This window comes from Rosa chinensis, chromosome 6, assembly GCF_002994745.2.
Source record: "Rosa chinensis cultivar Old Blush chromosome 6, RchiOBHm-V2, whole genome shotgun sequence".
NCBI lineage: Eukaryota > Viridiplantae > Streptophyta > Magnoliopsida > Rosales > Rosaceae > Rosa > Rosa chinensis.
In genome coordinates, this window is record NC_037093.1 from 50,636,264 (window position 1) to 50,778,568 (window position 142,305).

General features: G+C 40.5%; 9 protein-coding genes and 1 long non-coding RNA gene across 28 annotated transcripts; 5 read left to right on the plus strand and 5 right to left on the minus strand.

Annotated features, from left to right (window-relative positions):
• Window positions 1-16,215: 16,215 nt before the first annotated feature.
• LOC112173619 (phospholipid--sterol O-acyltransferase) lies at window positions 16,216-22,528 on the plus strand. 3 transcript variants are annotated; one of them, XM_024311306.2, is made up of 16 exons: window positions 16,216-16,646; window positions 16,748-16,883; window positions 16,988-17,132; window positions 17,213-17,382; window positions 17,485-17,561; window positions 17,886-18,105; window positions 18,199-18,373; window positions 18,683-18,782; window positions 19,320-19,414; window positions 19,805-19,856; window positions 19,984-20,055; window positions 20,304-20,472; window positions 20,995-21,099; window positions 21,187-21,271; window positions 21,368-21,457; window positions 22,160-22,528. In XM_024311306.2, the coding sequence occupies exons 1-15, from the start codon at window positions 16,422-16,424 to the stop codon at window positions 21,447-21,449; spliced, it is 1,908 nt and encodes a 635-aa protein (XP_024167074.1). In that variant the 5' UTR covers window positions 16,216-16,421; the 3' UTR covers window positions 21,450-21,457; window positions 22,160-22,528. The 3 variants fall into 3 exon arrangements, 2 of the variants coding, with proteins under 2 accessions (XP_024167074.1, XP_024167071.1); XM_024311303.2 differs by having other exon boundaries at window positions 16,218-16,646; window positions 21,995-22,528; XR_002925620.2 differs by lacking the exons at window positions 21,368-21,457; window positions 22,160-22,528 and having other exon boundaries at window positions 16,218-16,646; window positions 21,005-21,099.
• Window positions 22,529-22,942: 414 nt separating this feature from the next.
• Window positions 22,943-25,126, minus strand: LOC112170138 (rho GDP-dissociation inhibitor 1). Its single transcript, XM_024307311.2, has 5 exons — window positions 24,812-25,126; window positions 24,298-24,361; window positions 23,951-24,172; window positions 23,517-23,641; window positions 22,943-23,178 (listed from the first exon to the last, which is right to left on the minus strand). The coding sequence occupies exons 1-5, from the start codon at window positions 25,010-25,012 to the stop codon at window positions 23,110-23,112; spliced, it is 681 nt and encodes a 226-aa protein (XP_024163079.1). The 5' UTR covers window positions 25,013-25,126; the 3' UTR covers window positions 22,943-23,109.
• Window positions 25,127-41,767: 16,641 nt separating this feature from the next.
• Window positions 41,768-44,550, plus strand: LOC112170137 (polygalacturonase). The gene is made up of 7 exons (XM_024307309.2): window positions 41,768-42,169; window positions 42,314-42,442; window positions 42,547-42,714; window positions 42,817-42,840; window positions 43,506-43,713; window positions 43,803-44,116; window positions 44,202-44,550. Exons 1-7 carry the CDS (start codon window positions 41,861-41,863, stop codon window positions 44,400-44,402), a joined length of 1,353 nt encoding a protein of 450 aa, XP_024163077.1. The 5' UTR covers window positions 41,768-41,860; the 3' UTR covers window positions 44,403-44,550.
• Window positions 44,551-44,662: 112 nt separating this feature from the next.
• On the minus strand, window positions 44,663-49,467 carry LOC112170136 (protein NPGR2). Of its 2 annotated transcripts, none has more exons than XM_024307308.2 (6): window positions 49,219-49,467; window positions 48,528-48,822; window positions 47,772-48,024; window positions 46,186-47,411; window positions 45,401-45,557; window positions 44,663-45,224 (listed from the first exon to the last, which is right to left on the minus strand). In XM_024307308.2, the coding sequence occupies exons 2-6, from the start codon at window positions 48,780-48,782 to the stop codon at window positions 44,908-44,910; spliced, it is 2,208 nt and encodes a 735-aa protein (XP_024163076.1). In that variant the 5' UTR covers window positions 48,783-48,822; window positions 49,219-49,467; the 3' UTR covers window positions 44,663-44,907. The 2 variants fall into 2 exon arrangements, with proteins under 2 accessions (XP_024163076.1, XP_024163075.1); XM_024307307.2 differs by having other exon boundaries at window positions 48,528-48,863.
• A 16,191-nt stretch (window positions 49,468-65,658) lies between these two features.
• Window positions 65,659-66,823, plus strand: LOC112170556. Its single transcript, XM_024307889.2, has one exon. The coding sequence runs from the start codon at window positions 66,084-66,086 to the stop codon at window positions 66,531-66,533; it is 450 nt and encodes a 149-aa protein (XP_024163657.1). The 5' UTR covers window positions 65,659-66,083; the 3' UTR covers window positions 66,534-66,823.
• A 389-nt stretch (window positions 66,824-67,212) lies between these two features.
• Window positions 67,213-69,861, plus strand: LOC112170555 (thioredoxin-like fold domain-containing protein MRL7, chloroplastic). Of its 9 annotated transcripts, none has more exons than XR_005801633.1 (5): window positions 67,213-68,134; window positions 68,233-68,344; window positions 68,434-68,547; window positions 68,642-68,752; window positions 69,504-69,861. XR_005801633.1 is itself a non-coding variant. In XM_040508352.1 (4 exons), the coding sequence occupies exons 1-3, from the start codon at window positions 67,409-67,411 to the stop codon at window positions 68,535-68,537; spliced, it is 942 nt and encodes a 313-aa protein (XP_040364286.1). In that variant the 5' UTR covers window positions 67,213-67,408; the 3' UTR covers window positions 68,538-68,547; window positions 68,642-68,847. The 9 variants fall into 9 exon arrangements, 3 of the variants coding, with proteins under 3 accessions (XP_040364286.1, XP_040364285.1, XP_040364284.1); XR_005801632.1 differs by having other exon boundaries at window positions 69,536-69,861; XR_005801630.1 differs by having other exon boundaries at window positions 67,219-68,134; window positions 68,660-68,752.
• A 3,365-nt stretch (window positions 69,862-73,226) lies between these two features.
• On the minus strand, window positions 73,227-76,041 carry LOC112171515 (polygalacturonase). Its single transcript, XM_040508575.1, has 8 exons — window positions 75,902-76,041; window positions 75,568-75,702; window positions 75,293-75,484; window positions 75,140-75,166; window positions 74,504-74,711; window positions 74,282-74,363; window positions 73,539-73,788; window positions 73,227-73,457 (listed from the first exon to the last, which is right to left on the minus strand). Exons 1-8 carry the CDS (start codon window positions 76,019-76,021, stop codon window positions 73,227-73,229), a joined length of 1,245 nt encoding a protein of 414 aa, XP_040364509.1. The 5' UTR covers window positions 76,022-76,041.
• A 5,537-nt stretch (window positions 76,042-81,578) lies between these two features.
• LOC112169100 (succinate--CoA ligase [ADP-forming] subunit beta, mitochondrial) lies at window positions 81,579-86,225 on the plus strand. Its single transcript, XM_024306052.2, has 12 exons — window positions 81,579-81,826; window positions 82,236-82,346; window positions 82,562-82,673; window positions 82,933-82,997; window positions 83,455-83,532; window positions 83,652-83,726; window positions 83,852-84,004; window positions 84,098-84,232; window positions 84,835-84,999; window positions 85,305-85,427; window positions 85,750-85,821; window positions 85,927-86,225. Exons 1-12 carry the CDS (start codon window positions 81,725-81,727, stop codon window positions 86,002-86,004), a joined length of 1,269 nt encoding a protein of 422 aa, XP_024161820.1. The 5' UTR covers window positions 81,579-81,724; the 3' UTR covers window positions 86,005-86,225.
• Window positions 86,226-86,457: 232 nt separating this feature from the next.
• LOC112169098 (long-chain-alcohol oxidase FAO2) lies at window positions 86,458-90,268 on the minus strand. The gene is made up of 3 exons (XM_024306051.2): window positions 89,900-90,268; window positions 89,523-89,795; window positions 86,458-88,354 (listed from the first exon to the last, which is right to left on the minus strand). The coding sequence occupies exons 1-3, from the start codon at window positions 90,101-90,103 to the stop codon at window positions 86,600-86,602; spliced, it is 2,232 nt and encodes a 743-aa protein (XP_024161819.1). The 5' UTR covers window positions 90,104-90,268; the 3' UTR covers window positions 86,458-86,599.
• Window positions 90,269-112,926: 22,658 nt separating this feature from the next.
• LOC112174695 lies at window positions 112,927-120,632 on the minus strand. Of its 8 annotated transcripts, none has more exons than XR_005801367.1 (10): window positions 120,480-120,632; window positions 120,233-120,369; window positions 119,852-120,001; window positions 119,540-119,714; window positions 118,471-118,650; window positions 118,309-118,359; window positions 114,587-114,751; window positions 114,203-114,381; window positions 113,309-114,107; window positions 112,927-113,135 (listed from the first exon to the last, which is right to left on the minus strand). It is a non-coding gene; the product is annotated as an uncharacterized LOC112174695 (long non-coding RNA). The 8 variants fall into 8 exon arrangements; XR_005801364.1 differs by having other exon boundaries at window positions 113,309-113,432; window positions 114,011-114,107; window positions 118,471-119,714; XR_005801363.1 differs by having other exon boundaries at window positions 113,309-113,432; window positions 113,967-114,107; window positions 118,471-119,714.
• Between the last annotated feature and the right edge of the window lie 21,673 nt (window positions 120,633-142,305).

Genomic DNA, 142,305 nt, shown 5'->3' on the forward strand with positions numbered 1-142,305 from the left:
CAACCTTTTTATTTTTATTTTTTTAGAAAATGGTTAATGTACCTACATGTGCCAGAACGAGCATAATTAGCTATAATGAGCCACGCTCATTGTACCGCCAGATGTACCAACTCCCACCAAGGGGATGACCTGCGAAGGCACGGCCAGGCACGCTACCGCTTAAGCCCTGGACCGCCCCCAGATCACCGCTGACGCGCCGCCACTCGCCGCGTCAAGATAGCATCAGAAGCTCCAGACGTTGAGAATCGAAGCACATCAGTCCCACATCGGAAACAAGAAGAAGATCAACCTCTTCCTCAACTATAAAAGGTTCTCTCATCTCTCCTCATTAATTACGCAATTACTACTCATTTATTGTTATGCTGCGCATATACAGTGACTGACTTAGGCATCGGAGAAGTGAAGACCGCCCAACGCAGTCTCCCTCTAACGCCCTGTCTATCGTGTTGCAGCAAACAGGAGTCATCTAATCCTAGGAGTAGTGGTCCGCCCACCGGACCCACGTTAAGCAAGGAATCGGCTACCGCCGGACTTGAGCATTAACAGTTAACATAATTGTCTTGCTGCAAGCACACTTAAGTCGGACAAAAGTAGTACTGTAGTACTAAGAAATTGCAAGACATCCCACAACAAACTCAACCGAAACAACTATTAAGAGTAGAAGGGTGCAAATCATATACTACATCCACAATGGTATGTTCAGCCTTGGATTACATATACTATGTCCCCAATGAGTTTTTTTACCAAAATCAGACTACAGAGAGTTTGGGTTGGCCCAGACTAATTGTCGCTGGGCCTCAGCATCCGCAAGACTGTAAGGAATAGGTTCAGAATGTCCAGATAAAGAGTGATGGAGGCCTAGATGTACTCACCATAAATAAAGCGCTCGACCAATCTTACCATATTAGGTGGTTGAATATTGGTAAAATTAAGATGGAAATTTTTGACAATTTTAAAGAAATTTATATCCTTGCGGTGGAACGACGTCGTGGGTGTATTTATAGAGTGAAAGCGAATTGGGACCAATCACACAAAAGAGGCTTTCCAACTTGTTAGGATCAGCCCAACAAACCTCCCTTAAACCCATCAGTAACAACCCATTAGTTTAGCTAAGAGCTGTTAGCTTTGGAAGGACGTGAATAGTGGTCCCGACCACACATCAGCTTCCCTTTTTGTAACTTATGAGAAACCATCCTTATATTTTGTACTCATCATTCAGTTTGGGCAATGAGAATTATGATCAAACTTTGAATTTCCTTACTTTTCATTTTCTTAATTATCTGATCCCAACATCTGGTATCAGAGCATGGCTCTGATGAGGGCCTTGCAAACTTCCACCCCCTCTCCCACCCCCTTTGTCCCACCACCACCCACTTCCAATGCCGCTATCCAATTAGCATCTTCATCCTATCAACCAGAAGACTCTAACCACCTTCAAATGGCCGAGTTTCAACACTCTCTTGAACTACTTCAGGAGGAGCTCTACTCATCTGTTGATTCAATCAACCAAAACTAGATGCCTTTTAAAACCACATGACAACCCAGATGGCAGCCTTGGAAAGCACATTGGTGCAGGCCCTCACCCAACGGCATCAACCCATCCACTTCACAACCTTTACAGTTCCACAAACACTGGTACATACACACTCCTAACTACCTATTATCACCTTCGGTTCCATTCCATCTCCGGCTGTGTCCTTGTCATCATTGACCTTATCTCTCCCTCCCACACCATTTACTACACATTCTTCCAATCCTATCGGCTTCTCTCCCCACACCCCACCACCGTACACTTCAGCCCCTCCTCAATACTCCATACGCACCTCTCTTCAACACCAACCCCTCCATCCATCCACTTATGTCCCACTTCAATCTTTCTCTCTACCCGAAATCCATATCCCTTACCCTGCCCCCACCTCTGTCCCTCGCACCTAGCCAAACAAGTCCCAACCTTTGAACCCCCACACCCTCCGACTGCCCAAGGTGACAGGACCCACCCCGGATTTCACCCTGAAATCCGAAAAGGCCCTGCGGGGCCCACCTTAGAAGAAATTCTACCAAAAATTTGACAGAACTTCCCCTAAAAATGGACAACCCAAAACCTGTAAACAAACAATTACACTTCTAAATCATCCATCCTTATTCTCCTGGAGCCACCCTGCTCCCTATATCACAACATCTCTCATATCACAAAACAATTCTGAAACTTAAGAATATTAATCTCAAGAGATATCAGAGCAATCTATTTCTCAGGCGTACAAGAAGGTAGAATACAAGATAAACGACCAATACTTTTATAATGCGGAAGCTATGACAGCTATGCCTCAACCCCAAGTACGCTCGACCTCAAGCTAAACTGGCCTGCAAACTGGGCATTTAAAACCGAAGGGCCCAGGGGAAAACATTTAAAATCCGTTAGAGTGAGTGGACGAAAAATAAGTAATTTCAAATGAATAAGTAAAACTTAATGCTTTCCCAAGTTATTCTCTAAAACCTCGCATGCAGTAACAATCTTGAACACACTCTTAATCATCCTCTTTACTGAAATCTCAATCACGTAACAAGAACATCTTGAAGTCTCTTAAAATCTCATCCTCAATCCTTATAAAAACATCATTTTCATGAGGCTCGTTTGATGACTAGAAAGGACTGCTGCCTAGTCATCTCATGCCATCTAGGAGGGACTGCCACCCAATGACGCATCGGAAGGGACTGCCAACCGGAATAGGAGGCGGTGGATAGATGGGACTGCCAACTAGCCACATGTGGTAGACGGGTCTGCCGACTAACCACAGGTAGTAGACGGGACTGCCGACCAACTACCTCATGTCATCTGGAAGGGACTGCCAACCAGATGACGCATCGGATGGGACTGCCAACCGAGCTGTAGTCTGGAAGGGACTGCCAACCAGACCATTACCTAGAAGGGACTGCCAACTAGGTAAGATACGCATGCGCCAAAACTGGCCTCCTTAATAAACTGAATAGCCTCCTCAAGAACTGAAAATAACCTCTTTCAATCACTTGCTTTCGGAAAGAAACTCGATATTACCTCAATAAATCAATAATAATTCACCGAAAGCATAACTCCGTAATAACTTGCTAACTCAATCCTCGATATCTCAATAAATCCTCGAAAGCATAATCACATACTCTATAATTCAATAATTGCTTTCGGAAAGAAAGCTCCATCTAACCCAAGTCTGATAAGTGCGGAATTCAAAACCCAATAAATCTCGATAATCAATCACACTCAAATATTTGCTAAATCCATCGCACTCATATATCTTCATAAAAACTGATATTCGAAAAAAATAATTCTCATAATATTTTTCCGAATCAGTCACTTCCCGAAAATCATTTCCCAACTCAATAACTCATGAATGACTATCTCAAAAATCTACTAAAAGCCCTCGGGAAGGAATTTCAATACTAATCTCGTAATCCATAAATAAATCTCGATAAACTAAATTTCAAATATTCAAAACATAATTAAATCTCAATTGGAAGAAAAATAATAATAATACTGCATGCGGAATTAATTTAAAAACAAATGTCCACTCACAGTACTATTTAGGCGACCATGCATACGAGTTCCTTCGTCGAGCAATAGCTCGGTACATCGCCCTGTACACAATTATATTCCGTGAATAACTATTCAACAATTAAATACGATTCTCAAAATCAAATCCTCTTAATTACATCTCCACTTCTCCTCGGATGCAACCCAAATTATACCACTAATACCATTTCGTTAATTTAAAGGTTCCAAGGCAGAACCGAGAGATATCCGACGGCCGGATTCTCGTAATTCGATAATCGAAACCCTAAACTTCAAAAATTCATAATTAATTCCAAGCTTCTCCAAAATTCACCAAATTTCATATATAAGCTCTACAGTATTTATAGGATTTAATGGGCTAAAAACTGGAATTAAAACATAGCCCAACACGCCTCCACGCGCCACCCACAGTGGCGGCGCGTGGGACCCACGCGCAGGCGGCAACCACCTCCGATGGCCACCATATTTTGACAGCAGCACCTACACAACACACTGATCAATTTTCTCAACTACAACACATCCCAATTTTACCTTTAAACAGTCGAAATCAACCGGTGAAGAAAACCCAGAAAATCAAGAACCCTAGATTTTCAATTCGGCCTCTACACTTCAAATCTTGATTCGAGGCTAGGGGCGAAATGATCTCCATGGAAAACCAAACCTTCGACGGCAAAATGGTGACCAGAGGTGGCCGGAATCGCCGGAAATCGGCAAAAATGGCTAACTGCCACCGTAGCTTCCTCCGCTCCAAATCGAGCTTCTCCGGCCAAATCACCGTAATATACCTCCACAGACGTGATAAGGGGAAGAAACCGAGCTTGGGGGTGGCCGGATCACGTTCTGGGTCGGCCGGAGGAGGAAGAAATCGGAGGGGGAAGAGATCGGGCCGAAAGGGAGGAAGGGTCGGGGAGAGAGAAGAGAAAGTTACCGGGGGCTAGGTAGATTTTCCAAAAATGGAAATCTACCAACAGTAATTTCCATATATATATACAACTTACTATGAACAGTAAATTCTACATTTTTGGCCGTAACTCTCACATACTAAGTCCAATTTTTACGCACCACATATGCACGCGCTCGGTTTAACGTCCTCTACAACTTTCATGAAGGAAATTTTCTCAAATTTTGACCCGAACAAAAAGTCAACTTTTAGGGCCCCCTAAAAGCATTGAAACGACAGTAAAAGTGAAAGTAAAAGTTGTTTACCGTCCAAATGACTAGTAACCCGGTGAATTCGGGTTCGGGACGTCACAATCTCCCCACCTTATAAAAATTTCGTCCTCGAAATTCCATACTGTTGAAGTAGAGCTGGGTGCACACGCCAATCCATAGTAAACAGTCACAAGATGAATGGCACATCAATCGTACGGCCGTGGCGATGATAAGGCATAGAAAAGATGTGCAAGTCTGCTCAAATCATGTAGAAATTACCTTCAAAACTGATCCAAAACTTGACCAATTAGAACATGGAGATCAACCCTTATAAGAAACAATTCTCTAGCTGAAATCTAGCCAATTATTGCTATCTGAATAATTCCCACAGCGTTCTTACTAAATTCAGTGTCTTAGTAGATAGATTTACTTCCACTCATTACTGACAGTCCTTAACAACTGAGGGAGAACATCGTCAATACATTATGTTTGAAGCAATCTGTAAACGGTTCAACTATGTGAGCAGAAACACCTACTAAAATTCTCAGAATAAAGACTCAAGGCTAAATCAAGGTCGGTTACTGGAACGAACTACACCTTGAAACTGCATAACGAAAATCAAATCTTCTTTGGATTAAGTTTTCCCTCTGCAATTTTAAGTCAACGACTGGGGTAGCTGATAATCTCGACAATCTCGATTACACAAGCAACCAAAACATATACTTAGAATCCCAAATGTATCAATGTTCCAAGTTGGATACCCTTGTCTTACCTAACTATGTAATAGTACATACTCACAAGTACAGAACTTCGACGTCAAGAAATTTAGGTCAAATAATAGTTCAGATGACTCATGGTATCAATATCACAAACTATGCAGTTTGAATAGTAGCATTCATACCTTTTCATATAACTCGTACAGTGAAGATCCACTTTGTTCACCAACAACATGATAATACATTTACTCACACTTAAAACAATTTCAATTCGTACACGGGTTATGGAAAGTCCAACAGTTAATAAAACACCACAAGATGCTCACTGATAACCCACATGTCTTAAACAACCAATTTCCTTAGCAACCACAAAAACCACACTTCCTCTTTGTCTATTTGTGCTTGGATTTCTGATCGAATGTCGTGCACGTAGAGATCCCATAGTCGTCAAACATATCAAAGAGTAGCCTCGAACCAACCTATAAGTTCTTAATCATGCATGTTATGGGGCCACTACACTTTCATTGCGCTACTTTGATACCTGACTAAAACATTGATCAAAGCCTTGAGATGACATCTAAGTCAACTAGAGAAACTTCTTTGATATATACCCTGCTGGCCATAAGGCGACACATTTCACACACCTGTTTATGTTCAAAATTCTGTACCAGACTGCTAGCAAGATAGTCCATTCTTTCTTCTCTATGTTTCCACACCATAATCTTCCAATAATCAACGTTAAACTTGCAAGTACTTGAGTATAGCGAACTCTCCTGGCATGGCTCAAAGCCGGTATCCCCAAGCGACGCTGTCATCGCTAAACTGCGGATAAAGTAGCTGAAGATCCACCCTCTAACACACTTATTCAATAATATTCCAGCTACAACAACAATTTCAAAAACTAATCCGCGCTAACTAAGATAGCACCAAAATTTCTCAATCCTCATCTCGCTAAGCATAAATCCAACAACACAACTCAACCATACTCGCTCAACAATTTAGTACTTCAAGAGTAAATTGAAACCCTTGATAAAACCCAAGGTCCAAACAAGTAATTTCCAAACTCAACTCCAACATCCCGCTAAGTCAACGTACCTATAAACCCGTGATGGTGACCGAATATCAATCGTACTAACAACTTCCTGTACTTCTCCAAATATGGGCCACCATACGGTAGAAATATCAATTAAAGTATGAATTAAATCTCAAACAGTTTAACCAATTCCACCAGTAACGGTATCAAGGTAGTAAAATTCACTTAATTCCTTCAAAGCAATCTGTTAGTATATGTATGCAACTCAAGCAACCACCAAAATTCCTAGATGACAAACACCGTTCACAGAGTCTTTCCTCGAACAACAACCTTGATGTAAAACAGACACCCGTCCAACATCTCATTTCACACAAAGCGGTACCTGGATCTGAAATTTTTCCAACCACCTGGCGATCCAATTCCTCCATTTAATCACTGTTGAAATACGTCACTGCCAAGACAAACCGCATTACGTCTGACCCACATATAACAAGAATTCTGGTCAAACCTTAATCTGAAATATTTCTGGAGCCAACTGAGAAACTTATTTCCTCAAAGTTATTCCACTAACCACTCTTACAATATCCCAATCTAACTGTCTAGCAAAAACTTCACCAAGGATCTATCACAATTAATCTTTAAGGCTCCACAATTTATAACTCAAATCACACTCCGTATCACAAGTAATTCCACTTGCACCATTATGAATACCCAACGAGATCACTACCACTATTCTCCAATTTTTAGGTACAACCATTTCAGCCAAAACGGATAACCAATTTAGTACACGCATAGGCACAATCTCATATACAAAAGATGTTTCTAATCTTCTCAATTAAATACTGGCAAAGATCGTAACTCGACGGTAAAGCTCTATGCGTCCAACTAAATACTCAAGTTTCAAACATAAAACTATATCAAACTTAAATTCTGTCTATCTCCTTACTCAATACGATCCACAACTTCAAAAGGATCAATTATAAGTCAATGTATCAAAAATCAATTCCTTCCAATCCGAACAAAACAAAATCCAAATATCATGGTTAGGTCAAAGAGCCAAGATAACCAGTCATGATTTCCAAGTAATCTCCAACAACTATCAATGATATCACAAATGTCACATACATGCCATATCACATCACGTAACACATCTCCTGAAACTTGGTTCAACGTCAGAACCACTAATATTACTAGCTCCATTTCCATCAAAAATTCTGATTCTAAAGCAATTTATAGCAAACTGAGACAACCCAAATCTATGCCCACTCAACTCTAACAATCAAACACGAAATCGAACTCCAGTCTTGCACCTTAAACCTTACCCCAACAAACTTGTTGGCATCGAGGGAGAGATAACCACCACATTCCCTCGGATCACATTTCGTAGCATAACTCAACCCTGTAAGGTAATCTAACATCACCATCACCATGAAAAGGTGCAAGACACATAAACAATCTGATATGCAGACAGATCCCTATGAGGTCGGCGTATAAGAGGCATAGCACCTGAAGGAAAATCAACTAACCACGTACCTTACATACTTGATGAATACTTCAGCACCGAAGAGTAAACGATGGGGAACCGCTGCAGTCGGGCCATCACTCGGGAGGTACTGAGTAACATCAAGCATATAAGGTAACCAGATCGAAACAAGTCTACAGAATCTTAAAACCTAGTGCTCTGATACCAACTGACAGGACCCACCCCGGATTTCACCCTGAAATCCGAAAAGGCCCTGCGGGGCCCACCTTAGAAGAAATTCTACCAAAAATTTGACAGAACTTCCCCTAAAAATGGACAACCCAAAACCTGTAAACAAACAATTACACTTCTAAATCATCCATCCTTATTCTCCTGGAGCCACCCTGCTCCCTATATCACAACATCTCTCATATCACAAAACAATTCTGAAACTTAAGAATATTAATCTCAAGAGATATCAGAGCAATCTATTTCTCAGGCGTACAAGAAGGTAGAATACAAGATAAACGACCAATACTTTTATAATGCGGAAGCTATGACAGCTATGCCTCAACCCCAAGTACGCTCGACCTCAAGCTAAACTGGCCTGCAAACTGGGCATTTAAAACCGAAGGGCCCAGGGGAAAACATTTAAAATCCGTTAGAGTGAGTGGACGAAAAATAAGTAATTTCAAATGAATAAGTAAAACTTAATGCTTTCCCAAGTTATTCTCTAAAACCTCGCATGCAGTAACAATCTTGAACACACTCTTAATCATCCTCTTTACTGAAATCTCAATCACGTAACAAGAACATCTTGAAGTCTCTTAAAATCTCATCCTCAATCCTTATAAAAACATCATTTTCATGAGGCTCGTTTGATGACTAGAAAGGACTGCTGCCTAGTCATCTCATGCCATCTAGGAGGGACTGCCACCCAATGACGCATCGGAAGGGACTGCCAACCGGAATAGGAGGCGGTGGATAGATGGGACTGCCAACTAGCCACATGTGGTAGACGGGTCTGCCGACTAACCACAGGTAGTAGACGGGACTGCCGACCAACTACCTCATGTCATCTGGAAGGGACTGCCAACCAGATGACGCATCGGATGGGACTGCCAACCGAGCTGTAGTCTGGAAGGGACTGCCAACCAGACCATTACCTAGAAGGGACTGCCAACTAGGTAAGATACGCATGCGCCAAAACTGGCCTCCTTAATAAACTGAATAGCCTCCTCAAGAACTGAAAATAACCTCTTTCAATCACTTGCTTTCGGAAAGAAACTCGATATTACCTCAATAAATCAATAATAATTCACCGAAAGCATAACTCCGTAATAACTTGCTAACTCAATCCTCGATATCTCAATAAATCCTCGAAAGCATAATCACATACTCTATAATTCAATAATTGCTTTCGGAAAGAAAGCTCCATCTAACCCAAGTCTGATAAGTGCGGAATTCAAAACCCAATAAATCTCGATAATCAATCACACTCAAATATTTGCTAAATCCATCGCACTCATATATCTTCATAAAAACTGATATTCGAAAACAATAATTCTCATAATATTTTTCCGAATCAGTCACTTCCCGAAAATCATTTCCCAACTCAATAACTCATGAATGACTATCTCAAAAATCTACTAAAAGCCCTCGGGAAGGAATTTCAATACTAATCTCGTAATCCATAAATAAATCTCGATAAACTAAATTTCAAATATTCAAAACATAATTAAATCTCAATTGGAAGAAAAATAATAATAATACTGCATGCGGAATTAATTTAAAAACAAATGTCCACTCACAGTACTATTTAGGCGACCATGCATACGAGTTCCTTCGTCGAGCAATAGCTCGGTACATCGCCCTGTACACAATTATATTCCGTGAATAACTATTCAACAATTAAATACGATTCTCAAAATCAAATCCTCTTAATTACATCTCCACTTCTCCTCGGATGCAACCCAAATTATACCACTAATACCATTTCGTTAATTTAAAGGTTCCAAGGCAGAACCGAGAGATATCCGACGGCCGGATTCTCGTAATTCGATAATCGAAACCCTAAACTTCAAAAATTCATAATTAATTCCAAGCTTCTCCAAAATTCACCAAATTTCATATATAAGCTCTACAGTATTTATAGGATTTAATGGGCTAAAAACTGGAATTAAAACATAGCCCAACACGCCTCCACGCGCCACCCACAGTGGCGGCGCGTGGGACCCACGCGCAGGCGGCAACCACCTCCGATGGCCACCATATTTTGACAGCAGCACCTACACAACACACTGATCAATTTTCTCAACTACAACACATCCCAATTTTACCTTTAAACAGTCGAAATCAACCGGTGAAGAAAACCCAGAAAATCAAGAACCCTAGATTTTCAATTCGGCCTCTACACTTCAAATCTTGATTCGAGGCTAGGGGCGAAATGATCTCCATGGAAAACCAAACCTTCGACGGCAAAATGGTGACCAGAGGTGGCCGGAATCGCCGGAAATCGGCAAAAATGGCTAACTGCCACCGTAGCTTCCTCCGCTCCAAATCGAGCTTCTCCGGCCAAATCACCGTAATATACCTCCACAGACGTGATAAGGGGAAGAAACCGAGCTTGGGGGTGGCCGGATCACGTTCTGGGTCGGCCGGAGGAGGAAGAAATCGGAGGGGGAAGAGATCGGGCCGAAAGGGAGGAAGGGTCGGGGAGAGAGAAGAGAAAGTTACCGGGGGCTAGGTAGATTTTCCAAAAATGGAAATCTACCAACAGTAATTTCCATATATATATACAACTTACTATGAACAGTAAATTCTACATTTTTGGCCGTAACTCTCACATACTAAGTCCAATTTTTACGCACCACATATGCACGCGCTCGGTTTAACGTCCTCTACAACTTTCATGAAGGAAATTTTCTCAAATTTTGACCCGAACAAAAAGTCAACTTTTAGGGCCCCCTAAAAGCATTGAAACGACAGTAAAAGTGAAAGTAAAAGTTGTTTACCGTCCAAATGACTAGTAACCCGGTGAATTCGGGTTCGGGACGTCACACAAGGTCGTCCTACCTTGCTTTTACTGCGAAGACCCACTCGGCTGGTTCACCATGGCTGAGAGGCACCTTCGTGCCTAAGAAATTCCTCCGGCCCAACACATTGCAACTCTGGCATCTCACTTTGGCCCAGACGCATGTATGTGGATGAATGCTTTCGAGCAAATGAACCCATCTCGCACTTGGGACCGCTTTGCCTCCGCCTTCCTCGAGTACTTCGGCGCTGGCAACGATGAGGATTTCCAAACCGCCCTCACCCACTTACAGCAAACCGGGACGGTGGACGAGTTCATCACCGCTTTTACCAAGCTGTCTTGTCGTGCTCCTAGCTGGTCCGACTCCCAACTCCTACGGATCTTCCTTGGCGGCCTCAAACAAGATATCCAACACGATGTGATAGCCATGGAATCTCGTTCATTGACCGCAGCTCAACGGCTAGCCCGCTGCTATGAGTTGAAATTGAATCACAACCGCTCCTCCCGACCAAGCCGTACCTCGTCCTGGCCGTACTCTGCCAAAAACCAGTCATACTCCCACACCCCTTCTGTCCCCACTACCATCCAAACCAATCCCCAATCTGCTCAACTCCAACACAATCTCCCAAATCACCAAAGGCCCAGAGCTGATGGTCCCTCTCAAAAGTGGATCCCCAATGACCACAGAGAACGCAGAGCACAGGGACTCTGTTTCAATTGTGATCAGCAGTGGTCAAAATCACATGTCTGTAAGAACCCTGTGATGGTCATTCTGGATGCCCTCACTCTCCTCGAGGAACAACAACGTGACGAGTCACAGGACGAGGACCAGACGTGCGATACTGAGTCGACCCTTCCCCTTCACGCCATCACCAGCACTGCCCTCAGTGAGATGTTGTGTTTCAAAGGGTCTATTAATGGCACCACAATCGACGTCTTCTTGGATTGTGGATCAGCGATGAACTTTCTCAATCCGAATACCGCCAAGCACCTGGGACTCTGCATCGAGAACGTTCCTCCACTTCAATTCACCACCGCAACGGGCACCGTAACATCCACATCAACCTAAGCCATAGATGTCTCGGTCAACATTCAAACCTATCAATTTACAACGTCAATTTTACTCTTACCCGTTCCAATTTGTGATCTTCTCCTCAGTGCTCAGTGGTTAGATACATTGGGTTTTGTGGGATGGCACTTCCTCGAGAAGCTGATGGTCTTTATGGCTGGGGGTCGTTGTCATGTGCTACAAGGCCTCACCAAGCAGCCCATACAAGTGGACCACAACGCATTCAAGGCCTTAATGTCTCAAGAACAGCTGGAATCGGGCCCATACCTTCCAGGCCCCAAAGTTCCCAATCCGAGGCCCATGCTCCGGAAATCCAACAGCTCATTACCACTTATGGGTAATTATTTGTCGCCCTAACAGGCCTTCATCCAAAAAGACCCGTTGATCCTACCCACAACAGGCCTAGTGAATGTGAGGCCCTATCGGTACCCCCACTCTAAAAAAACCGAGTTGGAAAGCCAAGTGACGGAGATGCTTGACCATGGGCTTATCCGCCCTAGCCGAAGCCCATTCTCTTCACCGGTGCAATTGGTCCGTAAGAAAGAAGGTACTTGGAGATTTTGTGTCAACTATTGATCCCTCAATGCCGTTACCGTCAAAGATTGATTTCCGATTCCGGTTGTCGACGAGCTACTTGATGAACTCCATGGTGGACGCTATTTCTCCAAGTTGGACTTGCGTGCCGGCAACCATCAAATCCGGACGTGTGAGGATGACATTCACAAAACCGCCTTTCGTACACATGAAGGCCATTATGAATTTGTGGTAATGCCCTTTGGTCTCTCTAATGCACCTTCTACTTTTCAAGCTTTGATGAATCATGTGTTTAAGCCATTTTTATGCAAGTTCGTCTTAGTGTTCTTTGATGACATATTGGTGTATAGCCCTGATTTTACATCACATATTCAACACTTAGACGAAGTTTTAAACTTCCTACAATGTAATCATTTGAAAGTTAAACTTGTGAAGTGCTCATTTGCTCAACAATCAGTCAATTACTTGGGCCACATTATTACAAGCAATGGGGTAGCTGTGGACCCAGAGAAAGTAAGCTGCATCACTGCTTTAGGCCTGGCTGGGTATTACTGACGCTTTGCCCAACATTTTGGGCTTATAGCCCAACCATTAACCGCAATGCTCAAAGATGGGAATTTTATTTGGACACCAACGGCGAAAGATTCCTTCAATAGATTGAAAACTGGCCGTCACCACTACCCTGGTTCTAGCTATGCCGAACTTCTCTCAACCTTTCAAGGTGGAAACCGATGCCAATGGCCTAGATATTGGCGCGGTCCTTTCCCAACAGAAGCACCCTATTGCATATCTCAGTAAGGTTCTTTCTCCAAAGAATCAAATTCTTTCAGTTTATGAAAAAGAACTGTTAGCTGTTCTATATGTAGTTGATTAGTGGCGGCCTTACCTCTTGGAGGGTCAGTTTACGATTCTCACCGATCATCAAACTTTGAAGCATCTGTTGGACCAACTTATCACCACTCCGGCCCAACACAAATGGCTTGTCAAATTGCTTGGGTACGACTATAAGATTGAGTACAGGGCTGGCCACCTCAACACCGTTCTGGATGCCCTTTCACGCCGCCATAAGTTGTGTACTGTGCAAGCACTCTCCGCTCCGGTTTTCGACAGTTTGTCCCACATCCAACAAGCATGCCTAAAGGACCTAGAAGCACAAGTTATTTCTCAAGCTCTCCAACAAGGCCAAAACGTAAAAAAGGGGTTCCTCTTAAGGGACAACATACTCCTATACAAAGGGAAGATTTTTGTACCTAAAACATTGGAATGGCGGGCCAAAATTCTCCAGGAATTCCACTTTTCCCTTGAAGGTGGCCACTTTGGTTACTTGCGCACCTTTGTGCGTCTATCCTGCAATTTTTCTTGGCCTGGCTGCCGGAAGGGCGTCAAGGCCTTCATCTCCGCCTGTGATCAATGTCAGCGGCAGAATTATGAAGAAATTAACCCACCCGGCCTCCTCCAACCTCTACCGGTTCCGGAAGAGGTCTTCTGTGACATTTCGATGGATTTTGTGGATGGCCTCCCTTCTTCCCAATGCCTGAATGCCATCCTGGTCATGGTGGACCGCTTATCCAAATATGGGCACTTCATCCCTATCACACATCCTTACACTGCTTCGCAGATTGCTGACGTCTTCCTCCGTGATGTATTCCGGCTTCATGGGATGCCAAGAACAATTGTCTTCGATCGGGATCCCATCTTCCTCAGTCGTTTCTGGGAAGCCTTTTTTAAACTCCAAGGCACCAAGCTATGCAAGAGCTCGACCTACCAACCCCAATCGGATGGCCAAACAGAGGTAGTAAACCGCTCACTCGAACACTATCTCCGGTGCTTCGTTGCCGACAACCTTCCTCTTGGCACAATTTGATTCATTGGGCAGAGTGGTGGTACAACACCTCCTACCACTCCACCATTAAGATGGCACCGTTTCAAGCCCTCTACGGTACTCCCCCGCCTTCGATTAACTGGTATCTTCAGGGCACGACAGTTGTGCACGCTGTGGACACCGCCTTGCGCAGCCGTGATGAACTTCTGCAATCTCTTCGCCATCACATGACCCTTGCCCAAAATCGCATGAAACAACAGGCGGACAAGAATCGAACCGAAAGGGAATTTGCCATAGGCGACTGGGTTTTCCTCAAATTGCATCCTTACCGACAACGATCCTTGCTCAAGCGGCCATCGCATAAGTTAGCTCCCAGATTCTACGGGCCGTTCAAGGTTACTGCACGGTTTGGCAAGGTCGCTTACAAACTCGATATTCCCCCTTCATCCAAAATCCACCATGTGTTCCATGTTAGCCTCCTCAAACGCCGCATCGGCGACACCGCTCCCAATTAGGGGTGTGCAAAACACGATACAAACAGGCCAAACTGGTCGAAACCGACCAGTAAATGTAGTTTGGTTAAGGTTTTTTAGCGTTAAAATATGAAAGCCGGTTCAATACCGAACCAAACCTTTTATGAAGTGGCTTGGTTTGATTTTTCTTTTACTTAAACCGCGAAACCTGAACCGACCGATATGTATTAAATATAATAGGGAAAAAAATTTAAATTTATATACATAATATATATATATATATATATATTTACTTGTGGGTAGTCTTTTATAAGTAAGTTATAAATCTCCAATTATAATTTGATTCTCAAAATGATTTACTACCATATTGAATCCTAGACCCAAAAGGCTTAAAACCCAAATAAGTGAATCATTTTGAAACTATTTTGGATTTTGTTTTTTGAATATTAGTTTTGGATTTTGATAATTTAATATTTATTATTGAGATTGAGTTTTAGTATTTTTACTATGAATTTTTTGTAAACAAAATGTCAATGCTATATAGGTTAAAACGGTAAAACCGCCTTACCGAACCAAACCATCTTTAAATGGATTGGATTGGATCGGATTAAGTTTATTTTCTTCGATGACCGATTGTCTAAAATGTCTAAACCGCTTACTTTGGCATAGAGACGGTTTGGAGTCAAAACCGATCCAATCCAGTCCGCGTGCAGCCCTACTCCCAATTCCCAGACTCTTCCACAATTTGATGATAAGGGTGAGATAGTTTCGTACCCTGCTAAGGTTTTGGATATTGCTGTGATTCAAAGGAAGAAGAGATCGGTGACGCAATGGCTCATTCAGTGGACTGGTATGCCCAAGGAGGACGTTACTTGGGAGGATGCTCAATCGATCACGGCTTGTTTTTCCCAATTTGGCAGCTGAGGTTGGCCTGTTGCTTAAGGAGGGAGGACTTGTTAGGGTCAGCCCAACAAACCTCCATTAAACCCATCAATAACAAACCATTAGGCCCATTAGTTTAGCTAAGAGCTGTTAGCTTTGGAAGGACGTGAATAGTGGTCTCGACCACACGTCAGCTTCCCTTTTTGTAACTGATGAGAAACCATCCTTATATTTTGTACTCATCATTCAGTTTGGGCAATGAGACGAATTATGATTAAACTTTGAATTTCCTTACTTTTTTTTTTTTGGGTTACAAGGGAGCCTAAAAAGGCCCGGCAATAGAGCAAAGCAGAATAAACTAATCAATTAGCCTACCATTAGAAGATCTTCTAATTCTAAAAATTTCCTTAAAGTAGCAGCATGAATAGGAGGAAGGTCGAAAACTACCAAACCATATTCATGATTGATGCTATTTTTGGCGAAAGAGTCGGCTACCGTACATAAGTGAGAAGAATCATGATCAAACTTTGAATTTCCTTACTTTTCATTTTCTTAATTATCTGATCCCAACGCAACTCCCCCCAACTGTACTAGTATCACTACACCACCTGGCATCTGCAATTCCTCCCCCAATAAAATCAGAGGGAAATGAATTGACCGTAACCAAAAATCGCAGAGAGCAATGCGAGCAACGTGGAAGCTCCACCTGCTCACGGCGTTCCTTCTTCTTCTCCTCCTCTCCAATGGAGTCGGAGGCGAAGACTGGAGCGGCGACTACTCCAAGCTCTCCGGCATCATCATCCCCGGCCTGGCCTCCACGCAGCTCCGCGCCTGGTCCATCCTCGATTGTCCTTACTCTCCTCTCGATTTCAACCCTCTCGATTTGGTCTGGCTCGACACCACCAAAGTACGCCTCCTCCTTCCTTCTCTTCTCTTCTCCTTTGATTTTCACCAAATTCCGAGTTTTCATCCATTTTTTGTGACGGTGACGGTGATTCTGTGCCGCAGCTTCTCTCTGCTGTGAACTGCTGGCTCAAGTGCATGCTGCTTGACCCGCACAACCAAACGGATCATCCTGACTGCAAGTCGCGGCCCGATAGCGGCCTCTCCGCCATTACGGAGCTCGATCCTGGTTATATAACCGGTAACGTTGCATTGTCTCTGAGTTTCGCCTCTTTCGGTTTTTCGCATTCGATTTTGCTTTGTTTGCTTATTGCTAGTTTTGTTGTGTTGCTTCGTTTTTGGAAGGTCCTCTTTCTTCTGTGTGGAAGGAATGGGTGAAATGGTGTATTGAATTCGGAATTGAAGCCAATGCAATCATTGCTGTTCCTTATGATTGGAGGCTTTCGCCCTCCATGCTTGAGGAGCGAGACCTTTACTTTCACAAGCTCAAGTTAGTACCTAATTATGTTCGTCTGTCAATTTGTTAATGGTGCTTTAATTTTCTATTAATCTGACAATAAATAAATACAGATTGACATTTGAGACGGCACTGAAACTTCGTGGAGGCCCCTCAGTAGTGTTTGCCCATTCACTTGGTAATCATGTCTTCCGTTACTTTTTGGAGTGGCTAAAGCTGGAGATTGCACCAAAACATTATGTAAAATGGCTGGATGACCACATTCATGCCTATTTTGCCGTTGGTATGCTTTATATGCATCAGAATTCATCTACTGTGAGAGTTTCGTTTATTCTAGTCGTTTCATGCCATTTATCTGGACTTATTTGTGGTGATTTAATTCCAGGAGCTCCGCTTCTTGGTGCAATCGAGACTGTCAAAGGAACACTTTCTGGACTGACATTTGGCCTTCCTATTTCTGAGGTTGTGACCTATAGTTTTCATATTTTTAATTTTCTATGCCATTATAACCAACGAAATGCTCCAGCGTGTAGGATATCTGCTCTTCTTCTCATTATTCTACTATTATTTTGCACTTACGCAAAACTGAAAATAAAAATTGGGGTAGGGCAAAATTTGTACTCAGTTATTTTCATTCAGGCTTCTAGATGCACCTAGAAATTCTGAAACTAATGTTGTCTACATCAGGCTCAGAATAGTGTAAAGCATATAAATTATAGAACTTCAGAACTTAGACTTGCTTGACGCAAACTGATGTAGTGCATTTTGAATGTTTGTGATGATCAGGGGACAGCTCGGTTGATGGTCAATTCATTTGCTTCTACATTATGGATGATGCCTTTTTCAAAGTATTGTAAGGCAGAAAATAAATACTGGAACCACTTCTCTGGGGGGAACAGGAACAAGAGAGGTCATCAAACGTATCACTGTGAGGAGCGGGAATTTCAGATGAACTTCTCTGGATGGGCTACAAATATCATCAACATTGAAATTCCTGCAACCCGTGGTAAAATTTTGATCCCCATGCAAGTTTTCTGGTTGCAATGTTGATATATTCTAATATATATGTATGTACTGTCTTTGCATGATATATTTACAGGCTATGATGCCTATCCATCTGTTACCGACATGACCGAGACTAACTTTTCTAGCATAGAATGTGGAATACCTACCCAGTTGTCTTTCTCGGCCCGTGAAATAGCAGATGGGACATTTTTCAAAGCAATAGAGGATTATGACCCAGATATGAAGAGGATTTTGTACCAATTAAAGAAGTGAGTAATTATGTAGAATATTGTAGTACTTTTCTCCTTCTCCATGCTGCTAGTTTAGGACGAGCTCTACTCACAACTTTTAAATTCTGTGCTGTCTCTAGTATTAATTATGCTTTCTTAGGTTAGTTGTATTATGTGTTCCAGTCACCTAGGTTGAAAGGCACCTTTAGTGCCCGTGGTAAAGGACACTTTCTGCTATAAAATGTGCTTCTGTCCTTTCTACATTTTGAAGTTTTACTAAGCATGGATAATATTGATTTCTGGTTCCGATTTTCAATTCGACTGTTTTTGAAATGCTTTTTATTTCAGGCTATATCATGATGATCCAGTTTTAAATCCACTCACACCATGGGAAAGACCACCTTTAAAAAATATATTTTGCATCTACGGAACAGACTTGAAAACTGAGGTATAATTGCAATGTCATAATGGATATATTATTTCTCTGTCATGACTAAAGCAACTTCACATGATTGGCATTCTTGTTGATCATCTGCTACGTGGTCTATTGATTTAGTTTTGGTATCACACTGATTAATTGGAAATTTTTGTCCTTGCTTCCAGATTGTTTTTCACGCTTGAAACAATTTTAATTTGTGATTACTTAATTTTTTTTTGCTTACAAAATGATGCACTTAGTTCGAGAATGCCTGAACCTCTTTGTTGTTATGATTTGATCATTGTAAGCATAACTAGGACAGGTAATTTCAGAAACAGACATGGTTTTTTGTTCATATAAGCATCTATTACAAGTTCAATATATTCTCTGTTCTCAATTGGGTTAGATTCTCTATGATTTGATTGCCAATAAGAAGAGCTATTCATTTGTATTCATCCTAAGATATCTCTTTCTTATGACTAGGGATTTGTTGGTGCTTGTTCTACATTTAGATGGTATGGGTGTTGTGGTGAATGATAGTTTTGGTGTCTTGGCAATGGAAAACAGGTTGGTTACTATTTTGCACCAAGTGGAAAGCCCTACCCCGATAACTGGATCATTACCGATGTGATTTATGAGATTGAAGGTTCCTTGGTCTCAAGGTGAATTTCTTAATAGTTATATACTACACTAGTCCGCAAAATGTATGCACGAGTGGGTGTGAGCACGCATCCACGTGTCACTTGAATACAGTTACTGCAGAAAATGTATAAGATTGTGTCACTTGAATATAGTAACTGCATACTTATTCATATCTGAACTTTGCTTTGGTAAGTTTCTTGCTCTCTATGTACATGTTTGGAATAAAATAAAAAATAAAATAAAAGTAAGGTGGTGACTTTGTGCGCTAATTGAATGTGTAATATCATTTCTGTATTGACCTAATCATATTGCAAATACGTTTTCAAGTTCAGTATGTTTTCAGGCTGTCAAGTCTTTTTTTTTTTTTTTTGGGGAAACTTGACAGTATAATTTTATAATTTTCTCCATAGGTCAGGAAATCTTGTCGAAGGAAATCCAGGAGCAGCAAGTGGGGATGAGACTGTGAGTCACAACATTCATGCATGATTCCCATTATTGAATATGTTCAACTCTTCTGCTTCAGTATTACTATTCCATGGTCCTACTATAAAACAGCATTCATAGCACTTAATAACTCACTACTCAACAGGTACCATACCATTCTCTATCTTGGTGCAAGAATTGGCTAGGACCAAAAGTTAACATAACTAGGTCTCCGCAGGTACTTCTTCTCATTTAATTACATAACATGTTTATCTGCAATGATTTAGTGCAATCATCTCTTCTGAGAAAGAAACGAAAATATTCTTGGAGCACACACTTCCTACTCACACATTTATGTCTACGTGTGAGGAGATGCCAGTCAAAAATCTTTCTCATATTTTACAACAGTGTTCTTTTGTTTATGTTTGTTCATCAGTAAAGTGGCCTTCTTTGAGAATTGAATTTCTGTTTCTCTTGAAATTGCAGTCTGAGCATGATGGTTCTGATGTACAAGAGGAATTGAACGTAGAACATCATCATGAAGAAGATATTTTGCCAAACATGACAAGGTTGCCCAGGGTCAAGTACATAACTTACTATGAAGATTCTGAAAGTATACCAGGAAGGAGGACGGCAGTTTGGGAGATAGATAAAGGTGTGAATCTTAACCAGTGGTCACAGACTCACAAAATGAAGCATAACTTTTGTTTATGGAACTTACTTTACAGTATAACCAGCTACTTTGCATGAACACTATTAGACAATTTGATGTAGCTGAGCACCATGGGATGGCCCATACAGATTCCAGTTGGTCATCTGTGACAAACATTTCCTGCACTTGATACTTCACAGAAATATCACATCTGCTTGGTTTTGAAAGATTTTAAAAAGATAGAACATATGAAAAATTACTGTTTTTCAAGTCTCAGTTGCATTGATTGGTAAAAGGATATCATCATTTTCTAATTTAACTTGTAGTCTATTCCTGCATGTATAAATAAGAAAACTTTTCGGTGTCTTCTAGTTTTATGTGTGCGTGTGTGTGTAAATTCTTGTTACAAAAACATCAAGGTGCCCTTCTATAATATTACCATCTTCAGCAACTTTGTATATAACCAATTAATACATTTATTCTGCTTCAGAAAATAGACCTTGCACTGACAGTATCTTAATGTAGCGAATCATAGGAACATTGTTAGATCCCCCGTTCTAATGAGAGAGTTGTGGCTTCAAATGTGGCATGATATCCATCCCGATGCTAAGTCAAAATTTGTTACTAAAGGTGATTGCTGATATATATTTGGCACTTTCTTCTTCTCATTCTTCCCATCCTCGTCTAAGTAATTTGCTAATATGTAATATGCAACAGCCAAACGGGGACCTTTGAGGAATGAGGACTGCTATTGGGATTATGGAAAAGCTCGATGTGCATGGGCTGAATACTGTGAATATAGGTTTGTTCTTTTTCAAACTATTAAATATTTGTTAGAAAGCTAAAGCTCATTTCTGCCCCTTTTCTTTTTAATCTTAATTTATGTTTGGTGATGTAGATACCTCTTTGGAGATGTTCATTTAGGACAGAGCTGTAGGTTGAAGAATTCTAGAGCAGATCTTCTTTCGCACTACTTGTAGACTGAAAGGTATCCTTTCTTCTTCTTCAGCTTACTTTTAAAAGCATAATATCACCACTTCTACGTAAATCTTCTTTTGCATTTGTTTGTAGATTGAAAGGCATCCTTTTTTCTTTATCGTCTTAATCTTAAAAGAATCTGAATGCATACAATTTGCTATGACTCGGAAATAATATCAGTTGTATGATTCCCATTTATCAATAACTAAATTTGCATTAGTATCTACCTGTTCTTAGGACCATGCTTTGACATTTCATAAGTCTTAAAAGCATTGGAAAAATTCTCTGTTTGAATATCTTTGGAATAGAGTGCACTCTTCTGCAGTCTTTATATTAGTCATCTGCATAAATAAAATTTGTTTCACGTGTGATGTAATTTTGCTGAAACAATGTAATGCTGAGAGATTCAAATTGTTGTGTCGATTCAACATTGTAATATCATTGTTATTCTACTATTGATAAGAAATGAATAATCTACTCTAGTTGATGTTCTTTTGATTATATTTCTGTTTCATCACCTCACGGGTTCTAGCATCAAATTAATCAGGTCCCTTGCCAATATTTGCGCTAATCGAAGGCACATTACCATTTACATGCAAGACATTGCACTGCATTGTGTAACATTTTAGCAGTTTTGTATCAAGCACAATCAGCGTATCTCGGATCTTGCTTCATGATTTGTCGTCAATAGATATCTAACTTGGTATCTCAGCTTGCTCTTCAAGCAATTTTGCAACTGGAGGACACCACTGCTAGATCTGCTTTGGTCAACTCAGCTCCCCCAAATTTTCTCCATATAGTCTATTTTTTCTGGTAGCTTCTCAGCACCATGTTGCTGAACCATTGCACCACCAAAGTATTTCTTGAATTCATTGTTAACATGATTTGCTATCAGATTGTTATTCACTCGAAATGTGTAACTATTTACATTGTCTCGGAATCTAGCAGTGACTGTCCATCCGAGACAATGGACTACTATACCGTACAAGGATAAATGTATATTGAACTCAGAGAATGCTATTCTTGCAGATTTTGTATATTAGATTGGGGCCAAAACAATTTTGTTCCCTTTTTTCGCTAATTAATATAATGAAGTTACGCCAAAATAATTTTTTTTTAGATCTTCAATTCTGTTTTTATCCTGAAGCCTTTTCAACAAGCAATGTTGAAAATCCTGTTTGGTTGATTGACACAAGTTCAATGGTGCGATCCTCATGAGCTGGAAAGCAATTGGGTTTGCCTAATACATTTGATTACAAGTGGTTTATCAGTTTATCTTGACCAAATAAAGAGTTCAAGTGAAGGACCACCTAGCTGATTTGTGATCAACATGTTGCATGTGTTGCATTTTTTACTAGTTGAATGGCAGAACGAGCCCTATCTAGGGAAGACATGTTGCATGTGTTGCATTTTTTACTAGTTGAATGGCAGAACGAGCCCTATCTAGGGAAGTGAAGTGTGTAGGGAAAAACAGGGCTCCGAAAGCAACAAACAGTAATGGTAATCCTAATTCCAAATTTGCATCACAAGCCAAGGAAATAATCATGAGAATTCCATTGTACGTTTGCATCACAACTACAAGTAAAGAAGATATGTGGTGTGGTTCATGGATAAATAAAGAAAATGGAGGAAAAAACAAGCAGGATCTTCCAGAAAAAGTCGCTAACTCCGCTTTTTGATCTCAAAGGAGTATTTCAGTTCCATATAACATCTCTTGTCATCGTCTTCGAACTGCAAAAGACAACCAAGTGAAGAAAAATCAGCAAATAGTTTGTGTACATAATTCACAAGTTACTACCTAGTATAGAATGACTACAGAAAAGGAAAATATTGTTGGGAAATGGCAGCTTTGCAAACATCGACAAAAGACTACTGATTTGCTTTTCAAACGCTAGCACTCGTGTTGAGTACAGATGTTCCCTTAAGATCTATAACCTGGTAAGGTTTTAAAGACTCCATATCTTCCGCTTATATGACCAAAAGAAAGAGGTATTATGCCTTCACTTTTCAATCTCAAAATAAGCTTGCTGCATACAAGTGCCTATACGTAAGTGCAAACTGCAACGCACCTTAAGCTTTGCCGAGTAAAGGCCCCTTGCAAGCACCCCAGATGGAGTGGTCTCCTCTTCCAAGGTGTGCTCATAGGGTTCTCTATTCGGAGCAAATGTACCCAACATTCCTTTGCTTTGATCAACTGGCACCCAAACCATAAAATTAACCACAAGAGTAGCGAAAATAAATAATTAAAGTAACATTAGCATCTACAATATGAACTTCAAAAGGATATGCCAAAAGGATCGATCTTTATGGGTCTTCAATCCAGTGAGCAGACGAAACAACTAACATTGTTGACAGATTTCAATAATACCTATATTTTCTTTTTTGATGAGGAATACTACAGTATGTTAGCATTTGTATGTTTAACCAAAAGTTCAAAAGCTTTCAACCATTTCTATTGCACAATTCATACATCCAAAGGCAACAATATGGATGTAATACACACCTTGAAGTCCTCCTTTCCACACTGTGTTGGAATAGGTAAGGCCAGAAACAATGTTGTGCAGAACACTAAATGTGAGCTTAAGCCGATATTCAGATCCTTCTTTGAGTGTAAACAGGACACGACCGATCAGATTTTCATCAACGGGCAATGGAGTATTTATTTCCCCAAAGTCATCGGAAATGATACCAATTGAGTGGAATTTGACTTCAGGTTCCATTTGGCCTGATTGATGAAACACTCTTAGCAAAACATAACAAACGGATTCATAAAAACAGAACAAACCACTGTGTGAAAAGCTGAATAGAGAACAAGGTGAAATGGAGTGTAAAAGATTCACAAAAATGAACCATCCAAATCGCTTTCCAAGGAACCAAGCAGCTTCTGTTTCCACCTCCTTAAGCTGTCATCATCCTGTTAAACACAGGTGAGTTCAGAATTATATCGGTACACAACGGAACACTTTGATAATCAATTCCACACAAATGGTTCAATCTGAATAATTGCATTTGGATCACAACAGGAATTAGATCAATATATAAGCCTAGCATCCCCACATTGAACATAATCGAGATAAAAACATTCAAATTCTTGGTGTTGCATATGGTTTTGAATTCCTTATATAAGGTACAGTTCAGACTTCAATTGAAGTTTTGGGTTCAAGAATAAAGCCTTGATCTTTATCTTTTCCTGACTATTCTAGACAAAAGATCAAGGCTTCAAGCAAAACCTTGAATAGTCCATTACATGTGATCAATTAAACAACAATCCCATTCAAGCAAAACTAAAACAGACCCAAATTCAACATAGATGAAAAGAGAGAATCTTTATATATAGCAAAAGAGGAATAAGAGTAGAGAGAACCTTGTCTTTCTCAATTTGTTCCTTGAGAGAAACCAAAGGCCCAGGAACAAAGCCAGCAGCAACCCCATTACTCCTGTGATCTTCACCATCTTCTTCTTCTTCTTCTTCCTCAACATGACAGAACTCACTTAGCTTTTCACTCAGTTCCTCTAGCTTTTCTGATGATGGGCCTGCTTCATCTCCTCTCTTCCCACCCTCCATCTCTACTCTCTCTCTCTCTCTCTCTCTCTTTCTCTTCAGAGAGTGTAGCGTGAGACAAAGACAACAACCCTTTTAAGAACTGTCTGGACTCTGGAGTGTCAAACCCAGGAAAGGAAAAACGAAGTATGATTCAAATAGTGGCAGAGAATACGTATAAAGAAGTGTATATTTGTACAGTCGTACTGTCTCCTTGTAATGTTTGTTTGTCTTTTTCTACTTAATTTCAACTTCTGTCAGTGCTATGTCGGCCTACAGGTTTTTTTCTTTTTGGTCTGACGGCCCACAGTATATTTGGCTTTTATCTTCTTTTCTTTTCCTTTATCTTTTTTATTTCCCTTAATTTTAGTGTATATTCAATTTTGAGTTAAACTAATTCCTTAATTTTAGTGTATATTCTTCCACTATTCCCCCTCGTTTTTAACTCAATTCCATAATTTTTCTTCCATTATTCGGTTTCCCAATGGTGAAAAAAAATAGGGAATTGAGTTAGAGTGAAACTAAATCATGGATTAGATCCCTACTAATATAGGCAAAAACAGGATGAGACCTTGCAGTACTCTGCTAGGGTTGAGCGGCCGCCGCCCTTGGGCGTGGTTTTGCAACACCTTCCCCCATTCAATGGGGTTCTATTCCCTCACCTTTTCCGGTGTCGGCTCTTTAGAGTGGAGACTCTATTCTCCCCTCCATCTCGCTTTATCCAATGTCAATGCGGCTGCTGCCGTGCGCTGAGCAGGAGGCAGCGTGCACTTTGCCGGCTAGATCAGCGTTGAGGATGATAGCTGATCTATCATCACGGATGGCGGCTCATGGATGTGGTTCATCGAGGCCTCAGCGAGCGCTTCTCAAATCTGGCGACGTGGGTGGGTTGGTTTGTGCTTGGATGCTTGGGGTATGCCCAGACCAGATCGATCAGGCGGTGGTGTCACCGAGTCGGTCGAAGGTGAGGTCAATTCTGCCCGGCGCGAGAAGATGGATCCATGGTTGAGTCTTTCTCAACGAGGGTTGGAGGAGATGCGTTTGGGCCTATTATGGGAGAATTTGCAGATCCAATTGATGTTGAGAGTCTTCCCAGGTCTGTTGTGCGGATACCTTCCCCGAATTGCTCTCTTCCTTCAAGCTTTGAGGGAGCCCTGGATTGATTCAGGTGGAGATAAGGGCGCAGCGGCTCTGATCAGTGGTGTTTGGATGCACATGCATTAGAGTGTCGAGAGTGGAGATGACTCTAGGGTGCCCTAATCATATTCACATGGGTTTGGGCTTTTGTCAAAACTGCTTTAGCAGACTTGATTTGGGTCTAGGGCCGAATTTGGATCCGGATTTGGGATCCTGGTCGCTTACAAATACTGATCTTGGATCCGAGACAGCTGCTCATATTGATCTGGTATTGGTTCTGGTTCTTAGGGGTTCGTTTGCTAATTTTCGAGTTTCTGACACCCTCGGTTATTTTCTAACTCCCGGTGAGTGAATCACCTCTCCTAGGTGATCATTTCGCCAGTTACGGTTACGGTTACTATTACATTTACACTGCTTTCGTGACATATGCAGTGCAGCGATGTCGTTCGACATCAAGTCACATCCTGGTTACCTTTCATTCTAGATGTGTTTGTGCATCTTATTATCATTTATTGCTTTTTCTTTATTATAGATGCGTTTGTGCATCTCGTTATGTTTTATTGCTTTCTTTCGATGCTTTTGCATCGCTCCATGTAACCTCTGTTATCATTTAATATAGTTTGTCGTCTTTCCTTTCAAAAAAAAGAAGATCCCTACTAATATAAATAAAAATTAATTAATTTTCAATAGCTTATTATTTTTCTCTAATAATCTTAATTTTTCTTTTTAAGGAAATAAATTTCACTTGTACGTCAAGATCACAGTTTGACGTGTGCCTACTTACAAAGTTACAATTAACTATAACCTTGTGTTATCCAAAAGTTAAACTCTAGCAAGTAGTACATCTTGGGCGCGTTTGTTAGAGGGGATTGTATTACCCCGTCTTAATTTCTTTAAAGAGTCCTGCACTCCTCAAGCCTGGCTTATGCTATAGAATGCCTTGACCCACGTTTGGTGCAAGCAGGATTAATCATAGAACTAAAACCATCAACACACCAACCTACAAAACCAGCGAAGCTCCAAACGGTGACCTGATGAAAACTCCGCCGTCAGGCCACCTCTAACCGGAGCACTGGTCGGGTTCGATCTGTGGAGAGAAAATCAAACACCGAAGTCTCCGATGGAATTTGTCTACAAATTCCGGCAGCTTCGGCGATATATTGAGGTGCATGAGGTATGAAAGATAATCTATTCTTCGTGTTCTACATGCTAGTTTACATGATTTTTGAATTTGATTATGTTTTGGAAGAATTGGTTTCTGGGTGTTTCAGCCACCATCGGGCATGCCGTCTGTGGTGGTGGTTTCAGGTTTCTTTAGGCTAATTTTGATTCAATTATGAATGTTGGGGCTAGGAATGAGGTTTTTGTGCTTAATTTCAAAACGGGTGAAGGTTGTGGAGAAGACGAGGCTGAAGAAGATGATTTTTGGGCTCACTATAGAAGAAGGTGTTGAGTCTGTTTTTGGGATTCCAGAGTTTCATTTAATGGAGTCATGGATGATGCCAACCACAGAATAAGTCTGTTTAAATGAGATAAGCCAATCAAATCCCATATAACAAACGTTCCCCTTATGATCAAGAAAATATACTTGTTGAAAATAATAATAACTATTGGACTAGCAAGGTATCTTGATCATCATTAATACAGCCGATGTCCATCTTCACTAACACACTCAACTGTGGTACGAACAGTAAAACATATATCTGTACAGACCTGGCATTGAAGCAAACAAAAAAGGAAAACCATCCAAGCTCCAAAAAAATAACCTTAATTGACTATAATGAGATACCAAATCAAGTGAAGCAGCGATGCACTCACTAACCTCAGCACCATCATCGACCCTAGATTCCATCATGGTCAACCCCGCATTAAGCACCACCTCTTTCACATCCAACAATGATGTTACAAACGAACAGCTGGAACAAAATAAATGTTGGAAGTAGCCGTGGACATATGAGCAATGAACATTAGAATTTGATCATGAAACCAAACTTTTCTTCAAAGTTAAAACCAAGGAGAAAAAGATTTTTTCAATCATGCTCCCCCATAATAGTATGTTACCAGCAACTCCTAAGTTTGAGAATAGAGAAAAGCAGCTTCAAGTGACTTAGAGTGTCTCTGAGTGCATCTAATACTGTAGTTAATATATTTTAATATTACACTATATCACACAAAATAACTATGATCCAAAAAAATTCTGCCAATTTCTCTATGTTTAGTCTTTAGTGTATGTAGTCTCTAACGATTTAACTGTTGATTTAATGCAATCACCTTTAATTTTTTTTTTTTTTTTTTAAATCTATGATCCAAAATTATTAAATTTACAAGAGAATACCAAATATATGGTTTCCTAAGAACATCTTTAGCAATGCTAGCCATTTTTGAGTCAAATTTTAATCAAAGTAGCTAAAAAGTTATTTTGACTAGCCACTTTAGAAATACATCTATATCAGTACTATCTGTTTTAGCTAGTTTTGAATTTATATTATTTTTTAAGTGAAGATTAAATTATTTAAATGTATTTATAAATTATATAAAATTACTCAAAATGAATGTATTAAATTATAGAGAGTTTCATCTCGCTCTCTATATTTAGGAGCGAGATAGCTAAAAGTTATAATGAAAAACCATTTAAGAGTCTGGTCAAAAGCTAAACATGCTCTCCAAAATATCTAAGGAGCCAGAATAGAGAGTCTGCTAAACATGCTCTAATACTATGAGCATAGTTGCAGCAATACTTTAAGAGAAAAAAGATATAAACTGAATTCTCTATTCTACTAGGTAAAATCCATGCTTATTTGCTTATAATTGTACACCCATTCCAGCTCGATCAGCATAGCTTTCTTACATAATCAACAAGTCTAATTAATATTTTTCTGTATATTTTATATACTCACTTGACCCTTTCTTTCACTTTGTAATGGATACTCAAGATGAAATCATTTGGGGTTGTTCCGGTAATGGGAAGTTTACTATAAAGTCGACTACTATGTCACAAGTTAAGAATTGTCCTAGTCATTGATACTCAAGATGAAATCATTTGGAATGGATCTTTTCTTGATTCGCTTGACCATATTGGAACCATTCTTCTTCTTCAGATCAGTTTGCTTCTAGTATACTACTTGGGCCATTTGGCACATCAGGAATAAATTAATATTTAAGAACATCATTGTTTCTCCTGCTTCATGTGTGTTTCAAGCTTTTATAATGAGCTCCAGTTATTTGAAGTTATTTGAAGGGTAATCCCAGACCCTCTCACCCAAAGATTTCAAAATATTTCCTTATTAAGTGGCAACCTCCCAATATAAATCAAGTCAAGTTAAATTTTGATGGTTCCATCAAGAATGGTTTGGCTACTATTGGCTTTGTTATTCGCAACTAGGATGGTAACCCTCTTTTTGCAGCTAATAGAAAGACTGGCAATGCCTTAGTGCTTGTTGCGGAAGCCACGGCTCTTAGAGATGGACTACATACTGCCCTTTTATATCATCATTTCAATATTATTGTGGAATGTGATTCCAAGTTATTAATTGACTGTGTTCAAGGCCGCTGCCAGACTCCATGGCGAATTAAAACATTATTATAGGATATCAAGGAGCTCACTCTTCAGACATGTATATCGCGAGGCTAATTTTGTTGCTGATTATATAGCTTCGGAAGTGAATATTGCTCATAATTCATCTGTTTGCCCCTTTGTGTCCCTAGTGGTCTATGTGGATCAGCTGGGAGGGGGTGTCTCTCGTGGTTTTGTTTTCTAGTTTTGCTTTGTTTTGTTTCTATCATAAAAAAAATTAATAATAATTAAAAAAAAAAAAAAAAAACTCTTTACTTTCATATGGTCTTTAAATATGTTTTTTTTTTTTTTGGAAAGAGGGCTGGTGCGGCTGCCCTCAAGCCTTTTTTTTTTTTTCTTTAAATATGCTTCTTAAGGTTAAAGTCTTCAATTGACAGCTTATTAAAGATAGATTAAGAACTAATTAAAGATAGAATATTTACTTCTTATCCTAATTTTCAAGCTAATTGTGCTTTTGGTCAGAATCATTTAGAATCAACTAATCATCTTTTTAAAGATGGCCCTTTTGCTATAGATGTTTGGTTATGCAGTATTCTTAATTGTAATCATATTGATTTATAGGGAAATGATCATTTACCCAATTTCAGCTTAAAAATTGCCCACTTGCTCCACTAACAGTTTTTTAACCTCATTTATCCAAAACACTCTAAGAGATTATTTCCTTAATACCCAATTAATTCTTTTTTTTATTCTTTTTATTTATTTTTGGCACGTTTTTGCCCTCTCCTTTCTCACTTAGAGAGAGAAGTCATCATCCACCTTGCTGTGCTACGGTGACCAGTGGCCAGCCGCGGTCTCCGGCGACCGGTGACCGGAGTCCGGCGTCCTGTCATCGGAATCCGACTACCATTCACCGGAATCCGACTACCAGACTGGTGACCGGATTCCGACATCTGAATTTATTGCCCCCCAGTAATCATATTATTGCCCCCCAATAATCATAATATTGCCCTCCAGTGAATTGCATAAACTCCCAAAACCAAAATGAATACACTACATGCACATTTGATCAATTTATATGCCTATTATTGCCCCTAATACTCATATTATTGCCTCCCAATACTCATATTACTTTTATACCTTATCAGCACGCTCAGAGCTAATAGCCAAGAAAATAAACTCTAGTTTTCTAGTTTCTTTCTGTCAAAAAAAAAAAAAAAACCTAAGTAGGAAAAATATTTCTTCTTTTCTGCCGCCATCCAAAAAAAAAAAATTGTTTTGGCCCCCGGCCTCACCGCACCCAGCCAAGAGAAATTGATCTCCGCACCCAACAGCAGGACCAAAGCAATTGATCTCCACGCTGCCCTTGAGACCTGATCTCGACCTCAACGACGACTCCTCTGCACCGTTGCCTCACCCAGACCTCACCCAGATCGGATTCATCAGCCCCCCACCGTTGCAACACCCAGATCGACGACGACGTAGCAGCCCACCTGCCACCTCTTAGCCCCCGGCCCCAGGTGCCTAGCGTGCTCTGCACGCATCGCCGCTGGACACCAATGCTCCTTCATATATCGATCTACCCAGCCACTCATCCTGCAGCACCAATCCCAGCGAGAGAAATCGGTCAGAGAGAGATCGGCAACAGCTGCAGAGAGAGATAGAGGAGAGAGACTGAACCTGTAATTTTTTAATGGATTAATTTCAGTTTACCCCCCTGAGGTTTGGGGGTGAAATTTCACCCCCTCTACTTTCAATTTTGAATTTTTACCCCCTAAACTTTTCAATTTCAATCAGCCGTGTCCAATTTTTACTGTTCCGTTCAAATTGGACGTTAAGTTTGACTTTTGAGGGTTAAAATGGTCATTTCAACATAAAAAAATTCTGTTTTTTATTTTCTTTTCTGCTTTTTAGTTTTTTTTTTCTTTTTCTGTTTCTTTTTTTTTTCTTTTTTCTGTTTCTTCGTTTTTTTTTTTTGTTCTGTTTCTTCATTTTTTTTTTTAATTTTGTCTCCAACCTATACACCACAAGTTATAATAGGTTTATAAAAATAAAAAAATACTCTAGGTAGTTGAAAGCCGCTCACTGGTCTACGATATTTGTGATATATCTCCGATAAAGTGAAGAATTTAGGATATATCCCAAATAAAGTAAAAAAATATTTGTAAAAAATAATTTTACACTTTATCTGTAAATAAATATCTGTATATCCCCAATACAGTGAAGAAATATCTGTGTAAAATCATTTTTGGTCTACGATATTTGTGATATATATCCAATAAATTGAAGAATTTTAGGATATATCCCCAATAAAGTGAAGAAATATCTGTAAAAAATGATTTTACACTTTTTCTGTAAATATCTGTATATCCCCAATAAAGTGAAGAAATATCTGTGTAAAATCATTTTTTACAGATATTTATTTACAGATAAATATTGGATATATATCACAAATATCGCAGACCAAAAATGATTTTACACAGATATTTCTTCACTTTATTGGGGATATATCCTAAAATTCTTCACTTTATCGGAGATATATTACAAATATCGTAGACCAGTTAGCGGTTTTCAACCACCTAGAATATTTTTTTGTTTTTATAAACCTATTATAATTTATGGTGTATAGGTTGAAGACAAAAAAAAAAAAAAAAACTAAAAAACTAAAAAACAGAAAAAAAAAAAAAAAATTATTTTTTAATTTTTTATGTTGAAATGACCATTTTAGCCCTCAAAAGTCAAACTTAACGTCCAATTTGGACGGAACAGTAAAAATTGAACAAGACTGATTGAAATTGAAAAGTTTAGGGGGTAAAAATTCAAAATTGAAAGTAGAGGGGGTGAAATGATGACACCCCCAAACCTCAGGGGGTAAACTGAAATTAATCCTTTTTTAATTAATTGGAGGTTGCAATTGTCATTTTAACACTTAATTGGGTAAATGGGGTTTAAAAACTCTTAGTGGAGTAAGCAGACATTTTTGAAGCTGAAATTTGGTAAGTGGTCACGGCCCCTTGATTTATTGGCCTGGCTTGATGGTTTAAGAAAGAATGCACATGTGCAATTAGCAAAGATCTTGATGATTGCTTATATTATTTGGTTTGCCAGGAATAAATATATTTATTAGAATAAATTACCTATCTCATCCAAACTGTTCATGCTATTCGTATAAAAGGCACAAGACTGAAAATTGATGACATTAAATGGAAACCTCCTAATTCTTCTTTTGTTAGAATAATGGTTGACGCATTCTAAAATACGAATATGAAAATAGCACAATGGTTCTAGAGAAGATATTTGAACTATTTATGTTGCTCTAACTTATGAATTTATATTAGGATCTGTAATATCTACGAAGGTCCAACTAGAACCTCTTTTTTTCTAGCCGAACTATGTTTTTTGCTCTGACTCTTGAGCGAGTGGCTTCTCGACGGCGTCTAGCCTTGGTTGGTGGCAGTCTGTACCTATGACAATAAAGGGTGTCGTCTTCTCTTCTCTCATCTACTCCACGGTGGTGACGGGCTTGCTCGATCGCTATCTGTGTCCATAGGCTGCGACCTTTTTCTTCTTGCTGTTATCACGGTCAGTGTTGGCAAGGGTCGAGGTTTTCTGATTGAAGATTCTCAAGGTATGGGGACTGAAGATGGTCTGGTGGTTGGGGCGTGTTGGCGTCTGGAAATCTGCCTTTGGTTGGTGGTGACATGCTGGTGTTTAGCTGCAGCAATAGAGGCACCTTCAGGCAGCTTTCTCTAATCTGTGGAGGCGGCGACTCTGGCATTGTTGTTGCTGGAAGTCTTGGATGGACCAGGATTGTAGCGCAGCTGACGGAAGTGAGGGCAATGCTGGTTTGCTCGGGGAAAGAACTAACTATGGATTTTCTACCTTCGTTGGTGGGTTACACCGCTGTTGACTTCACAAGTGGTGGCGACGGTGCCGAGTTGAGCACAGGTGCATACATGGTAGAGTTCCGACATTAGGGGTGGCGGTGGATTACGACAAATGCGACGGCAACATTGTGGAGGAGGCTGGTTTTCTCTTTAGGGTTTGCCCTATTTTGGATGGGCCTGGCATTGGGATGCTAGGGTTTCTCTGCATTGGGCATTGCTAGAAATTGCCTATTTGGGTCAGGCTATGGGTCCATTTAGGGCTGGTGTTTTTACTTTGGATTAATTTCAATTAACCCCCTTAGGTTTGGGGGTGTCATCATTTCACTCCCTCTTCTCTCAATTCTGAATTTTTGTCCCCCAAGCTTTCCATTTTTAGTCAGTCGTGTCCAATTTCTCAGATTCTGTCCAAATTGAACGTTAATTCTGATAATGGGGCCTACTTTGAGGGTTAAAATGGTCATTTCAAGAACAAAAAAAAAAAAAAAAAACCTCTCTTTTTCACTTTCGGGGGTTTCTCTATCTTCTCCAAATGCCTCTCTCTCTTTGATCTGCGACTCCAAAAATTGAAATCGAAATCCAACTAGATCGACTCCTCTACTGCCACGCCTCTCCAGGCTGTCAAGCTCCTCTCTCTCTACCTCTCTGGAAGTAGCGATGGCCCTCTTCACTGAGATTGGTGACCCGGATGAGCTCGTTCGACCACTGTGGGTAGTTCTTCCGCTGTATGACCTCCTCTAGCTGCTACTGCCCACAGCTCTCCTCCACCGGAACAATCGTGCAGGACTCCGAGTCCAAAACTAAGCCGTCCTCATCGCCTCCGCAATTCTGAATCTCTTTCACGAATGCAATGTGGAAGATCTCCAAAATGAGGTGGAACTTGGAGTAGACTTTATCCGGCGTGGCGGCAATGATCTAGGTCTGGGGGAGAGGTGTAGTTTGGGAATTGGGGAAAATGTTGGAGTTGGGGCTGTTGGGGAGTTAGGTCATCGCAAGGTTCGGCCTTGGGTTCCATTTTGGGGACCTTGAAGCTATTGTGGCAGTGGCTAGGGTTAAATTGGGCGCATTGAGGGGAGGCATTGAGGTCAAGAATTGGGAAGAGAGAGCCCATGGTCGAAGAAACGGATGGGGGAGTTATAGAGGATGGAGCTGGCAGAGGAGGTGGAGGTGGGGACAGTGACGCAGTTGTGGATGTGGGAGTAGTCGAGGAAGGTGAGGTTGCGAAAGTTGAAGGGGGGAATCGAAGATGAGGTTCTCGGTGACGGCGGAGGAAGAAGAGGAAGGGAAGGGAAGGGAAGGGAAGGGAAGGGAAGGGAAGAGAGAGAGAGAGAGAGAGAGAGAGAGAGAGAGAGAGAGAGAGAGAGAGAGAGAGAGAGAGAGAGAGAGAGAGAGAGAGAGAGAGAGAGAGAGAGAGAGAGAGAGAGAGAGAGAGAGAGAGAGAGAGAGAAGGAGAAGGGGCTAAGATGAGGGTAATGGGGCTGACAGAGCAGAGGCCAGGAAGCCAAAACGATGACATATTAGCCCCCGAAAAGCTTTTTTTTGTTTTTTTTTTTTGTCTTAAAATGACCATTTTAGCCCTCAAAGTGGGCCCCATTATCTGAATTAATGTCCAATTTGGACAGAATCTAAGAAATTGGACACGGCTGACTGAAAATGGAAAGCTTGGGGGTAAAAATTCAGAATTCAGAGTAGAGGGGGTGAAGTGATGGCACCCCTAAACCTCAGGGGGGTAAACTGAAATTAATTCTTTTACTTTTTAGTTTAGTGTTGGGATTTTCTCTTTTTGTAAAAAAAGATGATAAGGTCCAAGCTATTGTGGAAAATGAGACATGCAAGGATCCTGAGACTGAACAAATGGAGGAGTTGCATGCAGATGGTGGAACTGTAGGGGATACAAGTGCAACATCCTCAACTAGCAATGTTTTATTTTCCCATTGGGTCGCAAGATCTAGTTGCTTGGTTGTCACATTTATTTTATTTGCTTATGAGTTTCTAGGTTTTGTTAGAATAAAGGTGCTTGATTGTCATTAAAAGGTGGATGTAGCTAAGAGTGCGAAACTCTGTTTTCTTAGAATAGGTCCTTTGTGTGTCTTAAAGGACGACTCTTTTTGTCGGCCCCTTAGGGGTATGTCATTTCTAGTACTGCTTGCTGAATTATAAAACTGATTGATCTCTTTCAATTCAAAAAAGTTATTTATGATGATTCTGTAATCCAAAACAAGTCTGCTGCTGCTTTTATTATAGCCTTTCTTTAATATGGTAACTTAAGTCTTAATTATTTTTTCATTTTGGATTTTGAATTTAAAATTACAACATTTCTTTTCAACCAGCATTTGTTCATTTCCTATTTGAAAAGATATCACATTGAAGGGTTTTGCATATGCCATTTGAGGGTTAGTAAAATTTTATTGTGATTGAAGAAATTAGGTTTTGTAAATTGCATAGAACCTATAATCAATTTGATTCAATAAACTATGTATAAAGTATTGCCTCCTGCTAACAAATTACAAAATGCTCTTGCGGGCACCTAAGAAAAAAAAAATTCCCCCTTCTTGTTTGGCATTGCCACCGTTAGACGAGCCATTTTCGACTCGGTTTGGATCTAATATGAGGCTTGGAGTAGTCCTCGACATATGTGTTCTCATACTTATCAGAGAGATCGCAGTGGCTATATGTGAGTTGAAGGAGGGGGAAATCGCTGTGGTTGGTGGGTCTTGGGTCATCCCTAGCTGGCCTTGTGGGTGGATTGAGTTGGTGTCTCTAGGTCTAAGGTCCCTAGTGGTAACGAACATATGGTAATGAGGCTGGGATCTGCTGTGCTCATATCTGATCGGAAGGATCTGATCTGGTTTGGGTTGAATGGATCCGATTTGGGGAGAGGGTGGTTGGGAAGAGTGATGCTTCTAGCTAGCGTGATGGGGATGATGTAGCGGTGACGATGCGGTTTGGGGAGGGTTCGATAGAAGTGGTCGTGCAGCGGAGAGAGTGATTCTATGAAGGTGGCCGTGCTGGGGTCGTGTCAATCTTGGTTGGTAGGCTGCTATCGTCTAGCTCCCTTGGCAGGTGCTCGAGCTTGGGCCCTCTTTTTGGGTAATGTCTGGGCTAAAGTTCTTTTATTTGTTTTTATTTACTTTAATCTTATAGTTATTGCATTTGACGTGTAATAACTCCCTACAAATATTTCTTAGGGGTAATCAGGTTAGATGCATGTATGTGCACTCTAAGTGCCTTGTCTAGTTTAGTGAGGCGGCGAGTCATTTGCATACTCAAATGGCTGCAACCTCCTAGTGCAATAATGAAATATAGTGTCGTTGAATGTAGTTATAGTCGATAATATATTGGGAAAGCTGGTTTATTTATCATATGATACTATTAATATTGCTTTATCTTTTAGGTATGTCACCGACTCACTGTTGTAAAGTAAATGGAGCTGCCCAGATTCAGGGCCGGTCTTGAGCCTAGGCGAACTAGGCCCAGTCCTATGGCCTCTAATTTTGTGGGCCTAAAAAAAACTATCATGTTGCCCAGTTAAAAAAAAAAAAGACTCAAATAAAATAAACGGAAAGAAGTAGTAGGTAACCCAGGAGCCCAACTCAAAAAAAACAAAAATTAAATATAAGTTAGAAAAGGAAAAGTTAAACATGTGTTGTAGGGGGCAGCCCACGTGACCGGCCCAAAAGAAAAGAAAAAGAAGAAGAAGAAGAAGAAAGACAGTAGAAAAACTGAAAAAGTGAATAAAAATGTGCTTTGTGGTAAAAGCATTTGTTGAATAAGATCCGAAGACAGTAAAAAATTTATTTAGAAATCTAAAAAAGAAGACGATGAAAATATTAATTTAACTTAGGTACTTAGATTGACTCTTGAACAAGAGGCTTTATCGCACAATTTATAAGTTGAAATTGATCAAATATTACCTTCAGTGTACTGTGTCACAAGAGAGATTGAGTGGTAAACTATGATATCTATTGAAAAATATATTGTTGGAAAACTTGCTTATGTAAGTTTCATTAGCACCTTTGCACCTAAAAATGCAAGATGAGTCATATTTCAGTGATACTATGACATCTTAATTTTAAATTGATTTAAGTATTTTCTTTGGGCCTCGAAATTCCGTTCTCCTTGGGCCTCTAAAGTCACAGGGCTGGCCCTTCCCAGATTGCTAGTATGACAAGTCTTAATAATTGGTGCATGTTTGAATACATAGGTTTAGTGGAAACTTGTGTTATTATTCGAGATGCTCTTTTATTGCTTATTTGTAATATGGGTTCAGATTTTATATCCCACCATTGCATTCAATAGTTTCATTAATACAAAATTGAAGATAGTTGCATAGGCCCTTTTTTTTTTTTTTTTTTTTTAATGTGGCATATTAATTGTCTTGTAAATTTTGTCCATAAATCATGAAATTAGCTCAATAGCTCTTGATGTTTAGGTATTTCTTTTCATTCCTCCTTTATATACCAAGATTATTGTATTTTGACTATTTTCATAAACTGTAAGAGCAATCTATCCCCGACCAAACCTATTAATCTAACTTCCTCAATAATGGGTACTATTAGAAATATCAAAACGAGAGCTAATTTCCAATATCAAAATATGGAATTTGTATAAGAATGGTGGTTTATTGCCTCCTTTATTTTAGGTATATTAACCTAGCATCCAGGCATTAATTTGCAATATCATCTTTCACTGTGAAGTTCATGTGCATGCCGATCATAATGTCTCTTTCTCATAGGTTGAAATAAAAATAAAAAATAAAGGGTTTTTGTCCATTTACCCTATTTTTAGAGATTTTTTTCCCACTTACCCCATTAAGTTTTTTTAATTCTCTCTTACGTAAAAGACTCTAAGGAGGTCTTCCTTAATACCCTATTAAGATTTTTTTATTTTATTTTTATTTTTTAATACTATTTTACCCTCACCCCTTTGTTACTGAGAGAGAGAGAGAGAGGAGAAAATGGAAGAGAGAGAAACCATATGAGACTTCGCCGGAGCCCAGTCACAGGCCGCTGCCCATTGGACTTTGCAGAAACCTCACCGAAAAGGTTTATTGCTCCCAATAGACATCTATTGCCCCCCAATAGAGGGGCAATAGACCTCTATTGCCCCCTAATATACTTTTATTGCCTCCCAATAGACGTCTATCAGCCATGTATTGCCCTCCAATAGACGTCTATTGTCCCCCAATAGAACTTTCAATTGCCATAATATGAACTAATCTCTCTAAATTTAGACAAATAAAACTTTGTTTAAAGAAAAAAAATGAAGAGATTATATCAATTTAAAAACGTCTATTACCCCCCCCCCCAAATACACATCTATTGTCCCCCAATAGACTTATAACAGATTTCTATTGCCCTAATAGAACTTTTTTTTCATTTTTTTTTCTTTCCTTCTGGGCTTTCTGCCCCTATTTTACCCCATAAAAAATATAAAGAGAGAAATTGCTTTGGGCACCCAATCATCTTTCTCCTCCGCCACAATTTGGGTTGAGCACTGGAGGATCCGCAACGTTGATGATGTAGCTCGATTCGAGGCGGTGCCATTTCGAGACTGAGTTTGACGGGTGATGTAGCTCGATTTCAGCCGAAGTCAGACTCGCTGGTGGCTACAAGGTCTGGCGGTAATGTCAGATTCGCTGGTGGCTGCAAGGTCAGGCAGTGAAGTTGATTTTTGTCTGAGGGTCCGGTGGTCTAAAAGCAGCAAAGCTGGATGTAGGAGGAGCTTAGACCGACCGGAGATCTGGGATCGTGTTCTAAAGGTCCGGCAGGGAGTGGGCGCAGTGAAGGTCCAACTGTGGTGGGCTGCATTCTCTAATTCCGAAGCGGCCATGGCACAGAGAGAGAGAGAGAGAGAGAGTGACATCATTGTAATTCTTTAATTGAGTTGAGGGCAAAATGGTCATTTGGTGTGAAATTATGTATACGGGAACAACAATTTATTAGTGGGTAAGTAGGAAAAATTTGACTCATTTTAATGCTTCTGGGCAAGGACCCCTAAAAAAAGAATCAAAGACACCTCCACCATATTTAATCCTAGCGCTAGATTTTAGCCGATAATTAAGGAATAGTCTTGATTTTTCTACAATCAATTACTAGCTGTAGGAATAGTCTTGATTTTTCTACAATCAATTACTAGCTGTAGCTGCTTGATAGTGAGGTTTGTGTCGGTGTGTGATTTTGCATCTTGATGAAGATTGGGGATGGTGTTGTATGAGACTTCTCCACTATTTGACAAGAAAAGACTTTTGAAGAGTTTAAGTTAAGCTTATACGTACTTTTCTTTCTTCTTTTTGGTTATTTGGCAGTTACAATGTTCATTAACGACAAGCAATTTACTGAATTGTCCTAAAAATACATGACATAACTTTTGAAGATTACTCGTGAATTAATATAACCAGTCCGTGATTGACCATGATAGTCAATCACCCTACGTACTCACTTTCATTCTTATCTTAGCTAATTAATGACAAGTTGCCAAGTGAAATAAGGCAGTAAAATACCTAATCAACAAATGTTTGCTCCATACCGTAATGTGTGGCTAAGGAGATTAAGCTTTAAACCCATTTTAGTACGGCTCTGACAGTTTATACGAATGCTTAAAAGTTAGCTAATCTAGAAATAATACACATGGCGATCGTATGTGGATGCCAAAATGTACAAACAAGAAATACCCATGGTGGATACTGTTTTGCACTAATGGATTACATAATCCTAGTACGTAGTAGATCGAAAATGAAAATGAAAATGAAAATAAAGTCCAAATTTGTGGGTCATGTGTATAATGACATTATAGAGGGATTCACTTTGATTCCTGGCTCTATTTTTCGTTATGTTTATCGTCAAGTTAATGATGTGGCTCATAATTTAGCTAAATTTATTTTAATTTATAGGACTTCTACCTCATGGGAGACTATCCCTCCTGATGTTATTATTGATGCTTTGTTAAAGGATTATACTTTTAATTGAGTTTTATTTCAATAAAGAGCTGACTATTTCTCTTAAAAAAACAGAAGTCCAAATTCGTGGGAGAAATGTTTTCCTATTCTAACACCCATCCTCTCCAATCCAAAGTCCAAACCATATCCAACAAACCCAGCAAACATTTGGCGGCGACTCAGATTAATCTTTCGTGAACTGAGAGGCTAGACAGCATGCTTGAGCCACACGCTTCCAAGAGGAGGTGCCTATTCAATCAGAGAACGACAAGTATGGAGACAAGATTGCAATTGCCGTAGATTTTGAATTCCCCTAATCTCTTTAAACCTTATGGATAATAACCTAAAACCATAGTGTGCAAAAATCCCTAACACCGCATACAATGACATCAAAGAAGCTCATCATAATACAGTGTATGTTTTGTGTATTAATGTAACCCCATGCATGACCATATGCTTGTTCATCTCTATATTTAATTAGTATATTGTATAAACTCATACATCTTGTACGTATATATATATATACGTTGTGACCATCAAGCTCTAGAATGATCAATACGTATTTTAATGTTTGGTATGACATAGGAAACATATTATTGTATTGTACTTTCGATCTGAAAGGATTTTAGAGTTCAAGAACATACGCAAGATCATGAAGCATAGGCATCCATTCAAATAGATAGAGATATGCACCCAAGAATACAGTCAATACACTATGCATGTTTGCATGGGCAGTGTCTCTTTTTAATTTTCTAATACCATGATCCAGCTTACATCCCATGATGTTCACATAATATATATGTATATCTTGATTGAGTTTGAATCCATTAGTTAAACTTCCATTTATACATACATGTCTTAATCGACGTACTAAATTCTAAATCTTAACACAATTAGCTGAAGTAAACAGGATTTGAAACAAAGTACTCGAAAAGAAAATGAGAAAACTCGGTATGTAAATCAAATGAACAAACGTTTGTGACCGACATAGCATAACGAACTAATCTATGTGCCGTAGAAATCAGCGATGCTCTCAGATTAAGAAGATGATGAAATAGAAAGCATCATAAACAGTTGCATTCTGATTTATGCTAAGCATGTAGGTTTGAATATAAGCATGCATATTATTATGCATGGAGCAAAAGTCGTCATCGATAGTAAATCATTTCGTCTCAACCTCTCAATGTGCCATGAGACCGGCCATACCTGAAAGAACCAGATACAACTTAACCGCCGCAAATACAACTCTCTCTCTCTCTCTGAGCTCCGTCGCTGTCTATAAATACTCAAGCTCCTCATCATATTCTCCTCATCCCAAGCTACTTGAATCTCAATCCGATCCATACACTAACCACTCTCTCTCTCTCTCTCTCTCTCATTACGAAACAAAGAAAGAAGCAATGGCTCTAATGGGACCTTTATTGCTGTTCTGTGTTCTTCTTGTTCTCTCTTTGAGTTCTTCATGTTATAGTAGCAGCTTCCAAGAGAACTCATTACTTCATAGTTATGTTGATGATGCTTATCGTGAAGCAACTGGTTTTTTTGGTTCCGGGGCAGCTCATCCTTCGTACACGAGCATCCTTGAGAATCTCAAGTTCTCTGACCGGATCAATCTCCGAACTCGGCTCTTCAGCACATCATCTTCCGTTAAAAAGGTTAGCGTCGATGATTTTGGCGCCAAAGGGAATGGTGCTGCTGATGACACACAGGTGCGCTTATAATAATGTCATAAATAAATATGGTACAAATAGTTTCCATGCATTTCATTTATTTGAAACTTTGAATGCATTAGTTTTTTACATGTAAATTAGAGAATTGATGTGTCATCATGTAAAGACATGGATTTGTTTCAGGCATTCCAAAAGGCATGGAAGACAGCTTGTAGTTCCAGTGGGGCACTAGTTCTTCTGGTGCCAAAGAAGAACTATCTTGTTAAGCCAATCACATTTTCAGGGCCATGCAAATCTCAGCTTACAATGCAGGTAATGCAAAATTCAATTAATAATGTTACTGTAGTCTATACTCCATTAAATTATGTATAAAATGAAGTAATTAGGGATTAATGAAATGATTGGATATATATCAGATATATGGAACCATAGAAGCATCTGGTGACAGGTCAGTCTACAGCAAAGATCTCAATCACTGGATCATGTTTGACAACGTTCGAAATCTGTTAGTTCAGGGTCCTGGAACCATCAATGGCAACGGTCAAATCTGGTGGCAAAACTCTTGCAAAAGAAAACAAACCAAGGTATAGTAGATTTTCATTAAGCATCTTCATGATAATGATGTCATCCTTTCTTCTCTGAAAGCAAATTAACTGATGCACGTAATTATTTTCATTGATTTGTAGCCCTGCGGGACGCAAGCACCTACGGTACGTGTGTACACACACACACATAGAGGGCCCGCCCTTCCATTAAGGGGTCCCTTTTTTAGTCTTTTATAGGGATAGAGCATTAGACAACTTTTCGATCACATTTTGACATCTCAACCATTCAATTTTTAGGTCATAATGGGTAGATTATTTCTGAAAATTTTTAACCAAATCGGTATATATGTATGTGTATATGATGTCAATCTTGCTAAATCGATATATATATACACACACGCACACACACACATACATATATATCGATTTGGTTAAAATTTTGCAGAAATAATCTACACATTATATACATATATATATATATATATATATATATATGTATGTATACAACCTTGCTCAGGTGCGGATATCCGCACTTAAGCAAAACGTACGGATTTCCCATTTTTACCAACTTTCAGATCATATTTTCACATCTTAACCGTTCAGTTTTTAGATCCTAATGTATAGATCATCTCTACAAAATTTCAGCCAATTTGATGATCATTAAGGCATACAAAACTGCAATTTACATGAACGAACCGAATCTGTCGAACCGAAACCGTTCGTGTTTATAATGGTAAATTGCAGTTTTGGATGCCTTCAAATTAATATATATATCTTCCTGTGTGCATTTCAAATTAATTGAGAATCAAGGCCGGTTTAATTACTTGCAGGCTGTGACCTTCTACAAATGTAATAACTTGGTGGTGAAGGATCTGAAGTTCCAAGACGCACAGCAAATGCACGTCAGTTTCGAAGAGTGCACTAATGTTCAAGCTTTGTATCTAACAGTAACTGCGCCGGAGACTAGTCCCAACACTGACGGTATTCATGTTGCCAATACCCAGAACATCACAATCTCGAACAGTAATATCGGAACAGGTACGCTACAGGATCCTCATTCATAAACTACTAGAGAAATGATCAACTATAAACGTCCTGATATGGAAACAATTATATTTGTTTTCTAGGTGATGATTGCATTTCAATTGTGAGTGGATCCCAAAATGTGCAAGCCTCCAGTATTACCTGTGGACCTGGCCATGGAATCAGTATCGGTAGCTTGGGGAAAGGAGGGTCTGAAGACCATGTTTCGCAAGTAACAGTGAACGGAGCTAAGATTTCAGGAACCACGAATGGAATCAGGATCAAAACATGGCAAGGAGGCTCAGGAATGGCAAGCGACATTGCTTTTCAAAACATAGAAATGAATGATGTGACCAACCCCATAATCATAGACCAAAACTACTGTGACACCAGTGACGAAGGACAATGCAAACAACAGGTAAGTAATCAGTTGACCTTCAATAACAAGTACTGATCTCAAATTTAATGACAGGTTTTGCTAATTAATTTTGTAAATATTGCAGAGCAAGGCAGTGAAGGTACAAAATGTGTTGTACCAAAACATCAGAGGGACAAGCACTTCAAAAGATGCCATAACATTTGATTGCAGCAAGAGCATTCCATGTCAGGGAATTGTGCTGCAAAATGTTCAACTCGACAAAGGAGCAGAATGCAGCAATGTTAATCTGGCTTACAAAGGAAATGTCTCCCCTCGATGTGCTTAAAAATTCATAGAAACAAGGGCATCATGAAAATTGGCTTTAGGTTGTGAATATACATACCATTGTAGATAAATAATCTCTGAAATTATCGTGTAATTAAAAGTATACTAACCAAATCAATAAAATCCAGTTCATTGAATTTCAAGACAAATTTGATATGTCATACATCTCTATTGTGGAAGATAGCTTACAAGTTGAAGCCAAGGTTCCCAGATACTATAGCCTTGTATTAAAAGAAAAATTAAAAAATTGAAAAAATAAAATAAAAAAGGGGCAATTTTACATCAAAGAAAAAGATAATTACATTTGTTGTTTTAGATTACTTTAGAATACAGAGACTCCCCTGCAAAGGCTTTGTAAAAGAATGGTAACTATTTTCACTTTCTTTTTTTTTCTCTCTGTCATCATCTAAGAGGATATGCGGGTGATAACTATTAACTTTGAACATGACAGCAAAGAAAGGTTTACATACATCTGTGTGTGTGTGTGAGCGCGCGTGTATATATGGTTATCTGAAGGGTTCTACAGGAGCAGACTCTTCAAGAAAGACTGCAGCCTCAAAACATTCAGCAGCTTCACATAAAGAAGACGGGGTACCCTGGGATTTGTAAAGTAGGCCTAGATTATACCATGCGGAATGGTTCATCCTATCAAGACTTAATGCATTCATCAAAAAGCTTTTGACAACTGTTTCTGAGTTACCAAGCCGATTGAGAACAACAGCTATAGAGACCAAGCTCGGTATATGGGAGGGATCAATATTCAAAGCCTCTGAAAAAGCTTTCACAGCTTCCTTGTAGAGGCCCTTATTTTCATAAAGTACACCTGCAGAACCGATGTTCCTTGTTAGTATAATACATTATATGCACCAGCAACAAAGTTTCCACAAACAGTACTACTATTCACAGATCTATTATATATTCTTTTCTCCGTTGTTTGGAGCATGAAGAAACTAACTGGATGAATAGAAATCGAAACTAACTGTGGTTGCCTGAATTTACCTGTGACATGGCATCTAGTTGCAGAGTAAGTACTTATGGCTTTAGATTTGAAGAGACAAATCTCAGCATCACTCCATTGTGAAAGATTTATGTAGACATGTGCCAGATCATGCCATATCTCCAATTCCAAACTTCTATCCAAATGTCGTCTAGTACTCTGTCATTAAGAACACAAATAAGTTTATTTCAGTGGAACAACTTTATCTGAAGGTCTTGCAAAGAGACACATAGAAATGATGTCTATGGTAACATAAACTGTTATTAGAAAATGGATCTACAATTACCCAATACACAAGTACTTTAGAGTGAAAGAAGACTATCCATTCTAAACTCTTCAATTAGGGATGATATTTATTAAGTTGATTCTTTAATGATACAGTTTCATGACCCAACGGAATATGAGTTTATGAGCCTATACCTCTATTTCTAAATAAAAACACAGAACTCCATCAAATTTAGTAACATGATAGATGATACTTCAATACATGCATCATTCTCTTTCCTTCAACACATCAGAAATACCAACAGGCTAGAAAACTCCTACTACTTTAAGTTTGTCAGAACTTCTTGACTAGTAATGACACAACCACGGAACCAGAATAATTCTCAAACAGCATTTTCACTGTCACTGTATAAGTGAAGTCATGCATTAAATTCTTAAACAAACATCACTCCCAAGTCCCTACTGTTTAATATATCAATATATATATAGATATATATATAACTGTTTCTGAAATAGAATCCTTGGATAAATGGATAAAGTAATCAAATAAAGAATGACAGACCTTAAGAAGCTTCTTCCTGTCACCAAGGTTTTTCTTCTGAACTTGAAGAAGAGCAAGAAGTTGAGTGTACGTCTCAATGGCACGTTTAAACTGACCCTCTGCAAGTTGGAGTTTGGCTTTGGTGCGCAGTAGTTCTCCTTGATCCCATTTACCTGTCTGATCCAAAGCACCATCTATGATTGTTTCAGCATCCACAAACCGTCTCTGAGCTGATAATATCCTGCTCAGCAATAACCAACCTTTAATATTAGATCCACCTTCCAGATTTAGCATTTGCTTTGCACAGTCAAGCGCAGCATCTAAGTATCTCTGCTCAGCATATTCTAGGCTGAGATGGTAAAGAATAATGGGGTCACTCATTGCTGTCAATTGCCCAGCAGTTTTCAGGGCCTCAAGTGCCTTGGCCTGTCTTGTCACCCTCTCACTATCAGTAACCACTGATTTAGAGTGTGCTGAAAGTGATATGCCCAATAAACAAGTGGCAGTACTTTTTGATTCATCACATTTGCCATCAACACTTTCAAGGGCTCTGAGTGCAAAACCTACCCCTTCTTCTGCATGACTGCGGTTTTCCCCACATATCTTTGATGCCATCAACAGAGCTGGAAAACACATTGGATCCATATAGTTACCCAACAACTTCCTCAGAAGATTTAAAGCAACTGAATCTTCACCTGCTCCATAGTAACAGAGAGCTAGTTTGTAAAATCTCTCTCTCCGATCAATAAAACCAGGTAGCAATTCTTCAAATTGAGTAGCTAAAGCCCTGGAATTCCCAGAAACAGATAGAGCAAATGAAAGATGATCCAAAATTGATGGATCCCATTCAATTCTTTTGAGAGAAACTTTTCTAAGCAGTATCATTAGCAGAAGAATAGCCTCTTCTAAATTGCTTTTCGGTGTAAATGATCTATCCATTTGGAAGCGGAGGTCTGGGGGGCTTGCTTCATCTCCACAATACAACAGAAAAACGGCAAACTCTTTCTGAATCTTTGCAGTAGTTTGTGTATCAAGGTTCCAATGACTGAGTAGAGCCCATCGGTATGAGAGGATAGCTTCATGTGGACAATCAGCAAACTTCCACAGTTCTGGGAGCAACTCAACACTCTGGCTTACAATATCATGCAATTTAGTGAATTTACAGTCAGCGCCTAAGTTTTGAGGTAAACCGCCTGGTAATGAAGATTCAACAGTGTCCAGAATAACTTTGCAAGATTGAGCAGCTTCTGCAAGAACAAAAAAAAAAAAGATAAATAAGTCATGCAATGATGTCTTTTTATCATGTAGAGAGCTCACAAATTCCCTCCTTTCTTCAATTTTTTCCCGACCCAATGTAACACAACTCAAGATCATAGTATAATAAAACATTATTTTCAGTCCATATGGTTTGGCACTGCCATCATTACTAAATGTCTTAGAAACCAGTTATATTCGTACAAAGCTAAACCGGTTTTTAGTTTCCCTTAATAAAATAACCATATAACTCCCTTATTAAAAGAAATGAGTTTCAAAATATGTACAATGTAATAAGATCCAAGATTCTACAAAGAAGAATGAAAGGTATCAACAACAGCAGATTTTGGTACCTTTAAGCCTCCCAAGACTCTGCAATGATTTTGCTTTAAGAAATATCGCTTCCAGAAGTAAACTGACAGCATTTATAGACAGAGGTGGGGTTTCATAACTTTGAGAACGTCTCCTACGATGTTCACCTGCTCTAGCAAGGGTGACTTTGATCTTTGGAGTCACTGCAGCAATATCTATTCCTTCAAATACATGTAAAGCAACTTCTATGTTTCCTTTACGATATTCACATCTTCCTAATAATGCTCTAGCTTCCTGCAAATTAAAGATTTTGTAGCTTTAGAATACAGAAAAAACTGCTGAAATCACCGAGACAGATACTGCATTGCTGGACAGGGGCTCCTAAGAAGCAATCTATTTTCATTCTAACATGAATGACATCCATAATTTCTTATTCGCTGTATTTAATTTTACCAAGTAGTCTCCCAGGCTATATAGTGTTTCCCTAAAAGGGTAGGACAATCTATCAGTATGTGAAAGAACTAAGCGAGGACTATTATGAACTCAACAGCCTTAATCTATGCAGATTGATCATATGAGTGATGAAGTTATTTCATTTCTAGACAAACCTTTCTACATAAATCCAGTTACTTCATTGCTCCGTTCATGATGGAGACTAAAGATGCTTGCAAATCTACATATTGACTACGAATCATATAGGATTTGTAGAAAGAAACAGAAACTGGATTTGATAAAAACGCATCATAACATCGATTTATCAAAATCCATCAGTAAACAAGTTTTCAAAGTAAACAAACCTCGTAGTTCAAACCACCACTCTCCCGCAGAGATGATTCAGCTTCTAAAATATTGGTGTGTGATTTGTGGTTAACTGCATCGACACGTGATGAAAACTCACTCTTATGATCCCTGGTTGCAAGGGATTCACTATCTGAAAAAATCAAATCATCTGGTGCTCTTATCTGCTCTCCCGAGCAGAGACAGTTCATAATCTTTCCGAAGCTCCCCGAGCTTCTACTCCTGCTCCCCTTTTCACTTCTCCTCCTCATCATGCCTCACTCTGCTCCAAAATCTTCAACCACCCACAGTAACCTTTATACATGAAATCGAAAACCACCCGTCACACAAGTCCACTACATCATCATCATCATCATCAAATCAACAAAATGATCAGTCAGGCAATGAAGCATTAACTCAAGCTTTTGCATAACAAAAAGATGATTATGATAACCAAAACAACCAACTCAATTCCCTTCTTAACAAAGTTCCTAATACACAAAAGAAAAACCAAAAATTTAATTCTGGGCAAGACCCTAAACTATAATTCAGAATCAAAAACGAAAAACCCAATTCAACCTCTCAATACTTATACAGAAAGATACAAACTTTGATGAGGAATTCCCAAAACTAGAGCCAGATGAAAATCAAAAACCCTAGAAACAGATGGAACAATCATGAATTGTATAAATAACCAATCAAAGCAATCACCTTTTGTCTTTGCAACACAGAAAAGCAGAGGCTGAGAGCCCACTTGGCATCATCAGCAATGCCCATCAACTTCAATTTCAATTTAATCAAAGCCTCTTTGATGATTTCTTTGAATCTTTCTTTTTCTGGGCCTCTACCCTTTTTAGGGTTCACGAATCATTACGACGCCGTATTTGGGTGAAAACCATGGCTGCAAATTTGAAGCGTAAGCTGGAAGATTGTCTAGGGGTTAACGATTTGGGAATACAGAAATCAAATCTGGGGTTTTCGGGAATTGGGAAATTCCTTTTCGCCGGCCCCACGTGGCCACGTGTTTGCTTTTACCGTCGTCGATGAGGCTAATTGCTCGCCACGTGGAAAATGTATTCACCCAGCTTCGTTGGCGTATAACGGTTTTAACTATACACTTAATTGTCTTCTTTCTCTGCCTTCCGTGGTTCTATTTCATAATTCTTTTTAACCATTTTCGATCGATTTTATCTTTTACTGTGAAGCGTGTTTTTTACTGTATCGATGTAATTTTCGTTATCGTGAACGCCCTCATACTCATACTTGGCTTTGTTGATAGTTTTTCTTTGAACCTCTACTTGAATTCACAAACGATGGACGACACAAAGTTTTTTTTTTGAACATAACATTGTAAACATTTCATTGAAACAAAAGAAAAGAGAAACACAAACTAGAAACAGAAAAAGAAGAAAACTAAAGATCTCAAAAAACTCCTCAGTAAGAAAACAGATCACTGAGAAGCAGGGAAACAGAAAAAAAAAACTATGTAGGAGCTGGAACTGCATCATAAAGAAGGATATTAGTAAAGGTAGGAGGTGGATGTTGAACCCAATCAACAGGGCACATCCGCCTGGGATCCAAAGAAGCAATATGATCAGCTGCTTGATTAGCTATTCTGCTGGTCCACACCCAGCTTGCATGAGGAAAAGCAACTGTGATCTCACGAAGATAAGAGACCAGGGGAGCAATAGTCCAATCCGGAATCAAATTTGAATCATTCAGGAGAGTCACAAGATGAAAGGAGTCAAGTTCAAAAACCACACAGTGCAAATGAAGGCGCAAGGCTAGACAAACACCTTGAACCAGTGCTAAAGTCTCTGCCAGTAGGACTGAAGAAGCCTTAGTAGTCCGCATGTCACCATGGAGGATGGTCCCCAAAGAATCTCTTACAACCACAGCCAAACCAGCCTCCAGAGAAACAGAATCCCATGATGCATCAGTGTTGATCTTCAGGAAACCAGCTGAAGGGAGAAGCCAAGGGGGAGGTGGGGGAGGGGGAGGTGGAACTGGAATGATCTTCCTACTAAAATGCAGAAACTCCGAAGCCGCTCCAAAAGCCTTACTTACCACCAAAGAAGGATCAGGGACAAGGTGATTAAAAACACAATGGCAGCAATGTTTCCAAATATGCCAAATAAGAAAGCAAACATGTGTAAGAGCTTCCGCAGTTGTGGTAGAAGCACTGTGAGGAATAGATAAACCAATGATCCAATGGTCAATAGTTGTGATAGTCTGAAAAGGAATGCGGTAACCAAATGGATGAATGAACCAAACCTGCACTACCCAAGGACATAACAGAAAGAGGTGTTCCACTGTTTCCTGATGAGAATGACAAAAAGGACATAGTGGAGAATGAGCAAGATGTCTCCGGAAAAGATTGTGTTGTGTAGCCAGCACATTAGAAGCAAGCCGCCACAAGAAAAGCTTGATTTTAGGAAGACTTTTGATGGACCAAATCCAAGACCAGACTTTGTCAGATATAGTATGAGAAGTCTGAGTAGCAGGATTCAAAACAAGGGGAGAGGAATTGTGAGCTATGTGATAACCAGAACGTACCGTATAGCTGTCATTCTTAACATGAGGCCAAATCAGCCGATCCTCGACCAGACCACTAAACAAAGGAATGGCTTGAATAGCAAAAATCTCCGGAGGAGTAAGAAATTGTTGGAGTGGAGACAGGTCCCAAGACATAGTGGACCAGGTAATTAAATTATGAACCCTCAGATTTGGAGAAGGAAGGTGAGGGAATCGGTGACTAAAACTCGGGTAATTCGGAATCCACTGATCCTTCCATGCATCAATTAAGAGACCATTGCCAACACGCCATAAGGATCCCTTCAACAAAACGGCTCTGCCTTCTAACAAACTAGCCCAAACCCAAGAAGAGGAAGGGCTTTGTTTAGCTTCCAAGCAGGTGGTGTGCGGAAAATACTTGTGTTTAAGAACCTGAGCCCAAATAGCAGATGGGTTGTGGAGCAGTCTCCAGCCCTGCTTTGCCAAAAGAGAAAGGTTGAAATCTTCCAAATTTCGAAAGCCAAGGCCACCAACGGACTTTGGTAAACATAACTGCTCCCATTGCTTCTAGTGAATGCCTTTCTCACCAGCAGAACCCCACCAAAACTTTGCAAGAGCGTTATTGATCTCAGTGCAAAGAGATTTCGGAAATTTGAAGACATTCATGGGGTAAGCAAGAATCGCCAAAGCAACCGACTTGATCATAATTTCCTTCCCCGCCTATGATAAAGGAGCTTGCTTCCAACCTTGAATCTTGCGAAGCACTGCATCACGAACATATCCCAAAGCAGAACGTTTTGAGCGTCCCCAAATAGTCGGTAAACCCAAGTAGGAACCAGGATTATCCGTAGAAAGAACCTTAAGAGTGGTTTTGATGAGTTGCTGGAGTGCCTCAGGAGTATTAGGGCTGAAATAAAGCAGAGATTTCGCATAGTTGATCTACTGACCAGAGGCTTTGCTATAAGAATTCAACAGAAACACCAAAGTGGAAGCATTTTCGGTAGAGGCCTGGAAGAAAAACAATGAGTCATTGGTGAAGAACAAATGACTAACGGGAGGTCCGGAGACGGACAACTGCATAGGAACCAACCACATCATTGCACAAACCTTACGAACCATGATGGAAAGCACATCAGTGACAAAGAGAAAGAGGTATGGAGACAATGAATCCCCCTGACGGATACCACGAGTGGGAGTGAAGAAAGCAGACGGTTTTCCATTGACAAGAATGGAGAGAAAAACCGATCGAATGCAATTCATAATCAGCATAACCCAATGATCTGCAAAGCCCATTTTGAGTAGTACAGCTTGTAGGAAATCCCACTCAACACAATCATAGGCCTTTGAAATATCCAATTTCAAACCAAAAGCTTCACCACCAATTCTGCGAAGAAGTTTAAGATGGTGGAAAAATTCAAGGGCCACAATCACATTATCCTGAATTTGACGACCAGTTACAAAGGCAGCTTGGTTCTCTGAAATAAGCTCTGGCATATAAGGTTTTAAACGATTGGCAAGAACCTTTGAAAGTACCTTATAAGCGAAATTACAAAGACCAATAGGACGAAATTGAGAAGCATGTTCTGGCGCCTTAATCTTAGGAATTAAAGCAATATAAGTTCTATTCATTTCCGGCGGTAGAGTACCAGTAAGAAGAAAAGAAGTAGCAGCTGCAAAAACTACCTCTTTGACAGTTTCCCAATAAGAGTGATAAAAGATGCCCGAAAAGCCATCAGGACCTGGAGATTTGAGAGGTCTTAAGTCAAATATTGCTGTTTTGACCTCCACCAAACTAACTTCGGCCAACAGGGAAGCATTCATTTCAGGGCTCACAATAGGGTCAACAAGATGCAGGACAGCTTCCCAATTCCTCGGACCAACAGTAGTGAAAAGAGAGTGATAGTAAGAGAAAAACACCGAAGCAATCTCAGTCTTTAATTCCAACCAAATACCGGATGGATCACGAAGTCTCAAAATTCGGTTAAACTGCCTTCGTTGAATTGCTGATTGATGGAAAAAAGAAGTATTCTTATCCCCCAATTTAAGCCAAGAAACTCTCGATCTCTTATGCCAATATAACTCTTCCAGAGTCCACAACTCTCCAATGCGAGCCGTGCCCATTGTAATCTGAAGAGCCACATTAGCAGATGTACTATTGTGCAAATGATTCAGGTGAACAAGCAACTCTTGGACCAAAGAGTAAGAATTGGGGAAAGCAGACTTACACCAAGCCAGTAAGGAGAGCTTACGAGCCCGGAGATTTGTGAGCCAAACTGGCCTAGCAGCAGAGCCAGAAGCTGCCACCCAATTTTCTGTAATGATTTGGCCACACATATCACTAGTCGGCCAAATGTGCTCAAATCGGAAAAGTTTAGGGCCTTAGATTCAACTGGAGAAGCATCCAATAGCAAAGGACGATGATCCGACCCAAGCAAGGGAAGATGGAAAAATTGAGTCCTTAGTTTAGCCAAACACCATGAAGAATTTGCAAGACCTCTATCCAACCATTCCTTAAGATAGAGGTCCCCAAAACGATAACGATACCAAGTGAAACAAGGACCCTGGAAGTGCAAATCCCTCAAGCCGGCTTGAGTAATGAAATGATTAAAGAGATCCATGCGGCACCGAGAATGAGGAAGACCTCCCCATTTCTCATAGGACCATTGGATCTCATTGAAATCACCTAAACAAATCCAAGGAAGAAATTGAACTGGAAAACGACGAATCATGGAACTCCAAAAAATTTTCTTTTCATTTTCATAAGGATTTCCATATAGCCAACTTATCTTACAACGGAAATCTTCATGTACAAACAAAACCTCAGTATCTATGACATTCACCAAATCATACAAGACTGATACTTGAGCTGAAGATTTCCAAAACAAAGCCAAACCACCACTACTAGTATTTACAGGGTTAACAATAAATGAGTGATCAAACTTGAGCTGTTTAAACCAAGAAGAAACCACATCAGAAGGCTGATGTGTCTCCATCAAAAACAGCATATCAGGGTCATATTTACGCCATAACCTACAAAGGGCTTTTGTTGTCAGAGATGACCCTAATCCCTGACAGTTCCAAGATAGTAGCCTCATTCTGCACCCGTAGCTGCATCTGGCCAGCTACCAATGCCACCTGCTGGAGCAAGGTCATCAAAGGATGGAGAGACATCTAGAGATGGAGTGCCAGAAGCAGGAAGTGAAACAGGAGTGTCCTCAAAGGGGGGGGGGGGGAAGAGGAACCACATAATCATCCTGAGTGACTGCGACAGTGCTAGACTGCTCAAATTCCAAAACCAAAGGAGAGGCAGGATGTGTAACCTGTGGATTAAGAGCACGATCTCGGGGTCGGCCACGACGACCACGACCGCGACCTGGACCAGGGGAAGCACAGGATCGACGAAGTCTTGTGGGAGGTGGAGCAGACACCAGAGGAAAAGGTGGATCTTCCACAACAGCTATCACCTTATGCCTCTTGGAAGGATTCGAAGAATCAGCAAGGGCCTTATGCAATCTCTTCCAGAGTTGCAATTGTTTGAATTGGTGAGCCAGAATCACAAGAGTACCCAAAAGAGGAAGAGAGGCCGCATCTAAATCCGACGGGAGAATTGATGATGGAGAAGCAGAAGTGGAAACCAAAGCAGTCGGAGCTTGGTATGAAGAGAAGGGAGGAAGGGTCGAGGATGGAGTCTGTACTTGAAAAGGGAGTGATTGAGAAGATGGATCTGGTGGAGGATCAAACATTGACATGTCCAGGTTGGGGCCGAGGAGAGTAGGGTCCAAAAGAGCTTCCTGATGGGCCAACAAGACTTGAAAGAGGGTTGGTTCACAAACCGGATCAACTTGCATCAAATGGGCTTGGGCATCAGCTGGATCTGTCAACATAGTAGTGAACTCAACTAAATCGGCTAAGTAGAGTGATAAGGCTAACTGCATGTCCGCCACATCACTGAGAGGCTGATGAGGTGGAGAGGAAGAAGATGGAACCACATCAGCAAAGATCTTTTGTTTACCCTTGTCTAAAGATTTGCTTGAGGAGGGCCCCATGGGAGGTGACGATGCAGATTGGGAGGTAGTGATTGGAGGAGATGTGGAGGGCAGTTGCCAGTGACCTTGTGAGCGATGAGCTAAGGCTAGGTTTCCGGGAACCGGCAGCGGATTGCAGCCGACATCACCAGTTTCCCCTGCCAGTAGGTCAAGGGCAGAGGATGGCGTGACACAGGGAATAACATTAACCTGAATGTCACCTGCAACGCCTGGAACACCCAAAACAACCTGTGTGCCAGTAGGTAAAACACGTACCTGATCGTGAGCAAGAACAACTAAGTTCCTTCCATTTGGCAAACCAGGAGCATGATCAGGAACCGGCAAAGGCCGTCGTAATCTAATTCCACGAGGATTACCAATATCCAGTCCATGGTCTTGATCACAGGGAGGCCTACGGAGAGAAGGGACCGCTAACCAGGGCCCAAGGTGATGGGCAGACGGATGACGAGGCATCTGACACAGTGAAATCATATGGCCAAGACGACCACAATGAAAACACATCTCCTAAAGTCATTCATAGCAAAAATCTGCCCAAACCAGGTCCCCTCCTGGCACATCAAACCAAAAACCTGGAGAGAAGGGAGCACGAGAGTCCAGTTGAACCCTAATACGGAGAAAACCAATCCAGGCAATAGGGACCTGAGGATCATCCACCTCAAGAACCCTACCAATTTGAGAGCCAATCCAGAAAGCATTATCCCGAGTCATCAAACCAAGAGTGAGACCATGAACTTGGACCCAAAAAGTAATGAAGTGAAGTGGGATGTCCTCCAAGCGACTATGAGGGGGCCAAGGATGGATAGTAAAACTACAACCCATCACCGACCAGGGTCCGCGCTCAAGAAGCTGGTCAGCAGCAGCAGCTGAGGAAGCAGCAATAGAGAAGACATTGTTGCCCCTGATAAGTTGCAAGTGGAAACGACCTATCGCAGCCCAGGCCTGTGTAAGGATACGGATGACCGCCTGTGGGTTATGACTACGATAAGAGATGAGATACCCAACCAGCTGGCTGGCGGACGTAAATGGAGAAAAAGCTCTCCATGCTGCTCATCAGCTAGGGGAGAATGTGGGGAGCGAGGGGCGTCTTCCATGAGAATGGGATGTGATTGTGAAGTAGGTTTGGAGTACGGAGGGTTTGCATGCATGAAACCTTTTAAGGGAAAACGGGATCGGAGTTGCCTGCCACGCGTAAGCCATGCCATGGAATGAAAAGAAGAGAATTACGGTGATGTAAAGAAAGAAGAACAAGTGTAGAAATTAGGTGAACAAAAACAGCAGAGGGTAAGGAAAGAAGACAGCTGTTCAGAAAGAGTTATAGAAAACGGACATGTAAGAACATGTACATTTAGAAGAGAAACAAGTGGATTAGAGGCAGCAAAAATGAAAGTAAAAGAGAAAAAGAGAGGAAAAAAGAAAAGAATCAATAAAAAAGAAGAATTGTGTAGAACAGTAAGGGGAGCTACAGTAACTTGACGTACTAGCTATAGTACAGGGGACTCACTTAGAGCGAGAGTCTAGAGTGAGAGTGTGTTTTTCATTCCTCATGGACGACACAAAGTTAAACTCCCTTTAGGTTCGATCTCTTGACTTGGGGTGAAAATGTTTAATGGATAAAAAGAAATTCACTCTAAATTTCTAAATTTTAACTTTTACATCAATCGGTCAACTTTTTATTTAGTTGAATGTATTATTAAAGATAAATTTTAAATACACTCTCTCAGAGTCTCAGTTACTTAATGCACACCCTTTTATATTTTTTCTGTCTCATTTTTTTATCAAACTTTCATATATGTCCCTCCTCATTAAATAAATAAATGAGAAAAATTTAAGGAAAAAAAAATCGGGTATGTATCATAAATTTTTATTTAATACAGCAAAATTAATTACTAATTAATTCCGGCACATATCAATATGCTAATTACTAATTACCTCTCTTCTTTCTCACATCAATATTTGAATAACTTAACTTTCTTACCTTTGTTGTTTTTCAAGCTTGATGCCTCTAAGATTTTAATATTTAATATATGTCAATATCTTCATGATCTATATAGTCATGGTTAGTATTAAAATGCGTAAAGAATGAGCCACGGTGGTTGTTTTGTAAACAAAGTGATTGATCATAATGTATTCATGTATCCAATATTTTTTTTTTTTTTGAGGTAAATATAATGATTTGCTAACACAGGCTAGAATGGCACAAGTACATAGTTCCCACCAGGGGTGATAAGTGCCATTATACTTGAAACATTTCCATTCCTCTATTCAAGAGCCTATCAGAACAAGAATATCCTAGATAGGAATAATAGCAAAGAAAAGCTTCCAAAGCCAATGCGCTCAATTGCGGTGCATCAAGAAACTCTTCCTCTTTGGATGTAGAATACCAACATTCTGTAGGCCAAAAACGGTGCCCAGCTTCCTAATACAAAGAATTTATTGTAATTAGACAAACTAAAAACATAGGATGGGTCTAGGGCAAAACACCACAGCCCAAATTAGTAAGCCTAAGAGCATTCAAATGGTAGTCCAACTCCAGAGCCCATTCAGCAGACTTGGTCCCAGCCCATCAACCCCTGGCACCTAGAGATGGCAATGAGGCGGGTTGGGGATGAGGATCACAATACTATCCCCATCCCTGGGGTCATTCTTCACCCTCATCCCCGCTCTAATCCCCAATAAAAATGTATTGGGGATTCCCCGTCCCTATCCCCACTGGGGATTAAGCCTTCAAACCCGCCCAAATCCCCATAAGAATTTAATAAATAAAATAAAATTTTTCTCATATTGTTTTTTTTTTAAATAAAAAATGTACAACATATAAAATTAAAATATGGTTAAATTCATAAATCATAATTCAGTGAGTGCTAAAGTAAAAAAACCATTAAAGTAAAAGTGTAGCCATTAAAGTATAATAGTAAATGTATATATTTGTAATTTATATTATAAAAAAAAATATTAATATAAATAAATTAAACTATATATAAAATATATATATATATATATATATTTTTTATTGGGGCGGCTTTGGGGATGAAGATCATAATACCATCCCCACCCCATCCCCAATCTTAGATAGCGGGGATTGGGGACCCCCATCCTCATTCCCCATTTGTCCCTGAATTCTCCCCCCATTAGGGAAGGGTATCCAATGAAGCTCCGCCCCACTGAGGATTTTTGTCATCCCTATTGGCACCTCTGCCCAACCCTCACTGCTACAACCTTGTTGCCTCGATCTACGCCACCGCAACCACCTGCTGCCACTTTGACCCAAATCGCCGCGCTCCACTCACAGCACACGTCGTCGTGAAGGCCCAACTCTGAATCGCGCCAGTCTAGTATCCTACATCTGCACCACCACCGATTCGGAACCATGTCACCGGTCTTGATTAGCACAGTCATGCCGCCGGCCACAGAGCCCAAGCCGCAAGCAGCCTAGACCTACCTCGAGCTCAACCACGCATGGAGCACTCTTGAAACAAATCGGATCGACAATACCCGTCCGACAGCAGATCCCAACGCCGGCTAGGCTGGAGGTCAATACTGGTCGGGCCGCCACTGGACGAGCTCGAGTTATCAATTGGAAAGCAAACCGGTCTTAGGTGTTAGGGTTTATGGAGGAAGAGGAGATTGGCTCAATCACCGAGCTTAATTACTTAAAACTTAAAAGAGTGAATTTGTATCCAATATATATTTGATGATTTTATAACTTCTTTTAATATGTTTCAATCAATTGAGTTGCTTGCTAACTTTTCATGTTGACTACAATTAATTTATTTGTCATTGACGTTCACGTATGATTTTGAAGAACTGTTGATTGTACTACGAAGACGATGAAAATATTAAACCTATAAGAAAATATTTAATTAATATTTTGAGATATAAAGAATTTAATTTTTATTTTATTTTTGTGGACGCTTCTTTGTTTTTTTTTTTAATTTATTTATTAATGAGAAGGGGTAGATGAAAGTTTGATGACAATATTCTCAAAAAAAAAAAAAATTTGATGACAAAAAAATATTTGGGGGGGGGGGGATGCGCATTAAATAATTGGGGGATGTGCATATAAAACTTCTCATTACTAAAATTTAAAAAACTAAAGATAATCTTTTTTTAGAAGCAAACATTGTAACTTATTTTCGACTCATTTGCTGCTTTTATTGTTGAAAAATGTGCTTACCTATATTAGAGTCACGACTCATGAGATTTCTATTTTGTAACAATATTGTCAGTTGAATTTGTTTATATTTGTCTACGAGACTTTGACTTTACTTTTTTCCGTGACCATGACCATCGCTTGGTTTTAAAAAAGTATAAATTATTTTATATAATGTTAAAGTTTTATTGAGGAAAGTAGAATTTTGATTGATCTGGTTAAGTAATTTCTCAAAAAAAGAATCTAGTTAAGTACAAATTTGTTACCCTCATTAGCTCTGCAACTTGTTTCAATATCTATCACATTAAGTAGTCTATCTCTTAGGTCATGGTTCAACATCTATCACATTAAGTAGTCTATCTCACTTACAGCTTTTTACAACGTACACCACTTTGAAAGCACTTTATCATGTGTTTTCTGTGTCTTTTGAAACTCCAAATCATAAGGGAAAATTCCACATCTAATCGTGTTGACTTTTTCCATCTTCTATAAATATCACTATGAATTTGGATCGATCGGCTTGACATACCATGACTGTATTTTTCGGCGCAAATATGTTTTGTTACGTTTGTTTGATATTACATTCTTTAGCTGATAGTAATTTAAAAAATAAGACAAACTCGTATCAAAGTTGATAAGTTATGATTTACTGCATATATATCTGAGGAAACTACGGATACTGTGATTTCTTCAATAATTTATACAACCTACAACCCACTTGTCTATATATGACCAAAATCTCATACTTTACTATTAGGCAAAATCATTAGGATTGTCTTGAAAACTCGGAGACTCAGTGCAAAAAAAATAATTGCTTATTTAGAAAAAATATCGAACATACTAGTGATACAGATGGAAAGGCCATGATGCCTTAATTAAGCATTTGGACTAGAATACTAGATTAACACACATGATGCATGTATTTGTAAGAAAATAAATATTAATGGGTGTATATATATATATGTGTGTGTGTGTGTGTGTGTTTTTTTTTTTTTTGAGAATAAGATCCTTTATTGAATGAAACAAAGTTACATAACACGGGAATGACCGGTGGTGGACAAGAATTCCCCACTCTCCTCCCTAAAACCTAAACCAGTTACGGGTCCGTCACCATAAATGACTTCCATGAGTCGAAGGGGCCCAACCCCTAACCACCTATACCACCCAACGACTCGGGCTACCGAGAATCCCGAGAATATCGATACCACCTCATAGACAACCGCTAAAACAACCAACGTCCTCTTCCACACCGTGTCCCAAAGATACCAGACCACGTGCAAGGATCGTCCGTCAGCACATTGACCATAAGATAGCACCAACAATAAACCACTTCGTCCCCAGAAATGACACCACATCCATGACACCTCAATTTGACCCAACCCTAGCCCAAAAGAGTAGGGACATGCTAATGACCAAGAAAACCTAACCAAAGCACTAACTAAAAACACAACTTTAAACAAAATGAAAAAACAACCGCCATACTCCTCTTCCTTCTCCCCAGGAGGCTCGCCAGCAGACACCCACCACAAGGAAAACCCTTCGAGCTCACCTTGCCAAAGAAACCCAAACCACGCAGCAAGCCACATCGAAACTCCTAACTGTTTTCGGCCAGATCCAGGGGTAAACCTAGATCTCCACCAGCCCAAACCACCGAGAATCAGATCGGAGATCATAGTACTGTGCCACCTCAGAGTGATAGCACTCCAAGAGGCTGTGTCCTTCAGCTGAAGAGCCTGAAACCACCGCTGCAAACTCCGCCGAACGTCCCAACGCAGAGAAGTACCCAGCGCCATACAATCCACGGCATACCGCCGCCGCGATCTGGCCACTGGCCACCTGCTCCACACCTGCGTCGCCGTCGATCGCCCAATACCCATCATCCACGCTAGCGCTGCCGCCTGAGAAGAGTGAAGGATTGTCCACGCCCCAATCCGTCTGATAGAACGCAAGACTGAGAGGACAGAGACCTTAAGAACCCATCTGGCAACACCCGCCGCTCGTCGATGAGGCAGCGAACCACTATCGACGTGGGGGAGCCGCCGGACAGGATGCGACTTTTCTTTTACGATTTCCAACCCTAAGACTTTGCTGTTTTCTCGGAGCCTTGGGGTTTTATGTTGAGGGCTATGAGAGATGTTAAAAATAACTATATAAGTCACATTGTGTGTGTGTGTGTGTGTTTGGAACTGAGAGGTTTCCGAAAATCAGAGACCTATGCAACCGCACTACCCGCACTTTCTCGGGGCTGCTCCTGATTTGTATTAGATCATCTAGATATATAAATCAGAGACATATATAAAAGCACATAAATCAGAGACATATATAGAAGCACATAAATATGCAATAAGCGATTCTAGGCCTAGCCCCCAAACACATGAAATCTTCCAACCCACACCTTTCAATTAAAACGCCTTCTCAATAACATTACGTGAGTTTATGGATAATCATTTCGATCGGAATGTAGAATTAATGATTAAAATGCGAGTTCAAAACTTAATTACTAGGTCAAGAGATGAACTTTTTTCTCCGCACGTAGAAGCCCAAAGTTTTTAGTAACTATCGTAAATACGTACCTAGTAATCGATGAAAGCCCATCTCTAACAGAAGAGACGCATGCATGAGTCCAGCTTTATAGTGTCATGCATGATGAAAATTAGATTGAACAATAGAATATAAATGCATGTATGCATGGTACTACTGAACCATGCGAAGGCCAGAATGAGAGGGAAGGCAGTGACCGTACATGAATACTGCTTTGGATTCGGAAGATGACGATGATCGAAGGTTCGCTGCACTTGCTTGTAGCAATTTAGCTCTCTTAGTACGTAGATGATTTTGGACGATGTTCGGGATTGTGTGGCTAGGATGATTAACGAGCAATCAAGTGTTTTTGCCATACTTTCAAAGCTAGAAAATCAATAATGGTGGTGTAGACCTACACTTGTTCCCCGTGTGTTCTTTCAACGTGTATTATTCAAACCTAATAATATTAGGCTGATATAACAGGTTCTTTTTTAGTGTAATGACGGGTCTAATTAAGCCCAACTAATAAACTAAACAAATTATTTTGACCTTCTTTTTTTAATTTATCAAAGGCGCCATCGTAATGGTTAGCAAAGCTTTTTTTATGTATTTTTATATTTAGTCATCGAAAAAGAAGAAAAAAAAAAAACTTTTTTCTTCCTCTTCCTCTTTCAGCATCAAATGCTTTGTATCATGATCTTTTGGGATTTGATTGTTTTAAAAGAGGCTATATCTAGCCTTTCTTTGTTATTTCTTCTTTAAAGAAAAAAGAAGAAGAGGGTTTTTAGGGGTTGAAACAAGATTACATAGCAGAGACTCGTCTACAACTAGCATTGGTGGAAGAGGAAGGCTCGGGAAGTCTTAAACCAATTCCTGACATATCCATGCTTTCATGATCAAGATTCCACTTATATTAGAGTCTTCAACTTGATCCATAGCTTTTGTGTAGATATGCTTGAAGAAGATAGCGATAAAGTAGTGATTGAGGTGCTTGATGTTCCTTAGTAATGTGATGGGTAGCCAGGGGACAGAGTTGAGCGAGTAATTAAGTATAATTACAATTTTTTTTTTTGAACAAATATAGAATGGGAAGATGGAAAAGTAGTTAGCAAAAAAAGAAAAGAAAAGTAGCGGTGGTGAAATGTGTTTGTTATGGAGCAAATTGGGAAGGAAGAATCGCGTTGGGTGAAAAAAAAAAAAAAAACTAATAAAATTGAAAAGTCGAAAAAAGCATCATATATGAAATTTTCAATTATCTTTCTTTTTGAAATGTGTAGTCGATCATATCGACTTACTTTTTAAGGTTGCTATTGAGAATGTTTGAAGAGAGTTTGAGTGACGGTTTGGTTCACAGCTTCAACAAACCATAAACGTTAACAAGTACGATTCCTACCTGTTAAACTTGATGCACTGGAGAGATGCTTACTTATTGCTGATTTTATAATAACTTTACTCGATTCATTAACAGTCATAATTGCAAGGTTGTTCCTTAAGCTCTCAACTATGTATTTTTGTAAGGTGACGGTTTTTTTATTTTTTATTTTTTTTTTACATCAAAAAATTGTAATCAATGAGTAGGGATCGAATTTATCATATTAATACTAGCGTGAGCTAGCATGGGTGTGTTTGAAGCTCAGCTTCAATCCAAATTTGATCCCCACTGCCAACAGTCCTGCGATCTGTAAATCTTTTCCGGAAATCTTGGGCACTGTGGTGACAGGAAAGGTTTCAAATTTCTCCGAAACTACCAAAATTTGCATCAAAATTTCCGTAATTTGGAAGTACCGAAACGAAATTTATATGCTATATCAATTCCATCAAGAATTTCTTGAAATTTTTCAAAATTTTCCGTACATTTCCATGAAATTTTTAATTTCTGAAACACACAAAATATATTTAAAAATTCACACTGAAATTTTGTCTGAATTTTCTCTAAAATTTATGTGAAATTTGTATGCCACCGACAATAGAGTTTTTTACTCATATTTTCATAGAGAAAATATGAAATTTTGATTTTTTTTTCCAATCAAGTTGAATACAATAAAAAAAACCTTTTTGCTTTTATCTGCTACCAAAATCATTTTCAAAATTCATGTACCTAGGAGTAGTATTGTATGATACTAAATGAAAGCAGTTCAACCATATGGATCGAACCACATCGTAGTATCACTTATTCTTAATATTTTATATTACTTTTGTTGTACTTGTTCATTTTCATTCACGGTGTTTTGGTATTACGTTCCCCCCCCCCTCCCGCTGCGGTTGTATTTTTCTAATTATTAGTGAAAAAGGCGTGATGGCCAAGCCTCCTACTGGGTTCTAGCCATAAAAAAAATAAAAAATTAGATTCACATTATCAATAAACAGCACAATTATAATTACATATAGATAAAAACACTATTTTAGCAACCTACTACAGTACTAGTTAATTACTCGTACATATTATATTAAATATCACAATTCTATTATAAATGTATAATTTTAGAGAAACTACATTGTAAATAGGTTTATTATAGGTTAGTTCAGTCTATGTAAAAGTTTCATTCAAAAATATCATTTTATAAATGCAATTAATATGATTTCTTTATTTTTAACTGAAATTTCTACAGAAATCAAAATTTTCTTAAATTTGGAGTACCGAAATCGAAATTTCAAATCTTGGTGACAGGTAAGCGTCTCACGTCAGTCTTTCAAAGTTGAGGTTGTAGACTTGTAGATTTGCCCTAGTGCGGAGGTGTAGGATAGCCTTCCTCTCTCCAATTTTATTTATTTATTTATAATTTTTTTTTATAAAAAAAAGTTAGCCCAATAATGTAGTCAGCAAACAGTATAAAAACGACACACCCTTATAGGTCGACAAAAAGAACCATCTTACAAAGTAAACAAAAACCTTTTCACTTCTACTCCTCATCATCCATTAAGAAGGTAGTGTTAAGGTAGTGATTGAGGTGCTTGATGTTCCTTGGTAATGTAATGGGTCCAGCAGGGTGGTTAGCTGGACAGAGTTGAGCGAGTAATTAAGACATTAAGTATAATTAGGATTTTTTTTTTAAAACAATTATAGAATGGGAAGAGGGAAAAGTAGCCAACGAAAAAAGAACTAACAAAAAGCAGCGGTGGTGAAACCGTGAAATGTGTTTTCTAGGGAGCAAATGGGGAAGGAAAAATCGCCGTTGGGTGATATAAAATAATAATAATAATAATAAAAACTTACAAAATCAAAAGGCTGAAAAGAGCATCATATATGAAATTTTCGATTATTTTTTATTTTGGAATATGAAGTTAATTAAATCGATTTATTTTTGAGAGGTTGCTATTGAGATTGTTTGAAGAGAGTTTGAGTTATGGTCTGGTTCACAACTTCAAAAACACATAAGACGTTAACAAGTACAATTATGCCTATTAATCTCGATGCACAGGGGAGAGACGCTAATTTAATGTCTATTTTATAATAACTTTATTTGATTCATCAACAATCATAATCGCAAGGTTGTGTTTTAAGTTCTCAATTATGTATTTTTGTAAGATGATGGTATTTTTTTATTTTTACATCAGAAATTTTTAATTAATGAGTAGAGATCGAATTTATCATATTAATCACTTTTATTATATTAATCACTCTGTTTTGATAATATTGATTTCATGATGGAGTACTAACCATCTCCCTATCTTTTACGGTAAATAAATCTCGTTTGCACTGGACATTAATTGTGGCTAAACAATTTTTTTTTTTTTGGTCTGCAAGAACAAGCACGCTAATCAATGTTGCTCTTTTTGGACTCCGCCCAACCTCTACTCCATAGCCCCAGGGGCAAAATAGTCCTTTCATTTCCTGTGGCACTCTCGTGATTTCTCATTAAATCCAAGGCCAAACTATCAACCCCTCTTCTATAAATAAAGAGAGCCAAACCCCACCGCCCTCTACACCATCATTTTTCTCATTCTCTCTTCCCCCTCTCTCTTTTTCTGTCCCCTCTCTCTCTCTCTCTCTCTTCCTCTCTTCTCTTCCCAATTTTACGTTGTCCAGATTCCGGCCATCCGTACGGCCAAATCCACCTTCTCACAAACCCTAGCCAATTATTTATTTATTTATTTTTCAAATTTTAGTTTTTTAATTTTTGTTGTTTTGGGTGGGTCCCGGATTCTCCCAATCCCTTTGTTTGATTTCACTTTTTTTACTGTCAATTATTTTACCGTTTTATCCCCTCGATTTTGACGTTTTGTTTTCTACTTACGAAACAAGTTTTCTCACCTTTTTATCTTCTCTTTTTTTCCTTACGGATTGGGTTTGTGTAGTGATTTAATGAGCTGCTGCTGCAGACGTGGCATGCACCCCAATAGCCATGAACACCAAAACGATGCGTTTGCCGCCACGTCGGATTTCGACGACCAATGCGTCATCAAATAGCAACGCTCCCACCACCAAGCGCAAGGAGACAGAGAGTGCGCTCGACGCGCCCCACCCAGCCAAGGCGCTCAAGCTGTCCCCCACCGAGCCGGCTCATCAAGCCGCCGTATCCGAGCCGGCTCTTGCCTCCTGTCATCTCCTAGCTGGCTATTTGGCCCATGAATTCCTCACCAAGGGCACCCTCCTCGGGCAGCTGTGGGACCCGACCGCTCGATCTTCCGCCGAGGAGCAACCGGTCACTAAATCCCCAGATCGGCGCGAAGCAGAGCCGCAGTACGAGAAGCTGGAGAGGTACGTGGAAGTAGCTGATTTGCTGAAGACGGATGGGGCTCAGTTAGCTGGCATTGTCAACCCTACTCAGCTTGCACGCTTTTTACAGTTGTGAGGCGAAGGGGGCGTTTGAGGCCACGCGTCAAGGGGTAGGTGTGGAATCTGGATCACATTTGGCCGATTGCGTCCAGCTATGGAAATTACAATTTTGTATATGCAGGGAAGGGCAAGTATTGTGTGTATGACAGGACATGTGTAATCAATGTTGTATCTCATTCGAATCCAAGAACAGATGTATGCACAATTTCCTCATAAATTATTCTCTGTCAATAATCGATATTCAAGCTATGCAATTGATCATGTAAGTGTAATTTTATGGTGTAAGAAAATTTTCTATATCAGCTCTTCAAATTTTGTATGCCATCATGATTGTTTATAGTTATTTGAAGTATTAAAATTTAGTCTTGTAGTGCTTCGGAATATTAAAATTTTAAGTTTAAGGTTGTATATAGTAATTTAAAGTATTAAAATTTTAAGATTGAAAATGAGGTGTTTACAATACTTTGGTCTTCGGAGTATTAAAAGTTTAGAATCTCGATTAACTCATTAAATAAGACACAACTATTTCTAAATCTAAAAGGTTTAATACTATGAAATATCATAAAATTTTAGCTATAGTTAAGATGGAAAAGAAAAATGAGGTTTCATCGAGGCGATTACTGTAGTAGTATTTGTTTGATGATAAAAATTATACTCAATTGCCCGTTCAATGTAGATATTACGGTGGAAAATAAAACTAAGTCAACACAAATCCAACGGTGGTGATTGAGCAATATTTCGTGATTAGTATCTAATCAGATGAACATTATTGGCGATTAAAAGAAAAGAAAGAAAAACCCAGTATTTTTGTTCATAGCTGAAAATAGCTTGGGGTATTTCCAGAAACACCTGGTGTGCTCACTCAGACTGATTCGAAAGCCACCACAAAAAATGCTGCGCCTTCAAATTTGTCACCCACCCATGTTGCACGGCCCTTCCCTACTCTGTACCCGCGCTCCGTTATCCCTTTCTTGCCTCGCCGTGTCGAGAAAGTCCGATTCGGAGCCCGACCCGGACCGAGCCAAGCCGAAACCCCGTCGCCGGAAAACCGCGGCCGGCGGAAACGAAGGCGGAGAAAAAGACCAGCCTTTCACGATTCCGAGGAAGACCCGGCGCGGGCGGAGGAGCGAGGCGGCGGCGGTGCAGGATTACGTGAGGGACACACTCAACCGGACGTTTAAGACAATCCAGGAGCAGAACCCGGAGATTTTCGAGAAGAAGGGAGAATTGATGAAGGAGAAAGCTTCCGCCGTTGACGACGGCGACGAGGGGAGTGAGAGAGAGGAGACGGCGGTGGTGGAGGAGGAGACGGAGAATTGGCCGCTGGATGCGGAGGTGGGGTGGGGGATTAGGGCGTCGGAGTATTTTGAGAAGCACGCGATTCGGAACGTGGTGGATGAAAATGGGGTTGAGATTGATTGGGAAGGAGAGGTTGAGGATAATTGGGTCAAGGAGATTAATTGCTTGGAGTGGGAAAGCTTTGCTTTTCATCCCAGTCCGCTTATTGTCTTTGTTTTCGAGAGGTATAACAGAGCAGCTGAGAATTGGAAGGCTTTGAAGGAGCTTGAGAAGGCTGTCAAGGTGTATTGGGATGCCAAAGATCGGCTGCCTCCCAGGGTATGAGTTTTTTTTTCGGTTTGATTTTGTTGCGAATTTTCGTAAATGTTAGTGAAGATGTTACCTTTAGGTTGAATTGGTGTGTTTTGATTGAACAGTCTGTGAAGATAGACATGAATATTGAGAGGGATTTGGCCTATGCTTTGAAGGTTAGAGACTGTCCTCAGGTTTTGTTTCTGAGAGGGAACAGGATCTTGTACAGAGAGAAAGGTGAGATTGGTGATATTGATTTGTTATTTGTTGTTCAGAATCAAAACTTGGGGTGTTTGCGAGTTTCTTATTTATGCAAGTTTTTGTAGAGATTCGGACGGCGGACGAATTGGTTGCCATGATTGCGCATTTCTACTACAATGCAAAGAGGCCGTCCTGGATTGATGTGAAGGAGCTAACTCTGCCATACTAGTGGCATTCTGGTACTAAATCGGCACCCACTAAGATTTATTTTTGTTTTGCTTCTGTATGCTGGAGTATGAGCTCTGCCTTTGAGACTTTTAATATGTGACCTAGTGCTTTTTGGCCATCCAGACTGCGGATTATGTTCTCGTGAGACCGTGAGAGAGCATTGGGTTGCTCAGATGTTGGCAGCATGCAACACCGGGGACTAGGTTGTATTTGCAGGTAAAATCAGCTGATTCATGGATACTGACTTTGAATGAGTGTTATATCCAATGTATACCCTGAACTAGTTTATGGGATTGGCTCTTTCACCCCTTCTTGTTTATGTGGCGATGATGATGATAGTGTACCAATGTAAATGTCTTTTTCTGTCAATCCTGAACCTAATGGTGCTAAGTCCTATAAAGTCAGGTCTTATACAAGAATCTTGCATGCATTTATTTATATGGGGAATTCCAATTGGAATCAATTGGCACTACTAAATTTATTTAGAATATGGACCACATATAAAAGTTATTATCATATCAATACTATATCAATACACAATTACTAGGCCGGTACTTGATAAATAGGCTTTAGAATTAGAGAATAGCAGCAACCTACAAATTAGAGTTGAAAAGTTAGGTTTATTTGAATGAGAGACAAAGCATACCATCTCTTGCTTTTTCCTTGTCCTCCTCATGGCAGCTGCAGGTCCATATTTAATTTCATCATTCCCTCCTATGGTCATATAGTGTAGTTTATAATTTTATATGTAGTTATATACATGCAGATTCACAATAGAATGTGCTTAAACACGTTAGCCTTTTTATACTATTTGAATGTATAGGCTCAAGAAAATTCTTTTAATTCAGTTTTTATGCTCTCTCTCCCCCCCTCCCTTCTCAATTTGACTGTTGTTCTTACTGTTATCAAATTCTGTTCCCTGCTTAGTTGATTAGCTCATTACTCATGTATATCTGATGTTTATTAGTGCTCCGTATTTGTTTGTTTTCATTGTGGCAGTGCAAAACTGGGTATGTGGATCATCCGGTGATGAGCAACCTGTATGTGTAGCATCATGGGACTGTACTAATGATCAAGAGTGCAACGAGGTGTGCAAGAACAAGTATAAGGTTTGTGGAACCTGCATTCTCGAGGCACATAACAAAGCTAGTTTGCCTGTGCGTCTATGATTGCTAGGCATGAGGTATTGCATGGATTGGAATTACTGTATAAGATGCATCATCAAATGCAATAAGATCAGTCCCCTTTTTGCAACTCTGCTCTTGCCCTTATTGCAACTGTTTAATGTTATGGTTTTTGCACTATACAGATTCTACTATAGATTATATGATTAAACTAGTAAAACAAGCAACCCCAACAGCAACTGCCAACAGGTACATCAAGCTGTGCGTTTGGTGAATGTCACCCCCCAAATAATACTGCCCCTACTTGAAAATCAGTTTAGATTCTTCTCGTAGTTTATTGTTCATCTTGACCGAGATTCTAAGCTACCGATTGACTCCAAGGTTTGTTGGAGAATTTCTTATTTCTCCATAGTTCACCTTTAAGATGGCTAATTCGACTCCTGATTGGTTAGTTTTCACAGATTATCGCTATCACGATCGCATACTTGAACGGATGAATTCTCATCCACCTCATATTCAAGGGGTTAGGCTGTGGGTGGGGGAAGAAAAAACGTACGTCTGTTTACAGATCAATGAAATGAAATGAGGAGAGGGGCAATGCGATGTCTGAGATGCTCTCTGTACTGTGCTTTTAAGGCTTTAAACTTTCAGTTACAGATCAATTAGCTAACCAATTATGTGCAATTTTGTAATATTGAATTGAAGCAAAAAGTCCGGAAAACATTCGATATGGTCTCTACATTTAGGCGAATCATATATTTGGTTGTTTCAGACCTTTTATATGATATATTATATTCAGTTCACAGATTCTGATTGCATTTCCACTATCTAGAATCATATATATGTTTAGACTTGGAAAATTAGTCTCAACAGATCATTATCACGAGGTGATTACATTTTTGTGAGGGGATATGGCAAATATACTTCTTCATACCAGCTCTTTCTTCTTCCTTCGATCTCCTTTTCCTCCCGTAGGCAACATATTCATATACAACTCCCCTACCAATGTTTGATCACACACAAAAAGTCAAAAACAACAGGTTAATAGCTTCATATATGTATATAAACCCAAGCACTGTTTTTGATTCTGGCAGTAAAGGAACTAGCCAGTAACCTTTTATTTTCTTATTTTTAAAACCTTTCAATAAATTTACGAGTTACTTCTTTTGTTCGATATTTTTCGTAGAGAAACTCTTCTCACATTGATTCATTAAACCCGGTTAATGCTCATCTCTTCTTTTAAAATGTGCTACCTATTGATCGAAAAAGTAGCTTAACCACAAGTTAACCTTTACACTGCCGGTAAATGCCCCGAGTCACCTGGTGGATGGCCGGCAACAGCGACGGAGAGTTGATAGGCCAAACTTCGAAGTAGGGCTGTCAATGGGTCGTGTCGGGTCAAGGTATTTGTCGTGTAGCAAGATATAAACCTAAACCCAACCCATTTAATAATCGTGTCAAAAATTTAAACCCAAACCCAACCCATTTATTAAACGGGTTACTCGTTTCTAACCCGCTTAACCCATTTAATAAATAGGTCGTGTTTTGTTAGACAAAATGATCCATTTAAGCGTTAACAATGAGACTCATTTAACTAAAAAAATGCATAAATTGATTAAATTCACTAAAAACTCCACAAGACGAAAATAATTATATATAATTCATAAATAATTAAATCGAATAATTAAAAAGTGAAATATTTCAAATTGTCTAATCCTATGATCAAATAATCAGAACGTCCAAAATTTCAAGAAGAAACATAGCACAATCGGGTTAAACAGGTTCACTTCGTGTTGGTGGGTTGACCCGTAGCCAACCCATTTATTAAATGGGTCATGGCGGGTTGACCCACCACCAACCCGCTTTTTAATCGTGTGGATTCAACCCGCTTTATTTAGTGCGGGTTTCGAGTCGTGTTATCGGGTCGTGTCGGAATTGACAGCCCTACTTCGAAGGTTAATAAGGATCGGAGTTGGGTTGAGTATGCAATTGTGTTACGTTTCTCTAGTATACAGCTCAACACTGAAGTCGGATTTAGTGAAAAAGGATATAGGTGATAAGTAGAAATTATGGGTGGGATTTATTCCAAAATCAGAAAAACAGGGGCATGGAATAGGATGCGATTACACGCCGTGAACTGCTGATCCAACTCCTCATAGTCTTGTAGTCACATCAGCACTAGTTAATATACATTTATTAATTTTTACTGATTTGTGCTAGCTAGTCGATCAATTTCTTTCTTTAATTTGGTGCTATTATCATTCTCTGCAACTAAGCGTATTCATAGGCTAATAGCTAGTAGAGCATGCCTTGAATGAGCGGGCAGTTGCATGCGTTACAATTCAATTCTCTCCAAGTCTAGCTATGACGTACAATACATGTTAATAACAAATCAAGATCAATGTGAGGTAGTTGATACGTGTAGAACTGCTCGATGACTCATACGAACAAAGCATGCACTAATAGTTATAAGCCTATAAATAAGCTTAGACCTAGAGAAGAATGGCACCCAAAACCTGAGTAGCTAGCAGAAGTAAGTATATTAGAAATGATCACAAAGCTTCATTTCACCTCTTTCTTGATCCTCCTCATCATCGCTATCCTACTCCTCGCATCAGGTCGATGCCATATTTGAATTTTCCCTTGGTTAAGATATAGTAGTTCCATTATATCAGTAGCTAGGTTGGTTTAAGATCGATATGCGCGCACTGACTATGTGTCTTTGTTTTACTGATGCAGTTCGTGAAAATGGAGTGGTGGTGTGTAAAGATGACGATGATGATGAGGATCCCTACAAAGGGGATCCTAATATAGGGGAGCCTTTCAGGTGCATAACATCGTGGGACTGTACAACTAATGAAACTTGCAAGCGAGACTGCTCCCAGAAATTTCCCCAAGGTCGTGGTTTCTGCAAATCCGAGCCCCCTTTCAAGGCTTGCTTGTGCTCCTACAATTGCCCCCTCCACCCCCCTAGTTAGATACACCACCCCCACCACCACCCCCCCCCCCCCCCCCCCCCCCCCCCTCTCCATATATATATATATATATATATATATATATACAGAATCAACAATTGCATACACGATCATATGGGATCGACTTGACAGAACATTGCATTCAACTGCAAAACAGGAGGTGTACTCTATCGATCCCTGATTTAAATTATTGTATGGTGTTTGACTTCGCCCAAAATAAAATAGAAAGCTAGGATTTAAAATCTTATATATGTACGTCCTTGAGAAAATATAAGTAAAACTCACGATTGGCAGTGAGTGATCTAATTGACCTAGCTGCTATTACATATACAATTGATCAACCCTAGCTGATCAAGATTAGATTAATGCACTGTTTTTTTTTTCCTTACATATAGGAAGTTCAAAAGTTTAATCATTCTAAGGTGGAGTTTGCTTTATACATTAGATTTAGAAACTTAATTTATTCAGTCCAATGCATTATTGGTACATAAATCAATCAGATTCCAGGGTGTGTTTAAGGTAAGGATTCTAAACCCGGTCAACAATTAAGTAAATAAGTAGAGAAACTGATACTACAGCTCCAACTTGTTATTATTGGTTAGGGCATCGATTGAGGGGCAAATCTACTCTGCTGTAAGTCGGTTTGACGTTGCTGCATACAGCAGCTCCTCCTTTCTCAAGTCTAACATCGTCCAGCACAATCTTCTCACATGCACCACCAGGAACACTGCTGCAATTAAATACTATGGCTTGGCCGTCCTTAGAAACTGTCCCATTTATGCTCTGGTACATAACATTATGCACTTTAACTGCTGTGTTTTTCTGCATAACAATGTTAACCAAATTAATCACTTAATGAATTGATGAGGTCATTATTCATTGATTAATGAAGTACGTACCTACCTGCAGTGGTGGTGGTTTGCATTCTCCGTTGATGACTTTGGTTGCAGTGTCGCAGTAGTTTTGGTCGATGATTATGGGGTTGGTCACATTATCCATCTGTATCATCTGAAATGTGATGTTGGTTGCATACCCTGACCCTCCCGGCCATGTCTTGATCCTCACTCCATACATGGTTCCAGTTAGCCTAGATCCAAAGACTGTTACGTCGGAAACATGGTCTTCTGAGCCACCTCTTCCCAAGCTACCAATGCTGATACACAGTGATATCGATCAAATTGAATGAATTAACCGGGATTAGTACCATTGATACTTCCTTTGTGGTGAGAAATTCGGGGAAAACTTCGAACAAAACTCCACAGACGAGTAGAGATTGCAGAGTTGCACCCCAGCAAAGTACAATGTTATTAAAAAATTGGGAATATTCTGTATCTTCAATACATCACGCAAAAATGGTCAATCATGAGTTAATTTCACGAATTGTTGCTTAGAATCTGCCGTGTTTTTTTTTTCCCCTCATTTAGTTTAGCTAGATCCCATGACCAAAATTGCCCAACAGCTAAACCATAGACCAACATTGCATGTCATGCAATTTATTAGATGCATCACTAGACATTATCACATGATCAAGGTAAACCCGATACTAAAGTCATTTTTCCTTATATGTCCACGTTTGGTTGTTAATCTTAGGTTCGACTTTTGTCCAAAACGTTCTTTTCAAAGAGTTGGAGATCAAAGTTGAAAACCTGATTCCATGGCCTGGTCCGCAAGCTATGTTTGCGACGTAAACATTCTGGGATCCTCCCATAATGGATATACAATCATCACCTACGTACAGCCCAAAAAAAGGTGTTGGAGAGGAAGATTGTGTACGTATCTAATATACAACAACATAGGTTTAGACATACAAACGTATAATACATGTGGTTTCTTTAATCCATGATCCTTTACCACGATAACATCTATACCTGTGCTTATACGACTCATTGAAATGTCGATGTTCTTGGTTTCTGTAACGTGAATTCCATCAGTGTTGGGACTAGCCTCTGATGTATTTATTCTAAGACGGGAAGCTTTAACATCAGTGCAATTTTCAAACGAAACATGCTTCTGCTGTGCCTTTTCAAAATTCAGATTATGCACTGTCAAGTTATTGCACGTCTTGAAGGTTACAGCCTGCATTCAGCCAATGCATTCATAATTTTCAAATGTAAAATGGTATTGCATCAAGGGTATATCCCCACCTTTTATTACAAGGATAGACGAGGAGCTACAATTTGTCGTGGAGCAGCGGTGAACAGATTCCACACACACATGTCCAACATGTCGATATTGCCCTTTTTAGGCATCCGAAAAGAGACACAGGAATGAGGTCTTAACAAAAAGTCTCGACATGCATTAGTGCGTGTGGTTCTATATATTCCTTACCCTCTAGGATGACTCTTCAATTTTCTGACATGTGATTCTCGATGTTTTAATCTAACCTCTAATCCCAATAAGGCTTGGTTTAAACAATTAATATTTACACTTATTACTTCTAATATATTTACTTCATATTTGTCTATAATTTGAGAGTTCATATATAAGAAAATGAAGATACGTACAGTTGGTGCGTCGTTATTGCAATTGGGCTGCAAATAAATGAAAAAGATGACTCAGAAGCAAGTATGTAACATAAAATATTAAGTATTAAGATATATCAATATCAAATTTAGGTTCGCAATATATAGCTATAGCTAGCAGTATATATTGCATACCACCAGCGTGCGAGTTATATTGTTTTGTTTGCATGAGCTTTGCCACCATTTTTCTCCGTTGCCATTGATGGTTCCAGGACCTTCAACCACCAAGTTCTGAACCCTCTCAAAGGTAAGCCAGTACTGCTGCTTACTTTTATTTGGAAAATGGTAGGTTTTCGGATCCTCAAATGCCATTATCGTTCCGTGGATCTGAAATTTCATTTCCCTTACTGATAAGAAGCTAAATTATACACACACATCCAAAACAAACAAAAGAATCTTGTTTCTACTACCTGCATTGTAATATGGGATTTGCATTGCGCGCCTGAGAATGTGAATTGCTTAACGAAATAGCTCCTGTGGGGCGGCACCAGAAGAACCACCGCTCCGTTGGAGGAACAAGCTTCCAGCCACGCCTTCTGAAATGCCTGAAACATATAGTACTTATAGAAACAAAATTAAACACCATGTCTAGGTTCAGTAGGTTGCACAAACATTCATCAATACAGGGTTCGATATACAAACGTTCGATCACATAAAGTATTCATATTAATTAATTCAAAGATGCATGTGGACGTACATGCACATATGTGCATGACTAGCAGTTAATTAATTTACTACGTGTACCTTTGTGTCATCTGTATGATCAATCCCTTTAGCTCCAAACTTATCAACGCTAATCGGAGCCGGAGTTGATGGTCGTGCGCCACTCACATTGTGAATGGGATGAAAAGGATTAGTCACCATCCGCTTTGATTGCAGTGTGCTACCCAATGTGTGAAGGGAGAACCTTTCAGGACCGGCCTCCTGGGGAACCGATTTACCCAATTTATATGAGTACATAGGAGCGAAGCGCTGAGTGCTTGGTTTGTTATCTGGCAAAGTACCACCATAGCCTGAAGTTATAGTACTAAAGGAGAGGACACTAAAAATACAGAACGAGAATAATTGTCTTTGTGGAGCCATTTTTCTTTTTTGTTTCTCGTATTTCCGGTATAAGACAATAGTTCAAACTCCAACAGGCTATGTAAATGGGGATCGATCGACTAAGTACTGATTATTATGGAGGGAGAGAAGGATTGGCAGGACGACTTTTTGCTTGTTTAATTAATTTGTAGTCACAGTGAGAGCCGTAATAGAATATTATCAGTTTCATTTTCTTAGCCACATATTATGGTATGGAGCACAAATAGATTAGGTATTTAACTGCCTTATCATAATACATACCATGTATTCAATTGACAGGATAAGAAAGTGAGTATACGTATACCCATACGGTACGTCGTGATTGATTCTGGCTATATATACATGTACGTGCACATTGTCATTCTGACTTTGTGATCAGCTATTTCGATCTACCAGTCGGGCCATATATGCATGTGTGAATATTGTGAACATTGCAGCTGCTGTGTTATAATACCATCCTTGCAGCCAAGAATAACACGAATTTTGGATTGCTCCTATTGTTCAAAATTAGATTTAATTAGTTAGGTTTGAGTACTAGAAATTAGGTTTATTGACTCAGTGAGGTATGCTATACACAGTACGTTAGTTGTTTTCCTATTTTGACAAATTTTCTAGGGAGAAATAACAAGACTTGTTGATCAAAATATATATGACCCCGTTACAAAGTCAACCTTACTTTTATTCTCCAAGTCATGGTGGCACTAAAGATTTACCAGTTAGCTATCCCGACTTTATAGTGACTATTGTTGCGATTCTGCTTATTTAGACTCTTCCCTGAATTTTTTTTTTATTCACACACCATTTTTTCATAAAAACACATCCCACAATTTTTTTTGGCCACTTTTTCCTCTGATACCCCTTCCTCTCTTCTTCTCTCTCACTACACCCTTCTTTCATTTAGACCTGCAGTACCAAAATTACCTTAACCTCTATCTTTTTTTCTCACTAAGACCCCCTTCCTTTACATGGCCCTTGTTAATCTGGTAAGGGAAATTCATTTCCATAGTGATGATTGTTATGAGATTAGGAGAAATCCATTTATTTATTTTATCATAATAACCCTAATAAATAATTTCATCATGAACTTTTATTATTCCAAAGATTTTTAATTTTTTTTTTATAATTTTTTTTATGGAAATAGGTCAGCCATTTCATTGAAATTCAGTAAGCAGTACAAAAACGAAACACTCCTATGTGGTCGATAAAAAGAATCATTCCTCAGAACCTTATGGAACCCTATCCTAGTAGAATAACATCCAAAAAAATCCCGAGTACACTCACCTTTTAGGAAGTTCACGCACCATTATTCTAACAAAAACCAAGAAACCTCAAAGCAGACATAAAATGGAACTAACTAAGGCTCTGATTTTTGTGATCCAAACAAAATTTAAATAGTACTATGGGCCCTAGAGCCCCATTCCAGCCAAAAGCAATCCACAGCCCAGTTGGAATCCCAGATAGCCCAATCTGTCAGACCGTCAAATACTAGCCCACAGTCACCTCCACCCGTGTGATGCCCAAACTCGGGGAGCCCAGATCAAGGAGCCCAACAACAATCAGCCCAGTAGGAGGACAAGGCAGCCTAATCAGCTTGGACGCCATCGCCGATCTCCCTCATCTTAGAGTTCCAGCCACCAACGCCAGCACCGGTGCCTCTACCAAGTGCAGCCCATGCCCAGTGCCGGAACTCTGCAAGCATCGACGATGAAGGCTCAGCACAATCCGTCACTGCCGCTCCTCGCTCCGGATCCGCCTTCGACACCCGAGATCGGGTCTTACCACCCTTCCAGCCTCGACGACTCCTGTCAGTTCCTCAATCAAAACTAGGGGTCATCATGGGCCGGGCTGGGTTTAGTCAAAGTCAACAAAATTTAGGGCTTGGTGGGTCGGGCCGGGGCTTAAATATGTTAACCCTTACCCGCCCGAAAGCCTGATTCGCTAGGGCCGAAATGGGCCGAAAAGGGCCTTATTTTGTATAACCAAAATTTTTTTTCCTCAAAATGTGGCTAAATGATTATATAGGTAATACAAGACTCATTGTTTTTTGTTGATCATATTTAATACACACACACACATATATAGAAATTAACTTATAACATTTATTAATTTAGTTAATGTGGTTATATTCAATTAACTATCTCTCTAAATCTATCAATATTAATTGTTGTGTAACAATTAAGGAAAATAATAGTTAAAGAAAACAAAGCCTATGTAATAGAAAATAATAAAAATAATATATAAATTTTAGGGTAGGGCTTGGCCCTTACGGGCTCAATTGGGCCGGGCCGTAGGGTAGGGCCGGGCTTCATTTGCATGACCCTTACCCTACCATATTTAAGAAAGGGTAGGGCCGGCCCGCCCTAATGTAAGGGCCGGGTAGGGCTTCGGCCCTACTGGCCGGGGGGTTTAGGGCGGGCTTAGGGTCGAAGGGCTAAATGATGAGGCCTAATCAAAACCATCCACCACCAGATTGTCTCCCCCACATGATGACATCAGAAACAGCCAATGACCAGTATCCAACATGGCCCTCGGACTGAGAATAAAACTGTAAGGAAAAAACAGACAGGCACGCCAGAGAACACCCTCGCCACCACCGCCCACAAACCAACCAGACAAACAAAGGGAAGACGCGGGAGCCATCAGTTGAAGGATCACCGCTGCCGGTCAGATTTGGGAATTTTGTCGAAGACTGTCGCCTTCGAGTAAATCCTAGCAGAGCTAGGTCGATATATATTTGGTTTTATTCCAAAGATTATTGTAGACATATTTCATGATTTAATGAAAGTATTTAACACCAAACTTTAGCTTTCCTTTATAGCAGATATAATTTTATTTTCTTCTACACCATAATAAAGAAAAATATGGCATCACCTTATCTTTTTCTTCTTTGTGCGGAGGTTCTTTCACAGTTAATTGTCAAGGCTGAGGACTTGGATAATCTGCATGGGGTGGAAATCTATAGGGGAGCACCGAGCATCAGTCACTTATTTTTTGTCGATGACTCTTTTATTTTTTTCAAGGCAGAGGTGTAAGACTGTATTGCATTAAAGGGAATCCTCCAAGATTATGAGTTTGCATCGGGGCAACAGGTGAACTACCAAAAAAGTTGTATCTCTTTTAGTAAGAATGTTGAGTTAGAGTTCCAAGAAGAGCTTGCTTCGATGCTTAGAGTAACAAGAGTTGAAAAGCATGACAAATACCTTGGGTTGCCTTTTGAAATTAGTTATTCCAAGGAGGAGGCTTTTTTTTCTTGAATGAGAAGATTCGGGGTAGAACTCAAGGGTGGAGAAAAAAGACTCTTTCAATGGCTGGTAGGGAAGTGATGATTAAAGAGGTGGCTCAAGCTATTCCATCATATGTCATGAGCTGTTTTGAGTTACCTAAACATATGTGTAATGAAATGCACCAACTTCTGGCACGTTTTTGGTGGGGAGGGTCGGAAGGTGATAGGAGGATACATTGGCTCTCGTGGGAAAAGTTGTGTAGGCCTAAGTTGGAGCATGCATGGGGTTTCGGAATATGCATTGCTTCAATTTGGCTCTTCTAGCAAAACAAGGGTGGAGGCTCATTCATAGACCGGATTCTTTAATTGCTCAGTTGTTGAAAGCAAAATACTATCCTAATTGCTCATTCATAGAGGCTGAGTTAAAGAAGGGTGCATCATATACGTGGCGGAGCATTATGGCTGGTAGGGAAGCATTGAGGAAGGGGGTTAGATTTCATGTTGGTGATGGTTCGAAGATCTCCCTGTGGAGGGATCCATGGCTACCTCTCCCCAGCTCGTTTAGACCGTTTTCACCTACCATGGAGGGTACTGAGGATTGGAAGGTGGCGGATATTATTGATGCAGATGAGAAATAGTAGTTATTGGAGATAATGAATGAATTATTCACAGAGATGGAGGTTAGTAAAATTTCTTCTATTCCATTAAGCTTGCAGCATGCAACTGATAGACTAGTGTGTCATTTTGATACGAAGGGATTGTACTCTGTTAAGAGTGGGTACCATGTTTATTGTAATTCCCTAAAGAGGGTGGAAGTGGCTTCTACGTCATCTGAGGTTGTTGAGGGTCCTTTGCGTCACTACTAGAGACAACTCTGGAAAACTAATTTGCCTCCAAAAGTCAAGGTTTTTGTGTGGCGTCTCTTGCATGGAGTCCTTCCAACAAGGTCAGCTTTATCTCTACGTAAAATTCCTATGGTGGATATTAATTGCATCTTTTGTCATAAGGAAGTAGAAACTGGAATGCATGTGTTCAAACAATGTGAAGCATTGCAAAGTTTTTGGATCTTAGGTCCTTTGAAGCTAAAGGCCAAGAATCACGTTGCATGTAATTTGAATGGGTGGGTCCTAGACATGATGGACATGTTATGCTTTGATCAGATTGAGTATTTTTTCATGGCCTTTGGATTGTGTGGTGTGAAAGGAATAACCTAGTTTGGAGGGGGGGGGGGGGTTTCCAACCCATGCATATGCTTCAGTGGTGTAGACAAAGTTTGGAGGATTTTCAAAAATATCATCCGAAGGCCAGTAGCAAGAAGAAGCGTCCTTTGACCAAGTGGAAATGTCCTCCGCACGGTAGACTCAAAATTAACATTGATGGTGCTTATAGAGTGGATAGTGGTGAAGGAGTTATTGGTGTGGTGGTCAGAGATGATTTGGGCACGGGTATTGCAGCCATTGCTAGACCTTTTCTGCACGCACACTCGGCTATTAATATGGAGGCTGAGGCGTGTAGAGCTGGTCTTCTTCTTAGTAGACACCAAGGTTGGACGGAAGTAGAAATTGAAAGTGACTCTGCCCTTTTGATTGCCGCACTCAAGAATGAGGAGAAGAATTTCTCGGAGGTAAGTCGGGTTTTTGATGATTGTAAGGAGTACTTAACTACTTTTCAATATGTGGAAATTTGACATATTTACCGTGAAGCAAATGGTGTTGCACATAGGCTTGCACACCTTGTTAGTTTATCTTTTATTGATGATGTTTGGTTAGATGAGACTCGTACTATTATTCAGAATGTACTCTACGATGATTATTGTAATAGTTCTACTGTACCTCGGGGTTCAGGTTTTATGTCCCCCCCATGCAAAATTTTAATATTAATTTAATAAATGAAATCGGTTGTGCGGTTGAGCCTCTCGGCTAAGCTGAGTTCCAAACCCCTTTATAAAAAAATAAAATAAAATAAAATTAAAAAAAAAAAAAAAAGTCCACTAAGAAAAAAGAAAGAGTAGGAAAAGATGGGCCGGTACTCGATTCTGAAATACTTGAAATGCAGGGGGTCAAAATAGAAATAAAAAAAATAGAAGAGGAGCAAACGCTAGGGATCCATTTAGCTTTTACTTTTCTTTTTCTTTTCTGATTTCTGAGCAAGGCCCAAATCGCACCTCTGCTTCCGGCAAACGCAGTCTCTCTCTCTCTCTATATATATATATATATCTTAGTGGTGGTTGTTGTTGGCCTAGGTTCTCAGAGCTCCGAACAATGGTGAGAGGATTACTCAAGCACCTCACTTCTCGCTCTCTCTCCATCGCCGGAAAATGGCAGCAGCAACAGCTCCGCCGCCTCAACATCCACGAATACCAGGTCTCTCCCTCTCTCTCTCTCTCTCACTCGCGCTTTGACTCTCATATCTACCCGATCTGATTCTGCTTTAGTCCTCCAGAATCTGCGGAAAACACAGAAGCCACTCGTTTTCAATTTTAGATTAGTTTCTCTTAGTATTTCGTTTGCATGATGTAGAAAATTGAGAGACTTTGTTTGATTAAGTCATATAGTTGTGTAAAGTTAAGAGTAGCAGTGATCAGTGAAAATTTTCGTTCCGAATTTTTTCTTCTAGGACAAGAAAACTGTTAATTGTGTTATAAATTGTAGGTATGTGTGGCATTTTGGTTATGATTCTTTCGCGTGGTGTCAAGAAATTGTTGGATTATGTGTCTGTGTGAGATTTTTGGAATTTTGAGGATGATTGTATTTTTGTTGTGGTTGAAATCAGGGGGCTGAGTTGATGAGCAAATATGGGATCAATGTTCCCAAAGGTGTGGCCGTCGGTAGTGTTGATGAAGTCAAGAAGGTGATAGAGAGTGTTTTCCCCAATCAAAGTGAGGTAATAGTTCGAAATTCACATTCATTTTACTAGAGTATTCAGAGTTGTGTTGACGTTGGAAGTGTTCTCCTGTTTTATTGCTGGTAAAATTGAGCAAAGAACTTGCCTTTTTCTTCGGCTTTGAATTGGTAGAACACTGCAAGTTTGTAATCTTTTCTCTTAAGAAAGTAGCTTAGTGATGAACAGAAGCAATGCTAACTTGGATTTTGATGCAGTTGGTGGTTAAGAGCCAAGTTTTGGCTGGTGGAAGAGGTTTGGGAACATTTAAAAATGGTCTCAAGGGCGGTGTTCACATTGTCAAGGCTGACCAAGTTGAAGAACTCGCTGGTACTGAAAGCTGTCTTTGTTATATTGTAATGCATTCAAAATTCCTGGCTTATCTTGTTATTTCCTTTGGCGTTAAAATTGTTTTTCACATTCGTTAAATTTACCGACTGGAATAGCAATGCATCTATAGACTGACTAGCACTCATCCCATGTGAACTCCCGATGCCTTGAAAAACATGCATATTTCTATTTGATAAATACATGTTTTAGATATAATGATATGTATGAATGATCCTGTTTACTTTTATACTTCTTGCAGGGAAGATGCTTGGGCAGATACTTGTTACAAAACAAACAGGTGCTGAGGGAAAAATTGTCAGCAAGGTTGGCATTACTCTGTATTTCTTGTTGGGCATGTATATTAACTCGTAGGCTATTTACATATTGAATTTCAATTCTTGTTTAGAAAAACATAGAAATGGGTTCTTTATCGATTGGTGATTGCATTATAAATATTCTTTTACTGAATAAATTTGTCTCTTATTTTCTTACTAGCAACATTTCTGGCATATGTTTATAGCTAAATTAGTGAACTTGTCATATGTATGAATGATGAGAAAAACTGTACAGTTAATATGAAGAATAGTAACAAAGTAATTTGAAATTGAAAGTCTACAGATTGTTTTCCTAACTTGAGATATCTTCTCAAATACTGATGTCTGATATAATTCAAAAGTTGGGGATTAAAGTAAGGACGTGTAAATTAGTTCTCTTAGTTTTCTTGAAGGGATACATCACCACTGCAATCTTTAGTTTCTAAATAATATGGTTTCTTTTGCAGGTGTATTTGTGTGAAAAATTGTCGCTTGTCAACGAAATGTATTTTGCTATTACTCTGGATCGCAAAAGTGCTGGTCCCGTATGTTCTCATACTGATTTTATTATCTTTTAATTTCTGCAAAGTACTCTGGTTTTTTTCCTAGATCTTTGTTAAATGTTAACAAATATCAAAAGTGTGATTGCTATTCTGTTTTCCAGCTTATTATTGCCTGCGCAAAGGGAGGAACGAGCATTGAAGACCTTGCTGAGAAATTCCCTGATATGATAGTAAAGGTTGTCAATTTGTCATCCTTTAAACAAATACTCAATCATTTAGCAACTGCTTCTACCTTTCATATATTGTAATTATAGTTTTTTCTTTTAATTTGTTTTTATCTTTTTGGTTCTGTTGTTGACAGGTACCTATCGATGTTTTCAAAGGAATTACAGATGAAGATGCTGCAAAGGTTGTTGATGGTTTGGCTCTCAAAGGGGCTGATAGAAATAGTTCAATTGAACAAGTGAAGAAATTATATAATCTGTTCTGTGAGACTGACTGCACACTGTTGGAAGTGAGTTTAAACTTCTAGGTTTCAGTATTTACTGGTATAGGACAGATCAACTGAACTCAACTTAATCTCTTAACCTTTATTTTTTTGGGACAGATCAACCCACTTGCAGAGACTGCTGATAACCAGCTAGTAGCTGCTGATGCGAAGTTGAACTTTGATGACAACGCCGCTTTTCGTCAGAAAGAAATTTTTGCCCTCCGTGATCCTACACAGGAGGATCCCCGAGAGGTATGGATATGTTTGGTTTTGAAGAGAATCAATGTTACCATCCTTTGCATTTTATTTCCACTTACCAAACTCATCTTCCTATTTTACTTTTCGGCCTTCTTCATGTATTTAAAGTTTTTTTTTCTTTTTTTCCTATTTTTGCTTGTCTTTGTTGGCTTTATAAATATTTTTGTCTTATATGCATTTGCATTCCTAATTTAGTGAACATTTGTGTTTTGAGCACTGTTCACATGCAATTCCAATTTTCTAGTTACAATGATATGGGTTGGGCAGGTTCAGGATGTGCCCTCTTCAAACCTGGGTCAACTTTTAATATGCATCCCTGATTTCCACAGTTAGAAAGAGGATGTTTGGCTCCCATTTATCAGTACCATTTACAATTCCCTTAAAATGTCAATTGACTATAGTATTCCTAGTTCTTACTTCTTAATAATACTAAAATGCTACCAAGGGCAGCTAAATGATACAGATGCATGTGCAATAAGACATCCCGTGTTTAAGTTATAAAAATGTATGGAAATATAGTGCAAGTGGTAATTGTGATAGATAACAATATTATGTTTTATATAATCAATGTGTATGGTGCTTTTACCTTCTTACAGGTGGCTGCTGCCAAAGCAGATTTAAACTATATTGGTTTAGATGGGGAAATCGGATGCATGGTGAATGGTGCTGGTTTAGCTATGTCTACAATGGATATTATTAAACTACATGGAGGAACTCCTGCCAATTTTCTAGATGTAGGTGGGAATGCGTCTGAAGGCCAGGTAATGATAGTGCTATATGATTTGTTGAGAAAGTTGTTTATATCTAGCTTTATTCTTTTCTTCAGTATCGGGATCTGTTTTCTAGCCAAGTATGTGCGACTTTTTTTCTGTTTCTCCTGTCCAATGCGACTTTGGGTTTGAGTGGTTTGGTAACAAGTTTAACAGGTTTAAGGTGCTAACTTTTTCTGATGGGCTCATGCATGCATGTTAGGAATTTTTTTTCCCCTCCTACTATAGGAAATGAAAGTGGGATAAAATCCTTAGAAAATTGACATTTGTCTTAATTTATTATTTATGTGCAACAGGTTGTTGAGGCATTTAAGATTTTGACTTCAGATGACAAAGTTAAAGCCATTTTGGTGAACATCTTTGGTGGAATAATGAAATGTGATGTGATTGCAAGTGGAATTGTCAATGCAGCTAAACAGGTGTGAATAGTCTCCGGCTGTTTCAATTTTTTCTTATTTTAATTGTCATCAGTCCCTGCTTGTTTCATGCTCTTTTTGTGACTTTCATTTCAATCAAAAATGGAGTTATAAATTTTGAAATTCGGTATTCAAGGAGATTGAATAAGTTTGTTAGTTGTCTCTGAAATGTATATGTAGTTTTTATGAAGTTCCTTTGTTAAAGAAAGAAGAACTTTCCTCTTATTTGAACTTGTAACTTTAATTCATTGGATCTTGTTACCTTTAGACAGTTCTGAACAAGTTTGTTGCCTTAAGCACTAACTTCTGTTCATCCTTGTTGAAGGTTCAACTAAAAGTACCAGTTGTTGTCCGTCTTGAGGGTACCAATGTTGACCAAGGAAAGAGAATTTTGAAGGTATTTAGTTTAAAATTTGATATAGTTAATAAATAAACAATGTCAGCTATGAAAAGAATTCTGAAGGTATATAACAAACTTTATTGTTTGCTAATGGCTCTGCAGGAAAGTGGGATGACATTGATCACAGCAGAAGATCTCGATGATGCTGCTAAGAAAGCTGTTGAGGCAATATCAAAATAAGGAGATAAATCCCTTTACCAGAATATCTGAATATGGTTCTCATTTTTTGTTGGAGACACTGATGTGCTCCCTTTGTGTTTTATGTATGACATTACATAAAACGGAATCTGAATCTGCATAGTTCAAGCAAAATTGAAATTGTTTTTAACAGTAGTTTTGAGGCTGTATCGGTTGTCAGCGAAATTTCAATAATGCAGCTTTCTTTAAAATGATATTGATTCTTATCATCACTTCTTTGCAGACATCATGTTTGCTTGGGCTTTTCATTTTGGTCTACTCTTTACAGTATCTTAGTTGTCTGTCGACAGTTATTCAGTTATCTCATCTTGCATTGTCCTGAAACTTTATAGAGCATATTCCCTTGGTTAGTACAGGTAGAAGTTTTACTTTGCTAATTATGTATGCTCATTTGGAAGAGGATTATCAAGAGATGATACTAATTTCTATCAAGCATGAATCAAGAACAACATTTGCATTTTCTAATTTGAACAATCGGGTACATGCAAGTTGAACTTGAAAATGGAACCAAATACAATCTGTCATGCCATCCTTCCTACTACATGACTTATTTTCTTATAACAATACTTTTGAGTTACTAATCAACCATGAACTTTTCCTTCTTCAATGAATTTGCAATCTTCTTGGAAAGGCAATAAGCTGTGGATTGGATAGTAATCATGGGATTGACACCAACAGCTGTTGGAAGCACACTTCCATCACACACAAACAACCCCTTTGCCTCCCAACTCTCACCATTCTCATCAACCCCTCCTTCTTTCTCAGTAGCACCCATTCTACAACTCCCCATCTGATGTGCAGAAGAATACATTGTCCAGTTCTCGCCTTTTGTTCTCGGTCCTCCTACTGCGATTACACTGTCCAAGAACTCTTCCAAATCCTCCTTCTTAGTCCCCTCGCACACAATTCTCTGCCCATCATTTCTGTATGTACCCACTTCAACAGCCCCTGCAGCAATCAATATTCTCAAAGCCTGCCTAAGCCCAGCTTGTATGTTTTCTTTGTCTGATCTGTTCAATCTGTAGTGGATCCTGTTCTCCGCCCTGACCTCTCCTGAGCCCTGATCTCTGACCAATGCAAAAAGGTGAGCTGTTCTTGCATACTTGGCCATTCTGTCCTTCATGTCAAGTCCCGAAACCCATGGGACTAAAGTGGCAAATGAGGCAGGCCCTAGTGCTGGAGTTTCTACAATGGCTCTGACATTTGGGTTGTCTTCAGAAACAACCTTATGGAGTGAAGTGATGATTCCACCCTCAAAAGTTTTGCCTTTAAATTCTGATGAATGTTCGGGGAAGTACCCCCAAGCTAGCAGAACAGGGTGAAGATGGAGGTTTCTGCCAATGTTTGGGTTCTTGAGTCCACTGGAGATCATTAGAGGAGGTGTCAAGAGAGACCCGCATGCTGAAATTGTCACCTTGGCCTCAATTTGAAGTTTCTTTGTTATGTTCTTGCACAAAGATATTGCTTGCACTCCAAGGCATCTTTTCCTGCTTGTACCTCCTTGATAGTCATTTTCGATTATGAATCTCTCAGCTTTGCAACCTGTTAAAATCACAGCACCACATTTGACAGCATCAACTAGCCAAGTTCTATCAGTCCCTTGTTTATCTCCAGTTGGGCAACCGTAATTGCAAGAACCACAGTAGTGATCTGCTGAGGAGTTTCTTGGGACTGAATCAACTTTCAAACCAAGTTTCTCACACCCTTTTCTTAAAATCTGATTCTGCATGTTTTCCTCAGTACAACTATCTACAACGCCAATCCTCTTACACACAGCATCCATTGCAGATTGATAGTCAGGGCTACCGAAAAGTGGAATCTTATGATCCACAGACCACTCTTCAAGAACAGAATTCGGGGTTTTGATAGATGCAGACCAGTTCACAGCAGAGCCTCCCCCAACTGTTGAGCCAGCCAATATCATCATCTTCCCATCTTTTGATGCCATGATTCCACCAGATTCATATAGCTCATTCATGGAAGGACCTTCTAGAAGAGAATAGTCTTTGGGGACAAAGTAGTTCCCTTTTTCAAGGACAACTACTTTTTGGCCCGACTGTGCTAGAACTGCAGCTGCAACTCCTCCACCACAACCAGAGCCAACAACGACAACATCACATTTGATCTTGTGGATCTTTGGATGAGCTGCGCTGTCCGTGACTTCAATGCCTTTCTTGGTGAGGGATTCAATGAGAGTAGAGTCGGTTTTAGTCATGGTTTCTACGATTCCCTTCTCAAGAGGTCTCTCCTTGGGAGTTTTGATCAACTTTTCTCTCTTGTTTACATTGTATCCTATCGCTTTCCATGACGGGTTCTCTGAATCTTTAACAATCTGCAACCAATTGGCAAGAAGAAAGCGCCTCAATTAAGTTCGAAAACAAAGAACACGATAAACTATGCGGATCACATTCTTTTTAACTTCATTTCTCATACTAGATCAAATATAAATATGCAAACCATTTAGATCAACCATCTAAATCAGATTTGACTAAAATTCTCGCAACTACAAATTTAGTGAAAAACAAGTCACATGTAAGAGCATTTCCAACAGCTTAGGGAAGCAAAAATTAAGATCTCTAAAAATATTTCAGCTCTAACTCCAACCGATTCTCGATTTTACAGATTCCATAATTCTTCCCTAAAATTTTACAGATTTGCTGTAAATATGGAGAATTTTATTTTTTCTCTCATCACTATCTCTATTTTATGGATAATTATAGAGAATTTATCGGAGCAAAACAACCAAATTTTTAGTTAAAATAAAGAAAAATCAATATTTAGAAAACTGTTAGAGTTGCTTTAATCTTAAATAAAGATTTATGAAGATAGAAATATACGCATACGGCCGATTCTCAAGTACCAAACATTAAATTCAAAATTCATACAGAGAGAACACCTAATTCCGGTCCCCCTTCCTCACCTAACTATGAATCTTTAAGCGAGAGCAACTATTTGAAATCTAAAGGACGTTAACGAACTCCACGACATGATCACATCATCGACCTGTGTTTTTTTGTTTTGGCCAGATGTCAACTCATTGAAAACCACGTACCCACAGACACATACTACAAGTCCGCTTGAGCCAACTGAATTACTGAAAACAGTATACCAGGTTAAAAAGTAAATTAACCTCTGAGCGGCTATAATAAACTATATTAAACTAGCCAAAAAAAGCTCTTCTTCTTCAAGAACAAGAACTGAAGAAGAAAGATTTTTTTTTTTTTTTGAGAAGGGAGGAAGAAAGATTTGAAACTTGAAAAACAAAAGGAAAATAACAAAACAGTTTTAACTGAAACCAATCAAAGTGAACACATCTGCATCAAACAGAATGGCAAGATTGTCTTTTTGCTAACCTTATCATCAACCCCATCAAGTTTTGAGACTTTGAAATCTATATGATTTTTTTTTTTGAAATCTATATGATTACTTATTAGCAAGGACAAAGAAAGAAAAAAGATTAATGGTTATGGTGGGGTCAGAATCAGGTACATTACTCTTACCCTGGAGAAGAAGCAGTAGAAGCAGAAGATCTTGACCACCAAAAACAACAGTCTTAGAGGTATCAGACGCTTTTCCTTTGACCATCTCTGCAGAGCTTCTTCTCTCTTCTCCAAAGACATTTCAGCAAAGTTGTGAACGAAAGGCCACTTACTTTCGAGGCAAGGATACCCACAAACCAGTAAAGTCCCTAATCTGTAGGACAAGACCTTCAGGAAAAAGGAAAGTACTCCCATAGCTTCGGGTATACTCCCCTTCATTATAAAATCTGCTACCTGCTTTTTATTAGTTCATCACCAATCCAATTAGAATAAACGTACAAATAAATAAATGAATGAGTTGGAGCAGTTGCATGAAGTGTAAAGGATTCAAAATTGACCTCATCTGGTATAGGAGGCTCAGACCCAGAAGCTTTGTAGAAGGAGTGAAGGGCTTGGTCATCGGTGCCCAGTGGCAGAGGAGGTATGAGAGCTTCACACATGGCAGCAAGTGATCGGATTTGAGCTGCGGAGAAGCCATGGCTGAACTTGCTACTCCTGCCACCTCTCAACAGAGGATGATGGCTGTTCTCTCTTCCCTCCATCTCTCTCTCTCTCTCTCTCTCTCTCTCTCTCTCTCTCGCTAGAGAAGAAGAAGAAGAAGATAGTAGATAGTTCTTCTCTGTTTTCAAAGAGTTGTTCTGGCAGGTGTGAGCTTCGCTTTGACCTCTATATGGGAAAAAAAACAAAGCCCAGCGATACGTTATATAAGACAAGGAAGCTGCGAGGGAAGAGAAATGGTGGGGCAGAGAGAGAGCACCGGCACGGCACATATATTTTGTAGAACGTACAGATTAACATTAGCAGCTGATATAAAAACAATAATATAAAGTCATTAAATCGTTTATAAAAAATTTATATCAAAACAATTGGCGTTCAAACCACTAGGCATACTGGGGTGGTACAAGGTCCCAGTATGGAACCCTTAGTCTGGTTTTGGAATCCCCATGAGGCCTTGGTGGCCAGCTAATGAGTGTTTAATGCCCCATAGCGTTTGGAAGGAATTAATCCGGCTCTACTGGAATACCCCCCGAAAGGCGTGTGTGTTGCTAACTATCTAACGCAACCTCCCCCAATAAAAAAAAAAAAACAGTTGGCGTTCAAATTGGTTTTTTTTTTTTCCCCTTCAATGGAAGGCGTTCAAATTAGCTACAAATGGGTGAGTGGCGTGGATATCTATCAATCTCAAAACAAATATTTTTTTAAAAGAGAATTTCATTAAACTAACTATTAAAATCAGTTAAAAGGATATTCCTTATAAATACAAGACCATACAAAAACTTAGAATGACTAACATCATCTGTTGACTGTATCAAGATGAATTTTAACGGAGCCTGTGATGTTAGTCATTCTAAGTTTTTGTATGGTCAAAATTACAGGCTCTGACTGTATCAGAATGACTAACATCACAGGCTCCGTCAAAATTCATCTTGTTACAGTCAAGATGATGTTAGTCAAAATTCATCTTGATACAGTCAACTGGATCATCATCTTCTTGATTGTTAATAGCATTAACAAGTTGCAAGCAATCACTCTCCCTTATCATGGTGTAAAGCAGCAGCAGATTGAATGGCTTCAAGGAGAGCCCATAACTCAAACATGCAAATCTGAAGGAATGGATCTAGAAAGCAGCTAGAAATGCGCCAGAATTGCTTCTAATAACACGACCAATTCCACCCAATTTTAAAGCAAAGTGAAACCCCCATAAATATTACACTTCAAAACATATTTTATCATTAATTCTTGGAAATTTATAATATATATATATATATATATATATATATATATATGGGGCCGTGACCACTTACCCAAAAATGACCCAACATTTCCCCAAACGCTCCACCTACTTTTGTTTGTGCCCACTTACCCAAACCATCAGTGACACGACGCTTTTAGACTGCAAAAACAAATAAATTACAAATCATGCCACCAGCCCCTATCAACAGCACGTCTTCATTGACTTTACTTTTTCAGATCTCTCTCTCTCACACACACACACGCACGCACCTCACTCTTAATCTCCGATCAGTGTGCTGGCTCAGTGGCCGTCGTCGTCGACCTCAAGGATCCTTCGGTCGAGAAGCTGCACACGCCATCGAAATAGGCAGTGAAGCTCCGGTCGAGTTCTTAGGCTGTGAGGCTCTTGGATGACGTCGCAGGCTGACCGGGAATCATCATCGCCGGTGGCTTTGCGCTAGATTCTCCAGTTCCGGTGCCAACATCCTCCAGTTTCGTATTCAAATTCTCCTACCCCTCCACCACCTCAACCAGGTTTGAAGTCGGATCCTCGCCTTTGGAGTTAGCCTGCGCCTTTAAGACCTCCCATTTGCTTAATATACCGGTGGTCTGAAAACAAATTCATGCCCTTGTCATCAAGGTCGAGCAGATATGTGATGTCTTTGTTGGGTGCAGTGTCTTTGATATGTACTGAAAAATTGGTCTCGGAGATGATGCCCAGAAACTGTTTGATAAAATTCCTGAGAGAAAACTTGCCACTTGGAATGCCTTCATGTTGAATGCAATGCGGGAGGGGAGGCCGAATTCGATTACCTTCTGTGCATTTCTCAATGCTTGTTCGGATACGTCGGCTTTGGAACTTGGGAGACAGTTGGATGGGTTTGTAATGCAATGTGGGTTTGGGAAAGATGTGTGATGTGTCAGTGCTCAATGGGCTTGTGGATTTTTACAAGAAATGTCGGACTTAGACCAATCCATTTTTCTCATTCTTATTTCTAGGGGACAATAATCATATTATTGGGAGGCAATAATCATATTACTAGGGGGCAGTAGACACATTATTGGCCCTCAGTAGACTTTGATACGAGGGACATGGATCACTATAGTGTGATGTTTTGATAAGTTACATGTTGTTTTCAGTGTATTAAAATCAAATTATCTGTGAATCCTACAAAATGGTGCATTTTTGGTGGTCTATTGGGAGGCAGTAATATGATTACTGGGGGGCAGTAATATGATTACTGGGGAGCAATAATAGCCGGATTCCAGTCATCGGTCGCCGGATTTCGGTTACCGGTTCCTGGAATCCGGTCATTGGTCGCCGGAGTCCGGTCACCGGTCGCCGGTCGCCGGAGTCCGCGCCGGCCATTGGTCACCGGAGCACATCAAGGTGGAAGGTGACTTCTCTCTCTAAGTGAGAAAGAAGGAGAGGGCAAAAAAGTCTCAAAAAAAAAGAAAAAAGAATTAATTGGGTAAAGGGGAAATAATCCCTTAGAGTGTTTTGGGTAAATGGGGTTAAAAAACAGTTGGTGGAGCAAGTGGGCAATTTTTAGCCTAAAATCGGGTAAATGATCATTTCCCCTATATATATTTTAGGAAGGAGAAATTTTAAATACACACCCCTAATCACTTAATATACATCCCTATTATTTATATTTCAAATTAGATTTTGTAGGTAGGTTAAATGATCAAAACAGACATCTATGCATTAGAAGAAAAAAAAAATCATATTTTCCTTATATTATTCTATTTATGTATAAATAGTTAAATAAACACAACAAATTTCTATACATAGCCTCCAAATTTAATACAAGAATAAAGTTAGAAACTATCTAGTTTAATTTTTTTTTATAAATAAAAATGAGGTTAGAAACCATAATATTTAGAATTTCAAAATCAATGGCATTAAATATTTTTAAAACATATCACTTTACTCCCATTTTTTAGTTAATTTCTTTTTTTGTTCTAAGAGTTATGATTAATCAATTTATTTTCTAATATAAATCATCACAGGTGAAAAAACTTTGTAATTGTTAATTTATTTGGCCCCTCTAATGACAACTTTTTAGTTCCGCCACTATGGAGAAACTACTGGTATAGTTTTGGTTTAATGTTCAACTCATAATTTTATACTTGATTAACATGGTGTTTGGTGGATGAGAGCTCAAATAATACAAAACCTATTTATATGCATCTATTTAAAGGGAACAATAATAAATCTTTATGGATTTCTCAACACAAGTAATCAATATGGTCATTTATAAAAAGTCAATATACTAGAATATACTAATCATATTAAATAGTAACCTTAATATAATAAAAAAGTTGGATATTTCATGATTTTTGAGATTAAGGGTATTTTAGGTACTTTGGATTGTGTATTTAGTAAAATATTTGAATGAGAAATTAAACGGGTGGTGTATTAAGTATGAAGTGTGTATTAAGTAATTAGGGGTGTGTATTTAAAAGAAGACCTAGAATAGTTTTTTTTTTTGGTAGTGTAAGAGCTACCTCAGCATTCCTAAGCATTGACCATTAATGAAACCGTAGAATACATGAAGGGGACATAATGCCTGCACTCCAAATTACAATAAGCATCAAGAGAATCACCCAAGATAATAACAGGCGTCTTAACTATGAATATGTATTTTAATGCACCAATTAACGAAGAGTGCTCTATAGGCTACTCCATTCACTTTACAATTGTGGTGACATACCGGAAAGACAATGCTCACTTGAAGCCATAGTACAATAATATTAGTTTTCCCACTATATTGTCGTCGGAAATATCGCCCTGTGACTCTAAGTTACATTCTGTTACTAGGAGGTTGCGACTATTTGATGAAGTAAGGAACTCACAGCCTAACTAGAACAGACAATGCACGTAAGGTGCGTAGACCATAATAAAGCCCACATCTCCTTATTGAAAACGGTAAATAAGTGACAACTAAAAGAACAAAGTAATTTTTTAGTTTTCAGGTGCTGCCCATATGGGGCCCAAATTCTTGAACCCAGGCCCAAAATCCGTCTAAGCTTAAGAGAACCCCTGATTACAATAAGTCTCTAGAGAATGTCCCGATATAATATCAGGAGTCTCTACTAAAAACATGTATTCTAACAAGTACCATTTAACAAAGAGTGCTCTATTAGCAACTCTATTTGGTTTGATATAGCGGTGACATATCGGAAAGTTTACTCGATTCAATGAAGCATAATTACCAAAATCATAAATTTCCTACTATGTTGCTGCCGAAAAATAAACCCGACAACACTTAGTTTCATTCTGCCACTAGGAGGTTGCGACCATTTGACAATGAAACGTTATCTCGCTAGGCCAGACAAGGCACTTAGAGTGCATACACAGACATTTAGCTCGACTATCTCTACAAAATATTTATAGGGACTTATTACACATCAAAGATGCGATAATACTAAACAACTAAAGTAAATAAAACTAAAAAGAAAAAGAAAAGCCCAGGCCTGGCACAAAAAGATAGCTCAAGCCCAAGCCTCAACCCAGGAAAAGGGAAGACCAAAGGTCACCAACCAAGCCCTGCCTAACCTCACCATGGCCACCGCCGGTAGACCACCCATTGCGCCGCCCCTCAATTGTAGCCAGACCAAAACCACCGTCATTCTGCCGCCATCCTCGCCACACTAAATATATGCACCGCCTCTTCCAAGCAAATCGATCCCCATATTCGATCCGTGAAACCCAGTCCAAATCTGATCAATTCGATCCTATCCGATCCACGTCACCACATATTTGACATCGCCCGGCAACCTCCGAACTTGCAACTCCAAACCATTCCATTGTCGAGTCCAGTGAGGCAGCAACCTAAACCCAACTACCAACTCGATCTTCCCCTTCTAGCTAGCCATTGTGATTTCCTCGATCTGAACGAGCATGTCAATCGAGGAACCTGGCCTCTGACCAGACCCACACAGAGTCGATAAGGCTTGTCCGACGATGGCAAAAGGGCTCGTCGCTGAACAAGGAGGAGGAGCTCTCAGATTTTCTCTCTCAGCTCTCTTATTATTTTATTATTTTATATATACAAGTGCTTACATTTAATATAAAGAAAAAAAATGAACTTTGTAGTGTGATGTGCAGTCTCTTTTGCTAAATTTTACAAAAGAGATTAATTTTTAGAGGAGAGTTTCTAATGAAGAATTAAAGACCACTAAAATGAAGACTTTATAAGGATTTTTTTTTACTTTTTGATTGCATTTCTACAAATCAACTGTTGGATCTTTAGATATTCATGTGTAGATCATTTATTTAATTTTTCCAAATAGTTAAGGCATCTATAATCGTGATTTATCATTTATGAACATGAACGGTTCATGTTTGACAAATTTGGTTCGTCCATTAATTTGATCTGTACTTTAATGATTAGCAATTTGGAAGAAAATTTTCAAAAGTGATGTACTTATGCATACATAAATATCTAACGGTTGATTTGCGTAATGTAATCGAAAAGTGAGTCTTCTAACCATTTATTAGAAGATCCTCATAAAGTCCTCATTTTAGTGGTTCTCATTAGAAGCTCTCCATAACTTTTAATACTCATTCTTAATTTTGGTTTATTTTAATTTTATTTTTTAATCAATGAATTGGTAAAATTTTACTCAAATTGGATCTAGAAGTCAGTCTATTTCAAAATTACAAGAGTTGCATTAATTAAACAAAATATATATAGTTTTTTTTATATTTTGTATTAAGGTAATTTATTTTAACTAGAACTATCGGTTTAAATCCACATATATTTCAACAATGGTCGAGTTAGTAAGAACCTCCAGGTGTGGAACTCTCACACTCAGTTTCTAATCCCGCTGATGCTGATTAGTGTTTAAATCTCAATCTATTCTTTGTGGCCAGGGGGGAGGAAGCATTTCGACATGACTCCCCTGGCGCACGGATTAGTCTCTGCGCTTAAGAAGCCTTTGACGATACCGTGTGATCTCGATAAATAAGAATGCAACCATTTATTAGAATTGAAGAAACTAATTTTGCAACTCTCAAATTTGTGAAAGTCGTTTTACAAGTAGGACGTGAACAATCTAAAAGTTAATCTTAATTTATGCTCACCTAACTTTTTTAGGTTATCATAGAAATTTGTTATTTTCTCTATAACTTCGGTTAGCGATCATTTGAAAGTCTATTTTTAAATGAATGGTTTTAGTTCTATGTCCCTTCTCTAATTTGTGCGCTTTCCTTTTCTTTTAACAATAAAATTTAAGGATTAAATTCAGTTTACCCCCCTGAGGTGTGGGGGTAATTTCATGTTAGTCTCTGTCCTCTCAATTTAATCAGTTTACCCCTGAAACTTTTCAATTCTCCTCAACCGTATCCAATTCCTCACATTCCGTCTAAATTGAACGTTAACAATGACATAGGGCCCACTTTAAGGGCTAAAATCATCATTTCAAAAAAAAATTATATATAAAAAAAAAATGCATCTTCTTCTTCCTCCTCCTCCTCCCCAAAACCAAACCACACTTCATCTCAACTCACCACCATCACCATGCTCGCCAGTCTCCGAAAAATCCTATCTGGCCTTCGCGTCGTCCGGTGACACCAGAAACCAGCTCACACGCCGATCTCATCATTGCCCAGAAATGCTTTGAGCACCCATTGTTTTGCCATGGCCGCCGCCTCGCCACCAGACCCGGACTGCCCCTCACCACCAAATCTGCTTCCTAGCCACCAAACTCGGACGGCTCCTCACTACCAAAGCTTTCTAGGTGTCCAAATCCCAATCACAAAATCACTCAAATTCATCACCAACATAACCCATATTCTAAATCCCACTAATGCATCTCAAGCAACGCCAAATTGTAGAAAACGAAGCTCCAATTCCAAATGCCCAAGTTCATTATATTGGCCCACCGATTCAAACAATAAGAACTCAATGATGATGATGGAGAATTTCAGAACTTAAAAGGTTCTCTTTCCAGAAAATCATTATTTACACCTTGTGAGAATCAAAGGTCGAGTAGAATCTGATCCAAATTCCCATTCTTTCAAATATTCAATGCTCGCATATTTGGCCATTCTTTCTTGGATTGAGTTTTCCTATCGTTTGAAAAATTCAATCTTTCTCTCGTTTTGCTCTCTTCGTAGTGGTTCTCTTGTTTTCGCTGCCATTTTCTCTGTTCTTCTTTCCCTGTTTCTTCTGCAGCTCTGTTTGTTGAGCCCTAAAATCTACAAGCTAAAGAAGATGACCTATACGACACAGATCTGCATCGAGTTGATAACAAAGCATTCTCCATCGTCTGAACAAAACCCTTAGATTGCTTGCCCAAATTGGGTCTCAATTTTTGGTTGATCTTTTTCAATTTGAGCTTTTGTGCAAAACCCAACTTGAAAAGATGGAAGTATAAACCAGAACCAAAGGATAATGAGACTTGAGGCGAGACCTTGAAGCTCCGAAATTGATTGGATCTGGGAGAAGAGGTTGATGGTGGAGTGGATGAGGTCGAAGGTGAGCTTCTTGTACAAACGGCCGCGACATCACTGTGGTCCAAGATGGCCGACGTTGTGTTCGCGTCGGCTGGTGGTTCTCGGTTGATGCCGTAGTCTGCAGCTCTGTCACAACGTTTTTGGGGAATCGGTGGCGGTGATGAGGGTGTAAGGTATTGCAGCTGCTTTAGCCACCTGGTGGAGGTCGTGGGAAGGTTTTTGGGGAGCGGTGAGAATGGACACAGATAGAGAGGAGGAGGAGGACGAAGAAGATGAATTTTTTTTTTTTATATTTTATTTACAATTTTTTTTTGAAATGACGATTTTAGCCCTTAAGGTAGGCCCTATGGTCGTAGTTAACGTTCGATTTAGACGGAATGTGAGGAATTAGACACAGTTGAGAAGAATTGAAAAGTTCCGGGGGTAAACTGATTAAATTGAGACAAGGACTAACATAAAATTACCCCCAAACCTCAGGGGAGTAAACTGAATTTAATCTAAAATTTAAATTATTTTAGGCGAAAAACAAATATATGAATCGAAAACTTAACATACAAGTTTTAGATTAAAAATAAAAGACTTAACAGACAAGTTTTGATGTGAATCAGTTGATACTTTTTCAAATAATTGGCATAGAAAATTCAAAGTCATAGAATACAAGTTTGCTAGCTATGATCTGTCTCTCTCCAAAGTTCCGCAACTGCCAATTCATTTGCCGGTTCATGATGCTTCCACACTCTAAATTGCTGCTCTTACTTTCTTACCCTGATTAGCTTCTTTCTTTTCGCTTTCTGAGTTTATATTTGACGAACTGGCGGTTCAACAACAACACTCGATTTCATCTTCAATTTCACCATATTTTTTCTGGATTCTATCAAATCACCTACCACACCAATGAGATTCAAATCGATCTTATTGCTTCTTACACATTTACGTACGGGGCACTGCCAGTTCCACCCATTTTCCAATCTCTTCTGTTTAGTATGGCAAAACATTAAGTGATTCAAAGTTACTGCTCCTGTGGTATGAAGTTATTGTTGGACGTTTATACGGTTAGAAGTCATCAGTCATTACAACTTAAGAGGTACATGTATGATTTCTATGCATGACATTGACAAAAACTGTTACCAACTCTTGTGTGGGATTCTTTATTGATAATTGAAAAAGCTCTACTTACATTTATTAGAGCAGAGATATCTATCATGTGCAGTTGTAGAATCGCCAGTTTAGGATTGGATGCTTCGGGTGGGTGGGTAATCTTCAATAAACCCATACGTCCTCTGCTACTCGTTGATAATTGAAAGTACTTTTTCTCGTCCCTTTGAGGCATTCTATTAAACCAAAACAGATAATGTATGGTACTGTGATATTTATCATATACTTATTTTACATCTATTTGAATAAAAATTACAATTATTTGAATCAAAATTACAGCATTGAGAACAAAGTTACCATATAATTATATACATATAATTAAACAAAAATTACAACATTGACAATAAATTTGTTCAAAAATTTGTAACAAGATCGTAAATGGTGTAATTACCATTATTAGAACTAAGATTACACAAAATATGACTCAATATTACTACTTTGACAAAATTTTTGTTGTCACACTTATAAATGTGTGTATGAGATACGGATATGTATTATAGAATTTTTCAAATCGAAAATAGATAGTAAATAATGAAGAAATTCTCAATAACTCACAACTGACCGTCTTCTACTAATTATTACTAGTGTGCAATCACATGCTCTGCATGTATAAGAAAAACTTCGTTGTAAAAAAAAAAGAAAAAAAAAGTTATTTGCAGATAGTGGGTAGATCTGCAGAGAAAATGGATTAAGTGGATAGTTATTCATGGAGTTGGTAGTTCTCCCACGTATTTATCTATTTCCCTATTTTTTTCTTTTCTTATTTTTCTGTTTCTCTTGCAATTTACCTTTATTATCCCTCTATGTTTTATGAGTATGAAAGTTAATTAATATTTCAGAGTTATTTTGGTACAATTTTTCAGTTTTGATTAACAAAACCTCTTCTCTTAATAACAGTATAGATATGTTAAACGTAAACACGTACATGCGGAATGATGACAAACATCACAACTCACAACCTAATAAGTCTTCCAATATTGTAGTGCCACATGGTGTGATCGATCCATATCCAACATTGCATTTGATGTCTCACTCTCCTAAATGCTATTTTGAGTCATGGTTGTCCCAATAACACGTTCTGCATCTCAATGGCTACAAGTTCTAAGAATTTAATTATGTACATGGACACCTATGTCATATGTCAAACATTATGTATTAATCACATTGCTGGTGGTTGGAGCAAAGCTTACTCCTATGGATGTGATGTGTTGGGGAGAGGCCATTAGAATCCTCTCCAAATTTGTGTGTCACTGTAATCACTATCTCACAATATTAACTAGCCGATACACGATTCGGATGAAAAATGTAATTTGCATTCTTAGGGATTTTGCCATTTTAGGCTTCTTTACGTCCCTAATACTCCTATGAGTGGCTCAAGTTGTTGCTGCCGAATCTAGATCCACTAGCATCTGTCCATGTTATCTCGCAATTGAAGCATCGGACAAAGCGATTGGTTACGAAGTACATCCATTTAAATATTAGCTGTTAAATACGTACTTTTTGTTTAATGTGCTCCATGTGATTTAATATGCTCATCTAGAAAATGGTTTTAAGACATTGTGAAGGAGAAATAGATTTTAGAGTTAAAGACCAATAACTACAAAATGACCATGTTATTTACCAATAGCAGACTTTAAAATCAATAATCCGTGCGGCAGATCATCGTAAAGAAAAAAAATTCAAATATTAAGAAAATTACGAAATATGCCACTGAGACTGATAAAACCCATTTCTCCCAAAATTAGAACGGTTCCAAAATCGAAACCGTCCCAAAATCCAGATCCTCTCTAAATCGATCTAGGGCTCTGGCGATGTAGCCGGCGAAGCATCCAGCGAAGCTAGTCGGCGAAGCATCCGGCAAAGGGGTGGCGAAGCGAGGCTGCGAAGCTCGGGCTCCAGTGAAGCGAGCGGCCAAGCTAGGTGGCGAAGCTAGGTGACGAAGCGAGCGGCAAAGTGAGGCAGCGAAGTGGGGGCACGACCCCAGTGGCAAGGCTTCTACAAAGGTAGGGCTTGAAGGTCAGTAGAGAAATTTGTAGTTGCTGAACAGAATTTAGACTGAACTGAATTTAGCTTGTTTTGATTTGATGATGCCTCTGTTTTTCACTACTGGATTTGATTTTGTTGACTTTAGCTTTGTATCGACTAAATGCATATGTTACAACAGTAGTTTTCGTTCATTTCGCATGTGATTCGTCACAAATTCTGTGGAATTAGGACTATACTAGACAGTTTTTTTGGTCCAACTTGTGAATTTTTTGGTTTGTTCATTGTGCTCAAATTGTTCTTTTGCTTGCTTTTTGCAAGTCCAAGTCTTTTGTTTTTCCAAGAGAATGCTGGAAGTATCCTATTCTGTAGAATTTTCGACTTTATTACTTTATTTCAGTTAGTGTTGGTGATTTTAGATTGTAGTTTACATCTAGTTTTCGTGGACTTGAATTGGAGTGTATGCTTTGTTGGCCTTGACTACTTAACCTGCAGATATTGCCCATCGTCTTGAAATGGTTCGCATAATGTTGCAAAAGTTGCAGGACTCAGCAACATTTTGTTTGCAGGTCAGTAGCTATAATCTGATTATCAGTTTTGTATTGAGGGTCAGTACCTTTAGTTTTGTGTTTATGTTACTTTCTTATTGGATTGGCGGTGTTCTGTAATGCTTTAGTTTTGTGTTTATGTTAGTTTGACAAAAAAATTATTGCTTTTTTTGGTTCTGTGTTCTTGCAAGTTCATGGATTAGTTGCAAAATTTTCTGCTTGTATCATCTACTTCCTTTTGTTTGTTCTTTTCCAATTTTTATCTCGGAAATAAATGGAAGAAACTATAAAGATTAGGCTCCAAGTTTAGTGATAGTTCTTATGTCTTTGAATGCTATGATTTTTGAAGAGAAAGGATTAGAGTTGTAATCGCCAAAACATTTTTGGGCACACTTTGTCATCCCTTATGCTCTGTGTTGTCGGTTGACTTGTAGGATGGAGCTAAAAGCAATGCTGAAGTGAGCAAATGCGAGAAGGCCAGGCTAGTGTACTACTGGGGGTCAGTATTCTACTAAGGATCAGTACGCTACTGAGGGTTAGTATAGTACTGGGGCTAGTATACTACTGGGGGTCAGTATACTACTGAGAATCAGTAAACTAGGAAATCCTGCTGGAGAAACTTCTTCACCATGAGAAGAGGTGAAATTCAAAGCAACTTATATGTGAAAGCAGCAAAGCCAGAGATAAGTGATATAGTGTTCAAGTTTCATACTATAATATGTATAAATAGTTTTTGGGATTATTAAATAAATGAGTTTCTAAGAAAAACAAAGATGAAATGTAGAAATATTTTTCTTCATAATGCTACTGATATTCAGCAGTGTTAATTCACATTATTCAAACCATAAGGGCAGTTTCGTAATTTACTTGTCAATAGAAACAATTTAAGAACAGCAGGAATCTGATAGCAAGGTATAATACCTTGCACATGGGCCTTGCACACTAGCACATGGGAATTAAAAATGAACAGGTCTATTGATGGTAATTTATGGGCTAAATGTGTAGGTAGTGGTAATTTGCTATAGATTTTAATCACATGTATTAAATAAAGGCTAAAATTAAAACAATCTGTCACAATCTCTTAAACATTGTCTCTTAGATGAGCAAGTCAAAGAGTATCTCTAGCAATGCTAGCCATATTTTAGTCAAATTAGCTAAAGTTGTTAAAAATTTATTTTGGCTAGTACTCTATTTTAATAATTTTGACTTATTTTATCACTCGGATGAAGAAAAAATAATTCGTATTTATTTATAAATTACATACAACAACTTAAAAGAAATGCCCCAATGTTTTAAATTAACAAAAATAATAGAGAGCCTCATATTGTTTTTTATATTTAGGATTGAGATAGTTAAAATGAAGAACCACTTAGGGTTAAGGGTCTGATGTAGTTGTTTAAAATGATAAAAAGCTAAGAGCATCTTTAGCAATGCTAGCCATTTTTTAGTTAAATTTTAGCCAAAATAGCTAAAAAGTCATTTTAGCTAGATACTTTAGAAATACGTCTGCATCAGTGCTCTCTATTTTAGCTAATTTTAAATTTATATTATTTTTTAAATGAAGATTAAATAGTTTAAATATATTTATAAATTACATAAAATAACTTAAAAGGAATGTCTTAAATTATAAAGAGTCTCATCTCGCTCTCTATAGATGTTATTCAAGGTCTTTGTGATTTTGATTAAATTAAAGCTTTCTTATTGCATTTGTGTCGGTTCCTTAATACTTTTTGTTTTTGGGTAATTGAATGATTCAATAGAACATGATTTAGGAGCAAAACGCAGGCAGACCAAAACTTGATTAGTTTTAATACTTTGATGAATTTAACTAAATGAATTTGATACTTGATACATATCTTGTTCATTATTAATGAGATTTTCAATTTGTTTAGATGTTAGGCTTATCTCATGATTAATTAGGCTACGACAGATATATAGTACATGCATTGTAAGCTTGAGATTGGGAGTGTTTGAGTTGCAAGGAGATGGGCAGCGACTTCGTGGCATTCGAGGTACTATATTTTGAACCTTTGGTTCTCTTTTTCTTTTCTTTTTTTTTAAAAAGAGGGGCATTAAAGGAAGTTTATAGGAAAAAATGAACAAAAAAAAAAAATTGGGTTTGTGTGGATAAAATTTATCTCTTTTGAAAGACATAGAGAGATTGTTAAAAATGCTCTAATTTATAACTTTGTAAAATTGAAGGAGTAGTTAAAATCAAGTTTTAATGATAATTAACTAATTTTTTTTTAAAGAAAGAGTTTGGCCTCCATTAGTGTCTATGTATTATCTTAAGCCTCATGTGTGATGACATTGTGCTACTAGTACCACCAATACCACCAATACTACTACTGATACTGCTACTGCTACTGCTACTACTCCTACTACTATTACTCTGCTGCTGCTGCTGCTCCTACTGCTACTGCTACTATTGCTACTCTCGCTACTCACACTGCTACTACTACTACTACTACTACTACTACTACTACTACTACTACTTACTACTCCTACTTACTACTACTACTCCCGCTGCTCCTACTGCTACTGCTACTATTGCTACTCCCGCTACTCCCACTGCTCCTATTGCTACTCCCTACTACTACTACTAATAAAAATAATAACAACAACAACAATAATAATAATAATAATCATAATCTCTACTTAGAGGCACTATTTTGGTGTCAAAAGGGTTCACCAAATTTTGAAGTGCCTATAATAATCTTACATAACATAATGATCAAATTAAGCCAATAAAGTATAAATAAATAAAAGTGTAAAATTGAAAAAACAACCAATTCACCACTATTCTATGTTCCAAAAAAAATCATTATTATGTTTTGGGAAAAATTCACCAACGGTGTCTGGACACTTAGGGGACTTTCAGAATGATACCTGAACTTACAAAGTTATCAATGTGATACCTGGACTCATTTTTTCATATCAACGTCGTACCTACGAACAGTTTCCGTCACGGAGCCGTTAAATTTTGCACGTGCGATGCACGTGAGTCACTTAATGAAGATAAAAAGACCGATTTACCCTAAATTTTTTTTGAAAAAATTCAACAATGGTGTCTGGACACTTAGGGGACTTTCAGAATGATACCTGAACTTACAAAGTTATCAATGTGATACCTGGACTCATTTTTTCATATCAATGTCGTACCTACGACCAATTTCTATCACGAAGCCGTTAAATTTTGCAGTTACGATGCACGTGAGTCACTTAATGAAGACAAAAAGACCGATTTACCCTCAAAAGTTTTTTTTTTCCTTTTCTTTTCTTTCTTTCTTTATTCTTCTTCTTCTTCTTTTTCGGATTCTTTATTCTCTCCTTCTCTCCTTGCCAACACCACCGCTTTCGGAGAACCCACCATCGAATATGCAGGAAGAAAAATGGGGGAGAGCCACAACAACCTCCACCACCGCACAATGACGTCGTCCTCCGCTGCTTCTTGATTGGGTTTGGGGATAAGGATTGCTTCTTCCTCCACCGCTTGCGAAATCGTGGAGGCTCGAGGCCACATTCTAAGGGCCACACGCCGGAAGGACCGCCACAGCAAGGTCTGCACCGCCAAAGGCCCCAGGGACCACCCCGTCCGGCTTGCCGCCCACACCGCCATTCAATTCTACGACGTGCAAGACCGGCTCGGATACGACCGGCCCAGCATGGCCGTCGATTGGCTCATCGAGAAAGCCAAGGCCGCAATAGACGAGCTGCCGCCGTGGAACCCAAACTCAATTTCTGTTCAGACAACATCTTCTCTGACGGTGTCGATATTCACCGCGCAGGACACGCAGAATGTGAGCCTCCATTTCTCGATGGTGAAGGCTTCGAGTTCTTTGTTTGCTAATCGGCGAGGCGCAATGGTGGGCAGCAGCAGAGTGGTGGAGCTGGTGAATCAGAACAGCTCGAATTTTCTGCAGGTGAGGATGGTGTGGAGGCCGAAGTTAATGTTAATCTTTGTCTGCCTACAATTGCCTCTGATCGAAGTTGGGCTAGAGGCCGAAGTTGTTGGCTAGACCTGTGAAGTTGCAGGTGAGGATGGTGTGGAGGTGGTGTTGCATGTCAGGAACGACGGAGAGGATGGCGGGGTGGGATTGGAGCTGTGATTTGAGAGTGAAGGGCTGGCGGGGTCTGTGTTTCTGATCAATGGTGTATAAAAAAGGGTTGGAGGAGAGAACAAGAGTGGTGGTGGCTAAGTCGTCAGCGGCGGGGATGAACTCGGAGTGAGAGGCGAAGCCTCAATGCACAATTTCAATTTGCTGTAAGATTTGAAGTGGGAGGAACCAGAAGCATCTGCGGTGCATGAAGGTGGATTGAGATGCAACAGTGGTGTTTGATCGGCGATCGACGGTGGGAATCGGCCGAGCAAGATGATTTGAATCTTCATGATTCAAATCAGGGGAAGAAGAAAACAAAAAAGAAGAAGAAGAAAGAAAGAAAGAAAGAAAGAAAAGAAAAAAAAAACTTTTGAGGGTAAATTAGTCTTTTTGTCTTCATCAAGTTACTCACATGCAAAATTTAACTGCTCCGTAAAGGAAATTGGTCATAGGTACGATGTTGATAAGAAAAAATGAGTCCAGGTATCAAATTGATAACTTTGTAAGTTCAGGTACCATTCTGAAAGTCCCCTAAGTGTCCAGACACCGTTGGTGAATTTTTTCCTAAAACAAACTGAGGGCAGAATGTCTTTTTTGCCCTCATTTTTGGGCTCACGTGCTCATAGTTGGCGGAGACGTGACGGAAGTTCGCCAGAGGTACGACGATAATACGAAAAGTAAAGTCTAGGTATCACATTGGTAACATTCAGAGTTTAGGTATCATTATGAAAGTCACCAAAGTGTCCAGACACCGTTGGTGAATTTTTCACTTATGTTTTTAGTCTCTAGAGACCTTAGAGAAAACACACACTCTCTCCAGGATGCCTTTGGCTGTGTTGGTGCCTGTCGGCTACGTCCTGACGTTGGTGAAGGCCTCTGGCCTAGCCGGAGTACGTTGGATGCGGCCGGACGTGTAGTTTGTCTCGAAGGCGTGTCTTAGGCTTGGAGGAGAAGATTGAAGGGTGTACCACCTCATCTCTCTCGGTTAAAGGGAGCGGCTGACTTGTGGCTGGGATCAGAGTGGGCAAGGGACTTTGCTGGGGCAGAGTAGTGTTTGGTGACAGTTAGTGGTCGGCGGTTAGGGTTCGATGGATTAGATTGAATTTTGTCTAGTTGGCTGACGGCGGCGATCGGATGGTTGGCTCGTTCTTATGGAAAAGCTTCCGGGGGTTGCGTGGTGTAGGATTTGGACCACGGTGGTTGGCGTTCCTCGCCTTTGGTCGGACAGCGAAGGTGTCATAGACTTGGTCCAACACCAGTGGTGGATAGACCGGGGTGGAAGCGCAACGAGGTATGTCTTGGCATGGGCCGGGAGGGATGACGATGGCCCAATTGCTAATATGTTCCTTTGGGATTGGGCATTGTCTGTGGGCCTGTTATGGGGTACAGTTTGGGTTGGGGCTCCATTTTTGGGCCCTGCCCTAGGGTTTATTTTACTTTATGTTATTGTTTATTTATGTTATTTAGTTTTACTGCGCTTTATGCGAGCAATAAGTCTCTACATTAGTTGTGTACGGCTAGTCGAGCTTTGCTCGTGTGTATGCACTCAAAATGCCTTATCTGCTCTAAGTAGGCAGCGAGTTCTTTGCTTTGTCAAATGATCGCTACCACTTAGTGACATGGTGAAGCTAAGTGTCGTCGGTTCTATTTTTCGACGGCAATATAGTAGGAAAGCTGAGCTATTGGTAATTACGCTACATTGTAATCGAGTTACATATGAAGATGGTGCATGGAGGCCAAGAACCTTCTAGATTAATATGGATTTCGGCAAAAGGGAGTAGGCCCATTGGATTTAGGGTTTTGTGACGTCAAAGAGATATTTTTGGGAGGATATATGTGTTTTGCCATGAAATACCAAGAGGAAAAGGAGACAACGTGAAAATCAAGAAAAGATCTTAAAGATTACGTTGGAAATATTCTAGGGAGAGTTTTAAGGAAAGGAGAAGTGTGTGCAATAAGAAAAAGGTCCAAAACAAATCCAGATTCGTCCCCTACTTTCTCTCAAGATATTTTGGCCAAAAATGATGTATAAAATCAGAATATATATATTCATGGAAATTCGGCAACTATATATTAGGGATTTATTTTGAAGGCTTTTGATTGGTTGGATGACATAACATGGCTTACATGGCAATCTGTGATTGGTCGAAGCTGTGTGACATTTTCAGATAATTCTTTGGAAAATGATAGAAGATTCATGAAGCTTGGAGACCAAGTTCACGTCCCCTATATATACTCCTCCCTAGGCTTGATGTTAAAGACTTCTTCCATTCAGAAAATTCCCACAAAACGTCAAAATCTCTCTCTCTCCATTCTCTAGTTCACTTTCTGTGTTTTCAAGCAAGGAGAGGAAGAAGAAGAAGGAGCCGTGAAGGCCTAGCATCCGCCATCCACCATTGAAGCAGTGAAGATTTGAAGCTTGCTTTCAAGATTCAAGTTCAACGTTCAAGCCCTCCATCTCCATCTCCATCTCACGGTGTAATTCATTCTTTTTCCTGGTAATCACTTTTGATTTTTCCTTGTTTGAATTCGTATGAATTTGTTCTAGTTAACAATAACGTTTAGGGAAAAGTTTAAGCCCAATTTCTATGATTAAATGAAGATTTCAAATTCTATGATTGTAATTCTAAAGTTGCTTATGTGAGTTTGTTCAATTGAATTTGTGTGATTGACATCTTTTATGTGTTTATCTTAATTGGTTCGAAACTCATAGGATTTGCATATAATTGGTGCTAGATTTAAGTTAATGATTCACCTAATAGTTTTGTGAACTTAAATCAAAAGTAGTAAAGGCTTTGGACAAAGGTCGAATTCAATTGAAAATGATTGCAAATAGATGAACTTATTCATACTAGGTTGTCCACTTAAGTTGATAACCTTTCTCTATACTTCTTGCGTTGAACATGTTTTGATTATGAGTTTTTCTATTGGAACCTCTAAATTTACTCACTTGACCTCTATGCTTTCTACATCTCCTATCAAATGTTCAAATATTAAATTTACTCATTAAACCTCACTAAAGTTCCTCAAATAACCTCACTCATATAATTAATTTACAAACAAACTAAGATCTTTATAATAAAAAACTTAGTCATTTCAATGATTTAATTAGTCTATAAATCTTAATGGGAAAAATTCACCAACGATGTCTGGACACTTTGGTGACTTTCAGAATGATACCTGAACTTACAAAGTTATCAATGTGATACCTGGACTCATTTTTTCATATCAACGTCGTACCTACGAACAGTTTCCGTCATGGAGCCGTTACATTTTGCACGTGCAATGCATGTGAGTCACTTAATAAAGATAAAAAGACCGATTTACCCTTAAAATTTTTTGGAAAAATTCACCAACGGTGTCTGGACACTTAGGAGACTTTCAGAATGATACCTGAACTTACAAAGTTATCAATGTGATACCTAGACTCATTTTTTCGTATCAACGTCGTACCTACGACTAATTTCCGTCACGGAGCCATTAAATTTTGAATGTGAGTAACTTGATGAAGACAAAAAGACTGATTTACCCTCAAAAGTTTTTTTTTTCTTTTTCTTTTCTTTCTTTCTTTCTTTCTTCTTGTTCTTTCTTTCTTTCTTTCTTCTTCTTCTTTTTTGTTTTCTTCTTCCCCTGATTTGAATCATGAAGATTCAAATCATCTTGCTTGGCCGATTCCCACCGTCGATCACCGATCAAACACTGCTGTTGCGTCTCAATCCACCTTCATGCACAGCAGATGCTTTTGGTTCCTCCCACTTTAAATCTTACAGCAAATTGAAATTGTGCATTGAGGCTTCGCCGCTCACTCCCAGTTCATCCCCGCCGCAGATGACTTAGCCATCACCACTCTTGTTCTCTCCTCCGACCCCCTTTTATACACCATTGATCAAAAACTCAGACCCTGCCAGCCCTCCACTCTCAAATCACAGCTCCAATCCCACCCAGCCATCCTCTCTGTCATTCCCGATATGCAACATCACCTCAACACCATCCTCACCTGCAACTTCACCGGTCTAGCCGACAACTTCGGCCTCTAGCCCAACTTCGATCAGAGGCAATCGTAGGCAGACAAAGATTAACATTAACTTCGGCCTCCACACCATCCTCACCTGCAGAAAATTCGAGCTGTTCTGATTCACCAGCTCTGCCACTTCGCTGCTGCCCACCATTGCGCCTCCCCGATTAGCAAACAAAGAACTCGGAGCTTCCACCGTCGAGAAATGGAGGCTCACGTTCTGTGTGCACTGCGCGGTGGATATCGGCACCGTCGGAGAAGATGTTGTCTGAACAGAAATTGAGTTCGGGTTCCACGGTGGCAGCTCGTCAATTGCGGCCTTGGCTTTCTTGATGAGCGAATCTACTGCCATGCTAGGCCGGTCGTATCCGAGCCGGTCTTGCACGTCATAGAATTGAATGGCGGTGTGGGCGGCGAGCCGGACGCGGTGGTCCCTGGGGCCATTGGCGGTGTAGACCTTGCTGTGGCGGTCCTTCCGGCCAGTGGCCCTTAGAATGTGGCCTCGAGCCTCCACGATTTCGCTAGCGGTGGAGGAAGAATCAGTCCTTATCCCCAAACCCAATCAAGAAGCAGCGGAGGACGACGTCATTGCGTGGTGGTGGAGGTTGTTGTGGCTCTCCCCCATTTTTCTTCTTGCATATTCGATGGTGGATTCTCCGAAAGTGGTGGTGTTGGCAAGGAGAGAAGGAGAGAATAAAGAATCTGAAAAAGAAAAAGAAGAAGAATAAAGAAAGAAAGAAACAAAGAAAGAAAAGAAAAGAAAAGGAAAAAAAAAAACTTTTGAGTGTAAATCGGTCTTTTTGTCTTCATTAAATGACTCACGTGCATCGCAAGTGCAAAATTTAATGGCTCCATGACTGAAATTGGTCGTAGGTACGACGTTGATGGGAAAAAATGAGTCCAGGTATCACATTGATAACTTTGTAAGTTCAGGTATCATTATGAAAGTCTCCTAAGTGTCCAGACACCGTTGGTGAATTTTTCCAACATTTTTTGATGGTAAATAGGTCCTTTTATCTTCATTAAGTGACTCACGTGCATCGCACGTGTAAAATTTAATGACTCCGTGACGGACACTGTTCGTAGGTACGACGTTGATATGAAAAAATGAGTTCAGGTATCACATTGATAACTTTGTAAGTTCAGGTATCATTCTGAAAGTCCCCTAAGTGTCCAGACATCGTTGGTGAATTTTTCCCAATCTTAATTACATCTCCATTCCTTAATCAGACAACATAAATCTCTTATCCAATAAAAAAAAATCAAACACAAGGTATTGAGTTTTAAAAATTAATAAAAATAAAATAACATGAACTATTATGTGATTTTTTTATTATTTACTTTTTCTTTTTTAGCTTTTCAAAAAAAAAAAAAAAAATTTCTTAATGTTTCTCTATTTTCTGTACCTCATGATTAATTATTTAAATATTTTTTATTTATTTTTATTTGCTAGCTCTTTTTTTTTCTTCTTCTTTTTACAAATATAATAGATAGATTTAGGTTTAGGGTATAATACAATTTATTTTGTTCTCCCTGACCAATATGCGTTCAATATGCATATTATACATTTTTATCTTAATCATAGTTTTATTTCTTAATATATATATATATATATATATATGAATGTTTTAATAAGTATGTAGTGAAATTGGAAAATGAAAATAGATAGGGAAAATAATAAAGAATGTAATCTAATATTATTGAATTGGAAAGTGTAGAGAAAATAAATATAACCATTTTTTTATTATAATTATTGTCCATAATAGTCATTTTATAGTAGGTTATATATGTCATTTAATAATTCATAATAGAGTGAGGTCAAGTGAGCAGATTTGGAGGTTCCAATAGAAACTCTCTTTGATTAGTTAGCTTTCTAGACTTTGATTTCATGTTTAATAGGATTGATCTAGGTGCTTTCACTTAGGTTAATTAATTAAGGAAAGTAAAATATGGGAAATCATTTGCTTTGAATGTTTCACACGATCAACTTCTTTCTCATGACTTAAGATGATCAATTATAGGGTTTGAATCGAATTTGATTACATGGAATTGGTTTTTATCTTTGTTTCTTATGTTTCATTCTTGTATATGTGTTTTTGTATTTTCTTTAATTTATTTATTTTAATTTTTGAAACCCTAAGTTTAAAACCCCCCTTATTTCGTATTTTGTATTTACCCTTTGTACATATTTTTGTAAATATTTTACTTTGTATTTATTTTAATTCTTTAATTGTTTTATAATGACATGTGTACCCTCAATCCCCGGATTTGAACGATCCCTATTTACCGTATACTAACGATGACATTTTCAGGGTTAAATTATACGCTTGCTTTTAGCGTGTCACAACCCACAATAGGCCGGCTCCAATTGCGTTTGGTAGTAAGAGATGAGCTTCAAAAACCCTTCCATGGTTCCATTTCCCAAAGCTTCAGAAAACAGTTTCTGCAAAAATCCAGATCCCTAAAGCCCACAGAATCAGAAACCCAAATGCACAAAATATAATACCTTCAACAGAGATTGAGAAAAAGGGGTATTTCCGAAATTGTACCTTGCCTTCTGGTGAAGCAAACTCAATCGCAGGAGGAGAGGGAAGCTCTCTCCGGTAAAGACCAGCCACCGCCATTTTTTTTGGGGGGGCGGGGTGGGTCAATGAGAGTGAGACCTCTTTAGCTTTGCTTTGAAATTTCCAATAAACAAGAAGAATCAGAATCGTCTTCTTTTTCCTATTGCTTTTCTTATTTTTTTTTCCTTTTATTTGTGGCGGGTATGTTCACCGGTCACTGGGGCCCTTTACCTTTTTGAATTCAAATATCAAGGGGCCGACCACCGCCCTATCGCGGCGGAGCACATTTGGTTTCTATGTGAACAAACGGCATGTCGTTGGGGGGTTGGTCGTAACGACGGTTAGTGGGAACTATTTGGTGGTCAACCCAATGGTTTGAGGCTTCAAGCTAGCATAGGCTATGTTTGGTATGGCTGGGCATTTCAGAAAAGCTGGCTGCTGCTTATTTCTGAGAATAAGTGGCTGAAAAGCAAAGTAGCTGAGTGTTTGGTAAAATGACTTTTTATAAGAGCTGTCAGTAACAAAAGCAGTGACAAAGTGTTTGGTAAACTCAAACTAGCTTGTACTTTTTGTTTGTGGAATGACCAAATTGGACATGAGAGATTATTTTGCCTTGATTGTTTGGTAATACAATGTTGTTCAAATGCTCTTGTTATTATTTTTAATCTTTATTATGTTCTTATTAATTTTTGTTAACTTTCAATTTTTATAAATCATGGTGACCATATGATTAATATTGGACAATTTTAAAAATAACTTATACAAATATATTAGTAACATTAATAATAATTGGTTTCTGGTTCGCATCAAGTAACCACAAAAAATATCATAACATATTCAAATGTCCACATTCATCAAACTTTGAGTATTGCTATTTTCAAACTTGAAGGGCACCAGCAGTGGCTGCTGTAGTCAAAACTTACAGCATCTTCCTTACAAACCCAGCACCTAAACATACCACCCTTACACCTTCAAGGGTTTCCTGACGCTGTCTCCAACTATTAATGATCTGCAACAAATTCAACAATCACAAGAATCATCAAATATGCAGTAAAGAATAAATAACAGGGGATGAATCTATACTGCAGCTCCAAAAAACACATGCGTGAATATTTGTACCAAAAAGGGAAGGAAAGAAAAACAACAAAGGGTATATGTATGGTACAGAGAGAAAGTGCTCACAAGAACTGAATGCAAGGATGAATAAACCTTATACATGTTGACATCATCAAGGCCGAAGAAAGACCCACTCTCTTCAGTTTGGAGATTCTTGAATTTCTGATTCTTCTTCTATTATTTGCACCTTCTGCTCAGGACTCAAAGATCACAAAATCAACAGGAAGTAGTTCAGTTACCATTGGACTAAAGTCATGAAATATGGCCAAGAATGTGACTACTTGGGAGTTTGGGATTCATTGCGAAGGTATAATAATGTAAACACCAAATCAAAAACTTTTAATCCAAGTCAAGTAGCCACATCTTTGTATGAATATCGAAAATTCTAATTATTCAAATCACAAAAGCACATCTGGTCTACATGCTCCCTAGTGTATCCTCCACTTTACTTTACATCACAAAAGTGAACCTATCTATTCATATAGTCTTCCAAATCCCATATCCAGATCCTGATTTAGTTATTTATATAAAGACACCACAAGAAGTTTTTTTATTACATTGATTACTTATTTTTAAGCCATGTAATTTACTCGAGTACAAACTTTACCAAATTAACCAAGTCAATTATAGGGACCTGCAGTATAATATCAAGTTATCAACACGAACTTTGTATTGGTACATGAAATATTGAAAGTTAGTGAAAAATGCAAATCAAAGAACTAACCGGTAATCCAACAGCTACACTTAGAAGTGAAATTTTATTCATACCAGCATGCATGTTTACATCTCCTGTAAAAGTAAATCTCTGGTCTTGCAGAACATCATAGGGGCATAGTTTTTTAAGTAGACCCAGGTGACCATTTACCTACCAAATCAAAAGTAGCTGGTATAATATCTCAAAACACAACTATATAAACAATTTACATACCTGAAAAAAGAAGTTCAGTTACTTAATCTCACCTGATGGTGTACCATAGATAATCACTAGAGTCTCTAGTGATGTTCAACTGATCTAAGAAACCAATGACTGTGAGAGTTGTATCACCAGTCCATGAAGCAATGTCTTCACTGAAGGTTTCCCATGACCACAACTCAGAGTTAGTGGGAAAAAATTGTTTTTGGGATGTCTGAACTCCCACCTGCAATAAAGTGCATAATGAGCATCATGTCTGTGTATAAGATATATACGAAAACGGAAAGAAGCTAGAGTTGAGCTGTGAGAGTTTCCTATGATTTAGCTAATTCATTGAGGAAAAAACTCTTTGGCCTCACTTTGATGTCAGATAAATTTTGTGGAAAATAGTAAATAAGCATTGCAGAGAGACCATTGTTTATTTCATTTACTTTGGTAGTGTCGAATACAACATTTTCACAGTCTGGAAGGACGCTGATGGACCAAGCAAGGAGCTCATAGTTTCGGTCATTGAAAGTTACCGTTGCAGCTGAGTTTGCATTGTAGTTTGAGAGAAATGCTGCACAACCTCCTGGCTTTGAAGAGAATACATGTGACTGGAAATTAAAGCACTAATTAGTTTAATTGGATACCAACAGGAACTTCAAGGATGAATATGAATTCTTTTTTCAAGATGGTGCTAGATGATATGTTAGGGAATAATTTAACAGAGTAATTTTTCCAACCTTCTGATAGCATTCTTATCTTTCATAGGTAAGTACTATGTAAGCTGATAGAGTTTTCTATCGTGAAATATGCTGATTTTCTTCGTAGAGAAGTCAGAGTGATCTCATTCTAACTGAAACATGTTGATATCTCCCTCCCCAACCCATTAAAGAGGCTGACTAACCTGTTGATATCTCTCTAAGGATGTAACAGTCGGATCAGTATTTAGCAGAGCTTGCTCACATAACTTAACAACTTTATGGAGTTCCATACTTGGGTTGCCTGATCAAGCCTATCAAGTCAGTTACGAGCTAAGAAGCACCGATACGGGTACGAGTATCTTGATACGATACGATCGGATAGGTGGATACATCGATTATATATATATTAGAAAAAAATCAAAAAAGAAAATATGAAAATATACGATGGTTCCTGAAAAATACGCAATTCACAATTTACAATTTAATTTTATACATTATCACAATGGGTGTGGATCCTCTGCCTAAGCTTTCTATGAGAAAGCAACATATGTATATCTACTCGTCCAAATCCCTGCTGAGGCAAAAACAAAAAAGTCACGGTCCCTACCCCCTCTCTCAGTCTCTCTCTCGCTCTCTCTCCCCCCCTCATCTGTTTCTTCTTTGCTAGTTTTAGTTTCTAGATCTCGTCTCTCCCTTGTTATGCTTGAAATCTTCCAAAAAAAAGATACTTGAACTTTGCTATCGATCTATTTTATATATTCGAGAGAGGATCTGTTTATGCCAGTTTCCATCAACATTTGGTTTCCAATATGAGCTCATGTTGATTGATTAAGAGGAGAAGAAAGGAATGATATATAAGAGAAAGAGAGAGAGAAGCAGAGGGCTACGAGGAGAAGAAAGGAGAGAGGAAAGCAGAGGGCTGTGGAGTTTTTCAGGGCAAGGAACTAGCTAAAGAGAGCTCGATTTGGGTTTGGTTTTTTTTGTTTTTTGTTTTTAGCGTAAAAAGTCACTATTACCCCCGCGTATCCAATTTAATTACAAAAATTCGTATCCTATTCAGATACGGACGTATCCAAACCATATCCAAATCAGGATCCGCGTATCCACGACGTATCTTACCAGTATCCCGGATCGGTACGGGATACGAGGCCAAAATGCTGTATCCGTGCTTCATAGGTTACGAGTTAGATGACTGCAAGCTGGTAATTTTTTACACCTTATAATATACATCTGAAGAAAAGCCTACACATATTTATCATCAAATTTCTCACCATATTCATTAATGGGGGCATCGTAGTCATTGTTAGAGAAAATCACTCTCCTCCATTGATTTCCTCTCCACAATCAAAACTGATTGTGTAACCTCTCCACTTATTCATCTATCAACATGGACATCATACAATTTTCTTTTTACTCTATGTTGATGACATTGTCATTATGGGCAGCAGTGATCAGCTTCTTCAAAGTTTTATTGATGCCTTGGGCCGTGGATTTGACATTAAGGATCTTGGTCCCCTTCACTATTTCCTTGGTTTACAGGTCCAGCCTCATTCCAACGGCCTTCACATCAATCAACTCAAGTATGCTCATGATGTTTTAAAGAAACATGATCTGTTACTCAGTCAACCAGTGAGCACCCCAATGTTGGCAAAGGCTGTTCTCACCACACATGATGGTGATCTTCTTGAAAATCCAACTGCCTTTCATGAAATGGTTGGCCCCTTGCAGTACCTAACTATTACATGCCCTGACATTGCCTTTGCGGTCAATTCTGTGTCACAATTCATGAGTCAACCTCGTGCTCCGCATCTCATTGCAGCCAAATGTATTCTCCGCTATGTCAAAGGCACACTAGGCCATAGTCTCCATTTTAGTCCTCAACACCAACCTCCCACCTTTCTGCTTACTCTGATGCCGATTGGGCCGGCTGCCTAGAATCTCGCCGTTCCACTTCCGGCTATCTCATTTACCTTGGCAATACCCTTGTCTCTTGGTGTTCCAAAAAGCAACCTACCATTGCTCACTCCAGTGCAGAATCTGTATATCGATCCCTTGCTCATTCCAGTGCTGAGACAACTTGGTTAGGCTTCTTACTATATGAACTTGGTGTCCATATTCAGTACCCCATTCTGCTTTACTGTGATAACCTAAGTGCCACATACATGGCTTCTATTCCGGTCTTCCACGCTCGCACCAAGCACATCGAGTTAGATTATCACTTTGTTCATGAAAAGGTAGCTCTTGGGAGTCATCAGGTTCATTTTGTCCATTCCGTCGATCAACCAGCTGATCTTCTTATTAAACCACTTCACAAGCAGCGCCATAATCTCCTGTGTACCAAACTTGTGCGTCCTGAGCCGTCCAATTTGAAGGGGGGTGTTAGAGAAAATCACTCTCCTCCATTGATTTCCTCTCCACAATCAAAACTGATTGTGTAACCTCTCCACAATCAGTTTTGATTGTGTAACCTTTCCACAATCAATTTTGATTGTGTAACCTCTCCACAATCAAAACTGATTGTGTAACTGTAGATTAGTTTTGAATATTTGTATTTGTAGCATTGAATTCTATTGGTAACAGTAGAGCAGATCTTAGCTATATAATGGTACAATTGTAAACATACAGATCAATGAAAATCATATTTAACAGTCATAGCTGGTAATAATAAAAGGGCATCCAGCAGTTCTTCCAAAGTTAGTTCCTCCATGGTACTGCAAGCAATGTTTAAGATTTAAGAAATAAGCTCAATTATTCCTTACGTTTTTAGTTACCTCTGGGGGAGTGATATACCATATGATTAAATCAGTGGTTGACCCTAAACTATATGTAGCATGACATACTGCTTCATTTGATTGCTGAAAATTACATATAAGTAGAGACAATATACACAAAGTTTACATGAATTGTCTTTTACATAAAATCATACAGAAATGATGTATACAATGTTATATAACAATCATGTTTAGAAAGATCATAACATTGTATCATGTTCCCAAATCTCTATTTTCTAGTGAAACCCTAATCTCAGAAATGAGAATTTATTCTTTTCTTATAGAACACACTCTTCATCTGAATTCCTATCTTGCATTACCAGCATTGTTCATCTATTACAGTAATAATTAATCACTTAGATAACAGATTGATATCAATCACAATTTAACCACTTAGAAAAAAATCAATCCTACCAAAATGTAGGAGAAGTGTTCAATCAACCACCACAGTTTCTGCATTTGCAATCCAATTCCTTAAGAATGAAACAAACAGTCCCTCTTAGATAATGGGGAAACCATTTTCTCTAATCTCTACAGTTTATGAAGTTACTCTAAAAATATACAAAGAAACAGATTAAACCCAAAAGTTTGAAGAAAAAGGAAACGTCATTACATTCACAAAGATTGAATATCTTGGTCATATCAGTTCAAACACAACAGTGTATGCCAAATTCAAAAGGAAACGTCATTACTCACCCGTATGAAATGTCTCTCTACTAGATTATGAACAACAAGCTCATCAATTCCCTGCCATTAAGTTCATATAAACACCAAATCAAGACAAACCCAAAACAAACTTGAACCCAAATATTCATCAAAATCAGAGAAATTTGAAACTGAAATAGTTAAAAGGCTAACCCTGAATCAAATTGCAACTGCGTGCCTTGATTGAGACTTCGATTTCGAACTCGGAATCAAGTTGTTGATTGATGAAGATAGAAGAAAGAGAGGCCAGAGAGAGATTCGAGTGCGTCAGAACTCTGAAGAGAAGAGCGTCATCTGTGTCAAGAGTCTTCCATGGCTGCGTGTAGTTTCTTCCTTGAAGGGAGGGTAGGAGATGGTATTACGAAAGAGTCATTAATGAACATTTTTTACCGCTACAGTACCGTTGATGGCTACTGGCTTCTAAAAGCTGGGCTCAACCGACTTCTGCTTTTCAACAAAAAAAGCAGCGGCTTCTGGGAAAAGCTGCCAAGAAGCCAAGTTACCAAACACTTTGGGTGTTGTTGCTTATAAGCGGGGAAGCTAAAAAGCCCCCCCAAACGCAGCTAACATTACCCCAAGGTCCTTCGTCAACACTCAGTGAAGACTCAAAGGTTGCTTCTGTGTGCTGTAGACTAGTAGTGAGCAACACTAAGAACAAGCAAAGAAGGATTCTTGAAGATGATGACATTTTGAAGTAGTAGGGGAGTTGTGACCTGTGAGGTTTTTGTTTCCTCTGCCCTTTTGGCTTTTGTGTGTGTATGTTTTGGCTTAGATTATGATCTTTATAAAGGGAGGAGCCAGGAGGATTCAGGAAAATGGGCGTCATGGTTCTTTGACTGATATAGTTAGTCGTAAATAGGATTAAATGTTTACAACACATAGCAGTAATTATCGTGCAATGAATATGACTATTTTGAGGAATTTGGTATACAAATGAAGGGACTACATCCTGGTTTATAAGGAAGTATCATAACGGCTAGTTTTGTACTTCGACTTGTGTTTAGAAAAACAAAACTTTGAAATTGGCGTAAGTTTCATGTTCTTTCTTCTCACTTAATTGATTTTGAGTGGCATACTCTAATTTGGTATGACATCCAAAGGTTATACTTGCTCTACATCAAACATATGTCGTTCACATCTTCTGCTCAAAAAAGTGTTTTACATTATTAAGCTTGTAATTAATCAACCATTCCTTGACTCCTGGATTCTGGAGGTCATGTACCTTCATTGAAAGCCGACAGCTATCGACCAGTAGCTCTGGATGTATGGAGCCAATATGTCCATGTAATTTGCACTTTATTCATCTTCATCAATAGCAGAGCAGCAAGTGAACAATCGATCCCAATTTGCAGTGTAGAGTTTTGCTACCGTTCATTGCTCTTTGATGACAGTAATTCCTGAAATGATGCAAAAGTTGCCTAATATGCATGGATTGTCAAAGAACACACACACACACACACATATATATATAGAACATGTTAGCGTGAGTCATGGCACGATATTAGGAATTGAATATATTGTAGTTAATACTTACCTGTTCTGTGTGTGGTGGAGAACAGAGACGTAAGTCAATTGTATTATTGTATCTCTCTTTATATACCTCCAGATGTGAGAAGAATAGATACAGAGCCGTCTCAAACTTTTTGGAGGCCCTGTGCGAAAGTTTAAGATGCGGCCCTCCAAGCTGAAATTTAAATTTGAACAAACTCACAATGTAAAATCAAATAACCAACAATGTATGATCAATATATATCATTAGATGAGCCTACAAAAGAGGCTAAATATTCAATACAAACATAAAGTTTGCAGCAAAAAATAATTACAAAAAGATGCTTTGATCTGAAACCCTCAAAATAACACATTCTAGTAGTGTTGATTGATATTCATTTGAAAATCCATCTCCTTGCCTTCTTACCTGCAAACTGATCAATTAGCTTATCACAATTGATTTTTCCAAGATAATCGTTCTCAATCGAAATCAAAGCAAGTCCATTTAGCCTTTCTTGTGACAAGGTTGATCGCAAATAAGACTTCAAATAAGACCTCTGTAATCTGGAAACGAAATCAAACCCAGATCAAACCATTAGGAATAACCCATCAAAAATCATTACGGGACCGAGTAAATAACGCAGCAAACATTGATTAATTTGATTCAATCATACCTGAGTGGCTGGATTGTCGATTGGTCGATGAGAATTGAGGAGAGGAGAGGAGAGGAGAGACAGAAGTCACAGATCGACTCACAGAACGCAGAAAAAAGAGGACGATAAGGTTGGTTGTGTTTGTGTGGCTGGATAGAGAGGTAGGCACCCAATTTCACATCATCTGAAGACTTTAATATTATTTATTAAATATATTAAATATATAACCATAAAAAAAATTGGGCCCTCTAAAGAGGGTATCAGATTGACGTAGCAAGAGGACCATGGGGCCCTATGTTATATCATATATAATTTTTAATATATATTAATATATATATATAACCCAAAAAATTTTTTTTTTGGGGCCCTCTCAATTAGGGGCCCTGTGCTGTCGCTCAGGTTGCACGCCTTGAGAGCCGGCCCTGAATAGATATCAGAAAATTCATTCTCAACATTTTTCTATTTGATTTGGTATCAGAACAAAGATCCGAGAGGACTTTGTCTCCTTAGTTATTCAATTTTTTCCTCAATCCGAGGAATTGATACAAAACCAAACCCCTTTGTTAGGGTTGGAGGATTTGAGAAGCTTGGGGGCATATTGTGGAGTGCAATGGTCGTGGGGTGGTTTTCCATTGAGCAAAAAAAGCAAGTGGGTCCATCGGCTAGACTTAATGAGAAGAAAGCAAAGGCTTGCAGATTCGGTTTCAATAGTCCACTCTGGACTTTCACAGTCAACGTGCAGAATGCCCAGAAGAATGCAAAGTCCTGTACTTGCAGCAGGTTTTGTCGGCTTTAATTAAACAATATTTCAAACAAGACTTGTGATTGTTAATTAAACAATGCAGCAGCTGGACAAGTGGGCTAGTACTTTAATCAAACAAAGGTATGCGGCAATAATCTGATTTCCAAGGATTATTTCGGACTTTGAGATTTCAGGATTTGGGAATAGCTTGACTTCAATGGTTTGTGATGTTCTACGGGATTCGGGTTTCAAAAGAGTACAGTGCAGGTTCAAAGGATTGAACCTGCTCTGATACTAAGTAGAAAATAAGAATTCAATGTGTTTGGAATACTTCAATAATATTCACCCCCAAAGAATAGGGTTTATAAAGTGATACAAACGTAATCCTAATAGGAAAAGATCTCATATAATTATACAGAGAGACATAATCTATATGTACAAGGAAAGTAAATATTTACACAATATTCTACATCTCAGACCTCTTCTGGGTAGAAATCGAGGTCGAAGGAGGTTGGGGTTGTAGGTTTCTAGGCTTCCATGGTTTCCGGAGAGCTCTCTGCACACTGCTGAGTTTCCGATCACCTTCGCTTTCGCCGCTTGATCTAGGCTATCTGGGATGTCCAGAGGGTGCGTCCGGCACCCGCAGCGCAGCGATCGCCGCCTTCGCGAGGTCGGAGGAGGGACGTCAACACTTTTTCTGGGTTGCGGTCGTCCTCTTCAGAACCTTCCACGTGTGTGTGTGTGTGTATATATATATGCAGGAAGAGCAGCACTTTTTTTTCCCCCAAGCCACAAACCGGCAACTACTACAAACTAAATCCCTCAGAACAGCAGTTCCGATCAAAGTCAAAAGCTTATCAAGTTGCTTTTGCAATTATGCATACTGAAAGTTCTCTCACATGATATTCTGTACATAATGAAAATCTCATGCTAAGCTAGCTTCCTTCTTAAGATGCATAAGCTTGAGTTACTGCAGTATTCATTTATGCAAAAACTACTACAAGAGTGGCATGAATAATATTAAAACAATGGTGTCATGGAGAAAACAATCATTGTTAAAAGAACTGTCCAATGGTTCGTTACTAGTATTATGTTATCGGTAGATCATATTCCAAGTAGATGACTCAAACTGAATTAGCAATTTCGAGTCTTAGTTTTCTCTGCAATCTTCATAAAAATGATTTCGATAGTTTGTATCCCCAAATTAAAAGCTCTATTTAGAATATACAAACAGATATGATGACAGAATTTACCAAGGGAACTTCTATATTTATAAGGTGCTTAGGTAAGGTCTTCAGCATAAAGTAATTTCTAAGAAGTGCAGAACATATTGCTCATGTTTGGGCACCAATTAATTGAGGTATCTCAAGCCGTGACAGCTCTTCGCATCTGATTCTTACCTGCCATTCCAATTTGTAGCTCCTGCAGCTTCACTGGATAATCTTTTCTTACCTTCCTACAATTCATTTTTCGAGATTCGTTAAGCAGATTGAACAACAATGGACATCCGACTTGCTTGAATGAAAACATTGGAAACATTATAGTCATCTCAATATTGGATTCACAGCAGCCCATAATCTCATCAAGACCAATGATATGAAGAGATTACTATAGTTGTATCATTATAAACTAAACCACATACTCAAAATCTACATGACATTACCTTGTGCAGTCCAGGATAAATATTTGAAATGTTGAAGGATGTTGTATTCTAGTGTGCCTCTTCAAATTAGGGTTTAGTTCTAGAGTTATAATAGGAGAAGGTTCTAGATTTCCTTATTGTATTCAGATTCTATTACCTTGTATGTACTCTGTAAATCTCTATATAAAGGGTTCCTATAATTAATAATAGAACACACAATTTCTCTTATCATTCTCTCAAATCATATTTTCCTACAACATGTTATCAGCACAAGCCCTAACCCTGAAACAAATAACCAAAACCCTAAAACAAGTCGAAACCCTCAAACCCTAATTGCCTCCACCTCCCAACTAGTAGCCCCCGACCCAAGGAGTCTGGAACCGGTAGCAACACAACCAAAACCGGCAGGAAACTTACCGAACCAGCCGCCGGAAGCCCCAAACCATCGGCTGCGATCTCTCCACCGGTTCACCACCTTCCAGACACCCAATTGCCACCAAATTTTGTCAACAGCACTGTCTCTGTCTTAAGATTCAGGAACCGGAAGAATTACTCCAGGAACCAGTCCAGAAGCCCCTGAACCAGCCATCACACCAACTGATCCTCCTGCAGAAAAACAGGTAGAAACGACTTTTTGCCCAGTTTTTCCTGTTTCGGCCAATACCAACTGCCGCAAGCTCGTAGCCCTAGCTAGCCATATCGTACCCTACCCCTGCAGTCTCTACGCACCCGTGTGCCGCCTGCTGCCCCTGCAGCACCGTCGCATGCCAATTGCATCCTCCTCCTCTCACCTTTCCTCTCGTTCCTGTGCATATCAGTCTGCTTGCATATCCCAAAATATCTAGTTTGGGATCTCTGATCAAAATTCTTTCTGCATCAAAGTTGTTCGTCTCTGTCTCTTCTATTTGACCTCCAAATTTCAGCCCTATTAGAGTGGTTTTGATACCTGTATGCCAATCCAAGTGAGAGCTATTCAGAAGCGAATCTGCTCCGAATTGCAACAAGTAAGTCTTTATGATTAAAGTTCATGCTTTCTTGTCTTTTAAATTTCATTATTTTATGTAGGATTTGCAATATACGAACATGAGTTCGATTATTTAAATAAGCGAAATTGTGAGGATTCACTCTATATACGAACTAAGAGTGTTCGTGATCGTAGGACTAAGAGCGTCCTCAAGCATCGATCTTTAACCATAGTAAACATTATTGTTTCGGTCTAATCCAAATAAACTTGGAGATTGATTTCTTGGTAGCATAGCTCGGAAATCTTATTAATATTAATTTTTGTGGAAGCATTGACTCCGAAACTAATTCGTTCTTGTTTCACTTTTCAGGATGTCGAACTCGAACGGACTCAATTTTGTTCCATTGGATTATGCATGCAAAAGATAACTATTGTGGGCTCAGGACGTTGAGCTCCATCTTATTTCCCATGATCTATTGCACACAATCCAAGAGCTTTGTTCTGAAGGAATTGCTCCAGACCCTCAAACTGAGATTGACAATTTCAGGGCACTTGCCCTAATGATGTGTCATATGGATAGAGACCTCCAGTCTGAGTTCATGAATGAGGATAGCGCTATAAAGCTATGGCAAGCGCTTCAGGAACGTTATGGTAATGTTCGTGACTCCATCCTTCCGAATTTACAAGCAGAATGGAATGATCTTCGCTTCTCTGACTTTGATACAGTCATGCAATTTTATTCGAAAGCTCGCTGCATCAAAGCAATGATACGCATCTGTGGCAAGACGATCACAGATGACCAATTGATTGAGAAAACCCTCAAATACCTTCCCTGTCTATGCTATGAGGTCCTCTAATTTATTCTGGACTCATGTAAATGCAAGACGGATAAGAAGTTTTCAACAACTTATTGAAGCTATGGCCATTGCTGAAAGACATGGCAACGAGCTTGTGAGAAGAGAAATTGATAGGCTTAGAGATGGCCACCAAGAGCATCGTTCCATGGCTAGAGAAAATCGCCATAGACATCATGATCCATATGATCGAAATGCTCATAAAGGTAATCGCCAAAGGCAACGATCACACGACCGTAGGAGCCCTGACTTTGAGGGACGAAGGGTTGGAAACCATGAAGCCAACGTTGGCCATGGTCATAATTTTCCAACGCCTCAGGTCCTAGGGACCATGCACATTGCGCCAATGCGCCTCAATCAAAGGAGAATCCTCTTCATGGTGTCTATTTCTGATATGGAACATCTGATCAATAGACCTGAGTTTGCAATGTACCTAAGAAGGTAGCCACCTCATGATGATCAAGACATTGAGTCAAAGAAGACTTCAAATATGGGGATGAAGATAAAGTGCCGCAGATTTTTAGTCTTTTATTTTCCAAGAATTATGTAAATTTTGGATTAGATTTTTGGTTACAAAACTTTGGTGTAATCATTGGCTATTAATAAAGTGTCGATTCTTTTATTTCATGTCTTGGACATACTTTAATTCGAACTTTATTATTTCAAAGATATAAGAGCCAATGATTTTCATGTGGAAACACATTGTGAGAATGGACAAGATTTCCTTTGCATCACCTCTAATTACTACGGACATAAACGAGTATTAGAGAAACTTATGTGTCGCTCTAGTAGGTTGTATGCAACCACTATTCGCATCGTTGAACCCAACCATGTCATGAGAGATGGCTTATGGGATTTTGACACATATAGGGTTTGGCACGACTGTTGGGGACACCCAGGTCTAGGGATGGCAATGGGGTGGGTTGGGGATGGGGATGGGGATCACAATACTATCCCCATCCCCGGGGTCATTCTCCACCCCCATCCCCGCCCCAATCCCCAATAAAAATATATTGAGGATTCCCCGTCCCTATCCCCAGTGAGGACTAAGCCTTCAAACCCGTCCCAAATTCCCATAAGAATTTAATAAATAAAATATTTTTTTTCTTATATTACTTTTTTTTAAAATCAAAATCTACAACAAATAAAATTAAAACATGATTAAATTCATAAATCATAATTCAGTGAGAGCAAAACTCAAAACACCATTAAAGTAAAAGTGTAGCCATTAAAGTAAAATAGTAAATGTATATATTTGTGATTTATATTATAAAAAATATATTAATATAAATAAATTTAAAAATATATAAATTCTACACACACACACATCGCTTCTCCACTGCGGAAGTCCGCAGTTTTTCTTAGGTACGGATTTTAGGTTTTGACCCACTTTTCGATCATATTTTCACATCTTAACCGTTCAGTTTTTAGGTCCTAATGTATAGATCGCCTCTGCAAAATTTCAGCCAAATTGGTGATCGTTAAGGCATCCAAAACTGCAATTTACAACAATGTACAAGAACAGTTCCGGTTCGTTCGTATAAATTGCAGTTTTGGATGCCTTAACGATCACCAATTTGGCTGAAATTTTGCAGAGGTGATCTATACATTACGACCTAAAAACTGAATGGTTAAGATGTAAAAATATAATCGAAAAGTTGGTCAAAACTGGAAATCCGTACCTTTTTTCTCAGGTGCAGATATCTGCACCTGAGCAAAGTTATATATATATATATATATATATATATATATATATTATTGGGGCGGGTTTGGGGATGGAGATCATAATACCATCCCTGCCCTATCCCTAATCTTAGATAGCGGGGAATGGGGATCCCCATCTCCATTCCCCATTCGTCCCCAAATTCTCCCCCATTAGGGGCTGGTATCCAATGAAGCTCCACCCCGCTGGGGATTTTTGTCATCCCTACCCAGGTCATGATATGATGATCCGTATACTAAAGACTTCACACGGACATCCATTTTTCAAAACGAAAAGAAGTAAAAACTGAAATTCGGTTCAAGGAAGGGCATATGCGCCACACAGCATCGTCCCTATGCACAACTGGCCATCAATGGCCGGCGCCGCCTACCCCCTGCGGTCCAAAGATGGCTTTAACGCCACCAATGCCTCATTGGCCCATTTTTCTACTTCTAAAGTCCATTATGACTTCGTGGCTCAACCAAATTCTTCCTTGGTTGCTTCTAAGGCCCATCGTTCATTTTACAAAGTCTGCTCTTTAGCAAAATTAGGATCGAGACCATCCTATGCAAAGGACCTGTTAATGCTCAAGTCCGGCGGTAGCCGATTCCTTGTTTAACGCGGGTCCGGTGGGCGGACCGCTACTCCGAAGATTGGATGGTTGCTGTTTGCTGCTTGCTGCAACACGATAGACAGGGCGTCAGAGCGAGACCGCGTTGGGCGGTCTTCACTGCTCCGATGCCTAAGTCAGTCACTGTATATGGACAGCATAACAATAAATGAGTAGTAATTGCGTAATTAATGAGGAGAGAGGAGAGAACCTTTTATAGTTGAGGAAGAAGTTGATCTTCCTCTTGTTTCCGATGTGGGACTGATGTGCTTCGATTCCCAGCGTCTGGAGCTTCTGATGCTATCTTAATGCGGCGCGTGGCGGCGCGTCAGCGGTGATCTGGGGGCGGTCCAGGGCTTAAGCGGTAGCCTGCCTGGCCGTGCCTTCGCAGGTCATCCCTTTGGTGGGAGTCGGTACCTCTGGCGGTACAATGAGCGTGGCTCATTATAGCTAATTATGCTCGTGCTGGCACATGTAGGTACAAGTCCCCCAAGTCTCTAGTCAAGGAGGGCAATCTTGGTTGGGGAGTTGATCGGCGGTGTGAAGCGTTACTTCCGCTAGACTTGCAACAGCATAATTAGAGTCAGTGCGTTGTCAACCATGGATTTATTGAGCAAACGCTTTATACCCTTTCGGGTGGGCCCCTGCCAGGCCCGCCAGGGAGTCCCCCACTCCCTAGCCAAGACGGACCTCCGGATGGTCGGCAAATTGTTTGTTGAGGGGAAGCTGCGCGAAGCAGAGGGTGTTGGGTAGCGAGCCCAATCTTAGTACCCGGGTGACGGGGGTCAACGTACCTGATTAGGGTCATCGTAGACTGTTGACCAGTCCCCGTGTCCCGTAGGGATGATTTGACCGTAACGCCGCGTGGCGGTCGTTGTCAGAGTGAGGCGTAGCCTCGGGATTCGCCGCTGGCGGATACCCTCGCTGGATGTAGCGGGAAACAGCGTCGCGTAGACGTGTTTGGCGGTAGTTGATGAGCGGAGTTGCGCTCAGCAACGCACAGGTTTTGCAAAATGGAGTTGGTTCTGCCGACAGTGCCACGCATAGCGGAGGGTGCCTCTTGCAAATTGACAAGTGGAAGTTTTCTAGCGGGCATCAGCTCATAGTAAATTTCGATAGGTGTCAAGTGAGAAGTTGCATTGGCGGGGTTTTGCTCAGCGGGCTTCGATACTTGGAAGATGACAAGTGAGAAGTTCCGCTAGCGAGGTTTCGCTCAGCGGACTTCGACACTTGGAAAATGACAAGTGAGAAGTTCCGCTAGCGAGGTTTCGCTCAGCGGACTTCGACACTTGGAAGATGACAAGTGAGAAGTTCCGCTAGCGGGGTGTCGCTCAGCGGACTTCGACACTTGGAAGATGACAAGTGAGAAGTTCCGCTAGCGGGGTGTCGCTCAGCGGACTTCGACACTAGGAGGATGACAAGTGAGAAGTTCCGCTAGCGGGGTGTCGCGCAGCGGACTTCGACACTAGGAGGATGACAAGTGAGAAGTTCCGCTAGCGGGGTGTCGCTCAGCGGACTTCGACACTAGGAGGATGACAAGTGAGAAGTTCCGCTAGCGGGGTGTCGCTCAGCGGACTTCGACACTAGGAGGATGACAAGTGAGAAGTTTCGCTAGCGGGGTGTCGCTCAGCGGACTTCGACACTAGGAGGATGACAAGTGAGAAGTTTCGCTAGCGGGGTTACGCTCAGCGGACTTCGACACTTGGAAGATGACAAGTGAGAAGTTCCGCTAGCGGGGTGTCGCTCAGCGGACTTCGACACTTGGAAGATGACAAGTGAGAAGTTCCGCTAGCGAGGTTTCGCTCAGCGGACTTCGACACTTGGAAGATGACAAGTGAGAAGTTCCGCTAGCGGGGTTACGCTCAGCGGACTTCGACACTAGGAGGATGACAAGTGAGAAGTTCCGCTAGTGGGGTTACGCTCAGCGAACTTCGACACTAGGAGGATGACAAGTGAGAAGTTCTGCTAGCGGGGTTACACTCAGCGGACTTCGACACTTGGCGCCTTCCTCCCAAAAGTTGTGGCTTCTACTAGACGCTTCACCTGATGGTGGTGGACACGTGGCGAACCCCTAAAGGGTTAGCGTGCGGAGGCGTGCCTCCTCCGCCGAGCCGTCTCCTCGCCATTAATGTCGAGTAATGATGGATTTCGTAACCGAGGCGATGCCTCGGTTAATCCGGAGAGTAACTGCAGTTGTGGGACATGTGTACGGCTGACATTTGATGTCGTTTTTTAAACGGACGGCGTGGGATTGTTTGATGTTGACATAAAAGGGGGGGAAGGTAGCATATTTGGCACTGCTCTAAACTTTGAACTGTGCCTTCGTCGTCTTCAAGTGTTTTCTGTCTGAGATCGGAGAAGAAAGGTGATATTGGCGAGTTTTCGTGCGTGGAAGAACCGACGATCTCCGGCTTCGAGGACTAGTGTACACACTGCTGTCAGAGGCTTCACTGTTAAGGTTGGTATTCTGGCCTATTTCCCTGTTTCATTGGGTGCCTGCCTTGGTGAATTTCTGGGTTTTGGGTGTTTGTGTGATATGTTATTTGTCGACGTATTGTGAGGGTGTGAGAGTGGGTTTGGGGAAGGGTGGTTGTGATTGATAGAATTGGGGTTGTTAGGGCTTTTCTAGATGGTCGAATCTGGGTTTGAGTGTGTTTGTTCTTGTTTTGGCATTTTCTGGGTTTGAGTGTTCTTGACGTTCTTGGGCACTGGCTGATATAGGGGTAGGTTAGATCTTTGTGTGAGCTAACTGATTTGGGTTTTAGGGTTTTGGGATGGCCGACGTCATAGAGATTTCGAGCAGTGAGGATTCCGGATCTGAAGTGTCGTTCAGCGCGGCGGATAGAAATTTTATTGACTCGTTGCGTCCGTCTGCCCATGCAGGAACCTCACTGCCAGAACCGCTAGAGGTCGAGCCGCTACAGACCATTCCGTGGGACGTAGATATGGATCGTTCATCGCGTCCGGAGAGTTCTAGGGTGGGGGAGGCTACCGCTGCACACACTGCATGAAGAGCGGCTAGAAAGTAATAGTGCTGCCAGCGGTTCCGCTGGTGGAGGGGGTATAGCTGGAGAGGAGACCTAGTAGGCGTGGGTGTTCGAGGACGGCACCCCTGTTGACGAGGCGGGAGGTAGGATGACCGCGGTTGCCGTCAACCGGCTAAAGCGGATGTTCCGGTTGCCTGGCGTGGTGAAGCTGCGTCCGCCGACGGTAGAGGAGAAGGCTTCGATTCTGCCAGGGGGCCACGCCGCCGTGCACGAGGCTATATTCCGCGAGGGAGTGACCCTGCCGCTAGTGCCCAACCTACAGATCCTGGTGTGTGAGTTCGGCATCGCCTTTGGGCAAGTGTGCCCTAACATGTGGCGGTTGTTGCTGGCGTTGAACTCTCTGTGGCGGTTGTCTGGTTGAGAAGGACCGATCGTGGTGGAGGTACTATAATTCTACGAACTGGTGTACGTGAAGCGCCAGGGTTGTAGAGGGCAGGTAAACCTCAGTCGTCGCCAAGGAGCGCCCAAGCTGATCGAGAACCTGCGGGACTCAATGTCGTACTGGCGGGGTTCATTTTGCATTGCCACAGCGGGGTGGGAGTACCAAGCAGGGTCTAATGAGGGGGAGCCGTCGTTTAGAATTAAGTCAGAGTTTCAGCCCATCCGAGGTTGTTTGTCGTTTCTGCTGAACACGACTGTCGTGGTTTCTGTTTTTTTTTTTTTTTTTATACTGACAATGACCTTTTTGTGCAGCGGGGTTGCGGTACAACTTGACTCGTGAGGAAGAGTGCCGCGTAGCACACATCAGGGGTTGTTGGCGGAATCGTAACTTACTAGACTTCCGTCTCCTCACCGGGTGGGAGCTGCTAGTAGCGCAACAACTGAAGGGTGCTGTTGGTAAGTACTCTCCGCTGTACTGCATGTTTTGTGATGTTGCCTCATACTGACCGGCCTGCCATTATGCACTTTTGTAGAGACTCCTCCGGGAAACAAGGCCAGCCGAGACGCTTTCAAGAAAGCGATGGACCGCGCTGAAATAGACAACTTCCTGGAGGCCATGTATGCTTCCGGGCTGGCAGCGCAGAACAAGGCGGTGGACCCCGATACGTTGGCGTTGAGCCCATCAGAGGTTCCGGTGGTGCTGCCAATGCCACACCACTCTCATCTTGGTGGTGACGGGCTGCCCGCTGTTCAGGTGGGGACCGGCGATACTACGCAGAAGGACAAAGAAAACGGTGCGTCCAACGGAGGGAGTAACCATAGCGGGGTTGGAACCGTCGAGGGGGGGTGCGAGGGCTGTCGCTGCTGGAGGTACGCGGACCCTTCAGCGAAAACGCCGTCAACCCGACTCCGGCGGGGAAGAGGAGGAGGTGGAGGTCACCGGGGCCCGCGAGCAGCCGAAGAAGCCAAGGCAGGCCCCGCCCGAGGCTCCCGCTGACATGGCTACAGCGGCGGGTACGAGCGGCTTGAATTCATTTGCCGCTTACGCCGAGTTCCTCAACGACGGTGAACGGGACTTCCTGTATCACCTTTGCGAGTGGCTGGGGTTCGGCGGCTTGGAAGGGATTGTTCGGTCGACCGCCTCAGCGAGTCGCCCTTCAGCACAGCCTTTGGGCACGTCGCCGTTGGGCTCCATGAGATGTTTCAGGCCGCATCCAAGCAGCCCCTGGTTGAGCGGGAGCTGAGGGAGGAAGTGGCGGGCTTCCAGAGGGACTTGGGGAAGGTCCAGGAAAAGCTGGTTGACGTCGAGCGACGTTTGACAAAGGCCGACTGCGATGCGGCAGATGCCAGGGGCAAGCTGAAAGTTGCCATTGAGCGGCACCTGGAGCAGAATGAGCGGTTTGCCAAGCTGGAGCAGGACACGTCCCTGCTGCGGGATCGGGTAACCGAGAAGGAGAAGAAAGTTGAGATCCTTCAGCGGGAGTCCGCCGCCAAACAAGCGGAGATCAAGAAGCTAGAGGGTGAAGTCGCTCGCTTGGAGGCTGAGGGGGGCCGTGCTGCGGCTGTCGCTGTTGAATCATACAAGCAGTCGGCGGAGTACAAGAAGGCGCTGAACGAAGCAGCTAAGGCTGGTACCCTGGCTAATGTGGAGATGCTGCGGCAGAAGGGCGCCATCGACTGGGCGAAAGCAGCGATGCCGGTCGTGCAGCCAAGTAAGGAAGCTCCGCCGACAACAAGTACCGCTTCTGGTCATGTTGGAGCCGGCTCGGGTAGCGGGGAGAGCGGCGGGCTTCCAGAGGGCGACTCTCAGCAGACGCCTATGCAGTCGGAGGTGTCCCGCGCCGGGTTCCTGGTGGCCGACACCCGGGCGGATGGCACAATAGAGACCCCCAGTCCCACAGCCCGAGGGTCCACCAGACGAGCCGCTCCCATCCGCCGCAGGCCGCCAGCGGAAATGCCGAAGGTAGCAGAGCCGACCTTGCCAACCTCGTCAACCCCGCCAACCCCTGAATAGGAGTAGAAAAGTTTTTGTAGCCGCTGAGGCATAAATACTTTATGTAAATTCAGTTTGGATATGAATGAAATTTTGGAACCCAAGCTTCTATACTTGTTTTTCTTTGTGATAATGTGTGTGCCACTAGATGTCTTGACACTTGCTTTTGGTCATGAATGAAACACTAAAGGAATTAAAATTGGTCCATGTGCACAATGTAGCAGACGTAGTCCGCTGACTGGCGTTGCCAGTTGCCCTCAGTGCTAGACTTGGTAACAATGGTTTGAATAATTTCTCGTTTCATTGATAGCTGTCTGAACAGCGTTTACAAAAGCGGGGTCGTACCCGTTGGGTAGCTTCCCTTAGCTAAATATTGAACAAAAATTTAGCTAAGTCAAGATGCTCTTGGGTAGCGGTATGACTATTTGTAGTAATACCGAAGGTGTTCGGTATTCCAAGGGTGGGTCGTTGTGACGCCATCCTTGTCCATTAAGTAGAAGGTGCCTGGGCCAACGACCTCTACAATTTTGTATGGACCTTCCCAAGTTGGGCGGAGTTTTGTTGGCGGTGGTATGACTTCCTTCATTACCCAGTCCCCCAGTTGGAGGTTGCGGGCTTTGACCTTGGCATTGTAGAAACGCGATACCCGTTGCTTGTTCTGGAGATTGTGCAAATGGGCTGCGTCTCGCCTTTCCTCTAGGAGATCCCTGTCGAGGTTAACGCCGTCGCAGTTGGTCTCGGGGCAGTAGCCTTCGTCCCTAGCGGTAGGTTGGGTTACCTCGATAGGCAGGACAGCTTCAGTCCCGAACATCATACAAAAGAGGGTTTCACCTGTGGCGGAAGTTGGGGTTGTTCTGATGGCCCATAGAACTTCCAGGAGCTTCTCCGCCCACAAACCCTTGGCCTTGTCGAGCTTCTTCTGTAACAGTTTCTTGATTATCTTGTTTGCCGCTTCGACTTGGCCGTTTGTTTGGGGGTGAGCGACGGATGCGAAACGCATCTTGGTGCCCAGGTTGGCGGTGAAAGAGATGAGTTCCTTATTTTTGAACTGTGTGCCATTGTCTGTGATGATTGCGTGCGGGACACCGTAGCGGCAGTAGATGTTCTTCCAGAGGAAGTGAATTATCTTAGCGGTAGTTATTGTCATCAAAGGTTCCGCTTCTATCCACTTGCTGTTGTAGTCGATGGCGACAATGATGTATTTGAACTGCCCTTTGGCGGTTTGGAATTTTCCCATCAGGTCCAGGCCCCACGTTGAGTGAATCCAGGGACTGACGATAACCGAAAGAGGTTCCGCCGGGGCATGTGGTAGATCAGCATATTGTTGGCATTTGTGACAAGATTTTGCTATTCGCCTGGCGTCATCACCGAGCGTAGGCCAAAAGTAGCCTTGTCGCATTGTGCGATTGGCCAAGGATCTGGCGCCTGAATGATTTCCGCATTCCCCGCCATGTATTGTTGCCAGCACGACCTTTCCCTCCTCTTGGGTTAGACAGCGGAGGTTGGGGTGAGTGGATCCTTGGCGGTAAAGTTTGCCGCTCTGCATATTGTAACGGGTTGCTCTCCGCTGGAGCTGTCGCGCCTTGATCTTGTCCTCTGGCAATGTCCCGTTGCGCTTGTATTTAATAATTTCGTCCATCCAGCTAGGATTGGCCTCAATGTTGAAGATCTCTGCCAGGGTTTTTTTTTATACTTGGCCTGTCCAGAGACTCCACCCTTGTGTCCGCTGGACTCTGGTGTGGTTGGGCGGTTGCCAGTCTTGCCAGTGAATCAGCCTTGGCGTTCTTTTCCCTGGGGATTTGTGTGATGGTGTGGAACTTGAATTTTTGAGCAGCGTCTTGGCGTATCCTAAGTATGTCGCTAACTGTTGGTCCTTGGCCTGAAAGCTATCGTTGACCTGGTTAACAACTAACTGAGAGTCGCTGAAGATGTTGACACTGTCGGCCCCTGAATCAATGGCGAGGCGTAGGCCGGCAATGAGTGCCTCATATTCTGCCATGTTGTTAGAAGCTTTGAAGTTGAATGTCAACGCGTATTCGACGCTAAGCCCCCTTGGTCCTGTTAATATGATTTCGGCACCGCTGGCCTTGGCGGAAGCGGAACCGTCCACGTGTAGGTTCCAGTCTGATTGTTGGGGAGTCGGCTCCACAGCCGTAACTATTTCCGTTCCAGGAGGTACATCGATCTTGGTTTCGGGCTGACGCTCGGTGAGTTCAGCAATGAAGTCTGCCACCGCCTGGCCCTTCATGGCGGTTCGTGGTTTGTAGTCTATGTCAAACTCGTTGAGCTCAATGGCCCACTTGCTGAGGCGCCCCGAATGTTCAGGGTTCTGCATTACTTGTCTCAGCGGTTGATTGGTTAACACATGGATTGTATGGGCTTGGAAGTACTGGGCGAGGCACCTGGCGGCAACAATGAGTGCGAGAGCAAGCTGCTCCAATGGAGGATACCGTGTTTCTGCTCCATTCATGCCCCTTCCGGCATAGAAAACTGGGAGCTCATCCTGGCCCTCCCGTCGGATGATGGCGCAGCTCACCGCTGATTGAGATACCGCTAGGTAAATGTACAACGTTTCTCCTTGGACAGGAATGGAGAGGAGTGGAACTGCCGCCAGGTATTCCTTCAGACCCTGGAACGCCGCCTGGCACTCTGGGTTCCAATCGATGACCTTCTTGTGGGTTGTTTTAAGGACTTTGAAAAATGGGGCGCACCTGTCGGTCAGTCTGGAGATGATCGAGACAGGGCGGTTAGCTTGTCCTGGAGGCATTGGACGTGCACCTTCCATTCCGGGTCCTTCAAGTTGAGGATGGCTTGCACCTTGTCAGGGTTGGCCTCGATGCCCCGCTCACTGACAATATACCCCAGAAATTTGCTGGCGGTGACCCCAAAGAAACATTTTTTTGGGTTGAGGCGCATACCATAGGTCAGGAGGATGGCTACTATGATTTTTAGGTTTGCCACATGTTCGCTGGCTTTAATACTCTTGACCAACATGTCGTCTACGTAGACCTCGATTATCTTGCCCAGGTGTTCCGCAAACATGGCGTTCATCAGTCGCTGATAAGTTGCCCCTGCGTTCTTCAAACCGAAAGGCATCACATTGTAACAGTACAGGCCCTTGTCGGTGGTGAAGGTGGTGCACTCCTGGTCGTCGGGATGCATCCTGATCTGGTTATAGCAGGAGAACGCATCCATCATTTTGAGGAGCTCGTGTCCGGCGGTTGCATCGACGAGCTGATCGATGCGGGGTAGTGGAAAGCTGTCTTTCGGGCATGCTTTGTTTAGATTTTTGAAGTCGACGCACATCCTCCACCTGCCGCTAGCCTTTTTGACCATAACCAGGTTGGAAATCCACTAGGGACAGATGACCTGGAGGATGAACCCAATGCCCTGGAGCTTGGTAACCTCTTCTCTTATAGCACGGTACTTCTCTTCGTCGAAGGCTCTGCGTTTTTGTTTGATAGGATAGAAGGATGGTTTGATGCTTAACTTGTGTGTGATGATCTCAGGGGAGATGCCTGGCATGTCTGCATACGACCAGGCAAAGACCGTAGCGTTGTCACGTAGGAACTGAGTGAGCGAGATGCTGACAACCTTCAGTGATGTTTCTGGGTTGACCGGCTCCTTCCTTACGTACTTCTTTTCGTCTTCCCTGGGGTCCTCAAAAATGTTTGGTGGCGGTGTCTGACTGCCTACCGCTAAGATCTCATGGCGGCGGGTTGATTGTGCGATAGTAGTAGAATAACACTCACGTGCCAACTGTTGACTTCCCCTGACACAGCCTGTGTCGTTGGGTGTGGGGAACTTTATGAGCAGCATATACCCGGCGATGATACACTTGAGTTTGTTGAGCGTTGGCCGACCAATGATGGCGTTGTATGAGCTGAAACAATCGACAACTATGAACTCCGTATGTATTTCAGCCATACATGGACTAGTACCGATAACTAGCCGCATATAGTCAGAGCCCAGCGGTTGTGTGACGTAACCGGAGAAGCTGAGCAGTGGTTCATGATCTTGGAGCAATTTTCTGTTCCGCTTAAGGTTGTTGTAACAATTAATGAATATAACGTTGACAGCGGAGCCGCTATCAACCAGGATTCTTCCCACCGACATTTTGCAGATAATAGCGTCGATCAAGAAAGGATCGTCGTGGGGCAGATGTACTCCGCGTTCCTCCTCCTCTGAGAAGGTAATAGGCTCCCAACCAGACCTTGGGAGTTTAGCGGACCTTTCGTAGCGGATGTTGCAGACTTCCTTTGGGTGATTAGCTCGTGCAAAACGCTTTCTAGCTCTGTGAGACATGTTGGTGATTGGAGCACCAGCGTCGATTGTGTTGATGCGGCCCATGGGCTTAATGTCGGCGATCACAGGTGGCGGCTGACGCACCTTGAACTGCTCAAGCTTGCCGTCACGGTACAAGGTCTCAATGGCTGTTTTGAGGGCGTTACAGCTGTTGGTATTGTGACCGCTGTCTTCGTGGTATTTGCACCACCTGCTGGTGTTTCTTGGCTTTCCTGTTTTTGGGTATTTTCCCGGGGGCGGTGGTGGGATCTGATCCTTGCATTGATTGTATATTTCTTCATACGAAGCTGTGAGGACTGTAAATACTACATACCGCTGGGAAAACTCCGTATGTTTGTTGCGGTTGTCCCCATGGGATGGGCGGTTTCCCTTGTAGTGTTGGTCCTTTTGCCACTTGTTTTGGTACTGACCCTGCTGCCACTCCCTCTTCTTGTCAGTTGGCGGTGTGGAGGTTTTATTAGCCGTCCCCTGCTGACTGGAGGAGGGTTGTGTGGACTTTGCTAGCGCCGCTGGTGGCGGTGGGGTCTCCCCATATGTGATGAATTCTGCCTGGGCATGAATGACCGACTCACTCATGAGGTGGTCGTATACCGCATTTGGGTGATTGTACTTGAGGTGATAGAGAAATGACCCTTTGAGGAGTCCCTGCTTAAAAGCCGCCGAAGCCATTGTTTTATCGAGATCACGGCACTGAGATGCTGCCGCTCGCCACCTTGTGACGAATGCCTTCAGTGTCTCCTCCGTACCCTGCTTGACGTTGAACAGTTGACTTGTGTTGTGGTGCCCGGCGGACAGTAGGATGAACCGGGAAAGGAAAGCGTGCGACAATGCCTGGAATGAGTCAATGGATCCCGGCGGGCATTCGAAGAACCAATTCATTGCCTCATTGTCCAGCGTTTCGCTAAACAAGTGGCACAGGGTGGCGTCATCGAATCCCTTGTTGTTGGTGACTTTCTTGAAGGTGTCCATATGGACGAAGGGATCAGTCTTACCGCTGTAATGCGACATTTTTGGAGTCTTTGCATACGCCGGTCTGACGGCCAGCAAAATTGCAGCGGTAAATGGTCCTGGCCTGGACGCGAAAAGTGGGTTTGAAGCTGGTGCTGGGGTGCCTGATTCCGCCCGGATTAACCGTTGTTCCAACTGCTGCATCCTTTCCAGTATTTGAGCGGTTACATCGCCGGCGGGGTCTAGCCGGGTACTTCGCTGAACTGATCCTCGCCTGGGAGCTGGTGGGTTTCCCTCTGTTCTCGCCCGAGGTCTCGAGCGGTGGGTGTGCAGTGATGACTCTGCCTTCTGTTCCAACATTAGCTGGGGTGCAAGGGGTGGTCCCATTCCTGCTAGCTCTGGTGGGCGCAGCGGGACCTGCATGTGTACGACCGGTGCTGGTACCAATGCTCCCGTGCCAGGTCGGCTATGCCTGGTGCTTCGTGACTGCTCACTTCGTGCCGGGTTGGCAGTTGCCTCCAGCGTTTTCTTTAGCTCATCGAAGCGGGACACAAGCGTGGCCACCTGCCTCTAGGCCTCGGCCTTTTCCTTGCGTTCTTGTTCACGCTCCCTGTTCGCTTTGTGAAGATCCGCCAGTGCCAGCTCATATAGAGAGGCGAGGTCTTGGCCTGGCGGGCGGCTGCTACTTGGGTTCGTCTCACCGCCGGGGTTGACCGGGGTGGTGAATAACGTGCGGTTGATGCCTACCGCTGGGTTGGTGGGTTGGGGAATGGCAGATTTATCTGCCTGCTCTTCAGCATTCCCCCCGCTATCGTTAGTCATGGTGATTGTGGCGGGATGACCTCTTGTTCAAGGATTCCCACAGATGGCGCCAATGTTAATGCTCAAGTTCGGCGGTAGCCGATTCCTTGTTTAATGCGGGTCCGGTGGGCGGACCGCTACTCCGAAGATTGGATGGTTGCTGTTTGCTGCAACACGATAGACAGGGCGTCAGAGGGAGACCTCGTTGGGCGGTCTTCACTGCTCCGATGCCTAAGTCAGTCACTGTATATGGACAGCATAACAATAAATGAGTAGTAATTGCGTAATTAATGAGGAGAGAGGAGAGAACCTTTTATAGTTGAGGAAGAAGTTGATCTTCCTCTTGTTTCCGATGTGGGACTGATGTGCTTCGATTCCCAGCGTCGGGAGCTTCTGATGCTATCTTGACGCGGCGCGTGGCTGCGCGTCAGCGGTGATCTGGGGGCGGTCCAGGGCTTAAGCGGTAGCCTGCCTGACTGTGCCTTCGCAGGTCATCCCTTTGGTGGGAGTCGGTACCTCTGGCTGTACAATGAGCGTGGCTCATTATAGCTAATTATGCTCGTGCTGGCACATGTAGGTACAGGACCCAACAGAAATATTTTCATTCTTACAAATAATCCAAGGGGATTTAGTGGACCGATTCAACCAATGTATGGACTGTTTAGATGCTGGTTAATGTGCGGACACGCTGGTCATGTGTCGAGCTATCGCCCACTCGTAATGCTGCTTATGATAAACTCCTGGCCCAGATCATATGGCTATGAGCTCACTACCCGAATCATCTCATTCACTCAATTTGACTTGATAATGCTAGAGAGTTTACATCGAAACAATTTTCGATGACTATTGCTTATCATTGGGGATTGATAGTAGGCATCATATTCTCATGAACACACCCCTATGGTCTCACGGAAAAACCACCATTAAATGACTACGATGGTAGCCTGGACATTGGTAATGCGCACCAATATTTCCGTTTGGGGTTATGCATTATCGCATGCAGCTATGCTAATTCGTCTACGACTCATAGCCACTCAACTTTTATTTGCGTTATAGCTAGTGACTGGGTGTGAGTCTAAATATCTCGTCCTTATGCATATTTGAGTGTGCGGTTTATTTGCTAATTGCACCACCACAGCGCATCAAAATGGGTCATTGCAATGAATGCATATATATATATATATATATATATATATTTATGTTGGATATAAATCTCCAACTATCCGTCCGCTATGTAGAACCCTTGACAGACGATCTCTTTACTGCTAGATTTGCGGATTGTCACTTTGATGAGACAGTCTTCCCATCATTAGTGGGAGATTTGAACGTCAACGTTCAATAGGAATGATAGGAATTGTCGTGGTTTGTCCCCACTTTGTCTCATCTCGATCCCCTAAAAGTGATGAGATCACATATACCTACTGCAAATATGCCTGCAAGGATAGATGTCTCCTCAAAAGAACATGGTGCCACCTAGAAGAGATAGGCACGGCACCACCACCATGGATGGTGGTATAGTGACGCCACAATGTGGTATAATGGCGTCATAGGCCATGAGTTCCTCTAGAGAGCGTAGGAGACCCATAGGTTAAATGGATTCTCGCCCTAGGAAGAGAGCGAGTTTTGGCACAACTTGATTCATTGATCATTGATACTCAAAATCCGTCTAATGAGAATATTCTGGATTGTGGTTATGTCCAAGAGACATCGTTGGGGCACGCCTCAACGTTAGAACCAACTCCTGAGAATATAGAGATCTCTACAAATTACACTAGTATACATGAGGACGTGAGATTATTGAGACCAATGACATCGAACCTTGCTCCGTTGAAGAATGCCAACGTAGAGAAAATTGGCCTAAATGGAAAGATGTGATCCAGGTTGAATTGGATTCACTAACGAAGAGAAGGATTTCGGGCCTGAGATGCCAACATCTCCTAACATAAAACCTGTTGACATTAATAGGTCTTTGTTAGATAGCGTGATGAGAAAAAGAGATGGTAATCTCTCCTTATGGCGCAAGGCTTCTCACAAAATGCCCTAGAATCGACTAATAGAAGACATATTCTCTCATAATGGATGTCATTGCACTCCACTACTGTACATACATGTACATTTGCAAGCATAATTAGCTATAATAGGCCACGCTCATTGTACCGCCAGAGGTACTAATTCCAACCAAAGGAATGACATGCAGACACACTGCCAGACGGGCTACAGCCTCAACGTCGGACCACTTCCAGATCGCCGCCGACGCGCCGCCACGCGCAGCGCCAAGATGGCATCAGAGGCTTCTGAAAAGGGGAACTGAAGCATATCAGTCCCACATCGAAAACAAAGAGAAGGTCAACCTCTTCCTCACCCATAAAAGGTTCTCTCCTCTCTCCTAATGAAGGAAGCATTCCATATTTACCTATTGTTACTCTGTCAACATAAATACATGGACTAACTTAGGCATCGGAGAGTCGAAGACCGCCCAGCGCGGTCTCCCTCTGACGTCCCAGTGTGTTTTATTTGACAGATAGCGAAAGCTTTAAGAACATCGCAGGTATCGACCCGCCAGTCGGATCAGCGTTAACGAAGGTTCAGCTACCGCCGAACTTTTAGACATTAACATTGGCGCCGTCTGTGGGAATCCTTGAACAAAAGGCCATCCCACCACACTCACCATGACTAACGGTAGCGGGGGAAACGCTGAAGAGTAGGCAGACCATCCCTCCATCCCCCAACCCTCCGACCCAGCGGTAGGCGTTAACTGCGCACTATTCACAACCCCGGTCAACCCCGGCGGTGAGGTAAATCCAAGCAGCAGTCGCCCCCCGGGCCAAGATCTCGTCATTATGTACGAGCTAGCACTAGCGGATCTTCATAAGGCAAACAGAGAACGTGAGGAGGAACGCAAAGAAAAGGCTGAAGCACAAGGACAAGTGGCTACGTCATGGCACGTTTCGAGGAACTAAAGAAGACGCTGGAGGCCACCGCCCGCCCAGCACAGAGCGAGCAGTCACGTAGCACCAGGCGTAGTCGACCCAGCACCGGCACATTGGTACCGGGGCCGGTCATACGGATGCAAGTACCGCTGAACCCACCTGAGTTGTTGGGAATGGGACCACCGCCCATACCCCGGCTAATGTTGGAGCAGGAGGCGGAATCACTCCGGAACACCAACCGCTCGGAGGCTAGGGCGAGGACTGAAGGCAGTCCACCTGTGCCGAGACGCAGGCCGTCCCAGCGGGTCATTCAGGCTGATTCTGCCGCCGAAGCAACTGCCCAGATGTTGGAAAGGATGCACCAACTGGAGCAGAGGTTGATCCGGGCGGAGTCGGGCTTCCCAGCGCCAACTCAGAATCCGCTCTTCCCTTCCAGACCTGGGCCCTTCACCGCTACAATTCTGCAGGCTGTCAGACCGGCATATGCAAAAACCCCAAAGATGTCACATTACGGCGGAATGTCTGATCCCTTCGTACACATGGACACCTTCAAGAAAGTCACCAACAACAAGGGGTTCGATGACGCCACATTGTACCACTTGTTCAGCGAAACGTTGGATGGCGAGGCAATGAGCTGGTTCTTTGAGTGTCCGCCGGGGTCTGTCAGCTCATTCCATGCATTATCACACGCTTTCCTCTCCCGGTTCATCTTATTGTCCGCCGGGCATCACAACACAAGTCAGCTGTTCAGCGTCAAGCAGGGGGAGGACGAATCACTGAAGTCCTTCGTCACAAGGTGGCGAGCGGCAGCGTCTCAGTGCCGTGACCTAGACAAAACAATGGCATCAGCGGCCTTCAGGAAGGGACTTCTCAAGGGACCGTTCCTCTATCACCTCAACTACAGTCATCCCAATGCAACGTATGACCA

What these genes read in the sequence shown, in the direction of transcription:
- LOC112173619 (XM_024311306.2), top strand. Translation starts at nt 16,422, where the DNA reads ATGCGAGCAACGTGGAAGCTCCACCTGCTCACGGCGTTCCTTCTTCTT. An exon ending in TCATGCCTATTTTGCCGTTG is followed by an intron (nt 17,383 to 17,484) that starts GTATGCTTTATA and finishes ATTTAATTCCAG; the next exon opens with GAGCTCCGCTTCTTGGTGCA. An exon ending in GAAGGTTCCTTGGTCTCAAG is followed by an intron (nt 19,415 to 19,804) that starts GTGAATTTCTTA and finishes TTTTCTCCATAG; the next exon opens with GTCAGGAAATCTTGTCGAAG.
- LOC112170138 (XM_024307311.2), bottom strand. Translation starts at nt 25,012, where the DNA reads ATGGAGGGTGGGAAGAGAGGAGATGAAGCAGGCCCATCATCAGAAAAG. An exon ending in AACAAATTGAGAAAGACAAG is followed by an intron (nt 24,362 to 24,811) that starts GTTCTCTCTACT and finishes TGTGTTTAACAG; the next exon opens with GATGATGACAGCTTAAGGAG. An exon ending in TTTACTCGGCAAAGCTTAAG is followed by an intron (nt 23,179 to 23,516) that starts GTGCGTTGCAGT and finishes TGTCTTTTGCAG; the next exon opens with TTCGAAGACGATGACAAGAG.
- LOC112170137 (XM_024307309.2), top strand. Translation starts at nt 41,861, where the DNA reads ATGGCTCTAATGGGACCTTTATTGCTGTTCTGTGTTCTTCTTGTTCTC. An exon ending in GTGCTGCTGATGACACACAG is followed by an intron (nt 42,170 to 42,313) that starts GTGCGCTTATAA and finishes GATTTGTTTCAG; the next exon opens with GCATTCCAAAAGGCATGGAA. An exon ending in GCGGGACGCAAGCACCTACG is followed by an intron (nt 42,841 to 43,505) that starts GTACGTGTGTAC and finishes AATTACTTGCAG; the next exon opens with GCTGTGACCTTCTACAAATG.
- LOC112170136 (XM_024307308.2), bottom strand. Translation starts at nt 48,782, where the DNA reads ATGATGAGGAGGAGAAGTGAAAAGGGGAGCAGGAGTAGAAGCTCGGGG. An exon ending in GTGGTGGTTTGAACTACGAG is followed by an intron (nt 48,025 to 48,527) that starts GTTTGTTTACTT and finishes TTTAATTTGCAG; the next exon opens with GAAGCTAGAGCATTATTAGG. An exon ending in ACAGGAAGAAGCTTCTTAAG is followed by an intron (nt 45,558 to 46,185) that starts GTCTGTCATTCT and finishes TCTTAATGACAG; the next exon opens with AGTACTAGACGACATTTGGA.
- LOC112170556 (XM_024307889.2), top strand. Translation starts at nt 66,084, where the DNA reads ATGAACACCAAAACGATGCGTTTGCCGCCACGTCGGATTTCGACGACC.
- LOC112170555 (XM_040508352.1), top strand. Translation starts at nt 67,409, where the DNA reads ATGCTGCGCCTTCAAATTTGTCACCCACCCATGTTGCACGGCCCTTCC. An exon ending in AAGATCGGCTGCCTCCCAGG is followed by an intron (nt 68,135 to 68,232) that starts GTATGAGTTTTT and finishes TTGATTGAACAG; the next exon opens with TCTGTGAAGATAGACATGAA. An exon ending in GATCTTGTACAGAGAGAAAG is followed by an intron (nt 68,345 to 68,433) that starts GTGAGATTGGTG and finishes AAGTTTTTGTAG; the next exon opens with AGATTCGGACGGCGGACGAA.
- LOC112171515 (XM_040508575.1), bottom strand. Translation starts at nt 76,021, where the DNA reads ATGGTGACTAATCCTTTTCATCCCATTCACAATGTGAGTGGCGCACGA. An exon ending in AATGAGTCGTATAAGCACAG is followed by an intron (nt 74,364 to 74,503) that starts GTATAGATGTTA and finishes GGCTGTACGTAG; the next exon opens with GTGATGATTGTATATCCATT. An exon ending in GGACCAGGCCATGGAATCAG is followed by an intron (nt 73,789 to 74,281) that starts GTTTTCAACTTT and finishes ACTGTGTATCAG; the next exon opens with CATTGGTAGCTTGGGAAGAG.
- LOC112169100 (XM_024306052.2), top strand. Translation starts at nt 81,725, where the DNA reads ATGGTGAGAGGATTACTCAAGCACCTCACTTCTCGCTCTCTCTCCATC. An exon ending in TTTTCCCCAATCAAAGTGAG is followed by an intron (nt 82,347 to 82,561) that starts GTAATAGTTCGA and finishes ATTTTGATGCAG; the next exon opens with TTGGTGGTTAAGAGCCAAGT. An exon ending in ATCGCAAAAGTGCTGGTCCC is followed by an intron (nt 83,533 to 83,651) that starts GTATGTTCTCAT and finishes TCTGTTTTCCAG; the next exon opens with CTTATTATTGCCTGCGCAAA.
- LOC112169098 (XM_024306051.2), bottom strand. Translation starts at nt 90,103, where the DNA reads ATGGAGGGAAGAGAGAACAGCCATCATCCTCTGTTGAGAGGTGGCAGG. An exon ending in AGCCTCCTATACCAGATGAG is followed by an intron (nt 89,796 to 89,899) that starts GTCAATTTTGAA and finishes AATAAAAAGCAG; the next exon opens with GTAGCAGATTTTATAATGAA. An exon ending in TCTACTGCTTCTTCTCCAGG is followed by an intron (nt 88,355 to 89,522) that starts GTAAGAGTAATG and finishes AATTGGTTGCAG; the next exon opens with ATTGTTAAAGATTCAGAGAA.